This window comes from Ictalurus punctatus, chromosome 1 (genome assembly GCF_001660625.3).
Source record: "Ictalurus punctatus breed USDA103 chromosome 1, Coco_2.0, whole genome shotgun sequence".
Lineage (NCBI taxonomy): Eukaryota > Metazoa > Chordata > Actinopteri > Siluriformes > Ictaluridae > Ictalurus > Ictalurus punctatus.
Genome location: NC_030416.2, coordinates 14,769,644 through 14,884,067, shown reverse-complemented (window position 1 = coordinate 14,884,067; position 114,424 = coordinate 14,769,644). Strand labels below are relative to the sequence as shown.

At 40.0% G+C, this 114,424-nt stretch overlaps 4 protein-coding genes across 10 annotated transcripts in view; 1 reads left to right on the top strand and 3 right to left on the bottom strand.

The window, feature by feature from the left end:
• Positions 1–5,559, bottom strand: part of LOC108262988 (immunoglobulin superfamily DCC subclass member 3) — a 14,373-nt gene extending 8,814 nt beyond the window's left edge. The window contains exons 1-6 of the mRNA XM_053681393.1: positions 5,514–5,559; positions 3,620–3,925; positions 2,906–3,050; positions 2,626–2,756; positions 2,349–2,486; positions 1,795–1,953 (exon numbers count right to left, since the gene is read on the bottom strand). Coding sequence (XP_053537368.1) covers positions 1,795–1,953; positions 2,349–2,486; positions 2,626–2,756; positions 2,906–3,050; positions 3,620–3,925; positions 5,514–5,559 — 925 coding nt within the window. The remainder of the gene's footprint in view (positions 1–1,794; positions 1,954–2,348; positions 2,487–2,625; positions 2,757–2,905; positions 3,051–3,619; positions 3,926–5,513) is intronic.
• A 21,830-nt stretch (positions 5,560–27,389) lies between these two features.
• On the bottom strand, positions 27,390–64,298 carry LOC108267550 (DENN domain-containing protein 4B). 4 transcript variants are annotated; one of them, XM_017471744.3, is made up of 29 exons: positions 63,910–64,298; positions 44,587–44,901; positions 43,995–44,247; positions 43,597–43,666; positions 43,172–43,341; positions 42,715–42,956; positions 42,339–42,405; positions 41,797–41,855; positions 41,490–41,634; positions 41,113–41,288; positions 40,791–40,891; positions 40,440–40,655; positions 39,292–39,437; positions 38,881–39,014; positions 38,670–38,784; positions 38,202–38,408; positions 37,133–37,261; positions 35,906–36,050; positions 35,679–35,819; positions 34,834–35,056; positions 34,441–34,717; positions 34,182–34,286; positions 33,675–33,850; positions 32,618–32,777; positions 32,286–32,525; positions 32,075–32,174; positions 30,962–31,127; positions 30,631–30,689; positions 27,390–30,530 (listed from the first exon to the last, which is right to left on the bottom strand). In XM_017471744.3, exons 2-29 carry the CDS (start codon positions 44,880–44,882, stop codon positions 30,385–30,387), a joined length of 4,464 nt encoding a protein of 1,487 aa, XP_017327233.1. In that variant the 5' UTR covers positions 44,883–44,901; positions 63,910–64,298; the 3' UTR covers positions 27,390–30,384. The 4 variants fall into 4 exon arrangements, with proteins under 4 accessions (XP_017327233.1, XP_017327240.1, XP_017327214.1 ...); XM_017471751.3 differs by having other exon boundaries at positions 32,618–32,780; positions 34,495–34,717; XM_017471725.3 differs by having other exon boundaries at positions 32,618–32,780; positions 63,910–64,297.
• Positions 64,299–64,642: 344 nt separating this feature from the next.
• Positions 64,643–92,979, bottom strand: LOC108267545 (CREB-regulated transcription coactivator 2). Of its 2 annotated transcripts, XM_017471700.3 has the most exons (15): positions 92,587–92,979; positions 83,365–83,466; positions 81,927–82,040; positions 81,381–81,442; positions 80,348–80,416; positions 79,623–79,723; positions 79,460–79,486; positions 79,239–79,318; positions 79,104–79,153; positions 78,695–78,927; positions 77,784–78,244; positions 75,466–75,939; positions 72,985–73,071; positions 71,286–71,484; positions 64,643–69,836 (listed from the first exon to the last, which is right to left on the bottom strand). In XM_017471700.3, the coding sequence occupies exons 1-15, from the start codon at positions 92,758–92,760 to the stop codon at positions 69,634–69,636; spliced, it is 2,436 nt and encodes an 811-aa protein (XP_017327189.1). In that variant the 5' UTR covers positions 92,761–92,979; the 3' UTR covers positions 64,643–69,633. The 2 variants fall into 2 exon arrangements, with proteins under 2 accessions (XP_017327189.1, XP_017327200.1); XM_017471711.3 differs by lacking the exon at positions 80,348–80,416.
• A 12,439-nt stretch (positions 92,980–105,418) lies between these two features.
• LOC108263367 (uncharacterized) overlaps positions 105,419–114,424 on the top strand; it is a 10,640-nt gene continuing 1,634 nt past the window's right edge. Inside the window, exons 1-9 of one of the 3 annotated variants that reach the window (XM_017464082.3) lie at positions 105,419–105,545; positions 106,214–106,322; positions 110,933–111,049; positions 111,465–111,540; positions 111,687–111,858; positions 112,787–112,895; positions 113,504–113,620; positions 114,036–114,111; positions 114,258–114,424. The exon at positions 114,258–114,424 is cut by the window's right edge and continues 11 nt beyond it. In XM_017464082.3, coding sequence (XP_017319571.1) covers positions 105,519–105,545; positions 106,214–106,322; positions 110,933–111,049; positions 111,465–111,540; positions 111,687–111,858; positions 112,787–112,895; positions 113,504–113,620; positions 114,036–114,111; positions 114,258–114,424 — 970 coding nt within the window. In that variant the 5' untranslated portion in view covers positions 105,419–105,518. Of the gene's footprint in view, positions 105,546–105,768; positions 105,855–106,213; positions 106,323–110,247; positions 110,337–110,932; positions 111,050–111,464; positions 111,541–111,686; positions 111,859–112,786; positions 112,896–113,503; positions 113,621–114,035; positions 114,112–114,257 lie in introns of those variants that run through there. The other 2 variants (XM_017464099.3, XM_053682240.1) reach the window with 2 other exon arrangements.

Sequence of the window (114,424 nt, the reverse complement as noted above, 5' to 3'; positions counted from 1 at the left end):
TATATGTGGCACCTGCATCGTTGCATATAGCAGAAATTTAATTAACACTGAAGCTGGATGCTGAGTCACAAATGGTAGAGAGTCAGTTAAACCTAAGGTGATAAGAAAATAAATAAAGAAGTGTTAAATTAACATTACCAGGGAATGTGATATCTAAAGCAGTGATTCTGTGACATTAGAACAATAACAACAACAAAAAAAGCACAGATAAGCAAAATTCTGAACAGGACTACTGCTGGGAGGTGAAGCAGAGGTGGAAAGGCAGGAGTGTTTCTTTTTCTTTGTTCCTCTACCAGCTCAATCAATAAATGAATGAATGCATTATCCAGTCACTGCAAGAGTCTGTGAGGGGGAAAGGCTGGTAGACGGAGTGATTGACTGACTGGTTTATGAGGACAGAAGCAGAAAATCTCTGACACAAATGACAGACATTCAACCTTTAATTGTATGCTTACCACATATGTGCATCTTTACGTAGATATAAGAAACATGCAATCATATCAAATATATAAAACTATAGATTTATATATTAGCTTTCATTTCAAATAAAATCGCAATGTTCTTTACATGTACAATGTTTTGACCTGAATGAATTAAGCACAGAAAGAATTACATATGTACATTTATAAATAATTCTGAAGTCTTGTTAATTTCAGTAGCTTCATAGTAAAGCAGTGGATGTTGTGTTATTGTTTGAATGCAAGCAGCATTGTACTAAGAGCTTACTGCAATATGTACATGATTATATGAACCCCCTCCCACCCTGGTGTGGGAGGCAGGGAGGGTAATACACACTGGAGTGGCTTATAAGGCATTATCAGAGTCCAGCTGGAGTCCCACTCATTTATCACGAAATGCGGGTGTGTGTCTATATGTGTGTGTGTGTGCAGAAGGTCAGGGGTTTTGAAGGAAAGAGTGTGAGCTCAGCCCAGAGGTCGCAGTCAGGCCTGGGCCAAGTTAATCTAGTCTGGCGTACCCAAAAACGCAAACCTACTCTCATACACATCAGTGTGTGTGTGTGTGTGTGTGTGTATGTGTGCGCATGTGTGGACAGAATTAAGATATGGCTGAATGGAAGGGCTTGGGGCTATACACATAAAACCAACCAGATCTGCTCTGCGCCAATTTCATGTCATATGTGACCTCCTCAGGGCAGCTGCACGTTGCTTATGATCAGTATCTGATACTTGACATTAGCCAAAAGTCTGAACGACAGCAGTCCTAGGTCAGCCATATTCCATTTAAAGAGCAAATATTCGGTACATATGCAGTGTACCTCATATACCAGGTAAATATCACAGGTATCAGACCTTGACTGAATATAAGAAATGCTTTCTTACTATCCATATTTATAATTATGTTTCTGTAGAAACAGTAAGAATAATCAGAAAAGATGTTATGTACTGTATGTGAATGAAGATGCTATAGAGGAAAAGTATTATTTGTCTGCTCTACCCTTATTCTATGCAAAGTAGTGAGAGACCCCAAAATGAGTATTTCTGTTATGCTAAAGTTGCAGGTTGCTATTGTGTGTTGGTCAGGGAAAACCCAATGGATGTTGCCATGGCTGAATTCTGTAAAAATAAAAACAGCTAAAACTATCCCCTTTTAGTTGTTACTTATTATTGAATTGTAGTGTGTAAACCAGTTTGATATCAGCTACCTAATGCCTATTATTATCTACTTGAAAAAATGTTTTTCCCCAGTGCACTAGTAGAAAATAACTAGCAGAAAAATATAAGGTAAGTAAATAATGGAGGTATTGGACCAGTCTGAATGGAATTTTTTTCCTACCTTGTACGACCAGTCTACCCAACGCGGTACGTCTCATCCTGCTTCCGGGTCTGTTGGCTGAGCACACGTATACTCCAGAGTGCTGTAGGGAAACGTCGGAGATCATAAGATTACCCGTGCCCAACACCTGGATCCCCTCCACTCCAATAGAACGTCCATCTGCAAGAGACACACATATAGAGAAGAGATCAAATAAGAGTGAAGTAAAAGCAGCAGAAGCTTACCGTAGCAGGTGCATGATTACATAGGACTGTACATACCATTATCATTATACTTAAGTAAAATAAAAATAATGAATACGAGAAAATGTCAAAATTGTTTGCAAGGCAGTTGACTTGTGAAATGTTGTAACAATGTATTCTATCATTCACTGTACAGTATGTTGCTACAGAGCAAAAAGGTCTTTTTCAAGAAGATATCCTCCATAATACTGTATTAGTGGTGCACTGTGCCTCTGTAAGACAGCATTATTTGAAATAGGACACCAGGGATGCATGAAACCAGCTTTAAATCATCTGCCGCAATAGTTATGAGTATTTGTGTATCAATTTTACCCAGCCTGCTCCAGGACACAATCGGTCGGGGGTTGCCTGTGGCAATGCACTCTAAGATGGCAGTCTGGTGGATGTTGATGGTGAGATTTTGAGGACCTGAGAGAATAACTGGCTCCTTATAGGTACGAGGTGCTGCCACTGTGTAGAGAAAGACATAAACACACACACACACACACACACACACACAGAAAAACAGTGAGAGAGACTCAGAAATTGAAATACTAATGAACAGGTGTAAGATGTAAGATGTAAAGGCCAGTTTAGCCGTTGGTCTCACCAGTCACAGTGAGCAAGGCTTCGTGACTATAACGTGTGTTAGCAATGTTTTTGGCTACACAGCGATACACTCCACTGTCTTCATGACGCACACCAGTAACCTGCAGAATTCCATTGGGCAAGAGAGTATACCTGCAGACAGAGAGAGAGAGAACCACAGAACAGTATATTACAGAATTTAACACATGTATACCTGTATTTATCTACACTATAGAAATTCATCAGAGAATGTTGACAACACTGTCCTAACTGTGGATACAGTGTGTGGGGGGGGTTGTAACCTGTCATTATCTGTGCTGAGTATGGTTCTGTTCCTCTCCCACATGATGCTAGCCTCAGGGATTCCATTTATGGCACAGTGGAGGCGTGCCACCCCTCCTTCATCCACTGCCATGGACTCTGGGTGGGTGTGAAACTTGGGAAGAGCTGGCAGAGAGCAGAGATGAAAAGAAATGATTCAAAAGGTGATCCAACCTTCTTTACTCCCCACATTTTACACATTTGGTTGTCTCTGTTTTCCAAATTGACTTTCAATTGAGTCATATGAGAAGTTGAGGGGGTAAGGGCAAGGATTTGAACTCCCTTCTGTACAACCTTCTGATCAGTAGCCCAATGTCTTATCCACTGAGTGACCTCTGCCCTCTCTAGCATCAAGGGGCATGTGATCAATAATGGAGGCCATTTTTAGAAAGAAGATTCTCTTAGTAGCCTCTGGCCTAACGGAAGTCCCAGCTATGAGGAGGGAGCAGATTATCAAGTATGAGTTAAAGGGTCCCTAGGTGCATGTTGTAGAATTAGAATTCTTGGGTGTAAAGTCTTCACCAGTACAGAGCGCAGTTAGCCTTCCAGCACTGAAAGTGTGAAGATCATATTCTCATTCCATTTAACAAATACAAATGAACAGGACCAATACAATTAAGCAATCAGAAGTCAGTCAAGACTTTTGAAATGGATATTAACGGATTAATTTAATGCATAAATACAGGGACACTCACATGCAAACTGCACTCGTGCCTTACGGCTGATCAGCATGCCATAGCGGTTCTGTGCAGCACAGTCATACTCTCCGGCATCCGTCTCATTGCTCTCGCGTCGTTTCTGGAAGTTTCGGATTAGGAGCATGCCATTGCTTAACACGGCCACTCTGGGGCCCACCTGAATAGGTACACCATTCCTCCGCCAGGTAATAGTAATAGGGCCTTCTCCCTCCACCTCACAGTCCAGCATCAAGGGGCGGTCCCTTACAGCAATGACATCATGAGGCTCTTTAATGAAGGCCAGCTCAGAAGCGCTGCCCAAATCTGTAAGAGAAAAGAAGCAAGAGTCGAAGAGTTAGGTGGTATAAAGCCCAGCTTTTTTTCAGCCGTTTGATGTGAAATGTAGCAGGTGCTTACAAATGGTAAAAAGAAGACAGTGTGGCTGAAATCCTGCTTTGATGATGAGATGAAAATGGTGGAGCAGGAAAAGACTGCTTCATTGCGATGATGATGATGATGATGATAAACTGATGAAGCAAAGATAACATCATTAAAGAAATGAATCATTTCAACTGTATTCTAACTAGAACACATAAAAGAGAAATATGAGATCATTTGTTTTTTTAAGAGTCTGACAAACAACAGTCTTGGAAGCTTGACTCTGAGAGGCCCTAGTACTCTCAGTCCCCAGCTTTATAGAGCTGTAAATCCAATAAAGTTCAGTCTGAGAATGCAGGGCAGAGAGAGGAGTGATGGTTCATATTACAGTAATTGATAAGAGAGTATGGTTTAACACCAACACTGACATCACTGCTCGTTTATCTACCAAGACATAATGAGTGAACTATGACACTATTTACCGGGAGTACTGTAAAAACATTAAAGCCCTTGAAATGTAATAGCACCATTTCCAAGATGTTAATAACAGCAGTTGTTGCAGATTTAGTACATAGTACTGATTAGACTGCGTCAATCCATGTCACTAAGCTAATGGAGTCTGTGAGAAATACTTTTTAGCGCTTCTGAAGTGATCCAATGTGTTTGGCCACATATTGATTTATTCTTAGAGAGAGAAGGAGATAGGGAGAGGAATTGGTCCGAGGCTGGGAATGCCACAACGACATCTTCATTCCCTCTACACACTACTGGGTGTTTGCATGAGAAAGTTAGGGACAACAGCGCAGGAGGGGCCGCAGGCTGGCTGAAGAGGGGCTGCTCCAGGCTATTCATCTCAGCTGAACTTGCACTTGACTTTCCCTAGTCTGATTGATGGCTCTGTTAGCACCCCCCATCCCTCTCCATCACCCCAAAACAGCAACACAATGCTGCCAAATGCCACAGAGCCATTCAAGCACCCAAAGCCAGAGCAATGTCAGAAGTGGTGGGGATAAGGGTGGAGGGAAAAGGGAGCAGGGTCACATGATTTGGGGTTTGGGGTAGACCAGTGATACTACTCCATCTTCGCTCCCACCACTTTATAATTACCCTTTCCCCACCCCCAAATCTCATCATCCCCCGCCACACTCTGTGGAACCATCTGCCCTCTCTCCCTGCCCCCAGCACGTTTTCCCCTTTTCACTTGAACTTGGGGGTGACTTTCCCATGCCACCCGATCACTCAAACTTCGCCTCTATCCCTGTGCCGCCAACACGCCCATCCCTTCATTCTCTCTTTTTTTGGGGATGTCTGTGTTGGGTGATTCACTGACGCAGACCCCGACCCTTCTCATACCCTGCACCCAAATACTCCCTCTCCCAGCTGTCCCCAAAAGACACAACAAAACACTCCAGTCGTACTTGAACTTGAATGCACCCAATTGTGAAATGGAGAGTTTGTCACCTTTCAGCACATCTGATGACTCCATGAAGCCGTCATCATAAACTGCTGTCTAGCCTTCTGGCCCTTTCCACACTTATCACCATTCTCTTGCTCCTCAGGACATCATTGTCCTCTTCCATCATTCCCATACAGCTACTTAGTTCATCTGTCTTTCTGTCCTGTCTTGAGTTCATGTATGCTCTCACATACTTTAAAAACTCTAAAGTTTGCTTTACAAGCATATCAAAAGCACTAACTCTAAACTCAGGAGGCTCTTCATAGTCTATAAGTACAGGAGTACAAGTACATCATCATCACCATTATCATCATAATCATCAGTCTGTTCCGCAGGGATCAGCTTTAGGCCCTTTACTTTTCAATATTTATTTATCTCCACTTGGGCACCTGCTGCGATCGCTCGGCCCCCGTTATCACTTTTATGCTGAGGATACCCAAATCTATACACAACTCAAAACCTTGTGAAAACTTTGATGTTTGTTTTCTTTCTGACTGTATTTCTGAGATAAAAACATGGATGAATCTTAATTTTCTGTGCCTGAATAGCGGTAAAACCAAAGTTGCTTATAGGTTCCAGTCATCAAATTCTCAAAGCTGGTTCATTGCCTCTGTGTGTTCATAACTTTGTTTTGGAGACTCAAAGTAAAATGAGGAATCTTGGAGTCCTTTTTGATACCAGTCTCAAGTTTCATTCTTTTGTACAGAGCACTGTTAAAGCATCTCTTTTTTTTTACCTCAAAAATATAGCAAGATTGCACCCTATACTAAATTTCTCTGTAGTGGAAAAGCTGATAAACTCATTCGTCATCTCACAGATGGATTACTTTAACACCCTTGTAGCCAGAGTTTCTAAATCCACACTCAATAAGCTCCAATATGTACAAAACTCTGCCGCCAGGGTTGTGACTAGGACCAGGACATGCAATCATAATACTCCTTTTTTGGAGTCAATGCACTGGCTCCTGGTCAGGTTCCGTGCCGATTTTAAAATTATGATGTTGACATACAAAGCATTACATGGCTTGGCTCCTCATTATTTACTGCACTGTTAATCCCTTACACTCCAGTTCACAGACTGCGCTCCTCACAGTCTAATTTGTTGACTGTTCCACAAACCCCCTTAAAATCTATAGGTGACAGGGCTTTTTCTGTCTATGCTCCTACCCTTTGAACACTCTTTCTCTTGAATTTAGGGAAGCTCAGACCTATGACATTTTTAAAGCTGAACTCAAGACATACTTAAACTAGCATTAGCTTGCTGATGTTTACTATTATTTATTTATTTTTCTACGTACTGCTTATTTTGTGTACAGCGCTTTGAGAATCTGCTTTTAAAGGCGCTCTATACAATAATGTTTATTATTATTATTATTACTTTTGTTGTTGTTGTTATCATCATCATCGTGCTGTCACTACAGATTTGGGGCCATGGCTCCATCATCCTACACACTTTGGTTCTCCTCCAGTCTGTGTTGAGTAGGAAACAATGAAATCTGTGAGAGAAACTTCACTTCATTCTCATTTTTCTTAGCAATGCTACAAATCTACAGATGAGCAAATTAAGAAGAACCAACATAAAGAGTCTTAGTAAGCCAGGAGAAGAGCTTCAATGTACCGTGGCATAGATTCTACAAGTCTATGTAATTGTACATTCAAACCATTCTTCCAAACAATTTTGCCTCAAACACAGTTAGTAATTCATTCTGCTAGCTTTATAAAAGCAGCCACATGTCACTTTTGAGGATCTGAAACCACTACATGACTGACTCATGTTATTGTTGGCATCTTCAAAATGTCAGCTGTGCCAAAACATCCTCACTGTGAGGTTTAATCTGAAGCTTTGCAACACATTCAAATGCTTAAGTGAAAATCTAGACAAATTATCTCCTGCAATTCTAATCTCCACAGAATTACGGATGTGAAACCAACACAAGTCACCAGAACAGTTTCAATGAACCTTGGCATAGAGTCTACATGTCTCTGGAACTGTCCTGGAGGGATGAACACCATTTTCCCAAAAAGATGTCACTTGAGTTTGTGAGAGTGAGAGTGCTCTCTTACAAGTTGGCCCCATAGGTGTTCAGCTGGGTTGAGATTTGGTAAATGTTAAGGTCATAGTATAAGATTTACATCATATACTATGTTTACGTTTTCATACTCAAACCATTCAGTGAGCCTTCATGTCCTATGGATGGAGACATTGTCATCCTGGAAGAAACCTCTTCCACCAGGAAAGAAATGTTTCATTACGGGGTAAAGGTGAGCAGTCAGAATAACGTTGTGTTGATCTGTCCCACTAAGGGGATAAGTGGACCTAAAGCATGCCAGTAAAATACCCTCCACAGCATAACAGCGCCTCCAGGATTTCCTTTTATTTGTTACCCATCTGAATGTTCTCTTTAACAAATGTACAACATCACCTTCTATGTCTCCAAAGAGTACACAAATCAGATGAACTAAAGAGCACAGAACTGAGTCAAAATCTCTTCTATATAATAGAAGTATGAGCTTGTTCTTTTAGTTTCACTTGAATCTGTTTAGCCTTTGCCTCTAACTGAAACAGAAAAAGATCATGTCCATAAGATGCTTGAATTAAAATTGAATCTTAAAAATGAACTTTAAACTTCTGAAAAATTCTCCTTTAGCAGCTTCATGAGACTGTGAGATGTAACTAGCATGGAAGTGAGATTACAGTTTCAATTGATCAAATGTCACTGTAAAACTGTTTTAATCCAAAGGCTTGGACCATTTAATTTAATTTCTATTGTTTTTTTTATTGAATAAAACATCTCCACAGGCTATCCACTAGAATCTGAAGTGGCACATTGGACCCATTTAACTGACATTATATTTTCTGAACTCTTTTTTCTGATCATAATTTGTAGGAGGTTGAGCAGTATGATGGTAACAATAGTTTCTTTGTTAAATTAGAGCCACTTAGTTATGCCTACAGCACCATCTGCATTCTACGCTTCCACAATAGCGAGCCCACATCCACTCGTAAAGCACTATGGGACCTCCTGGCCCTGCGTGTGACTGAGAGAGCAAGTTTGGGGATAAATTCACCTCCCATCTGGGTGTCATTAATAAGCAGAGGACTATGGATCTTCACTTGGACAGAGCACACCCCATCAAACCCCACCTCCATGGGCAGACAGTGACCCTAGGCCCTAAAGGTCATGAGAGAGTGGGTGCAGGGCAAAGAAGAGGGAGCAGCTTGTGTTTAGTAGCTAAAGCCCAGAATGCACCCTATCCTTTTGTTTATTGTTCTAAAAGCTGGCCATGAACTTCACAGTTTATTGTGGTTTTGCCTCTTGCTAAAACCCTCACAAATAGACGGTGGGGGGGTGGGGGGGTGGGGGTGTCAGGCGGGAGTCTGGGCGATACAGATAGGACAAACATGGCTAAATCCCCTTATTGATGGTGTCCCATTTTTTATGTCCGTATCATCGGGGCTAAACAAATGAAATTCTGTCACAAAATCTGAAATTGAAATGTTCTTCTCTGGGAACCACTGTATAGGGCCTCCAGTCAGAATTTCACAGTTTGATTCAAAAAGCTGTTTTTTCCCCAGGGCTATTATTTGTATAAAATGCATCAGACATGCATTGCTAAATAAACTACACATGTAGCAGCAACATATATAACTCAGGGTTTTGACTACCTTATTAGACCAAATACAGACTTAAAACAGCCTATACTTTAAACTCTGTGAATATCTTTAAAAGTTAAAGAGGAAAGGTTGCTATGTATTAAGCAGGCCCGCTGATGTATTATGAGACAACTTCACTTTAGTACAAAAGGCAGGCCAAACGTAACCTAAACAGATTTAAAAGAGTTTGAATTACTGTATATTGTGCCAGATCCTTAAATCTTCTTTTATGGCCCCCGTTGTAAATGTTTTATAGACCACTGCATAGAATGAGCAATACACCCTGCTGCCTCTTTCACACGTAACAGAGCCTCCACAGCCTCTGTGTTTCCATAGCCTCAGTAGTTGGTCACAGTACAAACACAGTGCCATGGTCTCTATAGCTTGGGACAGAGGGACTCTGTCTGTGGAGCTCTAAGTCCAAACACAGCAGGAGAGAAGGAGCCTGCAGCAGGCCTATTGTCACTCTAATGGGAGTTAACTCCTCGCTCTGGCTGGCGGACTCCGTGCCCATTCGCTGCCAGAGCAGGCACACAAACGCACAGCTCTTACCTATTGTTTAAAGAGGGATGCTCATTAAAGTGTGCAGCCCAAATGGAGAATGGGTGTGTATAAGACACAAGACCATTTCCGATTGAGGTTTGGCCTAAATTAACTGTGAGGCATGTACTTACATCCTCCTTACTACCCCCTGGGACTTAATAGGGGGGGTAATTAAATTAACAAACAATTAGAGGGAGTGGGTATAACTCATCAATAGTCTTAGAGTAACTGACTGTCTTTGACTTATCTAAGGATCAACCTGATCTGGTAGACTTGGGATATATCTCATCTGCCATTAGGACTTCTCATGACTGTCTAAACTTTTCAAGTACACAGGTTTTGGTTTCATAAGCTCTGTTTCTCCTGTTTCTCTGCAATTCCTTTTCACTCCCTAGTGATGCATGACACAAAGAAAAAAAACACACACACATACAATCTCCTCGTGATGTTTAACATATATCATTTCAAAACCCTACTCCATCATGCTTAGCCACAGGAATATCAGTCAAAGCAGCCACTTATATTATTTTTAAATGAAAATTCCACAGTGACATCTTTGCTCGCTTTCCTGTTTGCTGCTCTTGAAACAGACAAGAGACTCTTCTCACACAATCAGGGTAAGTGCTTAAAAATGCTAATTAGATACAAAGCAGATAGGGTACAGAACTACATTCTAATGTACCATTTACACAGTTGGACTAAATTTTGCAGACACCCTCTTTAGTGCAGGCAAATGTAACTGTGTGGAACATGAATGTTTCTGGAAAGAACAGCTTCTTTCTGCATCAGGAAAAGTTCTGTGATGATCAAGGAAGACCACAACTATTACTAAGACTGAGTCACAGTTTTCTGACAAAATTTCTGACTAAATGTACTCCATCAGCTGCAATATAGCAACATACGGTGTCTTCTGCTGCAGTTTTCTACATTTTATACCATCTGCTAAAAGACAGAGCAGTTTGTTTTATAATCTCTTTCCCCTGCACTTCTCTGTGATAAAGAACTCAGCATTTGGCCCTAATGCATATTCCCAGCAGCACATTTCCCACAGCATTGAATTAAGTTTGGCTCTAATTGGTAAACATAAGGCAGACCCAGCACATAAGCATATAGCAGCAGAGTGGTTGATCCACAGGGCAGAGAGAATGGATGCTTTGCCCCCCTCCCTCATGTGCATTGCTGGATTGGGCCTGAGCCGCACGCTGTGTGGATCTTTTGGATTAACCCTGTGAACCAGAGGGGAGCCTTGTTGGATTAAAAGTAGCTTGGTCGTGACTCTATAGAGATGTGTGTGTGTGTGTTTGTGTCTTGGTCTCGAGCAGCTGCAGGGATTGCCGCCCCTTTTAATGAGATCTCAATCAGAGCAGCCATCCCCCTCCCCTGAACCTTTCCAAGACTTATGGAGATGAGGGGTGTTGGGGTGTGCCAGGGGTCAGGGCTAAAGGTCAGTGCCACTGTCTGGCCCAGGTCTGTCTGTCTGCTTCGCACTGATGGCCATGAACTTGCTGCTTTAAGCCCCAAATCTGGTGTCGTGCATAAATTCAGCCTCAATCCTAACACCTATGCATCAAGTACAAAAACGACTCATCTTGTGTTTTAGGTGCCTTCTAAAATGATGAGGACTAACATTAAATAATTTTTGAGACCAAGCTAACAGAAACTTCAAGAGACCGTTTAAACATTGATTAATCAAATAATATTCACAATTCTAATAAAATAAGTCAATTTCACTTACAAAAAAAAAGTACCCATAAGCACCTTGAAATCATTCCATTTTGTGACCTAAGCATAAAACAGTTAACTGAAAGTTCCTTGAAGTTTCAGATTCAGTTATGAAGGGTTACATGTATGCAGATGTTTGACCTTTGTTAATTTTTTTTTTTTTTTTGCAATTTGCCTAATGTTTGAGCCTCATCGTTAATCAGCTAACATCAGCTACCCAAATTATCTGTATGCCACTGAGTCATGCATTTAATATACACACACATTAATACCTTCAATTACACACCAAACACACACACACACACACGTTAATACCTTCAAGTACAGGTGTTGCATTACATTTATACCTACAATTACTGTACAGATCAGCTCTCAGAGTACTATCATTTCCAAATCCTGATCTAATGAACACAGCCTTACAGGAACTCAGAGTAAATCGCATCATGATTTCACAGTGCAATCAAGTGTACTGCAGAGTCTGGTGACTCTAAATCTTTGCAATAGCTTATAATGTGTTTATAAAGCTCAATAAGATTTAATATGAGTTTATAGAGCAGCAGAAAGAAAGCTCAATATGACAAGACTAGGCATATATGCAATACAGCGCGAGCTGGCCATAAACAACAGACACCCAAACAAGCAAGCACCGGCGCAATAAAATACACAATAAAATAAACTACTTCACGTAATACATCATAATAGGCTAAATAACAGGATAATTACAGCACCACCGTCCAAAAGAAATACGTGTATACACAGAACATCAAAACCATTCAGGTGTCCTGTTGTTTCTAGTATGATTTAGCTTGATCTAAATCCAAACCGAGTCTAAAAGCAAATGTTAAAGTTTGTAACCCAAATTTCCATCAATTCCATCAATGCCGTTCCTCAAGTGGATCTCAATTCTTTAGAAATACATTTAGCTCAGATACAATAATAATAAAACACACACACACACACACACACACACACACACACACACACACACACACAAATAAACGTAACTTAAGTCTGAACACAAGGTAAAAACATGTTATATAGTGATAGAGAGTAATGAGCATCATGCTTTGAGCTGAGGAACAACTGCAGTGAACTTGAACTTCAGATGTAACATCTTAAATTACAGAAAAAAATACAACGCACGTGACTCACAAACAACAACAACAACAACAACAATAACGAGGAGAAAACATTAAAAAAAAAAAAAAAAAAAAAAAAAAAAGAAACCCAGCAACGAACATCCAGCAATCCTATAAATCTAATATAGCAGTTAGGAACTGACATAGTATATAATATGCACAAGAAGTATCAAGACTAATAAAATAAGACAAATAAAGCATAATGAATAAACACGACATATTTACCTGGTAACGTTGCCAGCACTAGCAGCAGCGACACAATGCTCATGGTCATGGTTTGGTAGCAGTCCGTCCTCAGCATCACTTTATACTCCAGAGGATGAACAGATATTTCATTTGTCCTCAAGTCAGTTATAAAAAAACAAACAAACCAAAAAAAACAAAAAAAAAAAACAAAAAAAACAAGTAGAAGAAGAATACTGTACTTCTGGGAAAAGTCAGCAGAACATGTCTACACTATTATGTTGTTGTGCACAAAGCCGTGTGTGTGTGTGTGTGTACAGAGTGACCGCAGCACTCTGCGTTTGGAGGCGCACTGCACTCACGCGCTGTTTGCCGCTGCTCAGTCCGAGCCAAACAAACGAACTGAGACTCAGGAGCGCGAGGCACAGAAAGCAACCAATCAAACTACAAGGGGCGTGGCTACCACGTGTGTGTTTGTGGCCACGCCCCCTGTGAAGGACCGCGCGCGCTTAATGTAGCTTCATATAGCAGAAGCAGTAAGGATATCGCTTGTCTACCTGTGGTCAAGCACACAGGTCACATAGGTAAAGGAAGAAATTACTTATATAGGGTAAAGTCGGGTGAAAAGCTACACTCTCAGAAATAAAGGTCCCAAACTGTAGACTACTTTTCTTGTTGCTCGGGTGGTACCATCAAAGATACATATTTTGTACCGTCAGAATATAAAGCCCTAAAAGCTAATTAAAGGTACACGACACGCAAGTACAAAAGATGTGCCCTTAATGGTACCACCCCATGTAACAAGAAAAATGACAGTTTTGTACCTTTATTTCTGAACGTGTACCATGCACTTCAATTAATTCTGACATAGTGGTGGGGTACCTATTCATCTCAACCACAATACTTCAAAATCTAATAAATAATGTCAGCTAATGCGACCTAATGCATTCTGTTGATGGAAATTTCACTGAAAAGCTCTATAGCTCCAATAAATAGCCAGAATATTACTGTAGACACTCACCAAAAACATTATAAGGGAAACTATAATGATACTGAGTAGGGTCTCCCTTTGCTTTCCAAAAGATGGAGGACATATTCCTTTGAGATTCTGGTTCATCTTGACATGAATGCATCACACAATTCCTGCAGATTTTTCAGATGCACTTTCATGCTGTGAATCTCCCGTTCTACCACATCCCAAATGAGTTCTATTGGCTTGACATCTGGTAACTGGGAAGGCCACTGAAGAACACTGAACTCATGAAACCAGTTTTAGATGATTTTTTCTTTGTGACATGGTGCATTATCATGCTGGAATTAACCATTAGAAGACGGTAAATTGTGGCCATAAAGGGATGGTCAGCAACAATACTCAAATAGGCTGTGGCATTCAACTGATGATTGATTGGTATTAACAGGCCCAAAGTGTGCCCAGAAAGCATTCCCCACACCATTACACCACCTCCACCAGCCTGGACTATTCTCTGGCCATTCTCCGTTGACCTCTCTCATCAACAAGGCATTTCTGTTTACAGAACTACTGCTCACTGGATTTTTTTTTATTTACTGTATCGTCCTTAGTTTAAAAACACTGTTGTGCGTTGAAAATCCCAAGAAATCAGCAATTATAGAAATACTCAAACCAGCCCGTCTGACGCCAACAATCATGCCACGGTCAAAATCAATGAGATCCCATTTTTTCTCCATTCTGATGGTTGATGTGAACATTACTCAAGCTGCTGGTCCTGTATCTGCATGATTTTATGCATTGCACTGCTGCGACCTGATTGGCTGATTAGAAAACTGCATGAATGAGTAGGTGTACAGATATTCCTAGTAAAGTGCTCAGTGAGTTTATATTTAAATAATGAGGTGCTGAGGCAATCACTGAAATTACAGGTAAAGGGGTCCCTGGCTTCAAAAATTGATGTTGGATAAGGGGGTCCCTGGCTGCAAAAAGTGATTATAGTGACTTGCATTATAAATATCAAAAGCAGACTAACTTTGATTTGGTTTTTAAGGGAAAATTTATGTGTGCATGATAATAGATCCTGTTTTACTGCACTTCATTTTACTCAATTATAAAATTCAAGAAGTTAATTATTAATGATTTCTCGGACAAAACTAGATGAATACAGTAGAGTCATTCATGTCATTCTTCTCTTCAAAATTGTAAATAACCATGTACAGACACTCAAAAATGATGGTTACAATTGTGGTATTCTTGTGTTGTTTTACTTTACACTGGTTTTTAATTATTTATTTGTTTGTTTGTTTGTTTATTTAAATCACTTTTAGTCAAATCATATGCCAGACTGACACACTGGCATAAAATAATATAATAAAAGTGCTAATATGAGGTATGGTTTTATATGAGACATATCAGCTTGAATTATTTTTCCAATAATCTAAATAAGCAGTACCTTAAATTGCCTTTTTCGGTTTGTATTAAACAACAATAGTTGAGGAGACATATTAAAACCTTTAATATCAGTTATAATAATATAATATCAGGTGTGTTTTTTTAAAAAAATATCAGTTTGTTCTGGTGCACAACAAAATACCAATTTGAGCTGTTACTGGGAACTCAACCCACATAGAAAAGTGCAGGATTTTTTGCTGTTTGTGAAAAAATGATGGTGGTCTCAGCCCCAGCATAAACTACAGGAGTCTGAGTTCTGTTACAATTTCCACTACTCATTACTTTCAGTGCCTGCTGTGCAAAAACATATTGGTTAAGCTGGATACATGCATTTTAAATTCATGAGGTCTTTTAAATGCTTCCACGGTACTTCAGGCCCCTTTTATCCATTTGAGTCCATGACTCAAAATGGCACTGGTGCTGTACTAGTTGTTAAAATAAAGTCTCAGTGAGAGAAATTATGATGTAAGCATTTGGGATCTCCTTGCTGTTAAAGTGGCAATAGAAGCATGGAGACAATTGCTTGAGAGCATGCACTAGCCATTTCTCAGAATCACAATCAATAATCAGTAACAAGGACTGGGAATATGAGAAGACTATAGTGCATTTAAATCCCAGTTAAGCTCACTGGGCTTTGTTTTACTTGTTTCAGTTTCACCTACAGACCTGGGCCCTTATTTATCAACATTGCATAGAAAAGGTTTTAAATAGTTTTTTGCGCCTATTCACACCGGGACGTTTTTCCACAGCGTTTTTTTTTTGTGTGTGTTCACACCCAGGAGATAATGTACATTCACTCCCTGACAGTAGATGGCGCTTATTGAAAAGCAGAAATACCTGGTACAAAAGGTGGCGCTGCACAACTTAATCGCCGAGAAGAGGAACAAGAAGAAGAGAGTCAGTATTGACTTCTTTAAGCAGTTCACACACTTTTTGTGAACTTGCTAAAGCATGTATGCACTTTTGTGAAATGTAAGGTCTTCGGTGATTTGGTCACTGCAACAAATACTTCTTTAAAGCTAAATCCTTCAAGTTCTCATTTTAAACAGTATACTATTTTTATATAAGTAATGATTTGAATTAATTCAATGTCACAGCAATAGCATTCACATACTTATGGGAAGTCCCAGATTATGTTATTTTAAATCTAATTGTTTTTGGGAGGGGGTGGAGGGGTATAAGGCAACTATTGTTGTGCCTAAAAATGTTTATGTTCCTGCAAATTGATGAAGTGTTGAATATGAATATATTCAACACTTATATAGTCTTTTTTGTGGTCAATATGATAATACAACGACATAATAATGCGGCACTTAACTATTTGAATAAAAGGTCAAGAATACTTATATGCATATATATTCCAGGTGCAAAATAAATACCATGGCCTATCAATCAGCAGATTATCATTTGCAGGACAAGAGAAAGAAACACAATGATATTTAGTGTAGAAAACACTGAAAGAGTTAAATGGATCATTTACAATATATTCTTGCAATTCAGTGTTGTCAAAAAATAGCCACAACGTAATAAATACACTTATATAGTATTTAGTGTGTAATTGTGAATCTGGTGCTTTCAAAGGACACCTTTATGTGTGTAGGCAGAAAGATTTATTAGCAGTGAGTATTTTATTTCGGGTATGTCACTTATGCACTCTCACTAAAATGGTGGGTGCTTGCATCTTCTTCTGCTTTTTTTTCTTCGTTGGTAAGACAGTTTTGTACTTGATCGCTATCATGTCATACTTTTATGTAACTTCAGCAGCTCCGGGCACGTGAACAATAGCAGAAATCTCACTGGTCGGCCAGTTTTTGACTCGGCGTGAAAAAAAACAAACAAACAAAAAATGAACCCCTCGACGTTAAAAAATGTGATGCTTTGAAGCCATGCATTTTATGCGTGGGTTTGAACACTCTCACTGACAGCCATTGGGGCGTTAAATGGACCGTTTTTCACGCTGCTTAAATCGTCCCGGTGTAAACAGGGCTTTACTCATATGATTTAGAAATTTTGTGTGCACAATAATATTGGAAATCATCAAATTTTTCATATCCACAAAGTGTGTGCATGTCACTGCTCATTTAAATACAGACACCCACTCAGAAACAAATTTTCTTACCATAAACCTTTCTCAAAATGTTTTGAGAGACAATGAAAAATATATAGTGGATCTACTGTGTCCAAACCTTTGACTTGTACTGTGCTATAGAGACCTTCCTACAATTGTTCTCAACCCATTAGCCAGGATTCCATATCACACTGAACTGGATAACTGATCTGCCTGCTTACCACAGCCATAACACTGTCCTAATTATCATTAACCAATTCTGCACAGCTTACCTGCTATTGCCTCTACAAGTTTTTCATACTTGGAGGGCTCTTGTTTAGTTATCACCCAGAGTCAGGTGGAAAACCAGAAGGTTCCTCCATATCTACTGCAGCAACATCCAGCATGAGCAGTGGTATGAACAGATACAAATACACATAGAACTGATCCATATCCACTGCGTTTTAGGCAACCAGCATGGTTTAGACAACCACCACCATTTCCTGTGGTAAGTTATTCTTACTTTGTACCCTAAAGTAGACAATTAGATGCATAGATAGAAAAGAAAAATCTTTACATTTTCAAATAAATGTGTGTGCCCATCTCTCTCTAGTGCAACATAAAGTCTAATCATAAATCAATGTACAGTGAGGGAAAAAAGTATTTGATCCCCTGCTGATTTTGTACGTTTGCCCACTGACAAAGAAATGATCAGTCTATAATTTTAATGGTAGATTTATTTAAACATTGAGAGACAGAATAACAACAAGAAAATCCAGAAAAACGCATGTCAAAAATGTTATAAATTGATTTGCATTGTAATGAGGGAAATATGTATTTGACCCCTCTGCAAAACATGACTTAGTACTTGGTTTAAAAACCCTTGTTGGCAATCACAGAGGTCAGACGTTTCTTGTAGTTGGCCACCAGGTTTGCACACATCTCAGGAGGGATTTTGTCCCACTCCTCTTTGCAGATCTTCTCCAAGTCATTAAGGTTTCGAGGCTTACGTTTGGCAACTCAAACCTTCAGCTCCCTCCACAGATTTTTCTATGGGATTAAGGTCTGGAGACTGGCTAGGCCACTCCAGGACCTTAATGTGCTTCTTCTTGAGCCACTCCTTTGTTGCCGTGTGTTTTGGGTCATTGTCATGCTGGAATACCCATCCACGACCCATTTTCAATGCCCTGGCTGAGGGAAGGAGGTTCTCACCCAAGATTTGATGGTACATGGCCCCGACCCTCGTCCCTTTGATGCGGTGAAGTTGTCCTGTCCCCTCAGCAGAAAAACACCCCCAAAGCATAATGTTTCCACCTCCATGTTTGACGGTGGGGATGGTGTTCTTGGGGTCATAGGCAGCATTCCTCCTCCTCCAAACACGGCGAGTTGAGTTGATGCCAAAGAGCTCCATTTTGGTCTCATCTGACCACAACACTTTCACCCAGTTGTCCTCTGAATCATTCAGATGTTCATTGGCAAACTTCAGACGGGCATGTATATGTGCTTTCTTGAGCAGGGGGACCTTGCGCGCGCTGCAGGATTTCAGTCCTTCACGGCGTAGTGTGTTACCAATCGTTTTCTTGGTGACTATGGTCCCAGCTGCCTTGAGATCATTGACAAGATCCTCCCGTGTAGTTCTGGGCTGATTCCTCACTGTTCTCATGATCATTGCAACTCCACGAGGTGAGATCTTGCATGGAGCCCCAGGCCGAGGGAGATTGACAGTTCTTTTGTGTTTCTTCCATTTGCGAATAATCGCACCAACTGTTGTCACCTTCTCACCAAGCTGCTTGGCAATGGTCTTGTAGCCCATTCCAGACTTGTGTAGGTCTACAATCTTGTCCCTGACATCCTTGGAGAGCTCTTTGGTCTTGGCCATGGTGGAGAGTTTGGAATCTGATTGATTGATTGCTTCTGTGGACAGGTGTCTTTTATACAGGTAACAAACTGAGATTAGGAGCACTCCCTTTAAGAGTGTGCTCCTAATCTCAGCTCGTTACCTGTATAAAAGACACCTGGGAGACAGAAATCTTTCTGATTGAGAGGGGGTCAAATACATATTTCCCTCATTAAAATTCAAATCAATTTATAACATTTTTGACATGCGTTTTTCTGGATGTTCTTGTTGTTATTCTGTCTCAAACTGTTCAAATAAATCTACAATTAAAATTATAGACTGATCATTTCTTTGTCAGTGGGCAAACGTACAAAATCACCAGGGGATCAAATACTTTTTTCCCTCACTGTACTAATTCTGCCAAATAAATATCTAAAAAAAATTTCAGGTCTTTTGTAAGATAAAAGATAATGCACTCAACAACATACGGTACTTGTCAAAGTCTAGGCAAGGCCTTCGATTAGTAAAGCCAAATTGGCTCTCCAGGTTGAGTCATAAGCTGAGAAAACCACCTCAAAGCTTGTGTTGTTGGAACACTGTGTTCTGCACAGCATGACAGCAAAGCCAATTAACAGGCATTAACATATGCAGTGGGGTGTCCAATGCACACACAATACAAAGGCCTTTAAAGCAAAACAAGGGGCCGACAGTGTGTGTGTTTTTTTTCCATTGGGGGTTCTTTGGTTCTTCCTAAAAGACATGCAAAAGAGATCTAATTAGGATTAGGTCTGAGTGACATAGACCCATACTCTACACTGCACCCGATAACAACATGCAACATGTAGAGGAACAGAGGCAAAATTCTCCTTTCCTCCATTGATCTCTATAGAAGAGTGAAAGATCCACCTGCTTCAGAAAATACAGCATCATTTACCCAAAGGTCTGTGAAAATATCTCCATCTGAACCTGCCAATGGAAACACAGTTCAATTTAATCATCACTAGCTAGTAAAACGTCAAAAGAGAAGTTTTCAAAGTCTGAAACGTTGTTTTTCTTAGTCAGACTCACCTTGAGACATTCATAAATAACCCTAACATGATCAAATTTGGGCCATTCCTACTATATACTGTAGTTAAACTTAAATGTTTCCCTTTTGTGTGTATCTCAATCACAAGTAAGGTTCTACCATCTTTATAGTCAAGTTACCCCAAAAATGGGAGAAAGGGAGAAAACCTAATAATGCCACTTATTTAAAGATTTCATTTCAATTCCACTGAAAGATTCTCCACATACCTCTATTTTAACTCAACCTGGAAAAACAACATTAGTGACAAATCTTTAAAGAGTTACACATTTATTATGGCAAATGAGTTATCACATGGTTGTTATATTAAATTGTTTTCTGGTGGGTTTTTACTTCAAGCTGCTAAGAGACTTCAAGCTGCTTTTCAGATGATATTCAAAAATTAGCCCAAACTATCAAACTGATGCTAAATGTTAACAGAATAAAATATATGTTGCCATCAAATGGCATGAAATCTGACTACGATCCATGTTTGTACATTAGTGCATCGTTACTAATATCTTTCCATTTGGTTTGATTGTAAACGATTTTAAATTGTACATGAGAAATGTAGTTCTAATTCAAGAGTGAAACGTGGCTCTAAATACAGAAATAAAGCTTTCTCTTTTCAAATATCCAGTTGTATAGTCTCACAGTTGCATAACTGTGGAAATGTACAGTAATTTACATACTGATTTTGCTGTACCTAAACTATTTGTTCACTCATTCATCTTCAGCAACCACCCATTCAGGGTTGCAGTGAATCCAGAGGGCACAAGGGTGGGTGCAAATACACCCAGAATAAGATGCCAGTCTATCAGGACACCATGATCACACACATTCATATGGGGTGATTTAGTATAGCTACTTACACGTTTTTGGGAGGTGGGAGGAAACTGGACCACCCGGAGAAAACCCATGCAGACATGGGGTGAACATGCACAGAATCTCTACATAGTTGGAACTGGGCACTCTGGAGCTGTGAAACTGAAAAGCTACCTGCAGTGCTATTTAGCATCTAAGTTGATAAATAATGATCAATAAGCTACTTGTGTTTTATATAGAAACATGGGATAGCCTTGTTTCAGTGTGAGCAGGTATCTTGAATGGGATCTGTTTGTATATTAAGGCATTTTTCATAACCTGCCTATCATCTTTCTGTTATAATTCTTGCTCAATGGTGTTAATGCATCTCAGAGTCCTTGTACTTGGGAATGATGGCATCATAACTGCATGTCATAAACTTCAGAGCAACTTAAAACCTAAATCTCTTTTTACACTAGTTTAAAATTTTTTTTACTGCTAACTATGTAAGTTGTGGGGAAGGGTGGCTTAATGGTTAGCACGTTTGCCTTGGACCTCCAGGGTTGGAGGTTTGAATCCTGCTTCTGCCCTGTGTGGGTGGAGTTTGCATGTTCTCCATGTGCTTCAGGGGTTTCCTCCCTCAGTCACGACTGTGACTGTGTGACCTACCTGCGATGAGTTAGTAAACTGTCCAGGGTGTGTCTCAGGTTCCCTGGGACAAGCTCCAGGCTCCCTGAGTAGGATAGGCAGTATGTAAAATGGATGGATGGAACTATGAAAGTTTTACAAGTTTACTCAAAAAACTTGTAATGTTTAAAATCTTTGCTTCCACCTCATGTTTATATTTTGGTCTTGATTTTTTTTCTGTAATTCAATACTAGTAAATAAAGGCTTGCCTTCAGTTTATAAGATATAGAGGAAATTACTACCTAAATACTTTTCAGCAGATTTATTCTGCAACAATAAGAATATAGTCATTCTTATCATTACGATGCGGCCAGACTGTTGAGCGTTCAGCATGCTGTGTGTGACGGGACGGTCTATTGGTTTTCTATGGTTAAACTGTGGGGGCAGTAGTAGTGCTGTACTACCTGCTGTGAACTGCTCATAGTCAGCCAGGCAGCCCAGCTTTATCCTATTAGTCATAGAAAGCCCTGTGGTGATGATCACAGGGACTTAATCTGCTCCTGATGGAAGTTTACACCCACCTTAAATACTGCTTACACACACATACATACATAAATGATTCATTCACCGCTCTAGTGCGCACACATCTGACAGTCCACACACGCCTACTTACACAAACTCTTAGCTCTATTGTGTCTGTGTGAATGGTCCAGGCAGGGGACAGGAGGATGGGACCTGCAGGCTCTAAAGTGGAAGAGTGAATGAGACGTTTCTGTGTTTCTTTTTAATCTGAAATCCTGTTTTCTTTACAGCTGCTAGGGAACGTGCAAACTTGTGTGTAGTGTTTGCAGTTAGGGGTGTGACTGTCAGGGAATAGTGGAAACGACTACCTCTAGGTGGAGGGCGCCTTAAGGGGGGCTTCACTAAAAAGCATATTCAAAAGATGGAAAGGGGCCCACAGACTGCATTTGCACAAGGCTTGGAAATCTGTGGAACATTCCTGTTTATAATACAATTCAGAAATCTGAATACACTGAATATACTAGCGCTTTCCAGTATATATATGTGTTGGACAGTATTTACAATCAAACAACATGCACAATCAGACATTATATGTACTGTACATGCTACACGATAAAAAAAAAAAAAAACAAAAACCAGTAAATATTATTTATTACTTGCACCAGTTATTTAGGCTATTTAACTAGCTTTTCTTATTTATTTTTTGCTTGAAAAAGAAAAAAAGACAGAGCAACCTCCAAGTCAGATATCTCCTAAATGATCATTTAAAACAGATTCCGATTCGCTTAATCAGCATATGCAAAATAACACACACTTCTTTACTGAGTAAGAGGAGTGTTATTATTTAATAATAGCAGTACTGATAACATACAGAATTCTCAAAGTGGAGTCTGAGAATTTAACTAGGAGGTCATACCAGAGTTATAATTGTTTAAAGTTCTTACTTTGTTTTAATCCATTATTGACTTGTGACCTCATTTGAGTGCAATATGAACTCTCATTAAGTATAAATGTCAAAACAACTACAATTTTAATTACATTGTAATTGTTATTGTGAATGATAATTCTGTTATCATTCTAAAATATTTATAAAACTCTATACTGTAACATAATGTAAACAAATATGATGGTACATTGTCCTAATACTTGGCTACTAGTACTGACTGACTATGTTCGTTGTTTGTCATTAAGAAAAGATTATAAAGTGTTAGGATCATACAGTGGTGCCTGAAAGTTTTGTAAACCCTTTAGAACTTTCTATATTTCTACATAATATGACCTAAAACAACACCAGAGTTTCAAACAAGTTATAAAAGTAGACAAATACATCACAATTAAAGAAATGAGATTAAAATAATGTACTTGGTCATTTATTTATTGAAGAAAATGATCCAATATTGCATATCTGTGAGTGGCAAAAGAATGTGAACCTCTAGGATTAGCAGTTAATTTGAAGCTGAAATTAGAGTGAAGTGATTTCAATTAATGCGATGACAATCAGATGTGAGTGAGCGTCCTGTTTTATTTAAAGAACAGGTATCTATCAAAGTCTGATCCTGTTTGTGTAAAAGTATCATGGCATGAGATTTCTGAGGACCTCAGAAAAAGAAATGTTGATGTTCATCAGGCTGCAAAAGGTTACAAAACCATCTCTAGTTTGGACTCCACCAATCCACAGGCACAAAGACTGTGTACAAATTGAGGAAATTCAAGACCATTGTTACCCTCCCCGGGAGTGATCAACCAACAAAGATCACTCCAAGAGTAAGACATGTAATAGTCCACGAGATCACAAAGGGACCCAGTGTAACTTCTAAGCAACTAAAAGCCTCTCTCACATTAGCTAATGTTAATGTTTGAGTCCACCATCAGGAGAACACTGAACAACAATGGTGTGTATGACAGGGTTTCAAGGAGAAAGCCACTGCTCTCCGAAAAGAATGTTGCTTCCCATCTGCAGTTTGATAAATTACCTGAATTTCTGGTTTAAATGAGAAGTGTTATGTTTGGAGAAAAGAAAACCATGCATTCCAGCATAAGAACATTATCCCATCTGTAAAAAAATGTTGCTGGTAATATTATGGTTTGGACCCATTTTGCTGCATCTGGGCCAGGACAATTGAAGGAACAAGGAATTCGAAATTATACCAGTGAATTCTAAAGGAAAATATCAGGATATCTGTGCATGAACTGAATCTCAAGCGAAAGTGGGTCATGCAGAAAGACAGTGACCCTTAGCACATAAGCTGTTCTATCAAAAAATGGTTAAAGAAGAATAAAGTTAATGTTTTGGAATGGACAAGTCAATGTCCTGACTTTAATCCAATAAAAAAAAAAATTGTGTAAAGTCCTGAAGGGAGCAGTTCATGTGAGGAAACCCACCAACATCCCAGAGTTGAAGCTGTTCTGTACTGAGGAACGGGCTAAAATTCCTCCAAGCCGATGTGCAGGACCGATTAACACTTACCAGAAACGTTTAGTTGCAGTTATTGCTGCACAACGGGATCACACCAGATACTGAAAGCAAAGGTTCACATACTTTTGCCATTCCAGATATGTAATATTGGATCATTTTCCTCAATAAATAAATGACCAATTATAATATTTTTGCCTCATTTGTTTAAATGTGTTGTCTTTAACTACTCTTAAGACTTGTGTGACAATATGATGATGTTTTATGCAGAAATGTAAAAACGTCTGAAGGGTTCACAAACTTTCAAGCACCACTGTAGGTATTTTACTATTTGAAGAAAATGCACACATGGGAAAGAGCTTCAGCGCTCCTGATTAACTAGTATAGATTTGATTTTATAAGTGAAATTTGCAAATTTGTTTGCAATATTCCTTGTTTGCAATTTTCCTATCAGAAAAACGCATGTCTTTAAGCAATTACTGCCTAAGGAAATTGCGGTTTTAATCGAAAAACCTGCTTGTTCATGCAATTATCTAATCAGCCAATCTTGTGGCAGCAGTGCAATGTATAAAATCAGGTCAACAGCTCTAGTTAATGTTCAGACATCAGAATGGGAGGAAATGTGATCATTCTGAATGTTATAGTGGCATGCTTGTTGGTGCCAGATGGGCTGGTTTGAGGATTTCGGAAACTGCTGATCTCATGGCATTTTCACACCCAAAAGTCTATGGAGTTTACACAGTGTGGTGTAATCCATGTGTAATCCATATCCAGTGAGTGGGCAGAAATGCTGTGTTGATGTGAGAGGTCAGAGGAGAATGGGCAGACTGGTTTGAGCTGATGGGAAGGCTACAGTAACTCAAATAACCACTCTTTACTGGGGTGAGCAGAAAAGCATCTCAGAAAGCGCATCAAATTTTGAGGCAGATAGGCTACAGCAGAAGACAACTTATACACGCACGCACGCACACACACACACACACACACACACACACACACACACACACACACACACACACACACACACACACACAGTGCCCTCCATTAATATTGGTACCCTTGGTAAATATGAGCAAAGAAGGCTATGAAAATTTGTCTTTATTGTTTAACCTTTTGATCTTAAATACTCTGCTCTCATGGATATCAAAATTGCAAACAAAACATGTTTATCAAAAATATCTTTGTTAAATATAGGTGTACAACAATTATTGGCACCCCATGAATTCATATGAGAAAAATATTTGAAGTATATTCCCATTAATATTTCACTTAATGGGAACTAGGAACAGGAAATTGTTCAACCATGACTTCCTGTTTCACAGGGGTAGAAATATGAGGTAACACATACACCAAATTCCCTTAATCATTCATAACAATGGGTAAGACCAAGGAATATAGCTGTGATGTGCAGCAAAAGGTTGTTGAGCTTCACAAAATGGGAAGTGGACAACGCACTGTGTGGACAAATCTCCAAGGATCACAGCTGGAGAACTGCAAAAGTTAGTTGCATCTTGGGGTCAGAAAGTCTCCAAAACTACAATCCAGTCACCTACATCACCACAAGTTGTTTGGAAGGGTTTCAAGAAAAAATCCTCTACTCTCATCCAAAAACAAACTCAAGCGTTTGCCAGACACTACTGAACTTCAAATGGGGTCGGGTTCTATGGTCAGATGAAACCAAAATAAAGCTTTTTGGCAATAAACACCAGAAGTGGTTTTGGTGCACACAGAGAGGTAGCCATATGGAAAAGTACCTCATGCCCACTGTTAAATATGGTGGTGGCTCTTTAATGTTTTGGGTTGTTTTTCTCCCAGAGGACCTGGACATTTTGTTAGGATATATGGCATCAAGGACAAATATTAACAGATATTAAATGAAAACCTGACTGCCTCTACCAGAAAATGGGCCGTGGTTGGATCTTCCAGCAGGACATTGGTCCAAAACATACATCAAAATCAACACAAAAATGGTTTACTGACCACAAAATCAAGGTCCTGCCATGGCCATCCCAGTCCCCTGACTTGAAACCCATAGAAAACCTGTAGGGTGAACTGAAGAGGAGAGTCCACCAGCGTGGACCTTGAAATGTGAAGGATCTGGAGCGATTCGGTGTGGAGGAATGGTCTCAGATCCCGTGCCATGTATTCTTCAACCTCATTAGGCATTATAGAAGACTCAGAGTTGTTATCTTGGCAAAGGGAGGTAGCACAAAGTATTGATTAAAAGGGTGCCAATAATTGTTGCACACCTATTTTGTTTTTTGGATAAACCTGTGTTATGTTTGTTTGATAACAATGAGTGGAGTATTTTTGTGAATTTTTTTAAACAAAAGATCAAAAGGTTAAACAATAAAGACAATTTTTCATAGCCACATTTGCTCATATTTACCAAGGTTGCCAATATTTGCAGAGAGCACTATATGAGTGTGTGTGTGTGTGTGTGTGTGTATATATTATATTTTATATATATATATATATATATATATATATATTATATATTATATATATATATATATATATATATATATATATATATATATATATATATATATATATATATATATATATATATATATATATATATATATATATTATATATATATATAAAAAACACACACACACACACACACACATGTTTAGTAGAGGATTTAGAAGATGGTCTCTTAAATTATTTTTTCCACTAAATATTAAGATAAGCTTCATTCTGCTGTGCTCTTCTGGTTTCGAATCCAGTTCATGTTTCATAGCCATTTCATTTATGGCTCAAGTCCCTGTTTATTGATGGTGAATTTTCCTGATATTTCTATATACACACACTTTATAAATCTGTTGGCTGCAAAGATAAATCTAATTAGTGCTAAACATGAATGTTTACATTAATGTATGAGGGATTTTAATGTTGTCAGGTCACATTTGGGATGCTGTTACACCATGGCCAAACCAATCCACCATTACCAAAATCAAACAAAACACAACCATGAGTTTGTTTGTTTTTTAAACATTAAAAAAAAAGAAATTCACGACAGATCTCACATCTATATAAATTACTACAGCAAACACAATACATCTTAAATATAGCTCTGCGATCTTGTTTTTCCATTTAATTTTAAAAAATAAAAACTGTCTCAACACAGATTTCCTCTTGTTGCAGTCAGATGCATTAAAATACAGTGAAATCATTGCAAACCTTTCCAGTAAAACTCCCTTTGGCATGCTGTCCCCTGCTGGTCATCATTATACAACACGGCACAACAAATTGGCAAGAAAGAGGACTTCATTCCTGAACAGGAACATACTTTTGACTCCCCCCCTTTTTAACCTCTAGCTAATTCCTAACAATAATGTCAGTGCAGATTTCTGTCCTAAGACTAAACATTACACAGCATATTCCTACCATTATGACCTTTCTATACTGAAATGATTATAGTTCTATTAATCACAGCTTTCCAGCCCTATTTTGCCAAATATTCAGAGGAACATGTAATGACTCATTTGCAAACTCTATCGCTCTTTGTTATAAGGTGACTTGCTCCACACAGAAACATATATGCACTTCACCACTTTAAACATACATGACACATAAAAGTGACTCGTAAATGACACCACGGACGGCTTGCAGAAATAAAGAGAACAGACACAAAACAGAAGCGTTAATTAAGAGCGAGGAGGTAAAGGAAAATTTGAAGGCCATTGTCACATTATAAGGCTGAACTTTGTAATACAGGATGGCATTAAAACAGCTCATCGAAGGATGTTCCTATTAATATTGCTAAATGATCAGAAGCCACAGTGATGGAGGAGAATTCAGACCACCTTGGCACTCATCTATTGCCTAAACACATGTTTGAAACATCTGAAAATGTATTTGAAACGTTACATCAACCAACTGCTTTCAGATCAGTAGTGGAGATGAAATGAACTTTTATATGCAGAGAGACGCACTGACACCATGACACCCCTCCAAAACTTACTCCCAGAGTGAAATAAGCTGTTGTTATAAGGCCATCAGGGAGGATGATTCATTCTCATTTAAACTCTGTGTCAATGTTAGGAGTGATCATAGAATCAGTTTAGCATTGCAAAAGTCCTGCTGATACGAAAAGAGCTGTAGTTTAGTCTGACTGTACTGTGTGGATTTAACGTCAATGTGTATGACTCTGGTACTTGGCAGTTGTGCGAGTATGCAGCTTAGTGAGATGCGTTTCTTACTGCAGAATACGACACAGTGCTAGGGGGCTGAGCTAGGTGTGTATGTGCCTCTCGGAGGCAACTAAAAACATTTCACAAAAGGCAGAAAGGGCTGAAGAAGCACTAACACACACACACAGCTGTTCAGTGGTCCAGCATAAGTACAGCATTAAGCATAATGTAGGTTTGAATGTAGTTTGGCAGGAGTTTGTAGCCAGGGGGTGGGGTTTTGAGTATGTATTATGGGTTTAATGACTGGTATGTCACAACTTTAGCACATCTCCCACCTGGTATACATTTACCATTATCCCTTGAGGTGGACTACCTGGGCGGAGCCGAAACAAAGGTCCAGGAAGTGGAATCAACTCTGTGTGTTTCTGGCTGGATAACTGCTGTTGATAGGTGTGTTTTTCCGTGTTGTATAGCATCTCATGGTTTAGGGTTTATAGGCAAGGTAGGGTTCATTTTAAACATGGGAAAATGGAAATGTAAGGCTTTTTTTGTTTGTTCAATAAACATCTGGATGACTGAAAGCTGAACACACACACATCAGCAAGGCTCATACACACATACCGCATATTTAAAACAATAAAATCAGACTGCAAACAAGTAAAACACAATAACAAAACAAAACAAAAAAAGGAGGTAAATTCCAATTAAACAGTCTTTTGGTTACAAGTCTTTCGCAGGGCACCGGTCCTAATGTTCAGATACATTATTCACACCACTCTACTGCATTGTACCCAGGCGTTCAGTCTTCAGTGCTTTTTTTTGGGTTGCCTGTTATACCAATCACCTCTGTGCTCCTGTTTTCATATGAAGAGCCGTATGCCCTCCACGTCACAGACTCAGTCCGTACCACACTGTAGCTCCCATTTGGAGTCTTTCCTCTGCTTCAGTTGCCATCAGTCAGAAGATTCATCCCAGTGTTGTGGTGAACCTCATGCACTGAGAGTTCCTCTCTCACAGCCTAATCGCTAGAGGCACAGCTAACCACAAGTAACAGAAGTCAATAAGACGCAACATAGAGAGAGGTTAAAGAGAGCGGAACTTAAAGGGTTTTCAAATGGAGGCTGGTCTGGTAAGCTACAATCTCTCTCTCTGTCTCTCTCACACACACATATATATATACACATACAGAGAGGCAGGATTACAGAAGGTGCACTCTTAAAGCGTAATGGGATGAGGAGGCCTTGTCTGTAAAACAAATGGTATATATTGTGATGCTGGTATGATAACGATCTGCTCATCAGACTGACGGATAGATCAGACTGCCACTGAAGCATGATGGCAATGTCTGGTTTACTTGGCAAAGAGAAGACTCAGCCCAGCAGTGAATGTCTACATTTCTGCTGTAGGACAAATACAAAGATCTGTTCAGACATGATAAAATGAACTGAGGAAACTGAAAACAAAATAAAAATGAACAAAATAACTCATTCTTGGCCAAAGAGAATAGTTATCTCGCCCAATGAGTTCTATCATAAGTACAGCGTGCCTAAAGCTGCAGAGCGACAGGAGAAGAAGGGCTTCAGAACAACGGTCCACTGACTGTCATATATATATAGATGTGTGAGACTCGAACTAAAGGCCCAATTAGGGCTGACTTTGGAGGGATAATTGCAGGAGGCAGCCACTGAGAGAGAGAGAGAGAGAGAGAGAGAGAGAGAGAGAGAGAGAGAGAGAGAGAGAGAGAGAGATAGAGAGACAGAGAGAGAGAGAGAGAGAGAGAGAGCGAGAGAGAGAGAGCGGAGAGTGTCTGAGCTGTGGAGTGAGTGTCGACCCTCAGCAGTCCAGGGGCACTAGGAAACAGCGTCTACAGTCCACAGCTTTGGGGCTTGGTGGCTGAGCTCTCTTCCTCCTCAGCTCATCATGGCCCAGGGAACTACTCAGCCTGGCGTAAGCAGCCTTGTACCTCTTGTCAAAAGCACCTGGAGTGCAGGGAGACATAATCAATGTGACAGAAGTTGATATTATTTTAATTGACTTGGTGGCATGACTGTTCTCAGTTGTTGATGTTAGTCAACTTACCAACATGGTCTTTGCCCATAGCAGCCAAAGTAAGAAACAGAAATTCCCTGTACAAACTCCTATGAACAGGAAAGCCAAGTTAGTGAGAGTGTGTCATGTGTTTGAATTTGTTACAGACAACTTTAAAGTCCATATCCAAAGTTATCTCCTAAATCTCCATCAATCTCCTCAATTTAATCTGGCCTACTGTTATTCTAAAGCATAGTGTGTTGATCATTTTCCTTCATGACTGATGGCCGTGCACTGATGTATGGGTTAATTTTCTAGCTGTTATCATACAGCATAATATGATCTCCAGATTTGCTCACATCAAACCGCATTACATCCTCACCTCTGTATCCGGGGAGTGCCTTGCTGCTTGGCGATAGTGTCCAGGAAGAACGTGATGGCCTTGTGTACCTCATTCATACCGACACAGCGCAGTACTTCCTCCAGAAAGCTCAGAGTGAAGGGGTGGTTGTGTCTGCGCCATGCGTAGTTACGCATCGGCACTCCACCTAGCAAAACATTAAGGTTTTAAAGTAAGGCTTAGGGCTCAATTTTAGACACAGGAAACTTAAAGGATAATATGAGTATCTTCCTGTTTGCAAATGAACATTCCTGCATTGATGCAAGTGGTGTGGTGCAATGACGACTGTAACGTTTGTAATCTGCTGGTGCTGTGGCTCAAAATCCTGTTCATGTTACTGTCTGCTAAGCACCCCCTCAGCACAGACACAATGGCAAAACGCCATTTTCCTCACTTATAAATCCTGTCCCATTTTATAGAACCCAGTTTTGTGACCGTATACTATTTATGATGCCACACTTCAATAAAAATAGGATACTTTGCCTAAATACAACACACTGAATTGCTTCCTGTTCAGTTTTAACAAAAAGATGAATATTTGCTAATACAACTGCTATGTATCTAGAGAGTGAAAAAAGAGCATGATCAGACATGCAGAAAAAAATGCAGTTGTCCCAGTCAGCCAATTCATTCTAAATCACTGAAATATAGATATAAATTCTACAAGTGAAATCAAATTCAATATCACTACCAAAATGTGTCCAAATGAGCTGTTGCGGGACACTGATATTTAACTGGATATCACATCAGCACACATAACCATACCTCCTAAAATGAATTCAGTTGGCCCCAACTCTGTTTTACACTTAAGCTACCCTTTGCAAGGATACCAAAAACAGTCTCAGATATATTTGTCACACCTACATGCACAAACACTGTAACAGTATGCTTTATTTTTGGGTTCGTGTCATGATAAAAAAAAAATTGGGCCCCAAGATTAGTCAATTTGGTGATAAACAACTGCAAATTCAGATTTTTTAAAATGTTACTGTTAACAACATTTACTTGGAGCTTAAAAGATATGCAGATCTGTTGGAAAATGAAATTGTTGAAGTTCAGTATGCATTGTGTCTGCATGAATGCGATTCTTCTTACTGTGTATTCTCCAGAGGATATAGAGAGGAGGCCAGTAATCCGTATCAGGCACCAAAGTGTCCCACAGTAACCTCACCCTTACTGAAGTATTCTCAGGGCTCTAGAACACACCACACCAATGTTACACAACCAGATCTACTTTGTGAATTTTCATGTTACCTAACATCTGTGTAATATCCAGTGTAGGAGTGTGTGTATGGTTCCCTGGTACCTGTGAAATCTGTGATGCTAGTGGAGAGGCCCGCACCAGTTGCAGCAGATTGCTGGGGAGGCCAAGGCGAGTGAAGTACCACACCAGATTCCAGAAGAGGATGGAGTGGCTGTCCAGTAATTGGACCTGAGAGAGAACGCTCTCTCCTTCGTTCTCCAAAAGACTTTCCAGTTCCTTACGCAAGACCAGAGGGGTCAAGTACGCCACTGTCACCTGAGGGGAGCCACCCAAACGCGAGCTCTAAACACAAACGAGAAATTGCACAGCGTCAATCAATTGCAATACACTTGCTGAAACAGAAAATTTGAAAAGAGCCGATAAAGCATTCTTACTAGAGTATTACAGCTGCTCTCGGAGTATGTGCTGGTCTCTGAACTGGAGTCATGCTCTGTCTCACCGTTATACAGATGTTGCAGAAAGCCATCATGTCCACTAGGGGGCCTCACTGCACTCTCCACCTGATCCTCCATGTTCTGGTTATTGTGATACTGACTGCTTGAATATGGCCACATACATATACAGAGCAAAAAAAAAAAAAAAAAGGGAGAGAGAGAGATTCAGTGTATAAACTGAATCTTCGCAGCATCACATCCAACCCCGAGTTCAAATCCCAGCTTAAAACGTATCTATTTTCTCAATATTATCGGACCTAATCCGTTGCTATACATCGTTCTCAGTGACTATACTATCTGTACTGTGTTTTTCACATTTTTTGTCCATGATTGTTCATTGTTTATATTTCATTGTACTGCTATTGTAAAGCGTCCTTGAACTCTGGAAAGGCGCTATATAAATTAAACATATTACAAACGTTTCAGTACAACCACTGTGAAATTCTAAAACTGTATGTATATATATATATATATATATATATATATATATATATATATATATATATATATATATATATATATATATATATATATATATATACACACATACACACACACACACACACACACACATTCCTTCAGCTTTATGGTATCGAAACCAACTGTTGTGAAATGGTTTTGAAAAAAGTGATTAAATCTGTACTTTTCATACTATGCAGCTAGTACTGGAGAATGTTCTCATTATCAAGCAATCACATAATTCACACAGAGGATGCTAATTGATTTGGAAGAAAAACGTAGCTGCTCAATACAATTCAGATGGAATCAAAATGAAATTAATAAAAAAGTCGAAGTTCATGTAAATGACCAAAGCAAAGCTATGAAGCAAAATTTGTTCAGTCTGACAACCATAACTGTTTATGTAACAACTGAAAAATAAATGTTGTTCTGCTTGTTTATTTCTGACATTTCAGTCTCTATGGATACAGTCATCACATTTTGAATTAAGAAGCAACACAATTTCTAAAACAGAGCTGCTATGCTCAGGATGTGTTACCTGCTGACAGGCCCAAGCTCACAAATCTCTGCATTAAGCAGTGGTACGAAGGTTGCTGAACAAAATGGGCAGCTGGAGTTAAGATTGGAGTCATCAGATGTCCAGCCTGCCATGATCTCCTCATCATACACCAGCGAGTTACAGCTCCGGCAAAGAGTACAGCTCGACATCGACACCTGCGCAAAAAAAATGACAGCTTTATATCTTTATGTCCCCTATTTTCACAAACCACCATAACACCATAAAGCACAACAGTGATCATTAATCATTTTCATTGTTTAGAATTGTATGACAATTTGAACATTTTCTTCTATTCAAATATGTCTTTTAATGTTAAAGTGTTTTTGTATGAACCTTGAGGACATGGTGACTGTTACTTAACTGGTGACAGTTGTGCTTATGTCAGATCAGGATATGAGTCAGACATTTCACAAGTATAAAAGAAAGGGAGAAGAAAAGAGGGAAGTTCTGCATAAAACTTTGGGTTTTTCTCCTCTGTGAAATTACCTCAAGCCCCACCCCTTCCTGTGTCGAATCCCATGACTTCCTGAGTGAAAAACCAGAAATTGGAGGGTCTGACAGGTCAATGTCACTACCTACAGACAAGGAGCTCTGGAAAACAGCAAAGGCAAATGACAGTCAGTACCTCTACCTGCTTGTGTTACAAAGTCCCTAAAACATCTTGAAAAGCCTATGAACTGAAATGTTATTTTGCACTGATATTTTTCTACTGTGATTTTACAAATGGAGTCAAGCTATTTCTGACCTCTGAGGTGGCATTGTATAGTCGCTCTCTGGCTTTCAGCAGCGTCTCGGTCACCTGTGATTTGCGAGACTGTCTCTGTTCAGATGATTTGCGTGACGGCCCGTTAGCGGCAGGCCGTCGTTCGTCCACGCTGGCTGCGCGGCGTGATGAGTTCCGGTGACGCGTGGGTGTGAGAAGCTGCTGCAGTTTACCTGCCAGTCCACGATTCGGGGACAACACGTTATTGGAGTTCTCATCTACTGCCTTGCGATTCAGCGTTTCTCGCTGCTCTGCAGGTCTGGTGGATGAAGAAACCAACGAGGGAAAAAAAAACCCGTAATCGACATAGGTTACAAAACTATGACTATTATCTTAACTGTTTATAGTTAAAATGATCTCTTGATCTGCATATACCTGCCATCTCTCTCGGTTGGCTGGCACCTGCAGTCTGTATCTGGCTCTTCACACTCTTTGTAAAAGGTGGACAAGCAGACTTCACTCCGTCGCACTCTAACAAAGTCATCAGGGGGAACTGGGGAGGGTGTAACCATATCCCGAGGACTAATGGGAGGTTTGCGGGAGGCGGGGTCATCAGTGCTTTTGTTTTGTAACATTGCTTTCCTAACTAACGCAGATTCTATGGGAAAATGCAAATAACATAGATTTAATTAGATTAGCCCGATAGCGATAGATAGTGTAAATGCATTCTGCCTGTATTATTTACTAAGCAAATATCCCGCTCACATAAAAAAAAAAATGTTTTTCTTTCATGCATATTACACATATCAGTGACTGGCATGTCTTGGTTTAAAATAACCCCCACATAATGCTCATCAAAAGCATCAGAGGTTAAAATTCACAGCAAACTTTACACAGTTTAGTGATTTGCTAAGGGCATATTGCAACCCACACAGCATAGCAATATCAATTTCAAACTATTTTTGCAGCCATGTTTGTCTAAATCTCTGGCAGTCAAGATAGAATCATGAAAGCTAGTTTTATATGTAGTGTGGTTCTGGTGATTTTGTCAGACTCTGAATTGATAGAAAATTAAATGGATTTTGACTTCATATAGATTACTGCCATGTGCATGAGCGCAAGGTGTATCCAGAGTGCATCATTTCTGTTGGACATCTCAAATTTACAGAACAGTTGTATATGTAGCAATCTGTATCCTTCTGTGAAACTGAACAGGAAGCAGTCATACTAATAATACTACTAAGTATCTAGAAAGTAATAAACATTTGCCTGTCACTTACTGTTGGGTCGCATACTGCTTAGACTGTTGCTCTTAGTGATGGGACCAGTCAGCGATTCGTGGCTTGAACTTTCACTCAAACCGCTCCAGCTGGTCTGGCGTTTAAGAGTGGAGTGCAGGTGAAGATTACAGTTGGAGTTACCTACAACACAAAAAATAACTGAGCTTCTAATTATGAGCACAGCTACCCTACATTTAGTTGAGCTAAACTGTTCAAAGCACACAAACCTTGTGTTGAGCTAACAGAGTTGCTCTTTTGCCTGTGTTTGATTGGTTGCCTGAACTGTGCCACAGCCAAAAGAACGTTGCGAAGCTTGGCCCATCGAAGGCGACCTCCTTGATTGGTGGATGGCCACTTGCTCTCCAGCACAGCCTGCAAAGAAAGGTGAAGAACTGTGGGTTTTCATACTACTGCTATGCAGATGACACTCAACTCATCCTCTCCTTCCTTCCCACAGACACTCACATTGCAGCTCATCAGCGGAAACGTAATCTCAGCAAAACTGAACTGCTGTTCATCCCAGGTGATTCATCCCCATGTCAGGAACTTGCCATCTCCCTGGACAACTCTATAATCTCCCCTTCGGTTACTGCAAGCAACCTTGTGGTGCTAATCTAACACACTCATGTCGATTTCTCCTCTAGAACATCAGAAGGATTCGCCCATTACTATCGATACAGTGCTAGTTCAGTCACTTGTCATTTCATGACTGGACTACTGCAACTCGCTTCTAGCAGGTTTACCTCTGAGCACCATGCGACCTCAGCAACTGATGCAGAAGGCAGCTGCCTGACTTGTTTTCAACCTTCCTAAATTCTCCCACACCACCCCACTGCTAGGCTCCTTCTACTGGCTTCCTTGTAGCTGCCCGCATCAGATTTAAAACACTGACGCTTGCCTACAAAACCAAAAACGGACCAGCACCCACATACCACAAAGCACTTATCACACCCTGCACTGCACCACGCTCCCTCTGATCCTCTAGAACCGCTCAACTGGTCCCACCATCTCTCAGAGTACAAGGAAGGTATGCATCAAGACTCTTCTCTGTTCGGGCACTTGAGTGGTGAAATTAACTTCCTCCAGCTATCCGAACATCTGAGTCACTGGCGATCTTCAAACAACATCTTAAGACCTACCGCTTCCTAAAGTACTTAAATTAGCACTTTAAAAAAAGGGTGTTGTCTGTGTGCTTTTCTCACTATAGTACCTCCCTAACAGAGTTTTTAGACTGATGATATTCCTCGTCTGTGACCTAGTGAACCAGTATCAGGATGTATTTATTGAAACTTCAAAGCACTTCTATATGTTGTTCTGGATAAGGGCGTCGACCAAACGTAAATGGTATAGAGTGGTAACATTTAGGGGTACTGGATTGGGTAAATACCAATCCAGTTACAAAGATACAGGTCACTGGCATGTCAGTGATATCCTTACTTTTTTGGAGGACTAACCTTATTGTAGTACCCGTACGTGATGGCGTTAGGAGTGATTCCTGCTTTCTTCATCTCCAGCAGGACCCTGACAGCAAGCACAGGTTGCCCGTACTGCCCACATAGCTGCATTAGGATCCTGTAGCACACCTGCAACATGCACAGAATGCTGCATACTGTCAGTGAAATTAACTGACTTTTTTAAATAGCAACTTACCACGCTCCATAGTCCCAAGGTTAAATCATTGGATGCTTACAGAAATTATTTTGTTCAAAAATGGCTTCTCTACACCTGTTACAAGACGAAACGGTGAAATGACCAAGAGCACATTTGTAAAGAAATAATCAGTCGGCCAACTCTAGTTTATAATATACATCAACGTTAAATGTAGCATGACTAGCATGGACCAAATTTCTGTGCTGAGAATGAGACAGGAAAAAAAAAAAAAAAACCCAGTTACTTAAACCTCATTAATAATGGAAGCCTAGGGGTAGTCGATGGGGTGTCAACAGATGTTTAGGCAAAGCATATTTTTACAGACTGCTATTATAAATTCCTCAAATACATTTGCAAAGTAAACTCTAAATCAGTAGATTTTGTGGTTGACTAAAATAGGGCCATAGTCACACTTGAGTTAAATGTGCAGTGAGGATTTAATACTGAAATTTTGCACATTAGTATTTAGACCTCAGACGTACCTACAGACTTGAGCACTATTCAGAATGAGAGGGCTGCACACCCAGGGTGGAAGCTGAGTAAAACGTAGGTGTGTCTCAGTTATGAGTGATTCTGACCTTGGACTTGGGCTCATGTGAATATTAAGTTCAGCATGACCGACAGTTTGATGTAACCACAATATGTCAGCCTGAAATATGCGCTTTGGGCTGTAAATACATTCTAAAATACTACAGAATGGTATTTTAGGACAGCATAAAAACATAAATATATGACACAATTAATTAAGGAGACAGCATTGACACTGCTCATCTCGAGAACTGAGGGGGTAAAGGGAAGTTGTGTACTCTGGAGTCATGTAAAAGGGCTTTGTCACACTCATGTTATGTGTCTGTGGTTGGTATGAGGTCTCACCTCGTCAGGTAGCACAACCTTCCGTGTCTCCATGTGCTTGAGCACCTCATAAGCAGTCTGCAGTGCCCGCACCTTGGTGCTCTCAGCCCGGACAAATGTGGGCAGGTAGATAAACCACAGACCATAACAGTGGCCCAGTAGACACTTGGACCACATGTCTGGTACCGCCGAGTACTTCTGCGCAAATTTCTGTGCCAGCTTGATCTCCTGCAGAACAGAACAAACAGAAATAGATTACACCCACACAACACATATTGTTATCATCCTCCACATAAAAGACATTAAAGTACACACAAAAGCAGAGTCCATCAGAAAGGAAAAAAAACATGCGTGAATAAATGCACAAAGATAATTTGTGTAGATTTAACTGAACTTTATGCATCAAAGGTATAGCCAGCAGAGAGGGAAGATAATGAAACAATGTTTAATCAGGTGTCTACATCTTTGGATTCAGTGGGTAAAGTGTACCTGTTTGGTGCGGCGAGGGGCGGGACTGTTGGGGGCACTTCCCTTCGCTGTGGTACGGAGCTGATCCAGAGGCCGGTCAAACAACTCAGGATGCAGAACAGGAAACGTCTCATAGCTAAATCAATGCACATACACAAGTTAAATAACAGAACATACTACAATATGCTGTAAGTGCACATGAAGAACAACTAGATTGTGTGTCAGGGCTAACCTGTAGGGTGCAGGGCATTCAGAGCCATCAGGTTCTTGAGGCTCCTCTGGTGGCATTATAAACACTGTGTGCTCTCCACTGTGCGTCTCATCAAGATCTATCAGCCTCACCTCCTCTGGCTTCTCCACATCCACCTACACGGAAGAGAACATGAGAGAGGAGAGAAAATTGAGAAACAGTGAGTGTGGGGGTGAGAGAGAGAGAGAGAGAGAGAGAGAGAGAGAGAGAGAGAGATACACATACAAGATATATTTCCATCCAAGAATTATTATATGATATAGATATTTGGATAGAAACATGGCTAGTGTGAGACTGCTCAAATCATGTACTTTATGGGGGGGGCGACGACTTTCTTTTTACTAAATAGTAAAAGTATTTTCAGTTACAAAATACAAAAAGTATCATACAGACCTTCTGAACACACTCATCAAAGAATTCAAGGCATGCGTGTCTGTCGCTGACGAAGGAGCACTCCTCTATAAACTGCGTGAATAACTGAGTCTTGGTTAGGAGGGAATAAAACTTCTGCTGTGTCCGATCTCGAGACTTTAGAAACCCTGAGAGGAGGAGAAACATAAAAAAAAAATTCTCATTCGTGTGGCAGACTCGTTCCACACTGGCGCTTCTCATCCTAGCCAGGAGTGTTATTTCATTAACAAAAACTATGACGGAAAATGTTCATTGATGACCTTTTTCCGTGACTGAGACGAGCCGATGACGAGACTACAACAACGTCATTTAACACTACCTGTGACTATATCAGCATACAATATTGTTGAAGAAAAAAGATGAGTCTAAAATGTAGTTTAAAAAACAAAAACTTGACCAAAATCTCTCTATTTTTATTGACTTTTTAAAAAAAAAAAAGTAAGCTCCGCACATAAATGTCATTCCTGCATATAAGTGTAGCAGGAATGCTCTGTGCGTGGTTGTGCAATGTTGACTTTCCTGATTGGCCATAATACCTACAAGCTGCAGACAATGGGAACACTTCACAGGACCGATCAGACCACCTCAGATAAGTTAAACGAGTCTTAATGGAGCCGAAAATTTTAACAGAAAATTTCATATAAATAAAGCTGTGTGCGTGTACCTGAAATGATCCAGGTTTAATCTATTTTGAACGCACTTATTCAATTTCATTTATTTTCACTACCATAGCTTGCTAAGAATTATATGCACAGTTATGTTAGCCTACATGTGTATTACAAACAGAACCGTGGTCAGCAGTTATATAGAGATATGTAATGTTTGTAAAATGTTTTAGCAGTCATTTATGCAGATTCTCCAGCCACTATGGACTTTTACTGTATCACTCAAGAAAGCATATTGTTTGGAGGCGACACAAAATAAGTGTAATGTTATTATATATTATAGAGGTATTTATATTTATATGTTTATATTGAATCATTCACATCATTGAAATTAACAGCGGGCTACCAGCCCTGACTCTATGACAGTACAATTTAGCTACAAGTCAGTACAAGTCAGCAGATCAGCTACTAACTCATCAACAGATTATTAGCATTTAACTGAGTTTGAGTAAGTCAGGAGCACACCCTGCAAATTGAAGAGGGAGCTGCAGTCAGTGGTTCTGTCTGAGGGAGCCTGGGTGATGGGCAGGAGGTAGGAGCGATAGCCTCTGAGGAGGCAGCTCATAAAGCGCAGGAAGGCCTCCTGGATCTCCAGCTCCAGCTGCTTTTGACGCCCATAGATCAGGTCATAATCCGTCAACAAGAACTCTAGGGTTGCCTCTTCATGACCGAGGGTACAGCCTAGAGAGAAAAGAAGTAATAGTTTCAATCTTTTTCAGAAGTGACTGAATCTGTCCAGCTCTCCTTTTACTTTCTGGTATAATTTATATTGACAGGTGGAACTGATTTAAAAGTACTATATTTTTTCATACTTACTTTTCTCCAAAGTTTTGTGCAGGTGGGTGAGTGAGCTGAGCAGGATTTTTCCATGTTTCCTGGGTAAAGATTTCCACGACAAGGGTTTCTTGTCTTCTGATCTGAAAGATTTGTTCAGTTTTCATTTAGTTTGTCGCTGTTGTCCACGGTGATAAAAAAACGAACTGCTGTTTTAGAATTACTTTATATTTTCAGAAGAAGCAACAATGATAGCGGTGCTATTTCTGTTTCATTATGCTACACTAGAGTCAAACATTTCCAGCATTGAGCACACCGGACTGTTGTGTAATCGGTTGCTAGGACAACAGGCAAACGGACTCACTGGAAAATAGTGTTGGTGTCAAGGTCAACACACACCACATCTGAAGGAGGGTCGTACAGGTCAAAATAGCTGGAGTGAACGCCCACGATGAAGGGCATCGGGGCGCACAGCACATCTGCACACCGTAGCGGGCACAGTGGGATGTACGGACAGGGCCAACGCAATGGAAACGTCATCTAAAAGAGGGGTGGAGAGATTCATTCAATCAATTAATTTGCTAATTGGAAATCAAACAAAGTAAGAGAAACCTGCACACAGCACCGAGTGATCGCACCAGTTAATAAATTGGTCTTATTTCAGCATATATTGTGCCACTATTATCAAACCAAGCACACAGACAGAGTGAGAGATAGTGGGCATAAATTGGAGATCCTGACCGACACCAGGGCTTCACTGACGGAGGTCAGCACATCTGGCCGGAGGGAATGTAGCAGCAGCTTGTGCTCAGTAAGGACAGCCAACAGCAGGGTACATGCGTTCTCCGGCCCCAGATTCTGCAAGAGTTTCACAAAGCTGGCACCACTGCAGGCAGACAGCACACATTTAGGATTTCAAAGCAGAACGGTGTTGTCAATGCAGAACTTAATGAAACAGAATTGGACTGGCATCTACATGTCTAAAAACTGAACACAGACCAAAGATGAACAATCCCCAAAATAGCTGAAACAGGAGGACCAGGTTTACCTCAGTGGTAAGGGTGAGGACACTGGCTGGCACAGTAGTAGGTTGTCGTATGGAGAGAGCTGAAAAATAAATAAATCAATCAATTAAAAAAAAAATATGGCTGCATTGCACCACTGTTAACTCCATCTGCTGCTTCATCAACACAATACCATCTTCACCCATGCTTCAAATTATTCCTTGCTCATCAATTGGAGAATCAAACATTATGTGAATTGAAGCAAACAGGCAAATGATTCTGATTGCATCAGGATTTGTATTTGCTGGGATCACAAATAACTGACCTAATCTTCTAATGATTACACTGAGGCATCATAGAACCCTCTTTTACCCTGTAACGTGACTGTGCGGTCTTTAAGCAGTGATACCATCAAACTCCTGTGGAGGTAGTGAGGTAGTTAGTGATGTATGCACACACAACTCAGAAACAGAGCAAAAAGTATCAAAAGCAGTGACAGCCCTATGCAGGTCTTATTTGTCATTTATTGGCGTTCCGGTCATAGTTCTACTGTAACCCCTCCAGTTATGCAGTGCATTAGACTCACCTGTACCAGAATGCGTGGTCGCTGTGGTGAAGGGAAGGGTACGTTGTGCAAGAAACTTGAGATATGCCTGTAAAGAGACCATTGTCCGCTTCTATTAGAGCTCTGCTGGACATAAATCTCAAAAATGAAAACACTGATCAGAATTCCGGTATTCTTAATATAGAGCAACTGCATGACACACGCAGATAAAACGGCTTGTAATTTTATACACATTATGCTCACACTAATAAAAACGAAAGTCTGTTTGAGCCCAAAATCTAATCGAAGCAGTCTTGGCAATAAACAGGGCAAACACACAGTGCATTAGCACTCATACCATACATTTAAAAAAAAAAACAAAAAAACAAGAAGCTTTAATATGTACTGTTAGACTCACTTCTCAATGGGCAGCACATGAGGTCCAGAGATGGAGTAGCGATAGATGAAGGTGAGAAACTTCTGGAAGACGGTGAAGAACGGCCAGTGGGAGAGCACACACACGCTCTTCTTCACCTGCACCATGCGGTTAGTGATGGGTCGGTGGTCCACAACACTGACCAGCCCGAGCCGCAACCGCTGTCTTTCAGAGAGAGCCTCCCTTGGGTACGCCTCGTAGAACTGGATAGCAGCTCCATACACCTAAGAGAGAGAGGGAAAAAACGAGACACTAAATCAGGACAGGTGAAAGAAGCAGAGATCAGATTACTCCACAGAGGAATAGATCTTCTTGGTAAAATCAAAGTAGATAAGATCAGTCGAAAAAACACAGCAGGTCATAAAGGATATTGCAATCAAGACAGCAATAGTTAGAGGAACAGGTGAGAGAACCTTCAGGCAGAGGTGGAGTAGCTGACCTTATCTCCACTTGCGCTGGTGAGGACAAAGGTGGAGAAGACAGGGAGTTGGTACTTGGTATTCAGTGGCCAGCTCTCTACAGTGACACCCATGGGCAGACAGAAGACAGGGACTGAGTCCGGCAACGCAAACGACTCAAGATCCTCCTCAGGGTAGCGGCTGATCAGCCCTGAAAGTCACACACACACAAACACAATACAGTGTTTAAAGAGAACCAGCTACTGATGTTAAAAGCCACCAAAAAGAGGTCAACTGACCGAAGTGACAACCATTCCTGATAAGGGCTCTAATATAGTCTTGTTTCCTTCTATTACACTTCCCTCTACCTGCAGCTGACCTCAAACCTTGGAGCTTGCACATGGATTGGTTAAAGCCTTAACCACATGAGACAGGGACCAAAAAAAAAAAAAAAAGTGGCACTCACCTGCCTCATACACCAGGGCGTTGGCTTTCACCACAGCCCGCTTATAGCACAGGTACAGCGCTGGGCCCCACTGTATAACATACAAAAACAAACACATGAGCACAAACCCACACACACACACACCCACACCCAGAGTCAACTGTTATCCAAAGACAGATATTCAAATCTTATTCAAAAACAGGAAAGCCAAAACCACATAAAACATAAATACAGAAAAGAAGCTTGATGGTAGGGACGAGGAAAAGAAAAAGAAAAGAAAAAAATATTGTAGAAGCACTACACAAAGGATGTGCTGAACAAAATAATACAATATGTGAGCAATAAAAAAGGGAAAGTGCACAGTCTAAGAAAAATCTGAATGAGAAATTAGCTGTATGATGGACAGGGAGAAACTGTACCATGCCAGTGTTCAGGTTTTTGTCCACTTTGCAGAAGGTGTGTGGTGCCACTTCTCCCTTGCTGGGCATGAGTAATGAGATATCGGTCACCCCCAGTGTGTTTAGGGCCTGTGAGTCAGGGGCGCGCCGAAACATGAGGAACGTCTTATGGGTGGCAGGCCCTCCTGAGCTCAGACTGGCACAGCGGCTGTACGGTGTTGTCTCGATCACATGCCAACCCTGCTTCACGGCCTCTTTCCCATCATACAGCACACTGGGACATGAGAGAAAAATTACTATACATTTACGTTTGTAAGTTCTAAGAAATTCTGCAAATCCACAATCCCCCCAGACACAGTGTCTCGAGCCATCACTCACACAATCTTGAGCAGCCTAAACATTTGCTCACTGGTGGATTATAAGCAACTATATAGTGTGACAATGCTGTTACACAACAGTGGATTGAGAATGCTATAGAGCAAATTGAGAACCGTGTTATCTGATGGATCAAGGCTGAGTTTGTGATACAGATTAAGAATGTTGTAGCTCTTCTTTAGCAGACTGAGAAGCTAGTGAGAGTGTGTGTATGAGAGTGGGGGGGGGCATGTCCTACCCGAGCTCCACAATGGGCGGTTTGTCATGGCTGCGTCGGTAGCAGAGGAACATGTGTGGGTTGTTGATGAGGCCGGCACTGAGCTCAGCTGGATGGCCCCCCAATGTCTTCTCGATGCATGTGAAGCCCTCGGGCACCTCTTCTCCAAGGCCACGGGCGATCACAGCCAGGTCGCTGATGGGCTCCATGCCACGGCCACCTCTCTGCTGACATTCCTCGTCTGGTGGAGCCGAGTCGCCCGCCAGCCCCGCCACCACAAAGTAATCCACCAACTGAGGACATTTCTCCTCGGTCATACCGCCTATCTACCCACCACTGAGAGAGAGAGAGAGAGAGAGAGAGAGAGAGAGAGAGAGGGAAAAGATGTAATCCCTGTTCAAACATGCACTTTTATGTGGGAATTTAACGGAAATGAATTAACAGCAATAAATATCCTAAAACATGCTGAAAACCTTTTATCCAGCCGATTCAAAACATTAGCACAGAGAACCAACAACAGGAAGCATGAGACATGAAACAAACATATAAAGAACATGAGATACTGGAGTGATTTAGAATGGAGAGTGATTTGAGGGCAAAATTCTTTGTCAAATGAATGCCACAGTATGGGATGTAGTCAGTTATTAGCAGACTCTCCAAAAAACATGCATAAACAGAGAGAAGATGCAGGTGTAATGTAGTGTTGAAATGTAAATTCTGCCAAATCCATTATTATGTGTCACATTCTATTTAAGGAGAAACACATGGCAAATGTGAATGTGTGTATCCATATCAATTACTGTGTGAATGTTCCATCAGATGTCACTTAATTCATTCAACAGGGTTCACCTGTGTGCAATGAAAGTGTCATATTATCTCAATATAAATACATCTGTCCTTGGAAGGATGCAGAGTTTATCCTTCTAACAATACTCATCACCCTCAGAACACCATCTCCACAGTGAAGCATGGTGCTGGTAGCATCACGTTGTGTAGATGTTTTTCCATCACCAGGGACTGGGAAAATGGCTGGGGTCGACGACAAGGTGGCTCAAATTCAGGACAATCAATCTCTTCCAGTCTGCAGAAACTTGAGACTGGGCAGGAGGTTTACCTTCCAACAGGACAATGACAAACAAACTCGACAGATGCTGTTCACACAATGCCACCTTCCAACTTGATGGAACGTGAACAAATCTGAGCAAAGATAGCAGAATCCTGATGTGCAGAGCTGACACAGACATATCCTAGAAGAGTTGCAGGCAAAGAGGGTTCTACCAAGTATTGCCACAGGGGGTGAATACTTAGGAAACCAAATGTGCCTTTTAAAAGTTAGACATATTGTGTAAATCATATTGTAAATATCCAATATCCACTTCAATTCCAGGTTGTAACAATACGAAATGTAATACATCTTTGGGTCAAAGGGTCATTTCTTTTCGAGGTGCTGGAGACACAACGCAGGGTCAGGCATAGTACAGCATTCCTAAAGCAGACAGAGTTAAGCAGCCTGCTCAGGGACCCTGAGGCAGCTTGGAGGTGCTGGGATTTGAATGAAAAACCTTCTCATCAGTAGCCCAGATCCTTCACCACGGAGTCCCTACTATCCTTGCTCTATTACAGCACCACACATCTCAGGGCTGCATGCAATTGTTTATTTCAAAATGCTGCAGCTGCCATAATAGCAACGTGCATAACATACAGAGTTTAAAATACCGTTACAGTTATCAGTAAAACAGTAAGAACCCGATTACATAATTTGCTTTCGGCACGTCTGCTCATGGATTCATCATCAGCTCTTTTTTTATCCTTGTTCCACTCTCTTTCTGACAGATGGCTGCCGGCTGGCCTAAAGTTCACCCTACACTCTTCCTTCACTCCATCCATATATCCTGTTATTTAGCCACATAACCTCTATTTGCCACCCCTTCACTAATGTTTACACAAAATAATACAGTCATTATTACTTACCAGCACAAAGGCACTGATCTGTGGATATGAGCGTAGCTCGTCAATAGTAGGACGTCAATAAAACAGTTCTGTTCACCAAGCTAAGCCATGATACTAAGAAACAAAGGCTCACTACAGAGTACTTTCACATAGCACACCACAAGGTTAAACATGCGAGGTTTAATTCACACAGGAAGTGCATGTGCTAACCTGCTTCCTAGTGACACACGCACTCCATAAAACACACACAGATACACACACACACGCAGAGAGAGATGTATGGTTTCTAAGACAGCAGAAGAGAAAATATTTCTAGATTAAATCTTAGAAGCACTAGTGAAAGATAAAACACACGGTGCGTGACATTTCATTAGTACTGTGTGAATCAGAGGTCCACGTGAGAGCAGTGGTAGAAAAGCATGTGTCTGTGGAGACACACCTGTTGTGGATACAAAATGACTGTAAGACTCAGCATCAGTCAAGCCAACATCCTCTTTCCTATAGTCTGAAAAGATCGGTTAAAAACTGATCAAAGTGTTTCGTCTGAAACCTAACACGTTACCATGATATGTGGGGGCAAAGCTGGCTGTTTAACCTCAGAAAAGGTCACACAAGAGAGGTGTATTGCAGCTCCTACTTCATGTTAAAGAGAGCAGAAGTAGGCCATCAACACAAAAATGACAAGTCTAAGGGAGTTAATAACAATTTGGAATTTAAACACTGTATTATAATTTAATTTCAATACTACCTATGAAAATGTAAGCAATGATGCCTTACATCCATCAATTTTCTGTGCGGCTTATTAGAGGTCGACTGACTGATCGGCACTGATAACCGTTTGCTGGAACTATCAGTTATCAGCAAAAGCCCACACCGATTGTTTTTTTGCGGGAGCGGCTGAGAAGAGTCCGCTGTCATTATACAGTACATGAGCAGCCTCTAGAGGTGAAATAAAAACCATCACTGACAAATTTTGTTGTGTTATTTATGTGGTTTTATTCATTTTGTATGTATCTATTTTTATTTGCTATTTGGAGTGTTACTTTTTGGCTCAGATTGGATGAATACCTTTTAGCATCTACTTTATTTTATATATATATATATATATATATATATATATATATATATATATATATATATATATATATATATATATATATATATATATATATATAATTTTAAAAAAGTACAGTACATTCTCATGGTATAGTATCAACCTGGATCAGGTGCCAACACATCAACAGGGCACAATCGCACACCCATTCACAGACTGACATCTTGGAAATGTCAAATCAGCCTATAATGCATGTCTTTGGACTGTGGGAAGAAGCCAGAGTACTCAGAAGCACGAGGAGAACATGTTCCATGCACACAGGGCGGAGGCGAGATTTGAACCCCGTACTCCTGGAGGTGCGAACACACATGCTAACCACTAAGCCATAGTGCGCCCATGAATTATGACTTACTTGTCCATATCATACCACTAACAGAGGGTATGCACGTGACGTCATGGTAACCGGAACTCGCCGCAGTCACGCCCACTGAGAGGCAATAAGACTGAGCGGCTGTATTAATGTACAGCGTGAATTCCATGAAAAAACAGAATAAATGCATCTAAAATAGGAAAAAGCTGTTGTGAGATCAACTGTGCTAACAGATTCAACAAGAATTCGGAGCTATCTTTTTACAGAGTGGCAAAAAACAACTCGGTCCTTATTTACTAAGTGGAGCAGTGTAAGCAGAAGTTCTTTTGGCATGTGGTGTCCATGTTGTACAATAATGAATAATTTGCTACATATTTCTTTTTAAACGCTGCCTATTTGCACTGAGGAATAATGGGGGTCTCATTCATTCTCTGACTGTGTTTTTACCTTCACAAATATATAACGTTAGTAAGGAAGCAGTGTTGGCGACAAACAAACTAGAACTAACTAGCTTATGGTTTACCAGATAAAATTATAGAATACAATAAAAATATTGGTAAATACAACCAGAGTGTTTATTTGTGTTCTTGTCACTTTAATTTCTCCAACAACTCCTGCCTTGAAGTAGGAACAAGCATCAAGGCTTCTGTATGCCTTCAGGCTTTGCTTAGTGTACTTCCCCGGCCTCGAAATCAGGTACATATAAATGTTGGGAAAACTGATTTCTGGCCACAATGCCAATGTTGATGGACCACAGGTTCTTGGGTAAATTGTAAGGGTCATTGTCGAGTCCAACTGCCTTTAATTTAAGCTGAAAATTGTTAGTAATACTAGCGTTTTCGCATCTTCCTCTATTAAAACCAGCCACTTTGCTGGATGTTTTGCCCCTCAGTCCAGCCGAGGGGCGCGTTCCGGTGGGAACGTGACGTCAATGCATACCATCTATAAGAAATAATTACACACTTGGAGGATACACATCTGTGATCTGCCTGTAGGGACCATAATTGAAGTTTTTGCTTGTATTTCTGCTATTATATAAACGCCATGGGAAAGTGTGCTGAGCATTCAATGACCACAAAATATTTCCATCACGTGACAGAATCTGGTACACAGAACACGCCGATTTAGATCTCTTTCTGAATCACATTCAATTTGTGCCATGCCACTGCACTTGGGTTGACAGTCTATGTTTATTCTCACCTTTAACTTAACCAAACCACATCCCTTACCCCTAACCCTGAACATCAGTCATATTAAAGTCCCTTTAAATTCCAGTCTCTGGAATAAAACTCGTGTTCTGCATTGCTCTCTACTAAACACCTGCTACATGCTGGCCAACTTCCTCTCTCATTAAGACAGAATGGTTGCTTGGCAACAAGCTGAGACCCAGAGCAGTCATACACTAGACTGTGTGAATATGCGCATGCGTGAATGAGATGGCATAATTAGTGAACCGAATTAATATGTCGCTTCGACAACAAAAGCAAGAAACGATCGTGCCAAGAGGACAGAACAGAAACACAGTCACACAGGGCACGTTTGAAACAACAACCATTCAAAATGCACTCACTATAAGCTATAGTTAAAACTGATGTTAACAACCTCTTGCTTTTATAAGGCACATACAAGCAAATGCTATTCACAGCTAAACACCAGCAGACATCCATGCATTGTTTACAGTCTAGGTATGTACCATCGACATACAATCGCTGTCCAGTTTATTAAGGACACCTGTGCACATGCATATTCATGCAGTTATCTAATCATGTGGCAGCAGTGCAATGCAAAAAATCATGCAGATACAGGTGAAGGGCTTCAGTTTATGTTCATATCATTCATCAGAATGAGGTAAAAATGTGATCTCTGTGACTTTTACCGTGGCATGAATGTTGATAGCAGATTGTTTGAGTTTTTTAGAAATTGTTGATTTCCTGGGATTTCTAGAATTGACACAGAATTGTGCGAAACACAAAAAACACTGAGTGAACGATAGTTCTGTGGGTGGAAACGCCTTGCTGATAACAGAGGTCAGAGGATAATGACCAGATTGGTTTGAGTTGCCAGGATGGATAAATAACTTAAATAATCACTCTTTACAACCGTGGTGAGCAGAAAAGCATCTCAGCATGCACAAAACATCAAACTTTGAGGTAGATGGGCTACAACAGCAGGGTTCCACACTTGTCAACCAAGGCTCACCAGACTAGACAGGTGAAGATCAGAAGAAGAAAAAAATCACTTGGTATTTTTCCAGTCTGCAACGGTCCAGTTTGTTGGAGTTTGTGCGCATGATCGGCTCAGATTCTTGTTCTTGGCTGACAGGAGTGGAACCTGACGTGGTCTTCTGCTGGTGTAGCTCATCCACCTCAAGGTTTGATGTGTTGTGTGCTCTGAGATGCTTTTCTGCTTACCACTCTTGTAAAGAGGGCTTATTTGAATTACTAAAGACTTCCTGTCAGCTCAGACCAGTCTGGTGATTGTCCTCTGATCTCTCTCATCAACAAGGTACTTCAGCCTGCAGACCCACTGCTCTGTCATGGAACGTCTGAAGGCGAGTTAGTTCCTCTTCTTATCAATGTTATAGTAACAGTCATTCACTCAGCAGCCCACCCACCCTCTCTCTCACTCTCTCAAAAAACACAGCTTGTCACTGGGCTGGGAAACTCCCTCAATAGATGTTAAATTTCTCCTTACCAGTATGTCACCACATCAACAATTATATGTTAAAGAACACGTTTAAAAAAAAATTGGTTTATTATTAGTCTTAGATTATACCAAACATCTATGATATAAGGCCTTGTGCATGTGCTGTTACTATGGAAACAATAATGTATTAGAACAATCACACTAATATTAACCAATTTTGTTAAAGCCAGAACTGCTTTCTGAGCCGCGCTGTTATACAGAAATAATACGCACCTTCTAACCAATCAGATTGCTGTGTTGTAAGCACACAGAGTATAATGAGAACAACACAGTGCACACCAATAACAGTGAATAATGTTCCTAGTGTAGGGCGACAAAACCATTAAAGATACATAATATGCAAGTGTTTCTTCATCTTCCAAATGCATTAGAGCTGCAAAAAACCAAAACATTTTAATAGTTCATTATTCATATGAATTAACCGGAAACAAAACATTTTAATCAGCTTAAATGTGGCTTAAAAATGAGAACAACTGGAACAAATAATTAAATATAATATATAAATATAATGTAAAACAAAACTGTGATGAACAACTGAATGAAATAAATTTGATAAGGAATGTGTTTTAAACAATAACAAGAAAATAATTGTAAGTATTTAAATGGATCTTTCTCTTTACCGCTTTATCGAAAATGTACTAAATCACATAGAAGATCATCATCATTAATCCGAACAAGCAAATATTACACATAATAATGTTAAACCTTAAACCTAAAGAAAACGCCAAAATGTCAACAATTCATAGTAATCCCACCAAACAGCATTTTTTTATGTTTATGCGTCTAATCACGCAGTACATTTACATGGACAACAATAATCCGATATTAACCCGATGAAGTCAATACTCTGATTAAGAAACTACCATGTGAACAGCGATTATTGATTACCTTAATCTGACTAAAGTCATACTCGAAGTAAACACAAATCGAATTAAGACGTGTGGAGTACCCCTGTTTTAGTCGCATTATCGACGTGTATTACAGACATGTACACACCTTAATCACATTATTAACATCGTGTGGGAGTTTTCACCGCATTTTGTGACAGGACACGTACACAAGGCAGTGCTCAACCATTTGATGGCAAACAAGAGAGCAGGCTGCGTCCGAAACCACGTACTTACCTGCTATATAGTAGGAGAAATACATGTATATATAGTAGGTGAGATACATGTATTTCGGCTACTATATAGTAGGCAAGTACGTGGTTTGGGACGCAGCCCACGGCTTCAAGCAGTCGTCTATTTGCATGTATAGCATAACGAATAATTAAATGCACTTGAAGCGTTCGTAAAATTAAAAATGAAACATCCAAAACTATACACGGTATCATAATGAAGACGATCTGTATGTTGAGAGGTGAAATTCTGGGGGGAACGACAGACGGCGTGACGTGGTGACGTAATGACGTGTGCTGTTCATCAATCTACGTTCTATAACATGTAAAACAGGAACATGAAAGGAGTATTCTAAAAGCAACTCATGTAAACAACTTAATCACAATATTGTCTTATTCAGAATAAGGTCAATAATTAGATTATTGCTGTCCATGTAAACGTAGTCACTGAATGTTATCTCCACATTGGCACAGACAGCACTGTACCATTCTTTTCTTTTCTTTTGAGTGAAACGATCGGTGTTTAAGGTTTTGCTATTTTTTAATTTCTCTCTAGTTGCTGCCAACATGTAGCACTCTATCGACAAGAGACAGCATGGCTCTCACAGCAACATCCAACGGCTGACACACATATACATTTACATTTATTCATTTAGCAGACGCTTTTATTCAAAGCGACTTACAAATGAGAAAATACAAGCAAACATATACATTAGGTGGACCAATATACACTATCTTTGTTAAGCCATGGACTAATGGTATTTTAGATAATCTTGAAAGTCTGAAACATGTTACAAAGGTTTAAAGGGAGAAAAAGCATGTGAGTAGCCTTGCGTCTAATGACAAGCAAATCTTCCTTTTTGTTGTGTTATTTATCCTCATGAGAGTGCACAGGGTTACAACCAAAAAAAGCACACAAAAACATGATCAAGACACCCACAGAAAACTGGTAGGAGTGAATGCATATGTGAACCCATATCACCCAAGTGTGTATAGTGTTTTAAGACGAGTGAGTGTGTGTGCAAGATGAATTCTCCTGCTTGAAGCTGAAGGTGTGAACAGCTGATAAAAGCTAATAAGCCTGACGGTCGCAGCAAAGCCTTCAGTGTTTGTTCACACATACACTGGCTCCAATGCATGCTTTCTGTCTTTGCTGCTACAAATGGCTTCGCATATTGTTCAAACAAACCTACAACAGTTCTGTCTAGTTTTTAACAACTAGACATGCTAACTAACCAGGCAAGCTAAAATCCCTACCAAGCCGTATCTGTGTATTTTCTTCGTCTATCATTACTAAATGTGTGTTGTGCGAGTGTGAGATCCTTCGGGTCGGCTCATCCTGTGTGCTGACAGAGGAAATGGAGAAGAGTGACAGAGAAGCCATTCAGAGTGTGTGTGCATGTCCAAACAGGACAGGAGGTGTCAGGAACTGTGTGCATGTGTGTGTGTGTGTACGAGAGTGAGGGGGTTGGGTAGGCCCAGGCTGACAGAGTGACACCCACATCACTGCTGAATCACAAACAATACCAGTCTTTCCCTTACAGGCACACAGCCATATTACAATGCTTTATTGTAGCACTGGCTGATCAGTCATCAGTTGACCTAGCCATCTCTACGTCTTTGGTAGAAAAGCACAAACAGTGCTCCAGGCTGAGACTTGACTAACATCAAGCCATCAACACCATGAGTTATAAATCACTTCTCTCCAGTGGTCACCACTTAACAATCAATACTGCAAACACAGCTTTATCTGCTGTAAGTAATCCCTGAGCTGCTCTGACTCATGAGGCAGATATAGTATAAGATACCAGAAGGTGTGTATCAGGACTGGGATCCTGCAGGATGCAACAAAACATTCGCATGAACGGGAGGTTATTACTTTTATCCGGCTGCAAGCGAGTGGTCAGATATGAAGCTTGTGGGACAAACAAGGACCATGGTCATTAACATGGCATGCATTACAGCATTCATTTACTCATCCTTAGTAAATGACTGGTCAGGGTCATGGTGGTTTAAATTAGGCTACTAGAGTGTTTATTATTTGGAGAAATAATAATACAAAAGTAATCCCACATCTCTAGTTGAGACCAATTGTGAACTCGAGTGATGTAGCTTGACGCTGAGGAACTTTCAGAGCCAGAATACTTTAACAAGTACATAACAACACTTCCAGTTTAGGACACACCCGCTTCAAATTTAATGCTCCGTTCTTATATTATTTATTTATATATATATATATATATATATATATACACACACACACACACACACACACACACACACACATTCAGTGGCCACTGTATCGGGTACACATGTAGCTTGAACACATCTACGAACAAGATATTTGCCACATTCTCTCCCTCTATCACTGGACAGGGACCACCATCGGACAATCATTGATCAGATATTATTTGGGGGTGCATGATCACAGCAATAACACAAAAGTTATAGTGGACTCAGTGTGTGTTGCTGGCACAAATGTATCATTTGTATCAGTAATGAGTACTCCGTCTCATTACTGGGTTGAGAAACAGTCTACCAACCAAACATATCCAGATTGCAGTGGTCAGAAATGGAAAATAGTAAAGGGCTAGAACATGATAAACACAAACGGGGTATGAAAAAGGTGTGTCTAATAAACTGCCTAGTAAGTGTTGGATGACACATACACATCTACTGCATACCCAGTGCACAATATCCACTCACTGTCTCAGTGATTGAGTAATAGTAGTAGACACTGAGCATGTGAGAGTGACCTCCACGTTAGTGTAAGTTTGGTGTGCGTTTGGTTGCTTGGTCACATGTTGGTTGTGTTCGTCTGTCAATGCTGACAGAGCAACAAGTTCAAACAGGGGTCTCTATTTAAAGCCACCCTCAGAAATAAACTGCTCAGTCATACAGGAAACATCAGCAAGTGCAGCACACTTCCAAGTATCTACATATTCTAAAGATTCTGAACAGACTGAATGTTATGAAAATGAAAGTCATGCTTTGCATGGTGGGAGACACTGAGAATTATTAAAGCGATAGTTATAAAGTAGGCTTGCTGCATTAGCCGGTGTTTCAGCCACACACCGATTACATCACTTGCCCACTGCAGGACCACCCCCACCGTTGTTTTGCTTTTTATAGTAATAAAAATTATTTAGTTCAGTTAGAGAATGGATGCTACAATTAAAAACTGAACGTGTCTGCTCAATGCAGCATGAGCCGAATGAGTCAGAGTCGCAGCACGGATCAGCAGGAGTCAGATTTCATTTATTGCGTGACGAGAGTGAGACGAGCTGACTGACAACACGATGGTGGAAGATTTGGTTTCAAAACTTCTACGTTTAATAAGCGAGTTTGCCATTGTACTGTTTTGTAGTTGTTGTGTTTTTCATTAAGAATAATAACGAACCCACCATTCAAGCAATTGCCACCCCTCAAATTGCAGCTAATTCGAAAGCGTACCTGAAATGCACACAACCTCATGGGCATTCATAAGTGAGGGGGAAAAAGACCCCCCCAGTGCCGGCCCTGCCCGCCGGTGATACCAATAATACCCGTGTTGTCACATGTCGATTAACCAGACTGTTATTGTGCCCTGCAATGGGTTGGCACCCAGTCCAGGGTGTCCCCCACCTTGTGCCCCAAGTCCCCTGGGATAGGATCCAAGCTCCCCTGTGTAGGATAAGCGGTACAGAAAATGGATGGATGGATGGAAAATTGGTAGTTGTATAAAATACAGGTAAATTTGCTCCATATTTTACTTTATCTAGGTGAGAATCACGAGTAAATACATCCTTGAGCAAAGCTTCCATCAACATCAAGAGATGTTTTGATAGAAAATCAAAAACAAAGACTTTAAACTTGGACTTTTAAGAATTTATTCGAATGTGAGGTGAGATTGAGCCATACAGCACAATGTTTCCTCCAGTGTCCCATTCAATTATTTGGCAGCAGCACACTACATAAAATCATACAGAGGCCAAGAGCTTCAATTAATGTTCACATCAAACAGAATGGGCGGAAAAATGTGATCTTTGTGACTTTAACTGTGACATGGTTGTTGGTACCAGAAGAGCTGGTTTGAGTATTTCAGAAACTGCTGATCTCCTGAGAATTTCAGACACAATAGTCTCTGGAGTTCACACAGAGTGATGCGAAAAGCAAAAAAACACTAAATGACCAACAGTTTTGTGGGTGGAAACGCCTTGTTGATAACAGAGTTCATAGGAAAATGGCCAGATTGGTTCAAGCTGAAAGGAAGGATATAATAACTCGTATAATCACTCTTTACAACCATAGTGAGCAGAAAAGCACCTCAGCATACACAAAACATCAAAGTTTGAGGTGGATAAGGTGGATGAGCTGGACAGCACAGTTCAATATTTTAGCTGGACAGTTGAAGGCTGGAAAAGACCAGGTGATTTTTTTTCTCTCCAAATTTTCAACTGCCCAGTTTGGGGGAGTCTGAACATTAACTGAAGGTCTTGCATGATTTTATGCATTGATCAGCTCCTGCATGATTGGCTGATTGGATAACTGCATAAATGAGCAGGTATTCCTATTAAAGTAGACGGTGCGTGTATATTTAAATACAGGTGGCACAGACACAGGGCTGTAACTGCTAAATCTGTGCAAAAAACCCCCCAAAACAACCCAGGCAGTATTTATTATTAACTGCTTCCATAGAAACAGGAACGACAAATCTGCACCTGTGCTGTCATGTTCAGAGTAAACATGAACTACACACAAAAAGTTTACATAATTACGACAAGTCTATGCGAAATGCGGGCCGAGTACGGTCCGACCACATAATCCTTCTGCACTATTTTGTTGTTAGCCTTGAATTTTGGCAATACTACTCTTATTCAAGTGGTCGAGCCTGTTTCTGGCCTGGCAACAATGATATGCGCCAAATTCAAGCAAGAACAGGCTGAAGCACACTGAAACTGTGTCTGAAAAGCCATGTTCTTAAACAGGGACTTGCAAATTAATTATACGTGAAATTCTGTGTTAAATATTCAGCACAAGCAGGCGAAACAAACTTTCTGCACATTGGTTACTCAGAGTTACTGAACATGTCCCTGGGTATCACTAGATTACAGGCACTAAATTGAGTCTACGGGTCTCTATGAAGGATCACCATAGTGATCCATAGTGTGATGTTTATCATGCGGTTTTCAGTCAAAAAAATTATTAAAAAGATGTAACTTTTCAGGCTAGCATTGATGAATACTGTATGTGACATCATTTTTCCATCATACTTACCCATTAAACCTTTGCCAACATACATAAAGCCAATAACAACAAACATTTCTACTAGTCTGAAATCCTGTCTTTCTGAACAAGTGATAAAAATATAAAAGATGGTAATGCTTAAAGCTAGATGAACTGATTTTTGTACGTTGTAATCAAACCAGCTTTTACTGTTTGGCTCTGATCCGATACCCTGGACCAGTGCTGCGCTGACACCAGCAAAAAATGGTGCACTGGATATTGGAGAAAAAATATTGTATTATGGTAACAAATGGCTTGAAAATGGCTTGAAGATTGAAAATGGATTTGGAAAAGAAATGTATACTTTTGTTAGGATTGATTTGATCATATTTACCATGCAAGTGATTTCTGTGAGAGTTTAACTGCAATCTTAAAGCCTAGTAGTTCGTAAAGAAAACAATATCAGATGAGTATGAGTATCAACTGATCCTCAAGGTTTTCAGTATCGGTATCGGAAATGAAATAATGGTATTGTGCCATCTCTAATTTCAGGCGATAAGAAGGGATGCACCGATGTATCGGCCAATAATCGGTATCAGCCGATAAATGCAATTTTTTCCCGCTATCGGCTATTGGATGATAGTTTAAAAACATCCGATGATCAGGACTGATTACATCCTGTCAATCAAAAGAGGGCGGGAAAACATCGACTTCGTGCTGTGTGTAAAGATGTCTCCTGCTAAAATTTTACACCGGACGCAGCAATGAAGCTGGAGTTTCGCCGTCGAGTCTACCCCCCCCTACTCGAGCTGCTCGCACTGAATTAAAGGGCCAGTACACTTTAAATATTTAAATGAGGAGGAGTTCACAAAAAAGTATATACACTGCACAGAAAAATATATTTACAGTGTAGTATATTTTATATGCAGTTAATGTTAATATATAAAGTTTCTATTATATATATTACCAGTTTGATGTTAATAATGAAGTAGAAATGCTTTTGTTTGTGGTGAGTGAATGTGAGACTAACAGGAGGTTTTTTAGAATTCAGTCAATGTTAATATGAATTAATAACATTCAATAAGTTCAGAAATCTTACTTTAATCTTCAGAATTTAGTTCATGTATTAATGTTAGAGTAATGTGTTTTCTGTTTATGAGACCAGTTACTGTGAAACAACTTGCTGAAATGGAGAAAATAAAATTTTTATTTGCATTTCCTAAAGAATTGTGGAATGAATTATTATTAATTTAAAAGAAGGCATAAAAGGCAGAACTATCGGTATCGGCCGATATCACTCTAAATAATCGGTTATTGGTATCGGCTGAGAAATTTAGTATCGGTGCATCCCTAGAGATAACACCACTTCAATCATTATATCGCTTTACGTTACTTCCTTACACTGTATTGGCTAATGCACGTGTATCTATCAATCACCACTGGATGATACTGCTACTACAGAGAACCTCAGCTGGCCTCAATTAGGAAACAGAAAGGGATGAGTGTAACAAAAAGGAAGTGAGAGACAGAGAGAGCGTGAGAGCAAAAAAAAAGAGAAGAATGTTTACTTTTATTTTAGGTCATCTCCAGGATTGATTTAGCGCTGAACTAGTCTTCTTTCCTGTGTAAGATCGAATGCAGCCTGGTGTAACTGGCAGTGACATATTTTAGTGCACAGCATCCAAGTTCACACGAGCGTAGCATGTAAAACTACACACAAGTTATGACCTGCCAAGGCTAGTGCTGCTCACACACACCACATCTCTCACAGCACGAGACACTTTTCATTCAGCGATTCGATGCCTCAGTATTTTACAGTTTAAACTGGCATGTGAAAGACCATGACGTTAGACATCAGTATCTGTTAGGAAGATGGATAATAAGCACGGATGGAAATCATACAGAAATTGGACTCGGGCCTCTGAGAAAGGCTGCAGATACAGTGTTTGTGTGCCGAGATTCTCAGTAAAGACAATCTATTCTTTACGAAAACGCAGCCACAGTTAGAATGATACGGCAAATTACTTGTATGATAACCAACACTACAGTTTACACTCCAACACAGTCTAGTGAGCTGTGAATTGCATATAACACATTTATACCACGGCGCTGTTACATTTTCAGCTGTCGTCATCGTTTCCATAGTAACAATTAACAAAAAAAAAAAGTTAACCAAATACAGACATGTAACATGATATTGTAAAGCCTCTTATGCACAAATGTTGATTTAACATTTAAGATCACTGTCCTTTAAAAAGCCACTCCAGCTACTTTTGCTCCGTTGTCACCCACCCCGCCCCATGTTCAAACACCATCTGTGTCACAGGCCATAGAGAATAAAAGACAGGCTGGTGACGGAAAAACGCTTCAATTTCCTCAAAATGTAAGCGCTAATAGGAACCAACTAACAGGAAGTTACACAACTTTAAATGGAACTATAAAAAGTATAATACATTAAGAACTGCAATCTCTAAACAAATGCGGTTGTGTACGATGAATATCATGGGGAAAAAAAAAATAATCATAGCTAGCAAGCTGTGAACTCTACATACAGCTAAATACATGTATTAGTCATATTAGAACTCAACCAGGTCAAATTTAATTGAAGTCAGAGTTAATTAAAACTCTACGTATAGCCTATATACACTGTAGTTGAGCTAAGTTTCCATTCTGATGCCCAGCTGGTGCACCGCTGAGGTGCTGGAAAACAAACAAACAAGTTGTGCAGTGCAGAGACTCATGAAAGGTCCCTTCTGAATGTGGAAGAGCTGGAACTAATGCTCATTTCAAATAGAACAAAATTAAACTCTGAAAAGCGAAGCAGATTACCAAATTGAATAATTCTGTGTCTGTAGTGTGATCGTATTGATGTGAATATTAATACAATGCTGTGAGCATTGCTGCCTCATAGCTCCAGGGTCCCTGGTTCGATGCTGAGCTGTTCAGAGTTTCTGTGCATGTCTGCATGGGTTTCCCAGGGGTTTTCCAGCTTCCTTCCAGTAAAAAAAAATGCCAGTAGTTGGATGGGCTCAGATAAACTGTCCCAGAGTCTGAATGTTTTTTTGTGTCATGCCCTGAAATGGACTGATGTCCCATTCAGGGTGTGTTCCTGCCTCATGTCCAGTGTTTCTGGTATAGGCTCCGCATCCACTGCAACCCTGACCAGGATCAACTGGTTACTGAAAGTGTGTGAAGTGTGATCCTACTGCCCTCGGCTCCACGGTACATTCCGATTTCCGTTTATAAATGACACGTCATGCATCATAGTGTGAGGTTTCCGCATGCACAATTATAGTTATTAATGTCATTACCTGTATTATTGTAATTACTCCATTGCTATAATTATTAATGACTAATAATGATAAATTATTACTTGAATACAATTAATACAATTATCAAGAAAATCTGGAATTTGCATGCTCTGGTTTTACAATCTGACCATCACTGTACACATCTTCGATGAGTAAGGAGCATTATCTACTACAGTAAAGCTGAATAATATCAGTATGTGTCACTATTTTTCACATTTGCTTATAACGGTATAACATCACACAAGTACAGGCACATGCTAATAAGTGATTTGAACATTTTTTCAAATCACTTGTTTAACCTTATTAGAGGTCAAAAACAGAACACAAACAGTATAGAGTCTGTGTTGTAGCCTTATGTGTGAAGACACCAAACACTGAACCTCCTCATGTAATGAACATGTTCAAATTAATTCTCAAAATGTGACAGCTTGAACAATAAAATGAAATGTGATGATTGACCACAGTGAATTCATGTTGATGCACCTGGACTGTACTGTGTCCACATAGCCGCATCACCCCAGCTCTCGACATTGACCTCTGTTGTGTGTTCAACTGCTCAAGTTCCTCATTCAAAACTTTATGGCTTAATGTGCCTTTGTGGGTTATTTCCTCTGGCATTCATTTTTAGATCCATCTAAGCACTTTCAAAAAGTTCAGTTCCTCAAACGATCATCAGCTGTGTTATAGAAGACTTTTCCTATGCAATAAGCGCACAGCTTAGCTGAAGAGGTGACAGATTAGTTTGTTCCGGCTGTGGTGCTTGTACTGTCCTCAGGACTTGGTTACACTAGTTAAATATGCAAAAGGTTGTTGTAAATGAGGGGTCACAATAAACAGGGCCTATTGCATTATTTAACTTTAGTGCTACACTAACACTAATGCAATAATGTGGGACGTTGGATGGGAAAAAGAACTAGACGCTGATACTTTGTACTGATACTGCAATAACACACAGACCTGGCATCAAATCTGTCCAACTAGTACAAAGCTGATCAAGGCATCTGAAATGATATTCATCAAACAGGCTTGAAATAAAACACCTGAGGGAACTCTGTGTGGTTAGGGTGGTCTGTGTCTGTGTGTGGTTAGGGTCGTCTGTAGGTCTGAAACCTACTGCATCAGTTCATTTACAATTTTGAGTTACTAGCACACAACCAAACCTACAGAGTACTTAGCGTCAAGTAATTTCACAGCGAAGGAGAAGCTGTTTCAGCTCATCCTCGTCCAACCCCGACTTCAAACGTTTTACCCAAATTGCAACATATTATTTTAAACTGATGGGGTGTGTAGGACTGCTGATTTGCAAAATATCATATAGTGATACGAGAAGACAGCTTGACCAATTTCAGTTAGCGTGTTCAATACTTTTTTCCTGTCATTCCACTTTATTACACATAACTTTATTTATGGACTTTAATGTTGTGAATTCTTCATATTTGCAGATTTCTTGAGTTAATACTGATGTCTGGTGAAAATTTCATGTGAATAACCTCATTGGAAATATATTTACTGAAAAAAATATTGACACGTTCTATACTTATTTCCCCCACTGTATTAAATTTGTTTTGCGAAGATTTGCTTGCAACAACAAATCACTGTTGCCATAGCTTAACAAACAACTGTTAATAACTTATTTTGTATTCAAGAATCCAAACTGGTTGCTCATTTCAGTGACTAATGGTGTTTTTATCTAAGCGCAGATGCCTTGATGATCAAGTGAATGCCGCAATGTTCGGAAGAGCTTGCAAAATGTTAAATACCACACATTTTCGCCAAGGCGAGACATATGACATCATCTCAACAAACATTCAGTCAAAGCGGTCTTTTACCTCGCATTTATCAACAAACATCACTATGAAACACTGCAAAACTATTTTGTGCAATTGTAATTTCCCCAATTCAAGTAGTTTTATGCAAATAAATAAATAAATAAATAAAGCACAAAAAACTCACCAAAATCAAGCATGCAACGATTACATTTTTAAAAATCCTGTATGGATTGAGTACATGCTTTATCTTGGTCGGGGTCACAGAAGATCTGAAGCCTATCCCGGGAAAACTAAGCATCAGATGGGAATATATGCCAGTCCATCGCAGGACACCATACGCATACCCACATTCATACACCCCTTTATACTCAGGGGCAAGTTAGCATAGCCATTCCATCTACAATCACAGGGAGGTCATGCGAAATGAAACTCCGGACAGACCGTAACCCAAACTCAAGGTCACACCTGGATCTGGACCCTGGGACTGTGAAGCAGCAACTACAAATTACTTACTTTAATATCAACATTTTTAATGAGGTGACATTTAAACAACTGATACAAAAACAGATTTGAAGACACAATCAGTGACTTACGAAAGCAGAGATTCTGATGATACTCGCAATACTCTAAAAGTAAATGATACGAACAGGAGATACATATTAGAACCAGTCTACCAGGTGAAACTGAGCCATCATGGTGTTTGTGTTGTCAATTAACTACTGAAAGCAGAGAACAAATCTCTTATTACACTGAAAACCATGCTATAGAGTAGAGTCAGTATAGTCGTCCTGCCAATCCACGTCTAGAAGAAATACGGCACAGGAGACGACATGTCCCGATGTGTGGATTCGTAACGTCACGGCTCACTGACTGCACGTGTACGTGATGACTTGCACACGTGTGTGGTGTCTGTTAAACAGCAAATATGACAACCAACACACTCCACGGTTCTTTAGGAAAAAATCTGTTTACGCTAGTCTATGGAGGGTTTCCACAGCTATCCGGACAAAAATGTTCATTCAAACATGTATTTGCAAATGTATTACAATAACATTTTAGTGAACAGCAAGATATAATGGCTGCCAAAATTTTTTAACTGTAAAGTCCTTTTGACCTCCCTGCTGACAACCCCCCCCCCCCCCCCCGCCCCCCCTCCACTCCAGTCCCCATATAGAAACAATCACAGAAATTCTAATGGTTTCCACTACAAATACTATTCAAACCATGTTAACCATTACTGGTCCTTATTGGTATCCACTACACATAACATGCCACCAACAGAAGGCAACAAATTACCAGTAGAGACCCACAGGGAGCATTACACTTTCCATTGAAACCAATACAATTCCCATTAAAACCATTACAAATTCTACAAGGGTTTCTATTGTTTTCTTTCCAGCAGGGATTTGACTGTCATACTAAACAGAACATTAAAAATAAATAAATAAAACGCACACACGCCTTGTAGAGGTATCGTACTCCTGAAAACCACGTTATGTGTTGGACAAAAATGTCAGTTGGTGAAAACACGGACTTTCCTACACACACCTTGCATTAACACCAGCTAACGGAAATATTAGCAAACACCGGCGAGTCCGCTCTTCTCGTCCATTTCAAATCGAACGTTTTTGTTCTTAGTGTTGCTTTATATATTACATATACACTAATATATATGTATGTATGTATGTATGTATGTGTGTGTGTGTGTCATACAGACAGAGACAGGTTCTAAGAGATTCTGCACCAGCACTGCTACATCACACAACCAGCTCTCTAACGCACGAGCAGAAGGTTCAGCTTTGTATAGAAAAAAACCTAACACACAAAACATTTCATTTTAATTCGGTAGGAAAATCACTTACCACTTGACCTGTGCTGGGAACGGACTCAGCGCGGTGTTAAGTGACATCTCCGGGGAGGTTTAGGTCATTTTGAAGCCAGGCTCGTCCATTCGGCCGCCCCTGAGCCCCTGATCGACAAACACAACACGGGCTGAAATCCGCTCTGCGAGGACCAGTCGCTCACCCGCTCTTTCACTTTATTTCCGCGGAGCTTTCAGAAAAAAACGAAAAACAGCAGGGGTTTCCGTGATGACGCTATGCGGCCGCACAGTTCAGCCATCACGAAGTTTTTATTAAAAAAAAACAAAAAAAAAAACCCCACTATACGTATATTAAATGGCAAATACGACAGAGCGCGGCTAGTTTTCAGCCCGTAGAAGGCGCAGTTAAAACGCCACAGCGACACCAGCAGGTCAGGAGGAGAACTAGCTTCACCCAGATACTGTACATGATCAAGGCTGGAATTTGGGTATTTTTATGTATGTATGTATTTATTTATTTATTTTAAACGAAAATAAATAGCCAGATACGTTCTTAGGGCTGGGCAAAAATGACAAATATATCACGATACTTAAATGTTTCTACGATACACGATGCGTATCACAATATATAATTTAGCTAACAAACTGTCTGCAAAACACTAGTATAATCAACAAAAAAGAACCGTTAAGCTGACTTTGATGATACTTTTCTTTAATGCCTACAAATTCAAAGTTAATTAAAACAAAACCAAAGCATTACGTCAAATCAACGGCATCCGTTCAGTACCATTTAATTTGTAATGATTAAAAACATAAAAAAATACATCATACCAATGATATCTCAAAAGTGTATCGCATATTCATTTATCACAATACAGATATTATATCATTATATCACAGAGCCCTAACTATTTAATAATTAAAAAAATACTGTTTAATTTTAAGTATAGAACATAAACTACATATCATTTATACCACAAAGTAACAGCTTCTCTCTCCAACTAATTACCACCTAGCCTACTTAAACAAACATTTTGATTTTATTTATAGAGCACTTTTAACAATGGACATTGTCACAAAGCAGGTTTACAGAAATACATCAATTCAGAATATAAATTTTTAACTTCTAAATTTATCCCTAATGAGCAAACCAGAGGCGACAGTGGCAAGGAAAAACTCCCTGAGACCACATGAGGAAGAAACCTTGAGAGGAAGCAGACTCAAAAGGGAACCCATCCTCATCTGAGTTACACTAGTGAGATTATAAATAACTCCCTTCTATAACTCTGTACTACATGGTCAAAAAGTGCACTTGTTAACCAGGAAATTCCTTTTAGTTTTAACATTAAGTCTACAAACAAATGAACAGGCCAAGGCTGAATTAGCAACAACAACCTCAATAAAATGATAAATGATTATCAGCTTGTCCTACCTCCACCATGATTCAGGACTCCTATAGTTGGTAAAATTGTAGCTTTGTGATATGAATGACAGACTATAATGCTAAAGAAGGCTAATGTTTTATGAACATCTACTGTTTTTATTTACAAAACCAAATGACTGCACACTATTTAGTATAGTATGTGAGTTCAGTCATGACCTGAGGTAAGGATAGTCAGTGTAGTCTGTGCATAAGATGTAAGAAAAACTAACCAAGTGAATGATTTCAAAAGACCTTCTTAGACATTCAGTTCAATTATTTATTTATTTTTTGTAAAATATTATGAGGATACAGTCTTAAAAATATTCCGTTAGAAGCACCTATATTTTATATATTATTTACAACAAATATGGATTCCCTGGTTATCAAAAGAATGTAAAGCAAGAGTAACGGTTCAAAAGGCATGACTTATAACACAAATATATATATATATATATATATATATATATATATATATATATATATATATATATATATATATATATATATATATATTCCACTTGGATATAAACAGAGACTGGACAAACGTTCACTCAACTCAAGCACAACGACACAGAAAACGGAATAAAGAACATTGTTTTAATTCTGTCAACAAACACGAGACAATCAGTTGTGTTCAGCTCAGCTCTGAGCCGCTGTTCAACAGCTCCCCCTGCTGGCGGAAAACAGCACTGCGCCCTTACTGAAGCGTGCAGCGCCTTTAATACACCCAGGACAAGTCCAATGCGCATTTGTACAGTGCAGTTAAAGTCAAAAGCGTGCATAACCGCCTGGCATGCAGTTGTAACATATGAAAATAGGTTTTAAAAAAATGTCTTTGCACACATCTCATTAAAATAACGTCCACAGACATGATTGAAAATCTTTCCAAACGTTGTGTAGAAATGGTGAAAATACTCTGTTTGGACTCGGTAACAAAGCCTTGGTTGTGAAACGTCTGTTATATTTCTATTCACAGTCTTGGTGTCTCTTAAATCAGTTCTTTTAGAAGAAAAAAAAAAGCCCTCTATTCCATTAATCCTACAGCTCTGTGGAAAAAGTTGTGAAAATCAGAGATGACAAAGATAAACTGCTGGGTATCACAGCTGTGGACAATCATGAGCAACTCTAATGGTTAAAAAACACTGCAAAATGAATAGCAACTTGCACTGGTTTGAACATACTTCATATAACCTTCTCACATCCCTGTCGTGTGATAATCTTGTGCAAGTAAGTGAGCAGACCAAGATTGTCTACACCATGATTTCAAGATGATGTGGCACAGAGGGAAACTGATCTAACGATCAGCAAAAGGGTACGAGCAAGAAATGTCAGGTATGCCTCATGAGCCTTTTGACTTCACAAATTTTCTCTCACAAATGTCCACAAGAAACCTTTCAAACCCCTTCCCCAGACACCATGACATTCATACAACAGCAGATACTAAGAGTGCATTACACGATACCTGAATTTTATCACGCGAATGGCCGAACATTTGTGATATGGCAGCTCCACAGGAATGGCTTGAAAACATTAACTTTGTTTTCAAGTGCATTTTTTGTATAAATCTAAATTAGTGCAGGAATAAGGCTACTTTACAGAAAGACACTGCATATATATATATAGCTCAGTAACAAGAGGTGGTGTTGAAGATGGCCTAAAATATCAAAGTATTAAGCACTTCGACTTTTTACACAAAACTAAAGAATCTGGTGCTGAAGATCAAGACTGTGGCAAGGAACCTAGGTGATGCGCTTAATGTTGATTTGACAAATTTGTTATTAGGAATGCTTTCTTTCATCACATGAACACTGATCATGTTAGAGCTTAATTAAATTGCTGAACCCAACCCCCCACGTATTAATTAGGATCACCTAGAAAGTCACAAATACAAGCTGCAGTTTCAGAATGGAAGGATATCAGTTAGCGGGATTTGCTCACATTTCACAGTGCTTGTAAATGATTGAGTATATCCTTTTTGAGAATCACATTCTACACAAGTTTCGTACAAAGTGATGAGAGTTTGAAATCAGTGAAATCTAATGATAATCAAATCATCTGTCGGAAAGTCAGAAAATGCATTTCTGTGCAAATACCAGACAGTATGGCTTGAAAGCTCTGCAATCTAGCACCTTTATCCATTTCTGAAAGGACCCGACAGAATATACATCGGGTCCTGATCGGGTCTTAATGAATATTTATGAAACTCAAAATGGAAAAGGAACGTGAATTTGACTCCTTTTACCTCTACGCACTTCCAATCTGGAACGTGCCTTTTTCGGTTTCCGTCATTTTACAAATCTTTTCCTTTTCTGCTTTCGTCATCAATCCAATGCACTGGATTTTATTAGGTATATTTTCTATTTAAAAAAATACCTCATTCACCGTTTTAACCAGTGCATGCATTGAAAAAAAAAATCTGTTTTATCAGCACTTATAAACACTTTGATAGGAATTAGAAATGTATGAAAAGTGCTAGATAATGAGTTTTTTTCCCCATGAAGATTATGAAAAGTTGCAGCAATTAATAAAGTAAGTAGCCTAGATATTAAGGCTAAGCATGAAGGTACCAAGCCACTGTAAAGCACAAGCATATAAAAAGAGAAAGTATGGACTTATCCATATACTTAAAACAATTGTTTTGAATTAATCATTACAGTAGAACGAAAGGCTTCTCTGCTCTGGACATTCTGGCATTTGAGACATGCCTATGCTTTCGAATTCACATGGCGCACGCACAACTAACATAACTCAAGCACTGTTAATAACATGCACATAGCAGTGAAGGGACAGTAAACACTGCAACTGTACAATATTTCAAAAATAATCAAATATGCTTTTTTAAAATAAAAAAACAAAACAATATTTAAAAAAGACAAAAAGAAACAACACTGGCAGAGAAGGCAAAACCGACAAATAACCTGTGGCTTAAACAATAAAACTCAATCTGCTGAATGACGACGCTTTGGTGCATTCTATTCAGAAATAGGCTTCTCTTCCTTAATTTAGAGATTTATATTATTATAGGAATACATTTATATACACTTACATCTAGACTTGCTCTGTTAAAAAATAAAATTCATAGTACATACTATTTGTTACATAAAATATGTAGTCCTTTGAATATGGCCTTGTTCAGGAGTGGGGATGTGCAAAGGCAGGTAGAGGGAGCAGTAAGAGGTGCATATCACAGTGACTGAAGATTTGACTGCATTCTTGAACTCCAAATACACGCGCACACAGACGCACGAACGCACGCACACAGACTCACACGCGCGCACACACGCGCACATTCCACCAGGGACAAGCAAACCACACAAGGAACAGCCATTAGAGTGCAAATGCATTGGTGTGTGGATATTTGTACGCAAAACCTCCATTTGATGCATCTGCAATGCTAAAAGCACAGACTATGTTACATTAGCAGGGCTGCAGCTTTCAGTTCACATGAACCAAGCTCCAGTGTACCAGTTCAGCCTGACACAGAAGACACCGCCACACACACACGGCCACTATCACGTCACGTCACATCACATCACATCCGCAAGACGCAGGCTTGCTTTAGCTGAAGCAGGGTAAAAAAAAAATTTTTATTTGGAGGCATTTTGGTCAGAATCCTCCAGAAAATCAATTGTAGAGAGATATTTTGATCTTTTTCTCCTGACACTTTGGGGGAGAGAGAGGCTGCTGATATATCAAAGCCACTTTACAGCAGATTAAAGTCAATTAAAGACTAAAAAGAAATTGTTAGGTTCAATGGCAGGGCCATGAAAATAGAGAATAAGTGTCACCTAATAATCAGCTTGGAATTAATAAATTAAGTACAAGAGGGTGTGGCGGGCGTGCCCTTGATGCAAAGTGTACAGTCGGTGATGTACAGCGACACGGTAACGTTGGTCATATTTCTATTTTGGCAGATCCTTTTCTGTGAGATAAACACTTGGTCTGTTTTTGAGAATCAATACTCAGGGAGACAATAAATAGTAAAAGGAGTGTCTCACGGATTTAAACGTTTTCTGCGAGTTGGCATCACATGCTTTGACTCCTCTGTGGAAGTTACGTAATCTGAAGTGCACATGTCACCATGCAGTTAGGACTTAGACAAGCTAATGCCTATATTTATGTTTGCATCTGCAGAAACAGCTGGACTAACACTTTTTTTATTATTTTTTTTTAATCAAGAACATAGTTGGTCCCTTTCAGGAATCTCTTCAGCAGGTTTCAAGCCTAAGTGGAGATTGAGGAGAAATCCCACTGGAATGCCTTAAAGACTTCACTTCTTCTTACTCGCAGATTGGGTGGACGTCTCCTGACTCCTAATCAATCCAATCTCCCTTGTCTTGTTCATTTGAGTCGGTCAGAACGAAACGAGTCCTCCACGGCAGGGTCGGCCAGCATCAAGTCTCCATCGGTGAGCATGCTGAGGCCATCCAGAGCCAGAGGCTCCATCCTGAGTGTGTCGTCTGAAGAGAACGGGTCCACTTCGAAGCCTGGCACTCCAGACAAAGCACTGGTGATCTCTTTAGACAAACCAGGAGGAGAGTCTCCTGCACAACACACACACAGAAGCAAAACATTTCTGTTCATGACTAGTGAATTACGCATTCATAAATACAGAATAAACATATAAAGCATTTTCACAACTACACACGACTAAACATGCTAACTTAACATGGAAAATAGCAAATCAACTTTAGACCCGTCACATAACATTAATCCTAACCTTATAGGATTGCCTGTTCTTATCTATAAACCTTGGACACTGCACTCTTGCAGGATTAAAGGTGACACTGGAGTTTTTGTATCTGCTACAAAGTGATAAATGAATGAACTTGTTCAAACAGAGATGGCCCATATACACAAAGGAAAGACGTGAGAATACACAGCCCTGCAGTCGATGTTAAAAAACTGAGCTTTAGACTATAAGTAGGCTTGTGCAATACAACACTTTGATCATCTCTACACGATCTTACTTCGCCACGAGGTCCAGTGACATTTACTCTGCAGACCTACCAATCTTTACCTGTTTTGTATCCGAGCTGTGCAATCTAACATCAGTCTACACTCCTGGGAAATAAAATTTAAAACCCTTATATTTTGCCATTTTTGTTGCCCAGGAGTGTATATTTGTACAAGTAATCACTTAAGAATACACAAGCAGAGCAGCCTTTTCTCTTCAATTAAAACAGGACATGAGCAAATCGACATATTAATCTGGAATCGTTTGTGCAAGTGTTAATCAACCTGCAGCTATTACCAGACACTGCCTGGAAACCCCACCCCTCCCCCTATCTAACACACCCTCGACTGACCTCGCATGGACAACATCGCTTTCTTTCACAGGAAATGGAGAATATTTTGAGTTTTGCGCTTTAGATCCATTTTTTTGGCCAAAAGGGAAAAAAGGGCCAAAAATGTAACTTAAAATAAATGAAATAGGCCTAGAAAATCACTTAAAAATCTACCATGCAGCTCAGTTCATCCACCATGTCGCTGCCGGTTAGCATTTCCCGACTGCACTGCTGTTAAAATTAAACCCTCCCATACTCTCCTTAAACTTGCAATGGTGAAAATGCTCATTTTCCTGTCTTTTTTAGTCTGGTTAATTTCTGGAGTACATCCTTAATCATGATTTGTTTAATGGTAAATTGTGAGCTTGGAAAAATCAACAGCACACAAAGCCTAACTGTAAGTGTATACTGCTCATGCACTCCAACTTTAGGGCTCCTTATTTCACACACTATTCCTACATCCTGTAACATGTGCATAAAATATGCTGAGTTGCCTTTAAATGAATCAGAAAAGGCGAACTACTTTTTGGTCGCAATGTGTGCCTGTTGCAACATCAGTGCCTGTCTTGTACAATTGTTGGATGTGGACTTATCACAGGTTCACATCCAATGCCTTTAGGATAGACTTACACTGACTTTAAACGCAGACTTAATGCAACACTTGCACGCACACACACACACATACACACACGAATGCACACTCACCAGTCAGTATGATGTTGGGGACAGGGTGGTGCCCACTTCCATAGTTCTGGTTCTGACTGGGGTTGAGGAACTGCTGTTCTGAGGAGTCCAGTAAGTCTAGCACCCCTTGGTGGCTGGGGTAGGAGCCATCCTGGCCTTTAGTGGGGGTGTCCAGATTGTGGTTAAAGGACAAACCCTCTGCGTGCGCGTCAATGGTGAACTACAGTATGAAAACACATACAAGAAAGGACGATAAAAGACCCACATGGATGTTAGGGATGGATCAGGATGATCTGACATTAATTATTAATGGAGCTGACTAGCAAGTTTCTAAACAAGAATTAAAAACAAAAAAACAAACCAAAAAACATCAATAAAATGCATAAAAATGTAACAATACAAAACATACATCAGTTTCAAAGAGCAATGACTCCAGACCCATCCTGAATGTAGAACACACACGTGTGAGAGATCTCTGTGTTAGGAGCAAGATCAATAATATGTAAAATATTTTTTAAATAACTTCTATACATAAATTTGAGATGAAAGTTTGGCACAGTGGGTAGCGCTGTTGCCTCACAGCTCCCGGGTCCCAGTTTGATTCTCGGGTTACTGTCTGTTTGTAGTTTTGCATGCTCACCCAGTGTCCGCCTGGGTTTCCTCAGTGTTTCCCACCACCTCCCAAAGACATGCATGTAGGAGGATTGGCTATGCTAAATTGGCCCTAGGTGTGAATGTGTTTGTAGGGTGCCCATGAATGAATGAGTAAATTAATTAAATAAACAGAGTATTATTTTGTCTCAAAGGCAGCTTGTTCTTTCCATTTACATTTCTAGGTAATGCAGGACTATACACTCTCTAAGTACTTTATTAGGAACACCTGTATACCTGTACACCTACTCATTCATGCAATTATTTAATCAGTCAATCGTCTGGCAGCAGTGCAATGCATAAAATCCTGTATTATTGGCCAACAGCTTCAGGTAATGTTCGCATCAACCATGAGAATGGGGGAAAATGTGATCTCAGTGATTTTGACCATGGCGTGATTGTTGGTGCCAGATGGGCTGGTTTAAGTATTTCTCATATATAATTGCTGACCTCCTGGGATTTTCAACAGCCTCTAGAGTTTACACAGAACGGTACGAGTGTCAGCTCTGTGCGTGAAAAAGTCTTGTTGGTGAGAGAGGTCAGTGGAGAGGCCAGAATGGTTTGAGCTGACAGAAAGGTTCTGGTAACTCAGCTAACTCTTTATATCAGTGGAGTGTAATAAAGCACCTCAGAATGCACAACATGAAAAACCTTTTGTGGATGGGCTACAACAACCGAAGACAGCCAAGGGCATGAATCTGAGGCTACAGTGGGAACAGGCTCAGTATTCTGATGTTAGATGCACACATCAACTGAAGCTCTTGACCTGTATCTACATGATCTTTATGCATTGCACTGCTGCCACAAGATGAATGAGCAGGTGGTGTTCCTAATAAAGTGAATGGTGAATTTATGTTATTCATTTCAGGCAACACACCGTAGTTGTCAGTTTTGTAAATATAGAAATCAAATCATAAGAAGGCAGAACATGAAAAATTCAGAGCTACCTTACTGGTAGTCCCCACCCCCACATTAAAACAAAAAAACTAAATGGCAAAAGATAAATCCCATAAAACCATTCCCATTCATTTAGTCAAATAATGGTTGCTATAGTGCATTTGTCTCTTACCTGCTGAGAAAGGTTCTGGTTTTGCCTGCCAGTAAGTTGTAAGCCCAAATATGGATCCTCTAGAAGGGAGTTCAGTAATAAGGAATCCTAAAGCAAAAAAGGAGATATTAAATTAAAAATAAATACAATACACAAATACATGCTACATACTGGGCTCAGAGTTACAATACCAGAGAAACCATCGGAGTTATGAATGAAGGAGTAATGTCTGACACCTGTTAAAGAGTTTCTGTATGTAACACTGATCTTGCTATCAGAGAACTTTAGAACAGAAGAAGACAGGAAACAAGGCCTAAGACAGAGCTATAAATACAGTTGCAATCAAAATTATTCAACCCCCATTGCAAATGAGGTTTATTATGAAAATGTAAAGACTTTCAGCTGTTTGCAATGAACAAGTAAAACAAAAGCTATTGAAATAGTTAAACACAACGAATGCTTCAGGTGATTTCCCCAAATTCAACTGAAAATGCAACCTATAATAACTTCAGTCTCAAAATGTTTCAACCCCTGAATAGAATCCCTCACAATAGCACCAATATGCAAAACTGGTGTTGTCTCAAGCAAACCATCAAGGGCTTCATTAGTTGCACCAGGTGTGCTTGAGCTGGAACACATGAAATACTTGAACTGGCTAGAGGCAGAAAATACATGAAATACCTGGACGGGGCAGAAAAAGGAAGCCATCAACAGCTGTAACCAGATTTCTGAGAAGGCAGGATGTGAAAGGCCATCGAGTGACTGAAAAGACCTGCAGCAAGACTTGGTGGCAACAGGCACTGAGGTTTCAGTGAGCACAGTAAGGCGCGTACTAAACACAGAAGGTTTCCATGCCAGAAGTCGAAGACATACACCACTACTGACCCAAGCACAAGAAAAGTCGCTTCAAAATCATATAAATAAGCCACAGAAGTTTTGGGATTCTGTTCTATGGAGCAATGAAACAAAATTGGAACTTTTCGGCACGATGGATCAGCGGTATGTCTAGAGGAAGAAGAATGAAGAAAGAACACTCTGTCCACAGTCAAGCATGGTGGTGGCTCAGTGATGCTCTGGGGCTGCTTTGCATCCTCTGGCACTGGAAACCTGCAGCATACAGAAGGCAAGATGGCTTCATTGAAGTATCAGGAAATCCTAGGAGAAAACGTCATGCTGTCTGTGAGGAAGCTGAAGCTTGGGTGTCATTGGACCTTCAAACAGGACAATGATCCCAAGCATACGTCAAATTCCACCAAGGCTTGGTTGCAGAAGAAGTCCTGGAATATTCTACAGGGCCATCACAGTCAGCTGACTTGAACCCCATAGAAAATCTCTGGTGGGATTTGAAGAAGGCGGTTGCAGCACACAAACCCAAGAACATTACTGAACTGGACGCCATTTCTCATGAGGAATGGGCTAAGGTTCCTCAGGAACGCTGACAGAACCTGGTGTCTGGCTATGCAACTCGTGTGCAGCAGGTCAAAACAACAAAAGGACACTCTACTAAGTACTAAAGATACTTACCATGAAGGGGTTGAATAATTTTGAAACTGGAGAAATCGTTATATGTGGCATTTTCAGTTGAATTTGGGGAAACCACTTGAAGCATTTGTTGCGTTGAACTATTTCAATTGCTTTTGTTTGATTGTTCATTGTCTGTAAATGTTGAAAATAAACCTGATTTGCAATGGGGGTTCAATAATTTTGACTGCAACTATAGATAAAGCTACACACACAAAGTGCTCCTCTAAAATTCATATGCTAATTCAGAAGACTGTGTTCATCGACAAAGGTTCAGATGAAAGCGGTAACCCCAGATAGGTCCTGGGGTGATGAATGTATTGCATTCTCACATCATAACAGTGCAGCTACAACATAACTACAGCACCAATAACACAAGGCAGCTTAAAGATGCAGCCTTAGTTTAGGCCTCTCTGAATCTAACCACATCCTTTTTCTGAAGTTGTGGGTAGAGAACTGTAATTACAACAGTCTCTCTTCTCAGATAAACACTGCTCAAGCAGGAATGAGGCTGCTTTGTGTGATATATTTCACTGCATGAGAGCAGTGATTCACAAATTACTAATAGAAGCAAATTCCTAATCCGCCATGGCTGGACTAAGCAAACCAAAATCAACTCTATAACAACTGGCATCACACTATGAATAAAACATTGCACGATTATTTCCTGTTTACTATCAACGATCAGTTTAAATGAGTCACCTGTTCCGAGTGTTGCAACTTCACACTGTGGTTACTACACGAGGGACAGACCTAATGGCTAATAGACTGCAAATATATAAATTAGTAAGACTGTATTCTCAAAGAAACTTACACAACACATTAAAACAGTACTAATTGTGTTTCACTGCACAACAGATTTTCTCCTCAACATACCAAGAAAGTATACAAAATATACCACAACACAAAATAGAGCATGGTGCAGTACTATTTTGGTCTTACGGTACACAGTCAGAAATCACAGAAGGAGAAGCTACTTACACTGTAAAGTCCAAGTTCGCTGGCGAGAGACTGGCTGATCTGCTGAAGTTGAGGAAGGTTCTGGTTCTGTTCGTGTGTGTGTGCCTGCGTCTGTACATCAGGTTCCTGCGCTCTCTGCGAGTTCACTGGCCCTGGTGCGTCTGCTGCGCTGCTGTGGTTTTGGTTCGGCTGCGGCTGGAGATGGGAGCCCTGTTGTCGTTGGACGTGTTCAAATGGAAAGTTCTGCGTTTTATGCAGGTTGTGCATGTTTTGCATGTGCAGCTGCATGGACTGCGGGTGTTGTGTATGTGAGTGGGGGTGGCGCTGGGGAGGCTGTGCTGTCTGCTGATGTTGCTGTAATTGTTGGTGCTGGCCCGACTGTGGTGAGGAGCAGCCTTTCTGTGCATCACTGCCCTGGGCTGGCTGAGACTGACCGAAAGGATAAGGTGGTAATCTCTGGTCCATCAGAAGCTTACTGGTATCTAGTGGCACACCCTGGACAGAGTTCAGGAAGAGCTTTCATCACTCAGACATATTGATAATTCAATACAAATGTTGGACCCAATAAACAATTTTAACATATAGCATTCAATAAAGCTGCTGAATTCTTAAACCTGACTGGTCAGAAGGTGTTTGTTACTTTTCTATAACGGCATCGCTCAGACAGTGGTGCCAGCTGTAATTCAAATCACAGGGTCATATTAAGGCACTTGTTCTAACACATTATCATTCTGTTATCATGATCACTTCGATAGTAACACTCATTCAGAAGGATCTGTATGGTGGATAATATATTCTACATAATCCAGGGCAGATTTAGGGCAGAATTAACAGATTTTTAAAATTAAAAACAACAAAAAAAGTTATTTAAAGAACCATTTATGATTGTTGATATAGTGAGCTTTCTGTAGAGAGACTTTAAGTAACTTTTATGGAAGGAGTCTCAAGTAGGGGTGTGTGATATGTATCGTCTAAGATATCTCCTCAACCACCACCAGTGTGCAGCATCCTCCTGGATGACGTGACAGCAGCTATTGCGTGCCAGAACGCCCACCACATACCAGTTATTAGTGGACAGGAGAGATGTAGGCAATTCAGAGATGGAGATTATTAGGGGAATTTCACCAAGACACAGGGGTTATACCCTTCTTCTTTTACGAGAAGTGCCCTGGGATTTTAACTGACCATAGAGAGTCAGGTCAGTTTTAACGTCTCATCCAGCTGTTATTACAGTATAGTGTCCCTACACTGGGGCATTAGGCCTCATTCAGACCACATGGTGAGCACCCCCTGCTGGCCTCAATAACACCACTTCCAGCAGCAACCTTTGTTTTCCCCAGGAGGTCTCCCATCCAGGTAGTGGCCATGCTCAACCCTGCTTAACTTCAGTGGGAAACCAAGCAAGAGCTACAGGGAGATTTGGCACTGGATGTGTGAGGTGACATCATAGAGTATGTCACTCACTAAGCAAAAACCAATTAATCCACCTTGAGTGTCCATGCTGTCACTGTGTGACATAGTCTAGTAGAATACAGTGTGCAAGTGAAGCTACTGTAGCTGGCGAAAATGCACAAAAGAAGATAAAAATGAGCCAACAAACTCATTTGTTCGCTGGGAGATAAAATACAGACACCACCAGCCTCACAATCCGTGTCATCAGATTTAAATGCGAGTCTTGGGTCATCCTCGCTTGCATGCAGGTTGTTTTGCTTTGATGTTGTGCAAAAGACACGTCTGAACCGACCAAAGTGTCAGCACAAAAACACACTCAGCAAACTTTAGCGGAATCGTTCTGCATAAAAGTGCCTTAAGAAAAGAAAAGCAACAGCTGGCAAGACAAACACTGGTGGATTTTGTATTGTTTTTACTTGAATGATTCAGTTTTAAGTAAATAAATAAGACCCGTTTTCCTTAAATATGTTGTTTCCATTAAAATCATTAGTAAGCAGTAATTAATATCCTACTAACAAGAGTGAGCTAGTACAATATAATACTTCTACAAACACATTTTGAAGGATGAAAAATATTGTCTACTTCTCGTTATTGACCGAAATCCCAGAAAATATCGAGACATAATTCTGTCAATATCAAACACCCCTAGTCTCGAGTTTCAGTGCTTTGTAACTGTCCTGTGGTTTCCCAGCTTGAATTAAACTTTGTTTCATTCACAACCACTTTTTTGAACCGTTTTCCAAACTAAGTAACTAGTCAGCATTTTCACTGGTCAAAGCCACCACCAGGAATGTAGCTGTATGCATGCGCAAAGAGACATTCTACAAGCATATGTTAAAAGTTTGTGGTCAGCAGGCATCTCTTCGGTGACTGTGGGGGTTGTTTACCTGTGTGATTGAAGTCAATGTGGTTGAGATGGTGGGTGAGAACTGCTTGGAGTGGTGCCTGCGAGACTCCGGGCCCGGGGGCAGGTTAAGCGGTGAGAGCTGACCCCGCCTGCGGGGGGAGGAGCTTAACTGTGGTTGCACCTGTCCGGGTAACAGCGTAGGGTAGGAACTCAAACAGGGGCCTGACCCCACTGCACTATTCACCGACTGGAGGGACTGACCGCTGAGAGATGAGTTGCTTAGAGAGGAATGAAGGGATTGGTTGCTGAGGGACGACTGCAAAGAAGGGGAGGAGCTAAGGGAGGACTGCAGGGAAGGATTGCTAAGTGATGACTGCAGGGAGGCAGAGCTAAGGGAGTTGGGGAAAGAGTGGCTGCTTAAAGATGACTGGATGTTAGGGTTGCTAAGAGAAGACTGGAGATTAGGGTTACTAAGTGTGCCCTGCAGAGAGGCCAGGAGACCTGCAAAAGTAAAAGAGAGATACAGAGCGCATGTCAAAATTGCCTCGTCTTCTATATGGTGCTTTTTGAATTACACAACCCATAATAAACAGGCAAGGGGAAAATAATAATCTACTAAATGTTAAAGGGAATCTCCAGCGTGTGTGCGCAAACCACACTGAAAGAGTGCAGCGAGGAGGCCGCATCCTGTGTGGTGATCAAAATCAGCCCAGAGGAGATAAAACACGCTGCTACTTCCGATTATATATACACCTACTACTGCCTTCACTGTCAGATAAACACTCTGCTGGGCCATGAACTTAAGTTACTAAGCCGCCTTCAGATTATCGAGCTGAACACGCCCAATGGAAATTGTCAAAGGACCCCCCCCCCCCCCCCCCCCCAAAACATCATAATGATCACAGTGTTGCCTTCACCTAATTAAATGATTAGCTACTTTTAGACACACACCTGGAGAGTTGAAGGCATTTGTGGTATTGATGCCGAGCTGAGTGAGGGTGGACGCTAGGTTGCCAGTGCTGTTGCCCCCACTGAGGGAGGGGTAGCCAGGCTCATCTGGGTCGAGTGGCGTCGGCAGAGGTGAGGGGAAGTGCAGACTGGACAGATCAGGCAGAGAGCCTCCAGTATTCAAAGCAGACGGGACAAGAGGGGCGCTGGACTGCTGATCTGGTGAAGGGAATATACTAATAACCAAGAGAGAGAGGGTGATAGAGTAAGGTTGTATTCGGGAAGAAAGATTAGATAAGTTGTGTATAATAGATAAGTCAAGGGATAAATTATGGAACAGAAATGAGTCTTTTCACTGATTTCAAACATATTGGAGAGTTTAAAAAAAAAAAAAAACGTTCTTGAGACGTACTTGATTCCAGGGACTTCACAAGACTTTGGTCGGGAGGACAGCATGTGTAACTAGAGAACAGAAAGGCAAATAAATCAACTATGTTCAATGATACTGAGAACACAATTATTTTAACAAGATAATAGCCCCAAATACCTTCTTTGTATCCCATGGTTTTAGAAGCTTGCCTTCATCTAATATACTCTCCTCTATGGGAGGGACTGGGTATGGAAACACTATGCAGAAACAGGGATGGTAATCAACATCTCAGTAGCCATTTTATTTTTAACCTAACAGCATGTTCTACTGGTATTATAAATTGCTAAATTTTTTCATGACCGCTGGGGTTATAAAAAAATTAATTATAACCGACTTACTTCTCCTCCCTTCACCCTCAGTCAATCCTATAATATAGACAGAAGAAAGTGAAACAAAAAAACAATAAAAGACAGACTGAAAAAAAAAAAATCAGACACACTGCAGGGGACCAGCTACAAGAATAAATAGTGTGTTAGCACCTGGAAAGAGCGCAATACTTACCGCTGCGTCTCCCATGTGGGTGTAGGGTGTGTCCTGCACTGTACAGATCTCCTGTGGGAGGGTTCATCACACTGGTGTGCAGAGCAGAGTCTGAGTTCGTTCTACAGAGCATAAGAGAACATGGTGAAAATGAAGTGAAGATGGCTGAACAACTTATGAGAAGGGTAGTAGTCTCAGGAGATGGGGACTGAAAAGACAAAGGAGCATATGATTTCTCTTATTGCTCCTTCCTGCAAGTGAGAAAAAGCAGTTTTCACTGACACGGTCAGTGCAGTAGTAATAAAATACCTTCAAAATCACAATAACACACCAAATAAAACTATGAGGAATTCTCCACAGTAATGCATCTCCAACAAGTCATGCAGAACTGACTAAAATATAATAACCCCAGACTGTTTACTCGGGTCACTCAGTGCATGTGCAAAATATAAACAGTTCACACCTGCTCTCCAACATAAGCCTTTTACACACTTACCGCCCTACTCCTAGTGCCGTCAGAACACCTCATCATACGAGGTCAGAAAAAACGTCAAGAGTGGAAAGAACGGGAGAGTGGAAAAGACAGTCGGACACAGGGTCAAAGAAGAATGGAAACGAATGGAAAGCAAATGAGATGTAGATAGACTGAGACAGACAGAGAGAGATAAACAGAGAGAGAGAGCGACAGAGAGAGAGAGAGAGAGAGAGAGAGAGAGAGAGTGTGTATTGGAGAGAGGCGAATTCACCTGTTGAGTGCTGTGTTGGGAAGACGGAACAATGGGTTCTTGTCCATGGAGAAATTACTGGACCAGTTCCTTTGTGATTGACAGAAAAATGCCCATTATTTCCAGCACCAAGAGGAAAAAAATGGAGCAGGCTTACGAAAGTACCGAAAGCAGCCAAAGAGAACAATCAGAAAGAGGGACACTGACAATATAAACAGTGCATAGAACCTTTCTCTTGCCCTATGACCCAAGCCAGTACTGAACAAGATATGTTCAAGAGAATTTACAGCAGAATATCAGGATATTCATCAACTAACAAACAGCCAATACAATTTTCTTTTCTTTTTAAACAGGCAAGCCAACATGTCTCTATACTTACTTACTTCACAGGTTTCCGCTGTGGGCGAGTGGGCAGGATTTATATAGCTGATAATCAAAGTGTGAAGACTTCACTGACACAATGGAAAATGTCTACACGTTCACTGATTCCTCTAGTCATAAATTGGTCAATCCACCAACAAAGATTTCAGAAATTATCAACTGATATTAGAAGTCCAACAAACCAATTGTCAATATGTAACTGATTAAGTACTTCCTCGTTTAATTAGTAACAAGTGATCCATCTGAAAAGTCAGTATCCCACTCACTGAGACTGAATCTGTTCCATTTAATGAAGCCAGAAATGGAAAGAAATGAATAGTAGAAATGAAGATGATGATCCCAAGTCAGACAAATATATGTTTAAAAAATTTACAAAAAAAAGCTTAGAAAAGTTGCTAAGGTCAAAGAAAAAAAAGATGAAAGAAGATGCCTGAAAAGCAACTGAGGACAAAGCTGTGGAAGAGTGGTGACTGAAGCAGCACCTTTGGGTTAGTTCAGTCAGTGCTAGTGTTAGTGCTAGTGTTAGTGCATCACAAACCAAAAATCTGCACGCGCACGCACACACGCACGCACGCACGGCCAGCGTTTGACTTTCAACCAGAAAACAAAATGCAAAGTAAAGTTAACATGCGCCACAATGAGATCACAGTTAGATCTAATTAGTAAGCATTACCTTCTCCAGCTCGGGTCAGGGGGTGGAGACAGGTATGCAGGGCTGCAGTGAGAGCTGTCCATCTGAGGTCAAAGGTCAAGGACACAACAATAAACAAACCTCTTTTCAATAAGTAAACATCCCAGTAAAATCTTTTTTTAAGGCAAAAAAAAAAAAACAAAAGAAAAAACCGCCAAAATATTTTTTAGCGCTTTTTCTAAGAGTGAAACAGACCAGCAATTTCTCACAAATATTCTCATTTGCAAGAATAATCAGGAGTATTAGGTAGCTCTGCTTGTGATTTTACTGTAAAAAAAAAAAAAATGTAAAAAAAAAAAAAAAAGTTTTCATCATTTGAGAGCTGAGAGGATGTAAACTTTTAATAGGATTTCAGCCGAATATTTAAGTGTAATGACTTAACACAAAACATAATCACCCATAGCAACATAGCTTGCTGTGCAAAGCAAAGAACCGATTTTTCACTGTTGTAATCGTACACTATCTGTTCTTAAGATATTACCTCATATGACATTATAGCAAATGTAGGTTTACTGAATGAAAAGATACATGTCTCCTGTACGGTCGGCTGGGGGAAGCGAAGCGTCTGTCTCTGGGGACTCTCTCCACCAGTCCATGGTGCCGCGTGGAGCGGTTGGATTCCAAGTTCGAGTGGAATGGGCCCTAAGGAAACGCACGCATACAGAGACTCATCACAACACAAACAAAATGTGCACAAGCTCATTCACAAGGACAAATAATGAGTCTTTGTGCATCTTGATGCCATTTTGTTGGGTAGACTGCCAAAACTGGTCCTTATATCCAAGGAAACTTGAGCAACAATTGGTTTTACTTGGCTACAGCAGCAGTGCTTTTAAACATTCAGTCCTGAGGTGCCTGACATTCAGAATTTTCAAAGTTTGGTTATTCACTGGATTTAAAAAAAAAAAAAAAAAAAGGAAAAATGCCATTTTCACACATATAAACTGAGACTATTGACATTTTACACAATAAAACCCACAACACAGCAGTGACACTGGAAGTTAAATTATTTTATTGCTAAAAAAGTTTGTAGGTTACTTGTAGAGAATAAACTCCAGAATAGGTTATATTTTATACAGCACATTCCTTGGGGCTGAAGATATTCTAAATTACTAGTTCACACAGGAGCGTCTAAGTATTTATTTTGTTATAATAGACATTTAACATGCTTTGCTTGTGTGAAGTTTGAATCAAATGTGTATGGCTTAGCAACTTAATCAACCTGCCACAACGGCTGGCACATCAGAACACTAGCTCCTGGCACAGCATAAATAACTGGACGCACATTGGCACTACGACAGCTGATCCGGTATACTGGCTGTAATTCTTCTTAAGCTATGGATTTTTGTCAGTAATGTTATACCGTTATAGAAACATATTTACATGAGAAAACAACGTATAAACACATAATCTACATGGAATTCCAGGGTGACCAAAATATACCAGCCAGCAAATCTGGTCATTCTGAAACTGAAGAGACATCACATCATATGGTGCTATATACTGATACCAAGATCATTTTCCACTACCAGATGTCCAAAAAGTCTCCATACATAGGAGAAATTAACACACTTTTTTAAAAACCAAAATCTAGCTTTATTTACCAAACATCCTGTACATTATTGCCATTTCTTTGTAAACCCGGGAATCATCTTTCCCACTCATGATAAACTTGTGTTACAACATCTAGTGTTAAGCACGTAACTTTGAATGTGTTCCTTTAAATGATCTTTGTGCTGCATCTTTTCCTGGTGCATCAATATGTTCTTTTGTCAAAGGCATTCTTAAAAGGCATATATATATATATATATATATATATATATATATATATATATATATATATATATATTTAAAAAGTACATTTTGTGTTAATTTCCCCAATGTATTGAGACTTCAGGGACACCCTGTATAGCACCATATAAACTTCCGCCCATAGCACCAACTAACAAGAGACACAGTGACATACCTGGAGGTCGGCTGCGTTCCTGCCGATCTGATTGACGTTTGGCAGAGAGCCTCCATAGTAAGGGCCCTGTGTTCTAGCCAGTCGCACCTTCTGAGCCTGAATCTTAAAAAAAAAAAAAAAAAAAAAAAATCATAAATCAAGAAACAAACACTAAACACTTCCATGTAGCAAATGCTCATTACAAACTGCCGACATTGGAGACTCCTTCCATAAATGTGAAATGTCTCCTTGCAGACAGCTTCACCATATCAATCTGTTTTCGTTGTTAAATAACACGATTCTTATTAGGCTAAGATTATGTGAGGCATCCACATTACGAGTCCCTGTGAATGAGCTATTACTATAGAAATGCTAAAGTGTACCGACGGAGCTGGTAGAGGAAATGAAATGTTAGAGAAAAAGAACTGCGTATTCAACAGTGCAGTGGTGTAACTTCTAATAATTAGCATATTTTTTGTATCAGACAAGCAGTTAAGCCTGTTACGTGAAAGAATAAGAGGTAGATTATTATGAGACATGCCATGTTGCTGTATTTCATATTGGAAACGGCAGTGAAGGATAAGAAGATGAAGAATGATTCAGACAATACACCAATACTGTGGAATATGGTCATAATTTCTCTGTTAGTGTTTCCATTTATTCGTGGCACAATCGGCTGCTGTCATCTCGAGCAAGCTGAAATGAGTGTTATTGTGTTAGTGCTGTTCCTCCGCCTCACTGTTCTAACCCACTCCAAACAGTACAATCAAGCTTTTGTTTCTGTACACATGGACCAAAAGCAATTCACATTCCACGTCTTTTAAAGGCTTAAAATTGGCACATGAATGACAGCGACAATATTGTTTTGTGCTGGAGCCTGCATGGCACTCCACCAACGTTTATTAATCAAAGGAAACGAGAATAAAAGGCAGAGTGCCATCCATGGGCAGGGCCATACATGATACAAGGTCACGGTCAAGGTCAGCTCACAGAGACAAATGTGTCTAATCAACTGTGTATATGGCATGACGTACAGAATGTAATAAATACATTATTCTGCCATGACCTGGTTAATGAGTTTTTCTGAACAATCATTTACAGACTAAACAATGATCTAAGAGGCTTTTCTGTTTGAGGGCCTTTCAGGCACTGTTTTTTTAAAATCATTTTTAAATCAGCAGAAGGTTTGTGTATTTATTGGTTCCAAAGATGCTGATTTTGAGCTCAGATTCTTAAACAGTATCTGTGATTTAGCTCAAAAGCTTGAATGAGGAAAAAGACTTGGCCTTAATCACCAGTGTCTCACTGCAGTGCTAAAAACACATCTCCAGGTCTTCCCTGCTCAGATCCAGCTACAGATGAACTCCATACTGGATCAAACCATTTTATTCATGGCTTCAGCCCACCCAACACCACTATCCACATCCTCTACTGCAAAAAACACCTAATAGTAAGAGTTCTGAGTTTAGAGGAACCAGGATTATAAATATTAGAACATTTGGCTGCAGCTATGTGACTTTACAAGCAGTTGGACTACAGTGGATTACAAAAAACTGAAACAATCAACACAGACATACAAAAATCCACCTACGAGTTCTGTGAAAAAGTCAACATTTTAATAGCATAAAGGTCTATATTGCATCTATTTGCAATACCATAAACAGAATAAAATGGTAAACATAGCCTCTTATGAAAAAAGCCAGCATTTAGAATCTTACTAGCAGCAAACTTTACTTCATTAACCTTTAGTAAGCGCTTTATCCTGGTCAGAGTGAACGTGGACCCAGAGTCTATCCCAGCAACACTAGGCAAAAGTTATTCCATATTTAACTAACACTCAACTGCTAAGGATGAGCAACTATCGAACATGGATTTAACCAAACTGAACACCACAGCTGTGAGGAAATCCCAACAAATTCAGAAAACTAATACTCCAAGTATACAGTACAGTAGACCGAACAAAGTCAACTTTCATAATACTGACATTGTTACAATGTTTAAGGTGTTTTTTTATACACCTAATGCAAATTTATTGAAACAGGTGTTTCCTAAACTAGAATGAGACTCATGTCCCTTGGTGCTTGGTTCGGTCACAAAACGTCATCATTTTTAAAAGTGGGCCACACTCGCAAAAAGGCTAAGAACCGCTGCTCTATACCAAGGGGCTCCTGAGACAGATTACAACAGATTACATCATCAGGAGATTGCAAGTTCGAATCCAGACAATGTTACAGTTATTCGACACCAGTAGTCCTCAAGAACAGAACTGGCTGTGCTCTCTGGGTGGGAAGGATGCTGTTACTCTCTCCTCTTTTCAACCACAGTGGTACTCGCCAATCATACGCTTCTGTGAGCTCATGTATGCGTAAGAGGGCAGATAGCGCTTTAATCCGAGTGTGTTACACAGCGGTTCAAAAAGCTGTAGAGATTAGTTTTGTAAGTCTTGGAGGAAGCATGTGTTGGTCTCCATCCTCCCCAGTTGGAAGCTGCCGTATGATAGGGGAGAGCTGGCTGGTGGGTTGAAATTGGCCAAGACCAAATTAAGGAGAAACCTCTTAAGTACTGCATACTATAACAGTTGCATAAAACTGACAAAAGTAATTAATCAACTGACATGTCAATTCACCTTGCCATGCCCACCTGTGATATTTTTACCACATTACCCACCCTATTTTGTTTGGAGCGACAAACAAATTTAGCGAATATCTCCATGAAGAAAGCAATTAATTATAGAGCTCTGCTGTGCTCTGAAAATGACGAGATCAATACTATATCAGTGTGTAACTACACAGCAGAACAGACTTCTATTACTTTACCCAAATGCCAGTAATTAAACAACTCTAAGGTCCAAAGAGCACATGGCCATTCTCTACCTTGACCGCCTGTTCGAAACCAAACAAACTGCTCTACACATGCGCTACTGGCACAAAAACCAACAGCAAAACATATAGCCATGTCAACTCAACACAGGGGCCAGGGATAGCTGTAGTTGGACCAGCTGGAATTACAAGACAGCTCCATAAGAAATGTGACATGAAACAGTAGGGCAGTGAATAAACAAAGTATTCTTTTTCTGGTTATTTTCTAACCATCTATACTGTACAAATGATTTAGTATAAATCTGCAAGTTGCACAATACTGACAGCTTTGTAGCTTAGGATTTTAAATTCAATTAACTGTGTATAAAAAGTGTGCTTTATAAACAGTTTATGCTTCAATCAGGCGTGAGTAAAACAAGACGAAGTGTAAAACATTGGCAGAGCGATGCTTGGGCTCGAGTTTTACACAGCACTAATGTGCCTCCGACAGCCGGCGTGGATTGAAATGCTTGTTAAAAAGAAGTGTAACTACACTTTCGAAACTTGGCCGGCGTGAACTGGCCTCAAGACTGAGACAAATATCTGAAATATAAACGCCAGTTCAATGTTACAATCACATCAGTCGCATCAAGGCTTTCAATCCTATAATCTGAGTGTATTGCATTAGTTATCCATCTTTCCTGTAGGAAAATTGCATAAACTCCGATAATCCGAAAGTCGGGAAACAGCGCAAGGGCTTCATTAGAAGGACAATACATCACTAGGCATATTTCAGCAAGCACGAGTGATTCTGATGAACATTCACAGAGCATTCGATACCGCTCCACACCACAATACCACAATTCAATACCACGATGAACAGCTGAACTAGATAACAAGGCGCATTTAATCACTTTATTTATTCATGAAGGCAAAAACCTCTGAAACTGCATTCAAATTACAAAATCTGTTTCTGGCCTCTTGCCACAAACTCCATTCAGAGGCCCATAAATGAGTTTAGTTACTACAGTACTATGCAGCCACAGACCACAGTACACAGCCAGACTCCAGCACTAAATCATCATTTACTGTCAAATATAAACTTGTAACTGTTTGTGGATTTTATTTTAATTAAGGGGGGGGGGGGGATTTGCCATGTAATACCAATTAATGGATATTATTATTATTATTACTACAGTGTTTCCCATACATGGGCTCTACTTGGGCAGCCCGTCCAGGTCAATTAAGACTTACGCAAGTAGATAAAATTCAATTTTTTCTTTTCAAATCGCAATTGTCAGTTCATAATCAACCTTCAACCCCCCAACCCTGTTTTAAACGTTAACACTACACATATTATTTTAACTTACGAGGTTACAGTAACATTAGTTGGTCTGGCTAGCTAGCTGTCTAATGGGAGAGCTAGTCTCAACACCGAACTGAACACTCAGTGCAAAGTGACGCAGCTCTAACGTTATCGATAAGTTAAGACAACAGCTTACTAACATTATGGAGAGCATACCACTATTGACTTTTGTGTACGTTTTATTTCTCCCATTCACTGGCTTTCTTGTCTCTCGTCATTCGCTGTCTAGCTCGCCCGACCACTGCTGCTCTCTCTCTCTCATCATTTTAAAAATTAGTCGAGAAGCCGACAACAAGCCTGACTTTATTTTTGATGTTATCAAACGAAGGGAGATGTCCTCCATTCATCCTAGAAACATCTTTGTACTCAAGGCAGGGTTGTATAGCTCTGATCAGTCTGACTGCTAAACTCTGCTGTGACTGCTGCTGCGGACGGTCATGAAGCAGACACTTGGTTTAAAGTTGTAGCGTCCATCGTCTGACTGAGTATCGATAACACGTTTATCAATAAGTATACCCCCTATAAACAGGCATTGGAAAAAAAATTTCCAAGCCAAGGGAAATTTTAATATTCCAGTAAGCAATGCCAACTGTGCAAAGAGGCACATTTGAAAATGTAATCCATAATGTAAATATTTATTAATTTTGACATGTTCATCAAAAATCAGTCTGTTTTGTTCTTTAATATATTTTGGAAAATGTATTTTAATATGTAGTTGTTCATTTCTTAATATAGTTATTTATTTTTAGTAGTTATTCATGTGAAATAAACAGTTCATTCATAAACCTTTGTTTGACTAGTTTATTACTGAACCCACCACCACCAAAAGAAAATTCTCAACCTGTGGGAAACATTGGATTATTATTACTGATTAAATTATTAATGTTAGGAGTACATTCATGACTTCATCACTACATGATCTTAACGACGATGTGAAAAAGTGTAAATGTTGGAATCGTAAAGTCTTGTATAAAAAAACTTTTAAAAAATAAAATAAAAAAAAATAAACTCTACGATGCTATATACAACAAGCGGATGTCAGAATCTAAACACCAGCACATGGTTTACTGCAACCTCCACTTGAAGACAAGCACAGAGAACCATGGAAACCACACATGGAAAAAACTGATTAATTCACAGTTCATGCTGTTGTGAAAAATCATATACACACATTCATCTATTTACTTTACCAGCTGAAGACACCGTTCACTGGTCTCACACCTCACTAACCAAAACCGAAATGGCTTGTGATTCTATATGGTGATGTTTTTCCTACTGAAACAGGAAGTAAGGGTGGCAACATGTTGATCTGCTTCATGCTCGATGAACACCACACCACTGCTGAATCTACACAAAATCCTGACAGTACCTTAGCAGCTAAACATGGGAAACAGTGAAGAGTTTAGCGAGAGCCTTTTTTCCATCTGTGGAGGATATCTCTCACTGGCTTCTTCACCAACACCTGACCTTTTTAAATCGACTTTTACAAGGACAATATCCGAGACGACAAAACGGCATGTTTTCGGGTGTTATGTCATATATATTTGAGCTGAGGTTGGTGACACTAATGGTGATAGAGAGCTTCAGCATCACCGAGAGATATCTGACATGTCTGAATGCTAGACTTAAAGTTAAATATTTATTATTAGAAGTCTGCAAAACCGATCAGACCACACGATAGATTTTTCCTGTTGTGTCCATCGTGGGAGTGGCTGAGAAGAGTGCGCTGTAATTATACAGTACGAGAGAGGCTTCTAGAGGTGAAATAAAAACGATCACTGACAAATTTTGTTGTGTTATTTGAAGTGTTTTTGATTTATTTTGGATATGTCTATTTTTATTTGGAGTGTTACATTTTGGTTCAGTTCGGATGCATATATTTTATTTACTTTAATATCTATTAATAGATAATTGATACTAATGTTTATATATTTATTAGGGATGCACCGATGTATCGGCCGATAATCAGTATCGGCTGATAAAGGCTGTTTTTCCCGCTATCGATTAATCGGCTGATAGTTTAAAAACATCCAATGATCAGGACCGATTATATCCTGTCAATCAAAATGGGTGGGAAAACACATCGATTTCGTGCTGTGTGTAAAGATGTCTCTTGTGTGGAATGACGACAAAACTGCAGCTTGTAAACTCCAATTTCTGCACCGCTAAAATTTCATGCTGCTGCAGTGAAGTGGCGTGGAGTCTAATCCCCCCTACTCGTGTGCTCTTCCCGCTCTGAATTAAAGGGCCAGTACACCATTGAAAGATTTAAATGAAAATGAGTGGCAAAAAAGTAGCGTGTATATATATATATATATATATATATATATATATATATATATATATATATATATATATATAATCACAGAAAAATATATTTCTAGAGTAGTACATTTCATATACAGTTAGTGTTAAAATTAGTTAATATAATAAAAAAAAAAGTTTATTATATATTACCAGTTTAACGTTAATGATGACGCAGAAATATCTTTGTTTGTGGTGAGTGAATGTGAGACTATGAGGAGGTTTTTAGGATTCAGTCAATCTTAATATGAATTAATAACATTCAATAAATTAAGAAATCTTACTTTAATCTTCAGAATTTACTTCATGTATTAATGTTAGAGTAATGTGTTTTCTGTTTATGAGACCAGTTACTCTGAAACAACTTGCAGAAATTGAGAGAATAAAGTTTTTATTTGCATTTCCTTCAGAATTGTAGAACTAATTATTATTAATTTAAAAGAAGGTATAAAAGGCAGAACTATCCGTTATCGGTATCGGCCGATATCACTCTGAATAATCGGTTATTGTTAACGGCTGAGAAATGTAGTATCAGTGCATGTCTAATATTTATTTTATTTTAAAAATTACAGTACATTTCCATGGTACGGTCAGTACTAATTAATTTTTGTAATAAAGCCCAGCAATATGCAATATTTTACTCAGTGTGTTATGTTTTCATTCAGTATTAATTTAAAAAACTATCGGTTGATTAATCGGTTACTGGCAGGTACCACACAATTTACGCATGTCTCTGTATTGGTAAAATGTACAAGCAGTCGACCTCCAAAAATTATTTGTGTCAGGGTTAGTTCAAAACTTTACTCAGCGCTTGGGATGTCAGGATTAGTGACATTAGGCTACATATAGCTGACAGGACACGGGCTGAATGGCCATGCATGGTGGCCCATTAGGAGGTAGTTTATAACACTGCAATGTGTTAGCGCCGTTAACAAATAACTGGCTATCGCAAACATTACATGGAGCATAACGTTAGCTGCTTTCACGGCCACAATGCCAGCTGCCTCAAACAAACATAATATAGGACCGTCTTTCAGGAGCTTCGCCAAATTCCAGGTGTTTCCTCGCTTTCTTTGAAATGAACGATAGCATCGGTAGCACACTGGCAACTGATGCTAGCTTTCCTCTCAACGAGTCGGGGTGGAGCTAAACTTGTTAAGCTAAGCTAATCTGCTGTAGTTTTTCCCGTGTGCTTGTAGGCATTCTTCTTCTTCACCACTTGAGGACAGACTAAAACACTTGTGCGTATTCGCTGCCCCAATCAGGTCCGGAAGAACTGCAACCCCGGTACCTTCATTACCAACGGTACCTTTGCTACTGCAGAAAAACAAGTACCGTCAGGTTTTAGGAATGTTGGTACCAAAGTATCTGTTCTTGTGACATCCCTACTCAGCACTGTGTTCCAGGTGTTTGTATTAGCATCTGGTATCTCTGATTAAGGGCTAAAACATAATAAAATGGAAATAAATACAATTGTTAATGTAATCAATTTTTCTTCATTTTACACTACTTGATATGATATTACTCTTACTTATGGAGAAGCCCCGATGGTTTTTAAAGATGGAATCACATAACCTGTGACATAACCGCTAAGTCGCACAAAGTTCCTTCTCTTTGAAATGAATAAACCGTGTTTTTTTCTCCACCAAGTCATGACTTTAAAAAAGGGAATAGTGTGCGGAAAGAAACGGCCAAAAAAACACCACCACCTAACCATGTTTGTAGCTAATATAGAGCATGGTCTGCCCCTGGGGGATCGGGACATACCTTTCAGAGAGTATTTAATTGGACGGACACAAAACGAGTACAGGATGAGTCATGGGGGAAAAATGATTTGCTGGAAGTGGCCAAAAGATCAAATTAAAACGAGAACATCTCCTAAACTTGTGTGAACTTTTCTACATATACTGTCGTGTTGGTGTCCATAAAGTTAAATAATAGGTCCAGAAATTTCTAAAGTATCCATTTTTATTCCAGGAGCATTGAAATAGTTAAAGATGTGCGCGTGTTGTGAGAGCGGTGAAGCGATAAATCACAGTGCGCATCATCACACACGGAGCTGCTCGGCTCCCACTGTTGCAGTCGGCTAGCATGTTTATTAGCCAGCCGAGTTACCGCGCCACGTTTACGGTGTAAAAAGTTACAGTCAGCTAACGTTACCTTACACATTCGCACAGCTGCTAACCCACTGTTTTCATCGCTATAGTAAATACATATTCATTTACAAACATTATTCCTCTCAACTCTGTCATGAAGCAACACCGCGAGCGAGCTCCTACTTACTGTTAGCCTACATGCTAACCAAACAGCCAGCTCGCTAACGTCAGCTTCCTGCTTCTGCGCGAGCGAGTCCGTACAATGTTTATAACGCGAAATTACTTCTTGTTTTTACTAATGATTCATTCCCAAGTCATTAAGACGTTATTATGATTGTTTGTTCAATCTCAGCTGATTCAGGTTTTAACCTTCAAGGCAAAAAATAAAGTGTTAAAATGTCTTATCTATCTACCCCAACTAGCCACATCACAACATAGTTAATCACTAGCTAGCTGTTAGCTGTGTAGTTAGCATACCTGTATGTGCGTTCAAGTGCAAGTTTGTTCCAGTAAACAGCACCACTACGCTTCTCACACAGAACACCATTCGTGGTGTATGTTAGTAGATAAGTTATAACACAAATAAGAAACACTAAAAAGATGAGTTCGTATCTTATAGCTTGTTACTTGGCAGGCCTTTCCTACGAGGTTGTCTTCCCCTGCTATTGCTGCTTCTTACCCGGGTGGAGGTGATGTCCATCATGACCTCCTGGAAGGCGGCGGTCTCCTCGGCCTGGCGCTGAGTGTGTAACGCGATTTTCTCGCTGAACTTTCGAGGGTTGGAGGCTCCGGATCCCGGAGCGCCGCCGGCTCCAGGTCCGGGTCCGCAAGCTCCAGCACCCGCGGCGGACATCTTCTACAAGCCGCTGTGTTCAGCACACATCCAGACCGAGCGCTCAACCTACTGAGGGAAGAGGAGGGCTTTCGCAAGGGAGTGGGGAGTGACGAAGAGCCACTGAGGGCGCGATCAACACACACGCTTTTACTTAAGGATGCTCATAAATACTGCACATACTTCTCCTTACATCATCGTGCGTAAGAAGCGACAGTACAATGCAGGGAGTGCCTCCGAGCTCAGACACACAGCACGCTCCGGTTATCGGCTTCACTACACAAACACAGGAAAATAAACATCACACACAGGGCTGGCCAATATGACCATATCATATCAGTATCCTAATAAACCATGTCACAGTACACTTCCTAGATATCGTGGTAGCTTTTCTTTATTGCTAAAAAAAAAAAATCATAAATCACAAACAAACTTACTGAAAGTAGAATTTTTCTTCACCTTTTCAGTGTTGAATACTGTTTATTTTACAAATTACTTCAGCATTCATTTAATTAATAAATAAACGTTATTTCTGTAATCATTAAATAAAGTTTAACTATTTTTTCATCTTTCTGTTTTTTTTTTTTTTTTTAAATGGCCAAACCTACACAGTATACTACACCGACCAGCCATAACAATAAAACCACTGACAGGTGAAGTGAATAACATTGATTATCTCATAACAGTGACACCTGTCGAGGGGTGAGATATATTAGGCAGCAGGTGAACAGTCAGTTCTTGAAGTTGATGTGTTGGAAGCAGGAAAAATGGGAAAGTGTAAGGATCTGAGCCACTTTGACAAGGGACAAATTGTGATGGCTAGAGACTGGGTCTGAGCATCTTCCAAACTGCAGGTCTTGTGGGGTGTTCCTGGTATGTAGTGGTTAGTACCTACCAAAAGTGTTCCAAGGAAGGACATTTAGTGAACCGACGACAGGTCATGGGCACCCAAGGCTCACTGATACACAATAAGAGTGAAGGCTAGCCTGTCTGGTCTGATCCCACAGAACAGTTACTGGAGCACAAATTGCTGAAAAAGTTCAGGCTGGCTACAATGGAAACGTGTCAGAACACACAGTGCATCAAAGATTGCTGCATATGGGGCTGCGTAGCCACAGACCAGTCAGTGTCCATGCTGACCCTGTACACTGCCGAAAGCACCAACAATGGGCATGTGAAGATCAGAATTGGACCAGGGAGCAGTGGAAGAAGGTGGTCTGGTCTGCTGAATCATGTTATCTTTTACATCATGTGCATCGCTTACCTGGGGAAGAAATGGCAGCAGGATGCACTATGGAAAGAAGGCAAGCAGGAGAAGGCAGTGAGACGCCCTGGGCAACGTTCTGTTGGGACACCTTGGGTCCTGGCATTCATGTGGGTGTTACTTTGACACGTACCACCTACTTAAACACTGTTACAGACCAAGTACATCTCTTCTTTTCAACAATATTCCCTAACAGCAGTGGACTTTTCAGCAGAATAAAGCACCCTGCCACATAAAAATTGTTCAGGAATGGTTTGAGGAACATGACATAGAGCTCAAGGTGTTGACTTGGCCTCCAAATTCCCAAGATCTCAAGCCAGTTGAGCATCTGTGGGATGTGCTGCACAAACAAGTCCAGTCCATGGAGGCCCCACCTCACAACTTACAGGACTTAAAGGATCTCGGTACCAGCTACCACAACACACCTTCAGAGGTCTTGTTGACTCCATGCCTTGATGAGTCATAGCTGTTTTGGTGGCACAAGGAGGACCTACACAACATTAGGCAGGTGGTTTTAATGTTTTGGCTGATCTGTGCCTTTAGGAAGTGTGATGTATTTGTTAGATCACCCACCTCAATTACACATAAGAATGAAAATTGTCCTCTACTCCAAAACATTAATTATTATAAGAACTTTTTTAAATAATATTTTCTCAAAAAATGTTTCCTCATTTAGTACAAATTCAACAAATACTAAAAAAAACATTCATTCATTCATTCATGTACAGTAACTGCACTTCAGGCTCAAGGTGGATCTGGAGAATCCTGGGATGAGATGCCAGTCCATTCCATCACAGAGTGCACACACATTCTCAAATCAAGTCGCCAATCCACAAGTAGACTGGTGGATTATTGTGTGAGGAAACTGAATAAACTGGAGGAAACCTGCACAGACACAGGGAGAACATATGCAACTCTGCAGAGACAATATCCTATACTCTGGCTTAAACTGTGACCCTGGAGCTGAGGCAACAATTCTACCTGTGCCATTCCTCTTTGAATGAACAATTTTTAAAACAATTCCAGTAACCATTTTCTGTTTCATTGGGGGTCAGACACACACTATATAACCAAACGGATGTAAAGAGCCTTCATAATGACTCAGTTCAGGCGTTTCAGCCACAGTTTGGGAAATTTCTGCTCTGCTAGAGCTGCCCCAGGGAACTATAACTGTAAGTGTAGGTGTAAGTGTAGGTGTAAGTGTGAAATGGAAGAGTCTAGGAGCAACAAAAGCTCAGCTATGAAGCAGTAGACCACACAAACTCACAGAGTTAGGCTGCTGAGTGCTGAAGCACATAAAAGTCTCCTATCTTCTGTTGCATCACTCACTACAGTGTTCCAAATTGCTTCTGGAAGCAACATCAGCACAAGAACTGTGCATCAGGAGCTTCATGAAGCGAGTCAGAAGCTGCACATAAGCCTAAGATCACTATGAGCAATGCCAAGTGTTGGCTGAAGTGGTGTATAAACACAACGCCACTGGACTCTGGAAGAGTGGCGACGTGTTCTCTGGAGTGAGGAATCATGCTTCATTATCTGGCAGTCTGATGGGTTTGGTGGATGCCAGGAATACGCTACCCACCAGAACGCATATTGCTGTGGTGGCCTGGGATTGTTTTTCAGGGTTTAGGCTAGGCCCCTTAGTTTCAGTGAAGGGTAAAGTTAATCATACAGTGTACAAATACATTTTAGACAGTTGCATAATTCTAGCTTTGTGGCAAAAAATTTTAAAAGGCTCTTTCCTGTTTCAGCATGACTGTGCTTCTGTGTACAAAGCAAGGTCCATAAAGACATAGGTTGAAGAATTGGTGTGGAGGAACTTCAGTGTCCTGCATGGAATGTCTGTGCCTGACCTTACAAATGCTCTTTTGACTGAATGGGCACAAATTCCCACAGACACACTCCAAAGTCTTGTAGAAAGCCCCCCAGAAGAGTGGAAGCTCAAAGGGAGACCAACTCCATATTAATGCCCCTGGGTATGAGCTTGTCCAACTAGATCATATAGGTGTGAGGGTTAGATGTTCACATACTTTTGGCCATATAGTGTATGTTAACATTCACAATGAAGGTAAAAACCAACAAGCTTTTAACACAAAAGATATTGACCTCCACAATGAAGGTAATATATATCATAAACTACCATTATACATAGTCAAGGCCATAATAAAAAGATCTGAAACAGTTGAAAATTTGCCAGAATGTGTAGTTAAATTGTCAAACATTTTCAAACAGTGACAATCCTTGGTGTGCTCGTTCTTAGTTCAGTTGCATGGCAAACTTTCTGGTCAGTCAAGAGTGCTTTTAGTTTTGATGTGCTGTAAAAGGGTTTTTACTGATATGGTGTTAGCTAAAAGTAAGCCTGTTTGTTCATGTTCTGTCAATCATGTTAAACTAGAAAACTGCTCAGAAAGCTACCTAGCCAAATAAGAAATATAAACCATAAATGCTGTTATTTGCTAGCATTAGCTCGCTAGCTATCTGGCTAGTTAATGTTAGTTAACAACTTTACCTGGATCTTTAATTAGCTGACAGTCTACATAGTTTGTATGACATATTCACAAACCAAACCTTAGACTCCACTTGTAAAAGCTGTTGGAAAGGCTGTACAAAATGAACCCTTCTTCAGAAGAGCCCACAAATGGCAGCTCCTGAATGTCAAGTGTTACGAAAATTATAATCAGAATTGTTCGTCATGATCAGTTTAGATCAAGATTATCATCAAAAAATGTTTTGGCTATTGAACAGCATCAGCATGTAGATGGTTCGTTGTGACTAGTAGTGTGTAAAGTCATAGATCAAAGCACACAGAGTGACATATTTAACCATCACGAGCCATCCAATCAGTAACACAATCTGACACAAACAGGACACACTACATCCAGGGTTATAACACACTGTAAGAGGTTAGTGACGTTTTCATTTTAACAAATTTACTTAAAGGAGTGCACGGTGGCTTAGTGGTTAGCACGTTCACCTCACACCTCCAGGGTCCGGGGTCTGAGTCCCGCCATGGCCCTGTGTGTGCGGAGTTTGCATGTTCTCCCCATGCTGCGGGGGTTTCCTCCGGGTACTCCGGTTTCCTCCCCCAGTCCAAAGACATGCATGGTAGGCTGATTGGCATGTCTAAAGTGTCCGTAGTGTATGAATGGGTGTGTGAGTGTGTATGTGATTGTGCCTTGCGATGGACTGGCACCCTGTCCAGGGTGTACCCAGCCTCGTGCCCGATGCTCCCTGGGATAGGCTCCAGGTTCCCCGTGACCCTGGAAAGGATAAGCGGTATAGAAGATGGATGGATAGATGGATGATTGCTGACAATTTATTATAAAATTTTTGTGTAATGGCTAGATATTTTAAAAACATACAACATGTCTACTGTAGTAATCAGGGTTAGGAATAAATATTGAGTTTTAATTACTGAGTTTTATTTTTTCAGAAGTATAGTATATCTTTTCATTGTTATGCTGAGTCTTAATTTTATTTCCCATTGAGCATAGACAAAAAGAATTCAATTGATCATGTCCTAAAATGTTTAGAAGATGTTAAACACTGGCTGGCAAACAACTTTTTACAAATAAACGAAAGCAAAACTGAAGTTCTGATTTTAGGTTCCTCCATGTCCTCCTTACCTGGTCCTCTCTTGTCAAATATACAATATCACGTAAGAAGTCTTGGAGTGATTTTAGATTCATCATTACATTTCAAAAAGCAAATTAGTGCTGTTAAGGGTAGCTTTTTCCATTGAGAGCTGTCGCTAAAGTCAAATGTTTTTTTTTCTAGCAAAGACCTGAAAATTGTGATTCACTCGTGATTTCATCGTGGTTAGACTACTGTAATTCATTGTACATTGGTCTCCCTCAAACTGTATTATCCCTCTTACAACTAGTTAAAAATGCAGCAGCTAGGCTTTTAACAGTGTCTAGAAAGAGGGATCACATTACCCTCGTATTAGCGTCTGCATTGGCTTCCTGTGAAATTCAGGGTGGATTTTAAAATTCTGCTTTATGTCTATAAGGCACTCTCTGGTCTCACACCCGAACATATCAGTGATCTTCATCCTTACTTCCCCACCAGAGCGCTCAGGTCGTCTGATCAACTTCTTTTGAGAGCTCCTCATGGTCGCTATAAAACCAATGGTGATTGTGCCTTTTCCGTGGTAGGTCCTAAACTCTGGAACAGTGAGGTCAGCTTCCATGTGAGGTCAGCTTTTTCAATAGCCACTTTTAAATCTTCATTGAAAATGCATTTTTATTCTCTAGCTTTTGGATAGGTCTTTTAATAGGTTGAAATATGTAAATACTTATTTAAAGGTATCTATTTATTAATAATTATTATTATTGTCACTATATTTTTAAACATAACTGTGATGGCTTATTTGGTTGATTGATTTGTAAAGCACTTTGGGTCAACTTCTGTTGTTTTCAATGTGCTCTATAAATAAATGTAGACTTGACTTGAGGTTGAATTATGGGTGTAATAATGGAAGCTCATACCATTAAAATCATTTGTATTTTTACATTGTCATAAATTTTTTTTTTTTTTTTTTTTTTTTTTTTTTTGCATATGGTCATTTTATGACAGTAGACTGATATCGCTTGAATGATAACTTGCTCATGTTGCCTGTGGTATGATGCACTTCCTGTTCACATGACCGTAACTGGTGTACTAAATGCTCAGGAGATTCTGCCAGGCTGCACTAAATCCATTATGGCAGGATCTCTGATCTTCGTGTTTCACTTACTAACCCATCCATTTACCAATCACTTACCATAACAAAAATTAGTTTGGATTCTGTTGCGTTACTCTGTGATTAACATCAGTTTTCAGGAAAAAGCATAAAAATGGTCTGAAGCTAACACTTTATGTAATTATTACTATTATTATATAAACAACATTATTATTATTCTCATTTAAATACAGTGGTTTTAATAGTGTTGACTTAATTAATACATTCATTATATTTCTAATGAAAAAATTATTTATTGGAAGTGCTTCTTCTTTCTCCTTTTTATGTTCTTATTCTTATGTCCAGGGAAAGTAGGCATGCACTGATTATTGTATTATATTATTATATTTCTATTATATATTATGATTATAGCCAAACTTTTTATCACAGTTGATGATATTATCACAATATTGTACTCTCATTGCAAGTGTCTAAGTAGTCTAAGTAATTATTACAACATTAAAAAATATCACCATTCCTCATGTGTTCTGTTGAGCAGCAAGACACATTCTGTCCCCCAGGAAGACATTGTAAGCTCTTTATTTTGGACACTTGTGATGGAGTGTAACCTATCAGCATCTGTCAGAGTGTGTAATATTCTGAATGACCAGATAATGTGTTCTAAACAGATACAAATAGAGAGAAGAATAGGAGGTACACTATTCTGAGTGGAGACTAGAGGTGTGCGTGAGGATTGGGATTGCTCAGGACGCAACAAAAAGTCATTTGAGTTGGAGATTTTTACTTTTATGCAGTAGTGAGAGAGAGGTCAGATATGAAGCTTGCAGGACAAAGAAAAGCCAAGTATGTTAATATGAAAATGCAGCGCTGCAGAATGCATCTACAGTTCATTCATTCATCCTTGGATTAAATTCGGATACTAGTTTGTTACACACCCTTTAGGTTTGCTTAAGGAGCACTAAACAGATACAGACACAGATAGTGTCTTCATTTCTGCCCAAACACCCTGCCTACCTAGAGAGCCTACTGTATATTTAGCTATAACTTATATAGTGTGTATAAGTAGTGCAGACTACACTTTTGTACCACATATGTAAGTATTATGGTGTATCGCATAACAGAGTACTCACCATGTCCTGACCAGCTTCCCTCGCACGAAGCAAAGCAACAATCTGCTCGACCTACACAAACACACATAAATACATACATGTATATGATGGTAAATTAGAGTGTTTCATGTATGCCTTATGCATATGATGATTGAATATGCAAGTGATATAATATCTGTAAATATGTAATTGGTAGGTGGGGTTTTGTTTCCACACAGCCAAAGCTAATTCATGTCAGCTGCATGAATCAAACATGGCACACTTTGTATATTGCTAAAATCTACACTGTTACTAAAACATTTTGTCAACTGCTAAAAAAAGAGTAATCCTCTGTGTGTGTGTGTTTATGTGTGTGTGTGTGTGTGTGTGTGTGTGTGTGTGTGTGTGTGTGTCTTTGCGTATGTGTGTCTTTGTGTGTGTGTGTATGTATGTGTGTGTGTGTGTGTGTGTGTGTGGACCTAGGAGCGCAGAAGCTTGGGGTCCCTAATCATATTTAGCAGGTCATAGTTGTTCTCACCTTGCATTACCATCCAGGCGATGTCATTAGCTCGAGTTGAGTGGATTTCCTCCACCAGTGGTAACATGTACTCATCTGCAGAGAGACAGACAGACAGAGAAAGAGAGAGAGACAGACAGACAGAGAGAGAGTAAGACATGTGTGAGAGTGAGAGATGCTGCTTTGAGGTTTGTTTGGTTTCCTATACACAGAAGTGTATAGGAACGTTTTCTATAGGGCTGAAGTTAACGGTTCCTGCCATCCAGTCATGTAACACAGACGGGGCTCAAGCTCCAAGCAGGTAGGAATTTCCTGTATACACTGCTGTATTTAAGGAAACACTTCCCAAGTCGTAAGGAATGTGCAGAGCAGAAGTGTATTTGCGTGTGTGTTTGTATATGACTGTGAGACTCACAAAGCATACAGATCTGTTCATCCACATCAGCTTATTCCAACATGTAGAGGGTTAGTGGCGTCCGACTCGGTGTAGGCATAACAGTCTGGGAACTGCCAATCAGCCTACAACACGTGTGTTTGGACTGAGGGAGGAAATCAGAGTACCCAGAGGAAACCCCCAAGGCATGAGGGGAACATGCAAATGCAGCACACACAGGGTGAAGGCGGGACTCGAACCCCAACCCTATTCTTCTTCTTCTTCTTCTTCTTGTTATTATATAAAATTTAAATTAAATAAACAATAACATTGACATATTTGTACTGGAATGGTGTGATGAATTTTTGTTGTGACAATAATAATAATAATAATAATAATAATAATAATAATAATAATAATAATAATAATAATGTTGACCCAATACCACAGTTTCACTACATCACTGAGCCAATACTCCACGGTTATATAATATTTTGTAGTATTAAGCAAGCAGAATGTTGTGTTATTGGTATGTGTGCGTGTGTGTGTGTGTGTGTGTGTGTGTGTGTGTGTGGGTGTGTGTGTGTGTGTATGGGCTTCACTGGTACCTGTGTATCCTGGGATTGCTGTGTGTCCTGTATGTCCTTGGTCATCTGCTCATCTATCATAGGTGCTGGAGTTGCTGCCGCTGGTACTGCTTTTATACTCACAGTCGGTATTGGTTTCCTACATGCAGCTGGTACTGCTTTTATACTCGCAGCCAGAATTGTGACTGTAGTTTGGTTGTTTTTAGCCATATCTACCGCCTGATTGGCTTGCAGATGTGTCAATGCAGGCGCAATCACTTCCGGAATGTTCTGGAAACCTATATACAGAAAAAGCGATAAGATTCTGTAATCCAAAGAGTATCAATCTAACACAGTCACAGGCTGCATCCTTAACCACACTCAATTGTGCTAAGTAGTAGGTCAAAATCATACATTTGTGGTGAAAGATACTTGTTAGCTAGCTGCCAAAATGCATTTCACTATTCTAAATTATATAGCACCTTAGCACAGAAGCAGGATGCTGTTTTTAACACAGCCACGGTAAATGGTCAGGTATCTATGTAGCAGACTAACACTAACTCCTAAAAGGAATCTGTTTTGACACGTTTTGTATACTAGCAGTTTGGGTTGTAGCCAGAGGCAAGGTTCAGTATTAGACTGCTAAACCCTAATCTAGCAAGCTGACACACCCATTAGTAGAATAGGATGTGGTTTGTGAAGCAGCCATGGACAGTTTGGAGCACACACTGTGTAACATAAGCAACAATGACATACAAACAGATAGATGTGACTCACTCTGCAGCTGGAGGTCCTGTGTAGCCCCGTGTGTACTTGGATGAGGCTTGACTTGATGGATACTTGTGCTATTATCAGTGGAGTTCTCAGCCTGTAACACACAGTCAATTACACATTTATATCACCTTCTTTCAGTTAGCTCCTCTATCGAACTAGCAATAAACTTTTGTGGTAACTTTAGCTAGCTGGAGTAGCTTAAGAGAAGAATATTAGGTCTGCAGTTAGAAGCGGACGATACTGAAACTAAATGCTTTATAATAATTTTAGTTTGCACCTGAGGAATAGCATCCATGATTTTGGCACAGGGGGTGCAGGTTGGTGGTGGTTTACTACAGGCTTTTGGGCAGTCTGTGTCCCCTGACTGGAGAGAGAAGCCTGTCTCTCCTCTATGCGCTGAATCAGATGGATGTGAATTAAAAAAGAATAGAATTCCACAGATTTACAATATTAGTGTGTGGATATTTTTGTATGTTTTTAATCAAGTATGAACAAAAAACATTTTCAGTCCACTAGACCCTTGTGATGAAATCACACAGAGACTAATCTTAAACAGAAACAACACCACCACCACCACCACCACCACCACCACCACCAACAACAACAACAACAACAATAATAATAATGCAATGAAGGGCTCATCCTCAAGCATAATGGAGTGTGTGTATCATCTGAAGCTTATAGCTAAGCGATCGCCTCATCATTGGATTTACCCCTGGAACTATATGATTCCCTATTTGACCCCCTAGAGTCAGTGGACATCAGTACTCTCTTACAAAACAGCACTTCTCCTTGTTTTAGCATCAGCAAAGCATTGTGGGTGATCTCTATGCCATGTCTGTGCACTCTAATGCAAGTAATGTAAATTTGTACCTTAATGAGGTACAGTTCACTGGTGTTTGAGCGGCTGCCCATCTATCCTCTTCTGCTTGATTCGGAGCCCAAAAGACTGCATTTACGGTGCCCTGTGAAAGCTTTACACATGTACAGCACTGTGCAAAAGACTGAATCCACACTTTTCTGTCAATCAAATAGCCATTCAGTGTTTATTGTTAATACATTTTTTGGCAAACAACAATGATGGAAAAATGTACTGTACATTAATCCTATTTTCAGTCATGCAGTACTTATTTATCCAATTATTATTAATTAATATTTATATGAATTAATTTATATGAACAGATTTTATACTGGTTTTACTGTTGAAGACCTGTATGATTTAAATGTTCAATAATTCCAAAGATTATTTTTATTCTTCATAAATCAAACAAAGGTCTTATTTAATCTGTTTCTTACTGCTATATATCAGTCAAGTGTCAAAAAGTCATCTGGCTTTTTATTGTCATTTCAACCATATACAGCTGGTACAGTACACAGTGAAACGAAACAGCTTTTCTCCAGGACCATGGTGCTACATAAAACAACACACTAACCACATGTGATGACATAGAACTATAAAAAAAGACCTACACATTCTACATAAAATGCACATGCAAACAACACAAGACAGTACAGTAACTACTAAAGCAGGCCAATGGACACAGTTTGTGACAGTGTAGCGCTGACTGGTACACAGCTCCAGTGTCCGATATAACAGGTAGTCAAAAAGAATAACAATTTAATAAAAATAAATAAACAAACAAATAAATGCTGTGAATATAAAGGTAACATACATAACATAGTATTCGGCAGATTATATTATACCATATGTGGTGTAGGGAAAATGTTTGGGTTAAATTGTTGTATACTCCACCATTATATGTAAAAATAAAAAAAATAAAAATAAAATTTTTTTTTAGCTGTTTAATGTGAGCTATTGTATTCTCCACCAAATATGCAGGATAGACTAGCAGATCAGCTTGAAATGGGAAATTTGTCTAATTTAGTATTTCTGATCAACTATTCATAAACTGAATTTAGCGTATTCATTAATTATGCATTAGATATTACCTCCATGGCAACCCGCAATGAATATCCTAAATACAGTGAAACATTATTTGAAGAGTATGTAGCAGGATCGGCAATTCAAGGCAGTGGCCCTTGTAAACAAATAAGACACTCGTGTTTAAAAACAAATTAAACTTTATTGAACTATTCTACACAGAAATATAGAAGCCCGTTTCCGTCACAGTTGAGTAAAAAAAAATATTACACCGTACGTCATAATAACGAGAACCTTTCTCATAATAATGACTTAACATCTCGTAATGATGAGAAACTTTCTCGTATTAATGACTTAACATCTCGTAATGAGAAACTTTCCCGTAATAATGACTTCACATATGATTTTTAAGTCGGTTGTTGTTGTTGTTGTTTATTTGGACGGTTTCTGAAATCTGTACTTTGCGTTTTACAACTGAAACGCCGCCTTAATGTTTCTGTTTAATATGTTATAATAGCCTGTGCCTCCGTCTACCCGTGTCACTGTAGTCCCAGAATGCTAAATGCTCGTGACGTTCACATGCGCACGCAGTAGTTTACGTCACTGGAGGTGGGAACTGGGAAGTGGGAAGTGGGAATGTCTGCTTACGGTAACATCGCTTTTGACAAGTTAAGAAGTGCTAGGGGTTGCGTCCGAAATTGCGTATTTACCCAACAAGCCAAGGAACAATATTCTGAATGTTTTACAGTTGATTTAAGGCCTCTAGTTCAAACACTCAATGAGTTTAATTGAGTTAGAATATTACATACATTTACACTACTATACCGTATTTATTTTAAAACATATAGTATGTACATTCCACAAACAGAGCCTTGTGTCATGAAAGGGATATTTTTTCACATTTCACATTTGGTGTGATGTCATAATGACAAATTGTTCAATTGTTTAATTGAGTTATAGGGATAATAAAATTGCTATGAAAAAATTCTCAATTTTTAATATTCAGCTTTGTGCAGTGTAATAAAAACCTATTCATGCTTTTCCAAGTTGGTTTGGCTTGAGGATTCATTTTCACGAATGTCAAATATAAAAATAACTTTACTGCACTGTGACATAAAGGTGGTGGAGTAAGACATTTATCTCGTTTTAGTCTCCCAACATTTCTTTAGAAAATGAAAATGCTTTAGACAGAATGTGCATGGACCATGTAACAGCACAGCACATGTTCAGTTTAGATAGTGACTTGTTACACACAGTAAAATATTTGTATTTATTGAAGGAATGTATGTAACCGGTATGGAGGTAGACAGTGGCCTGTGCTCATGTTTATTTATAACTTATACATAATTTGTCATTATAAAGCTTTAATCTATAGACAGTGTTACACAGGACCATAATTATTTAGTCAACACGCAGCACTGAGTGTTCGGAATCTTAACGTCTCAAAAAAGGTTGCCATTTTATTTTGAAATTAGAATTAGAATTAGAATTGGAATAGTGTGTGTATGTCATTGTGACACCATGAGAGCTGCTCAAATATGAAACATTAAACTTTGACATGCAGTCAATACTTGTCAATACTGTTGCTGTGCAACAGACATGTTTTTAACAAGAACACACTTTCAAAGAAAATGACTTCTAGCTTGAAGACAGCGAAGGTAAAGTTTTACATTTTGACTTTTAAATACAACAGTGTTGAGCAAATGTTTCCAAACCTGACATAGGGTTACCATGCCTGTTGTGCTTTATTAAAAAATATAATGCTGCAATTTGTCCCATATTTTTGTACACAGGTACAGGTCTTAATGTGAGATGGGTTATCTGTACGTAACAATGAATCCTGATAGGAAAAAAATAGCCATAAAATAATCAGGCTTTAGGCCAGTGGTCACCAACACTGTTCCTGGAGATCTACCTTCCTGAAGACTTTAGCTTTAAACATAATTGTGCCCACCTGACCATTTAAGGTATCATAACTGATCACTTTATTAAAATAGTTAGACAAACACCAGAACAAAGTACTGTCAAGAAATCATATTCTTATCTAGAGGTATTTTGGTGTGGTCTTTAGAACATGTAAAGACTAGAAACCAAAGTTTGAATATAATTAAACTAAAAAGGACCCCCTGTGACTGCCTGGTACATGAAACTTTTGCCAAATATTAGTTAAGTGCACGTTTTTACATATCTATTTCTAAAATAATGGGTACCCCAGGTGGTCCAGGGGCTGTAAACAACCACTTATACAGCCACATTACCTTGTGTTGATTAAACTGATCAAATTAAGCAGGATGAATAATGCTTCTTGTGTTTTCTTCCCTCACAGACAGATCCGTGCTTACCGCCACCTCTGGTGAAAGCTACCGCATGCCACTGTCCACAGGCATCCAGTCTTCAGGATGCTCCTTCTACAGCTTCCACAAAAGCTCTATCTGGTGTGTAAATACTAATTTTAACAGAAAAGCTGGTATTTAACACTATCAAAACTGTTAATCTGACCTGTCAATGAAAAACATTTTAACAGAAATTCCATCAGGCACCTATTAGATAAAGTCACAGGACATGTTGGACTCATTACAAATGTTGTTGAATTAATCTAATTTTGATTAGAAAATGTCTGGGTTACGCATGTAACCCTGTTCTATGAGAAGGGAACGAGACATTGCGTTTAGCATCACACTATGGGAGCGTCTCTCATGCGCGACCAGCATCTGAAGCTTGTGTAAAATCCTGCCTATTTATAGGCCTGCCATGATCAGGTGACGTGGCAATTAAGCACGTCACGTGATATAAATATGGCACCTGTGAACTGCGCCATCAGCCTCTATTATCTGAAGCAAAGAGGCAATTCACAGGCCTGCCCTGGTATGAAAAAGCTACGCAACATCTCATTCCCTTCTCAGGGAACAGGGTTACATGCGTAACCCAGACGTTCCCTTTCAAAGGGAACTTCGACGTTGCGTGTAGCATAACACTATGGGAATGAGAATACTCACTCTGTCATACCAAGGGTATGGCCTATTCCAAAAGACCCAAGCCCGAGGGTCACTGAAAACACTCGAACCCGGGGTGGAATGAATATCCAGGCTGTAATAACGAATGAACGTGTGTGGTGTAGACCACCCTGCAGCGGCACATACATCCTGTAAGGATACCCCTTTGGACAAAGCCTTCGCGGAGGCTACTGCCCTAGTGGAATGAGCCTTCATGCCCAGAGCCGTAGTGAGACTGCACGCCTCATAAGCAATAGAGATTGCTTCCACTATCCAATTAGAGATGCGCTGCTTTGACACAGCATCACCTCTACTGTTGCCGCCAAAGCAGACCAGCAGCTGCTCTGACTTACACCACAGGCCGGAGCGGTGAATGTAAATACAGAGAGCCCTTACTGGACACAGCAGGTGCATTCTCTCTTGTTCTGGTGTGGGGAATGGAGGAGGGCAGAAGGCCTGCAACACCACAGGATGGGCAGCCGATGTAGGCACTTTAGGAATATAATACGGCATAGGATACAGGAAGGCCTTGGCTAATCCAGGAGCAAAGTCAAAGCAGGAGGGGCAACAGAGAGAGCCTGTAGATCTCCTGCTTGAGAGATGTCAGGGCCAGCATAAGAGCTACCTTTAGAGTCAGAAGCTTCTCAGAGGCTGACTCTAAAGGCTCAAATGGTGCCCCTGACAGACCTTCCAGGACCACAGAAAGGTCCCAGGAAGGTATGCGCGGCCTGCAGATGGGCCTCAGCCTCCTGACACCACGCATGAACTTCGAAGTTAAAGGATGTTGCCCCACAGAGGTTCCATCAACAGGGGCATGGCTGGCCGAAATGGTGGCCACGTAAACCCTGATTGTAGAAGGAGCCCACCCTGCTGAGAAACGTTCTTGTAAGAACTCCAGGACTGTAGCCATTGCGCAGTTCACAGGGTCTACAGTGGATCCCTGCGGATGGGAGTCTCCCAAGGAGTGCCATCTAGCAGGGATATTATCTCTGAGAACCATATTCGAGCTGGCCAATAAGGTGCTACTAACAGCAGACATAGACTGTCTTGGAGAACTCTCGCTAGAACTTGTGGGAGCAGAGCCATCCGGGGAAAAGCCTAGAGTGTGACCCAAGGCTAGAAACCGGGGACACTCAAATTCTCAGAGCACGTAGACATCGCTTCGTGACACTGATTACTCTCAGAGGTTTTGTCCTTGGACGAAACCCCCAACTTATCAGCCCCAACTGAATGGTCTCCTGTGCAATAGGCCCATAAGCTCCAATTGTCTCCCAAGATCCAGCTTTATCTTGCTCAATGTTGCTAGGATTGACCATACACAAGTTGGGGATAGAAATGCCCTCGTCGTAGTAGAATCCTTATAAACCCTATAAAAGTTGTCCACTGCACTGGGGAAAGCATACTTTTCTGAGGTTCAACCTGAGCCACAAGCTCTTCATGTGGGCAAGAACAACATCTCGATGTTGAACCGCCAGTTTCCTGGATTGTGTAGAATTAACCTTGTCCAGGTAGTTTAGCACAATGGAGCCAGAGTGACATCCATGCACTTTGTGAAGGTGTGAGGGGAAAAAGCTAGCGATATTTCTATGTAGAGATATGCACCTTTTAGATCTATTGTCACAAACCAGTCCTTAAACTGAATCTGTGGAACGACAAGTTTGGGCGTCAACATCTTGAACCTGTATGTCTGAAGAGTACAGTTCAGATGACGTAGATCTAAAATTGGCCGCATACTCCTTTATTTTTTGCGGACCAGGAAATAACCGCTGTAAAAACCTCCCTCCCTCAGGGAATGGGGTACATATTCTATGGCCCCTTTGTCCAAGAGGGATCTTACTTCCAGTGCTAATGTTGGGCTCTGGTCTGTGCTGACTACTGTGATGAGCACACCTCTGAACCGGGGGGTGTCGAGCTCTAAACTGGACCTGGTAACCCTTTTCTACAGTAGACAGAACCCATGGAGACACATTTGGCAATAGTTTCCATGCTGCCAGACGGTCTTTTAGTGATGTGAACTATTCCACATTCTATTGGAGGGAAAGCATCAGATTTTCATTGCTCTGTGACAGCCTTGGCTAGGGGAGGCCCTACAGTAGCACTAAGGGCTAACTGCCCTAACAACCTCATGTCCCCTGATATGTCCCTCCATGGCCCCTCAGGACCACTCTTCTTTGCCTGTTTGGCCTTTATGACCATTCTCAGATAAGGCCAAGTAGCAGGCCGCGACTGTGGCCACCCGGTTCCCCTGGCTGTCTGCGGGGGTTGGCAGGCTGCCATACTCTCCTTCTGTGTCTCCCTCGCACTAGTGCTGGCCCAGGCTCCAAACTTGGATGCCCGGGTGAACTCGACGCAACAGGAAAGGAACTGGCTGAATGCCGCCATAAGTTGAGCTCACGCAGCAGGTCTGCTTGGTAGACCTGCAACACTGTCATTGTCTGCAGTGACCCACAAGCAAGATTACTACTGCATAGGCCTTGCCCACCAATGCCACGCTGGCCTTACATGGTGGCTTGGATGGCAAAGCCGGCCCCCTAATTACCTGCCATCGATGGAGAGCGGTAGCTCACAAGCGCCTCCTCCACCTTCAGCATACAGTAGCTAAATAGCCATGCCGTTCATTCCCCACAATGGCCGAATAATACAACATTGTGGGGTTATAAATATGGCTTATGCATGGTTTTCCTCCAGAAGCCTGATATTTTGTCATGTACTTCTGGAAGAAAGTTTTCTGCAGTGTGAGGGATTTACTTTCACTGGGGAGAAAAAGGCTTACCCGGCCTTAGTAATCACTTCAAGCAGCTCTTTATATGCTGCTCTCAGTTTTTAGCACGTCCTTCTGGCTCCTCTGAGTCAGAGAAGAATTATTACAATTATTTTTGTGTGTGTGTTTTTTCTTCTCTTTTTTCCTTTTTGGCTTTCCATAGCGGATGGAGGAGTCGCGACGCGAGCTCCAAAATCCAGCAGAGAGCCGGACCTGGAAGACAGAGCAAGAGATAGAGCAGCGCTTGTCTCTGGTTCTTCTTCTTGAGCCATAAGAGATCCCCCGGACCAGAGACGGCTAGCTGCCACGGCAGTGGACAGCCCAGATCCACGAGGCTCTGAAACCCAACTTGCTTTGGCTTCCGAGAAGAGTGGGAGTCACGAGCTGAGCTGCCTGATGATGGCATTACCATGCGCAGCCTCTTGAGGCTGCCATCGCATGCTCCACCCCTAAACACTTCACCCAGAAAGTGTGCACTATTCCCGTGATGAAACGGGAGCAAGCCGTAACACACTTCCTGAATTCTCTCACTCATTTTTTTTTCTCTTGCTCATTCCTTTTTTTTTCTTCTCTTTTTTTTAAAGGGATAGAAAAGTCCAGAGATTTTGAGAAAAGATAGAGAGGAAATGAAGCACCTTTTCTTTCTTTACACAAACAACCGCTGAAGATAATAAGGCTGATGGTGCGTTTCACAGGTGCCATATTTATATCACGCGACGCACTTAATTGCCACGTCACCTGATCACGGCAGGCCTATAAATAGGCATGAATTTACACAAGCTTCAGATGCCGGTTGCGTGCGAGAGGCGCTCCCATAGTGTTATGCTAAACGCAACGTCGAAGTTCCCTTTGAAAGGGAACAATGCAGAAAATAAACACAAGTCACTTTAAGAGAGATGTTAGGTTGTTGTGAATAATAATGAATGATACAGACATCTGGTATAATTCTCTGATATTGCAATAAAGAAATTTACTGATCCTTTATTAGTGTGCTGATTAATTGGGAAGAAGTTTCCAGTCTTGGCTGTGTTTAGACTGTTTAAATTGTCTTAAAGTATTAAATATATTTGAACGAAATCAAAATTAATTCAATTGTTTGCTTATTTTGTCATTCAGGGCACGTTAATCAAAGTTTATCATGCTGAACTTAGGTTCAGGGCTAAACAACACAATGTGTGCAATTACCTTGTTAAAATCTCTGAGTAACGAATAGTAAAGAGAAATGGAATAGCAATCAGAAGAAATATAAAAAAAAATCTTGCCTGATGTGTATTTTTCTGTGGTTATACAGGAAAAAGAATGACACTCGTAGAGCAGCTTAAAGTACAGAAGAACACTTCTGGGAATGCTCAGGTGGAGCACCTCCACAAGCTCCGGGCTCCTACTCCACCCACTGTCCCCAGAAGAGGTACCTCTCACACCACTGCTCATTTTACACAGGTTATCATCCAATAAACATACTGAAGCAATTGCAGTCAGCATCTAAACTAATTTCTGAAGCAATACAGCATTGTTAAAATAAACTACAGTGCCTTGCATAAGCATTCACCCCCTTTTCCATGTTTTTTACTTGAATATTATGGAATATGTTTTATGTTCATTACATATAATCCCACTTAGGTCCATTTTCATTCCAGGTTGTAACACTATAAAATGTAGAAACTTTCAAATGGGCCAAATACTTATGCAAGACACTGTCAGCTGGCTAGCTATTAAATGTATATGGCACTACAAGTGCTGAAACTTTGTTCTGTTGGACAGTCTAATCACATTTATTGTGTTTCTAATACATGATATGTGTTGATTTGGTTGTTTACTTGAAGGACGAAGGCTGCTGCCAGCCCAGCAGGAGAGTCTAGAGAGTATAGCGGCTCATCAGCCCGACATCAACACATCATGGTAACTATTAAAAAACAAACACTAACTGAGTCATCTTTAAGTTTTCATTATTAATTTATCTGTAGTCAACCTTGCGTTATTGTTTGTATACTTTATGCCCAGATGAACCTGATTTCTCTAACTCTTACTCTCTCTGATTGCTATAGCGGGACTCGGTGGGTGACTGAGTATGTAGAAAACTTTGGTTTGCCACAACCTGTCCGCGTACCTCCGGTGAAAACTGCAAACTGGAAGGCCTCGATCTTTTATAGCACACATAACCATCATTCTGCAGACAAGTGTCACCACACCGAATACCAGGCCCTCAACAGTCCTGAGGTAGTATAAAACTCTGTACTAATTATGAAAGGGCAGTTACTCCAACCGCTGTGTTTAGTGCCAACTCTCTCTGTTCTTACCACAACTATCCTACCATTATTTTTTTTCTTCCAAATGAAACTGTGCAGAATATTGGGTCCCATAAAGAGAGCCAAATAGATTAATTACCTCTCTCTATATATGTATGAAATTGTAGTTTAAATACTTGTAGTCATTTTTCATCACTCTGTACCTTAAATCTCTTTTGAACAGATCCGCACCGCACATTTCAACCTTACTCTGTACAGAGTCTGTAAAGTTTTACATTTTGACTTTTAAATACAACAATGTTTAGCAAATGTTTCATAACTGGTCACTTTACTAAAATAGTCAGACAAAAACCAGAACAAAGTACTGTCAGGAAATCATATTCTTATTTAGAGGGATTTTAATGTGGTTTTTAGAACATGTAAAGACTAGAAACCATAGTTTGAATATAATTAAATATGACAGTTTGTGTATAATCAAATGTAAAAGCAGTGCAGATTGCAGTAGCAGAATTTAGCCACTATACAGTAGAAGATAGAACTGTAGACTATGGAGATATAATCTAGATATGTATGAACTCTTCATGATTACAACTTCTTTGTGATCTTCTGACATTAATTACATTAGTTATCTAGTTTATGTTGTAAATTGCAGTGTCTGTTTTTTTTTTTGTTTTTTGTTTTTTAACTAAAAAGGACCTCCTGTGACTGCCTGGGACATAAAACCTTTGCCAAATATTAGTAAAGTGCACTTTTTTACTTATCTATTTCTAAAATAATGGGTACCCCAGGTGGTCCAGGGGCTGTAAACAACCACTTATACAGCCACATTACCTTGTGTTGATTAAACTGACCAAATTAAGCAGGATGAATAATGCTTCTTGTGTTTTCATCCCTCACAGACAGATCAGTGCTTACCGCCACCTCTGGTGAAAGCTACCGCATGCCACTGTCCACAGGCATCCAGTCTTCAGGATGCTCCTTCTACAGCTTCCACAAAAGCTCTACCTGGTGTGTAAATACTAATTTTAACAGAAAAGCTGGTATTTAACACTATCAAAACTGTTACTTTGACCTGTCAATTAAAAACATTTTAACAGAAACTCCATCAGGTACCTATTAGACAAAGTCACAAGACATGTTGGACTCATTACAAATGTTGATGAATTAATCTAATTTTGATTAGAAAACAATGCAGATAATAAACACGAGTCACTTTAAGAGAGATGTTAGGTTGTTGTGAATAATAATGAACCATACAGACATCTGCTATAATTCTCTGACACTACAATAAGGAAATTTACTGATCCTTTATTAGTGTGCTGATTAATTGGGAAGAAGTTTCCAGTCTTGGCTGTGTTTAGACTGTTTAAATAGTCTTAAAGTCTTAAATATATTTGAACGAAATCAAAATTAATGTAATTGTTTGCTTATTTTGTCATTCAGTGGATGTTTATCAAAGTTTATCATGCTGAACTCAGGTTCAGGGCTAAACAACACAATGTGTGCAATTCCCTTGTTAAAATCTCTGAGTAACGAATAGTAAAGAGAAATGGAATAGCAGTCAGAAGGAATATAAAAAAATCTTGCCTGGTGTGTATTTTCCTGTGGTTTTACAGAAAAAAGAATGACACTCGTAGAGCAGCTTAAAGTACAGAAGAACACTTCTGGGAATGCTCAGGTGGAGCACCTCCACAAGCTCCGGGCTCCTACTCCACCCACTGTCCCCAGAAGAGGTACCTCTCACACCACTGCTCATTTTACACAGGTTATCATCCAATAAACATACTGAAGCAATTGCAGTCAGCATCTAAACTAATTTCTGAAGCAATACAGCATTGTTAAAATAAACTACAGTGCCTTGCATAAGCATTCACCCCCTTTTCCATGTTTTTTACTTGAATATTATGGAATATGTTTTATGTTCATTACATATAATCCCACTTAGGTCCATTTTCATTCCAGGTTGTAACACTGTAAAATGTAGAAACTTTCAAATGGGCCAAATACTTATGCAAGACACTGTCAGCTGGCTAGCTAATAAATGTATATGGCACTACAAGTGCTGAAACTTTGTTCTGTTGGACAGTCTAATCACATTTATTGTGTTTTTAATACATACTATGTGTTGATTTGGTTGTTTTCTTGAAGGACGAAGGCTGCTGCCAGCCCAGCAGGAGAGTCTAGAGAGTATAGCGGCTCATCAGCCCGACATCAACACATCATGGTAACTATTAAAAAACAAACACTAACTGAGTCATCTTTAAGTTGTCACTATCAATTTATCTGTAGTCAACCTTGGGTTATTGTTTGTATACTTTATGCCCAGATGAACCTGATTTCTCTAACTCTTACTCTCTCTGATTGCTATAGCGGGACTCGGTGGGTGACTGAGTATGTGGAAAACTTTGGTTTGTCGCAACCTGTCCATTTACCTTGTGCTTCGAAAAAATCTGCACGCCGTTTGGTCTCGACCTTTCGGAGAATACCTAACCCTCATTTTGCAGACAAGTATCAACGCTCTGAATACCAGGCCATCT

Coding starts and splice junctions, on each gene's coding strand:
- LOC108267550 (XM_017471725.3), bottom strand. CDS start 44,882: ATGACCGAGGAGAAATGTCCTCAGTTGGTGGATTACTTTGTGGTGGCG. Junction 39,438..40,439: donor CTCCCTCTTCAATTTGCAGG/GTGTGCTCCTGA, acceptor TCCTCCTCTCAG/GGTTTCTAAAGTCTCGAGAT. Junction 34,287..34,440: donor TATACAATGCCACCTCAGAG/GTCAGAAATAGC, acceptor GCTGTTTTCCAG/AGCTCCTTGTCTGTAGGTAG.
- LOC108267545 (XM_017471700.3), bottom strand. CDS start 92,760: ATGTCCGCCGCGGGTGCTGGAGCTTGCGGACCCGGACCTGGAGCCGGC. Junction 73,072..75,465: donor GCGAACTTGGACTTTACAGT/GTAAGTAGCTTC, acceptor TTTTTGCTTTAG/GATTCCTTATTACTGAACTC. Junction 69,837..71,285: donor CCCCAACATCATACTGACTG/GTGAGTGTGCAT, acceptor TGTGTTGTGCAG/GAGACTCTCCTCCTGGTTTG.